This window comes from Papio anubis, chromosome 4 (assembly GCF_008728515.1).
Source record: "Papio anubis isolate 15944 chromosome 4, Panubis1.0, whole genome shotgun sequence".
Taxonomy (NCBI): Eukaryota; Metazoa; Chordata; class Mammalia; order Primates; family Cercopithecidae; genus Papio; species Papio anubis.
Genome location: NC_044979.1, coordinates 1810717 through 1952502, shown reverse-complemented (window position 1 = coordinate 1952502; position 141786 = coordinate 1810717). Strand labels below are relative to the sequence as shown.

The following is a 141786-nucleotide window of genomic DNA, read 5'->3' as shown; positions in this document are numbered from 1 at the left end:
CACTCGAACTGGGCCACAGAGTGAGACTCCATCTCAAAATAAACAAATAAATAAAAATAAATAAAATTGGCTGGATGTGGTGGCACATGCCTGTAATCCCATCTACTCAGGAGGCTGAGGCGGGAGAATAAGCTTGAACCCAGGAGGCGGAGGTTTGCAGTGAACCAAGATCATGCCACCGCACTCCAGTCAGACATAAGAACAAAACTCTGTCTCAAAAAAAAAAAAAGATAAAAATTGTTGGCGGGTGCAGGGCGCCGCGTGGTAATCTCAGCACTTGGGAGGCGAGGCAGGAGGATCCACCTGGTCAGGAGTTCAATGCACCTGCCTGGCCAACATGTGGTGAAACCCTGTCTCACTAAAGCTCTAAAATTAGCCAGGTATGGAGGCACGTGCCTGTAATTCCAACTACTAGGGAGGGGCTGAGGCAGGAGAATTGCTTGAACCTGGGAGGCAGAGGTTGCAGTGAGCCAAGATTCCTTGCTGCACTCAGCCTGAGCCGGAGGCGAGACACTGTCTCAAAAAAAAAAAAAGACTGTAAGGAGACCAAAGGTTCTTTTTGAATCTTATCTTGGCTGCCCTTAGAGATGGGAGATGAGACAAATGTTTCCTATTGAGATCTTTAACATGTGCTAGACTTTCAGTTAATCTCTTCAGGACTGGGAGGGCCTGGAAGAAAAAGATCTAGCTACGTGAAGAGACTCTTCAGATGCACATTTTCCCACACAAAGGACGCTTTACAGGGCCATTTCAAAATATGGCAAAGAAACATATTTTGGGGTAAAATATCTTGATTTTCTTCTTTGTCATGTCATATTTTGCCAGAGTCAGATTGGAAAGTAAGTCACGATATATAGGGTTAAAGAAAACCCATCTGGCCTGGCGTGGTGGCTCACGCCTGTAATCCCAGCACTTTGGGAGGCTGAGGCGGGCGGATCATGAGGTCAGGAGATCGCGACCATCCTGGCTAACACGGTGAAACCCCTTCTCTACTAAAAATACAAAAAAATTAGCCGGGCGTGGTGGCGGGCGCCTGTAGTCCCAGCTCCTCGGGAGGCTGAGGCAGGAGAATGGCGTGAACCCGGGAGGCAGAGCTTGCAGTGAGCCGAGATCGCACCACTGCAGTCCAGCCTGGGCGACAGAGCGAGACTCCGTCTCAAAAAAAAAAAAAAAAAAAAAAAACAGAAAGAAAGAAAAAGAAAACCCATCTGTCTCTGAAGACGGTCCCGCTGAGCTCTGGTGGACGTGAATCCACAAGGAAAGCTCAACCCAGCACAGCTCTCTGAGTCAGCATCCCAGTAAATGCACTTGGAGAGGGGCTTGGGCCAGGGCCACACAGAGCCTCAGGTCCGACATCTGCCAAACAAGACACCAGCTGTGTGCAGCCACAGCCCCTTCGTGAAACTCTTGGGACCCAATGCACTTTGGAACTTGGAATTTTCCCAAACTTTGCAAAGTTGATTCTGCACATATACTATGGTTCTATTCCATCCCATCTCCAGAGGGTAGGCAGCAAAGTGTGTGGGTTCACACTGGCCCTCGGTAGCCTCAGGCGGTGGCTCACGCCTATAATCCCAGCACTTTGGGACGCCCGCCACTCTAACTAGGTGAACTCTCCCTAGCCTGAGGCTCCAACCAGCTTCCACCTCCGGGCCATTCCTAGTTTGTCCACTCTGCCTCATGGCCACACCTCTGACTGTGCTTTGAGGGCTGCACCAGCTGTGTGAGCATCTCACGTGCTAGTCGTGCTCGTCGGACAGACCTGGATTTCTCAGTCCCATGCTTCTGAATTCTCTGCTCCCATCACCTGCAGGCTTTTGTCCGCATAATAAGGCAACGTTTGTTCACCAGACCCATTCTTCCCGGACCACCCCAAAACTTGTCTCCATCACCCCCAGAAACCCCAAGTCCCTCTTCCTTTCTGTGGCTCAGAATGCCGTCCAGGCCTCAGTCATCCAGCCCTTCTTTGTGTCTTATAGCTCTGTGGTACTGTTACCGGGAAGGAGTCCTGATCCAGACCCCAAGAGAGGGTTCCAGGATCTCACGCAAGAAAGAATTTGAGGTGAATCCATAGAATAAAGTGAAAGCAAGTTTACTAGGAAAGCAAAGGGATGGCTACTCCACAGCAGAGCAGCAGCTTAGGCTGCGGGACTAAGGATACTCACAGTTATTTATTGATTATGTGCTAAACAAAGGGGTGGATTATTCATGAGTTTTCTTCAAAAGAGGTGGGCAATTCCTGGAACTGAGGGTTCCTCCCCCTTTTTAGACCGTATGTGGTAACTTCCTGACATTGCCATGGCATTTGTAAACTGTCAAGGCACTGGTGGGAGTGGTTTTTAGCAGCTAATGTGTTATAATTAGCGTATAATGGGCCGGGCGTGGTGGCTCACACCTGTAATCCCAGCACTTTGGGAGGCTGAGGCGGGCGGATCACAAGGTCAGGAGTTCAAGACCAGCCTGGCCAACACAGTGAAATCCCATCTCTACTAAAAATAGAAAAATTAGCTGGGCATGGTGGCAGGTGCCTGTAATCCCAGCTACTCCGGAGGCTGAGGCAGGAGAATCACTTGAACCCAGGAGATGGAGGTTGCAGTGAGCCAAGACCATGCCACTGCCTCTCCAGCCTAGCTGATGAGACTCTGTCTCAAAAAAAAAAAAAAAAAAAAGGCATATAATAAGCAGTGAGGACAACCAGAAATCACTTTCATCTTAGTATTTGTGGGTTTTAGATGGCTTTTTTTTTTTTTAATATGGAGTTTCTCTCGTTTGCCCAGGCTGGAGTGCAGTGGTGCCATCTTGGCTCACTGCAAACTCTGCCTCCTGGGTTCAAGCGATTCTCCTGCCTTAGCCTCCTGAGTAGCTGGGATTACAGGCATGTGCCACCACACCTGGCTAATTTTGTATTTTTAGTAGAGACAAGGTTTCTCCATGTTGGTCAGGCTGGTCTCGAACTCTCGACCTTAGGTGATCCGCTTGCCTCAGCCTCCCAAAGTGCGGGGATGACAGGTGTGAACCACAGCGCCTGGCCTTAGATGGCTTCTTTATGGCATCCCATTTTATCAGCAAGGCCTTTGTGACCTGTATCTTGTGCCACTTCCTATCTCATCTGGTGACCTGGAATGCCGAACCTCCTGGGAATGCAGCCCGGTAGGTGTCACCTCATTTTACCAGCCCCTGTTCAAGATGGAGTCGCTCTGGGTGAAATGCCTCTGTCAGTACTCCCAGGCATGTGCGTGGAATTAGAGTGATTTTCACCTGTTAAATCCATTCTATGCCGACTTAATTCCTAGACCAGCCAAAGAACCAGCGAGGGTGGACGGAAGCGCAGGCTTTTCCTCTCTCCGCTGGAGAGCTTGTAAATTCTCTCTGCCCAGCCCTCATCACGGGCGCAGGCCCTTTCCGAGCTCAGGTCATCTTGTCATTTCCACACTCGATCCTAACTTTCCTTCATCACGAGGTCCTTCCCACTGTAGGACACACGGGGCCACCTGTGAGTAGCGGAGACCCGCGGTACCAGGAACCCACCTAACACTGCAGTTCCTTCCTTTCTCACCCAGACGACTGCAGGCAGGTGGTCGAGGCTCGGGCAGCAGCTCTGCTCCCACAGGGCCGGGGCTTCAGGACCCACCTGTAAATTTCAGGCTGTAGGAGGGAAAGAATCAGGGAAACATGGGCCTCTGTGCATCACGCTCAACCCTGAGCCTGACCTCATTCTGTGGCCACACCCAGTCACAAGTAATGCGGGCCAAGAACCTAGAACCCAGGGCTTAGCTCTGAAGAACAAAGGGAAGATGCTCCCTGGAGGACACTGGCAGTTTCCACTTGGAAAAGTTATGCTTTCCAACTCGAATGGGCTGAGGTTTCCGTCCCAGTACCCTGGGTTCTCTAGTGACCAGAAAGACTGCTGGTCAAGACCAGGGAGCACCCACCACCTGATCAGGGACACGGAGATGGCTCTCAGATCGTCCAGCCATTCTGGGGAGGCCAGTGCCGCCATCCCCCAAAGATTGCGGTTACATTCCTCCGCAGCTTCAGATGCATCTGCAGTTCTTTGGAACTTCAGGTATTTAAAGATTCTCCAGTTGGGTTCAGGGCTCTATCTGACTCCACAGCCATGACTCATACATCGTGGTAATAACATAAATATTTGCGAATGAATGAGGCTGGGAGCCTGGGAAGTAAGGATGTTACAGCTGGTGGAGGAGAAGGCTCAGGCCCAAGCTGAAATCATAAATCTAAAGGGAAAGGAGTGCTGAGTCAGTCAGTCCCGCTTGCTGGAGTAAGAGCCACACAAGGACACTGGGTTTTCTTGCCTGTCAGGTTAGTTCATCTCACCTGGATCACCTGAGGCCCCGCAGAATGGGAGCCATTGTTCCATTCCATTAACAGCACACAAGGGACAGTTGTCCCTACTGGCAGAATAACAATGAGAACATTATGATTGCATTTCTTGTGAATGGATGGCATCATTGCCATGATTTTTCCACTTGTAACTATTTTCATTCTGAAGTAAGGAAAAGTACCAGATTAAAAAGAATGAAAGTTTCCTTGTTTTCAATTTGACAGAGATAAAATTACCACAGACTTGGTTTAAAGGTCTTAATTGGCTTTATTTGCAATTCTAGAACTGGGAAACACCTCGTTCTATAAAACAGAATGAGGGCTGCTGCGTGCTGGGCAGAGGAAGTGGGTTTTGTAGACAGAAAGGGGCTGAGGAAGCCAGACACGGAACAAAAAGCATATTGGTCGTTTCCAAGAGGTTTTCCTTGGAAGGTTCCAGCAGAGGGGACTTCCTCATCATGCTGGCAAGACCTGGCTTGCTTGGGGCTATTCTCTGTCTCCTGGTTTCCTGGAAGGTGAGATGAACAAGTTAGTTTTGGCTTGGTGTCGTGGAACTCTAGCACGAGTGGCTGCGTTTTGGGCTAGTCTGCCAGGCCTAGTGCAGGAGCTCAGGCCAAACCAGTGGCCTCTTGTATAGTGCAGCCTTGACATAACTAACTCTATCTTGAAGCCAGATGGGGTGGTTCACACCCGTAATCCCAGCACTGTGGGAGGCCGAGACAAGCAGATCACTTGAGGAGTTTGAGACTAGCCTGGGCAACATGGTGAAACCTTGTCTCTACTAAAAATACAAAACTTAGCCAGGCGTGGTGGCTCACACCTGTAATCCCAGCTACTCGGGAGGCTGAGGTGAGAGGATTGCTTGAATCCAGGAGGTGGAGGCTGCAGTGAGCCGAGATTGTGCCACTGTACTCCAGCCTGGGCGACAGAGCGAGACCCTGTCTCAAAAAACAAACATAAATATTTGTTTAACTAACTCCATCTTGGAAAAAGACTCCGTTTGCTATTTCATGGGGAACTCTGCCAACAAGGATGAGGCATTTTGCTTAATAAACAAATAAGTCCGGGCCAGACACGCTGGCTCACGCCTGTAATCCCAGCACTTTGGGAGGCCGAGACGGGCGGATCATGAGGTCAGGAGATCGAGACCATCCTGGCTAACACGGTGAAACCCCGTCTCTACTTAAAAAATACAAAAAACTAGCTGGGCGAGGTGGCGGGCGCCTGTAGTCCCAGCTACTCGGGAGGCTGAAGCAGGAGAATGGCGGGAACCCGGGAGGTAGAGCTTGTAGTGAGCCGAGATCGCGCCACTGCACTCCAGCCTGGGCCACAGAGTGAGACTCCGTCTCAAAAAAAAAAAAAAAAAAAACACAAATAAGGCCGGTCACGGTGGCTCACACCTGTAATCCCAGAACTTTGGGAGGCTGAGGCAGGTGGATCACCTGAGGTCCGGAGTTCAAGACCAGCCTGACCAACATGGAGAAACCCCGTCTCTACTAAAAATACAAAAATTAGCTGGGCGTGGTGACACATGCCTGTAATCTCAGCTACTCGGGAGGCTGAGGCAGGAGAATTGCTTGAACCCAGGAGGCAGAGGTTGCAGTGAGCCAAGATTGCACCACTGCACTCCAGCCCGTAATCCCAGCTACTTGGGATCCTGCCACTGCACTCCCAGCAGAGACCAGGACTCCTTTTGTCCTCTCGCCCTGTGGACTGGTTCATTAACACCCTCCCTCCCTCCTTCCCTCCCCCCTCCCTTCCTCCCCCTCCCTTCCTCCCTCCCCCTCCCTTCCTCCCTCCCCCTCCCTCCTTTCCTTCCTCCCTTCCCTCCCTTCCTTCCTTCTTTCCTTCTATCCTTCCTTCCTTTCTGACGGAGTCTTGCTCTGTCACCCAGCTGGAGTGCAGTGGTGCAATCTCGACTCACTGCAATCTCTGCTTCCCAGGTTCAAGCAATTCTCCTACCTCAGTTTTCCAGTAGCTGGGGATTACAGGCTGCGCTTGAATAATTTTTGTATTTTCAGTAGAGATGGGGTTTCACCATGTTGGCCAGGCTGGTCTCCAATTCCTGACCTCAGGTGATTCACCCACCTTGGCCTCCCAAAGTGCTGGGATTACAGCCACAGTGCCCGGCTCCTCTTTATTTTTTTATTTTTAAAATAAAAATTAAAAAGAGACAGGGTCTTGCTATGTTGTCCAGGTTGGTCTTGAACCCTGGGCGCAAGTGAATATCCTGCCTCGGCCTCCCAAAGTGCCGGGATTACAGGCTTGAGCTACCCTGCCCAGCTGCCTCTTTTTCCTTTTTTTTTTTTTTTTTTGAGACGGAGCCTTACTCTGTAGCCAAGGTTGGAGTGCAGTGGTGCGATCTCAGCTCACTGCAACCTCTACCTCCCAGGCTCAAGTGATTCTCCTGCCTCAGCCTCCCGAGTAGCTGGCATTACAGGCACATGTTACCATGTCTGGCTAATTTTTGTACTTTTAGTAGAGATGGGGCTTCACAGTGTTGGCCAGGCTGGTCTCAAACTCCTGACCTCAAGTGGTCCACCTGCCTCAGCTTCTTAAAGTGCTGGGATTACAAGCGTGAGCCACCGTGCCTGGTCCTCTGTTTCCTCTTGATTTTAAATGTTACTTAAATGTGGAGGCTGAGCACAGTGGCTCACACCTACCTGTAATCCCAGCACTTTAAGAAGCCGAGAGGCCAGGTGTGGTGGATCACGCCTGTAACCCCAGCACTTTGGGAGGTTGAGGCGGGAGGATTGCTTGATTCCAGGAGTTTGAGACAAGCCTGGGCAATGTAGTGAGACCCTGTCTCTATTTTGTACATAACAGTAATAAAATAGAAAAAAAAAAGAAAAAAGTATACTATCGTGTTCGGTTTGCAACACTGACGGATCTGTGGAGAGGCTTGAGCCTGTGTGCCCATGTCTCTGACCACAGACTGACCAGGAAGTGGTAAGGAGAACCGTCTCCTCAGGAACCCCATGGAGCTCATGGTTTTTGTGATTGAGACAGCATCAGTAAAGGCCCGACACTGTGGAGAGACAAAAATGTGCATGGACCTGGTTATCTCTGACCTTACACAGCTCATGACACCTCCTATAAACTTTATTTAACAAATCTTATTTAAAGTATGGCCTGGCTGGGCACGGTGGCTCATGCATGTCATCCCAGCACTTTGGGAAGCTGAGGTGGGAGGACTGCTTGAGCCCAGGAGTTTGAGACCAGTCTGGGCAACCTAACTACCAAAAAAATACAGAAAATTAGCCCAGCTACTCAGGAAGCTGAGGTGGGAGAATCACCTGAGCCTGGGAGGTTGAGGCTGAGCCGTGATCGCACCATTGCACTCTAGCCTGGGTGAGAGTCAGGCCGTCTCCAAAAAAATAAAGAATGGCCTTCCTAAATTGGAATTCATTCAACAATGTCCATTTTTTTCTGATATAATTTCTGTTAAGTCATCAGTAAAATGTATCTATTATGCCTGGATTTACTTAAAAGAGCCTCACTCTCGTGAAGTGCCCCCTGAGTCATACGTGCTCTAAAGTGAGGAAGGCGTCTCGCCCAGCCGGTCCAGAGAGGCAGGCTATGTGCCTGTGTCCACTGCCTTGTGCCTGCGTCCACTGCCTCCTGCCTCCAGCAAGCACACACAGTGTGTCCATCCAGCTAATGGCCAGACAAGCAACCCACCGCTGCACATGTATCCCTGGCTTGGGCGCCACTGCCGTGACCTTTAACCTCTTTTAATAATGGGAAGCCCACTGTGTGCCAACACGCTGCAGCCTGAGCTTCTCTGGGGGTGGAGAGTTGAGGCAGCAGAGCTGCGCGGGGCGGCGCAGGTGCACAGCGTCAATTCTCTGAATCAGAAAGTGAACTGGAGGTGAGTGTGAGGGAAGAGAATAAAAACCTGGCCCAGCCCTGGGAGCAGGCTCTGCAGGGCGTCTGTGGCTCTGCCCGCGGCTGCTGGCTCTCACTTTTCTGGCTGCTGTGCTGGGCAAGGATGCAGGACTCCTGCCGTGCCTTCCTGGGGGCCAGAGGTCTGCAGGGCACCCTCCACCGTGGGCAGTATGACTGGGACCTCAACAGCTCCTCTCAGGTAGGCCGCCCTTCCAGTATCGAAGACTTGTCACCTATGTCCCCTCTTTCCAGGCCTCCACTCCATCGGGGACCCACATCCTCCTGCTGCTTTCATGGGACCCATACTGGTCGCTTTCTCAGGACTGAATTGAAACCGCATTTGCAAAAACTATTAACAGGAAATTAAGACAGTGAAAGAGATCAGACCTAACCGACTCCATCTTGCTTCTAACCTTTAAGCTGTCCTTGTTCATTCCTGGGTGGAGGCCAAATTAACTTTGGGAAGCAATTCAGTTTGAGAACAGAATCCCCTCCCCTCCCCTTCCTCTTCCCCCTCCCCCTCCTCTTCCCTTCCCTTCGAGACTGACTCTCGCTCTGTTGCCCAGGCTGCAGTGCAATGGTGCGATCTCGGCTCACTGCAACCTCCACCTCCCGGGTTCAAGCGATTCTCCTGCCTCAGCCTCTCAAGTAGCTGGGATTACAGGGACGTGCCACGACGCCCAGCTAATTTTTTGTTCTTTTTTTTTTTTTGAGACAGAGTTTCCACTCTTGTTACCCAGGCTGGAGTGCAATGGCACGATCTCAGTTCACTGCAACCTCCGCCTCCCAGGTTCAAGCAATTCTCCTGCCTCAGCCTCCCTAGTAGCTGGGATTATAGGCATATGCTACCACGCCCAGCTAATTTTGTATTTTTAGTAGAGATGGGGTTTCACCATTTTGGCTAGGCTGGTTTGGAACTCCTGACCTCAGGTGATCCACTCACCTCGGCCTCCCAAAGTGCTAGGATTACAGGCGTGAGCCACCAAGCCCGGCCTGATTTTTTTTTTATCTTGCCCATTCCTATCTAAGGGGCCTGGAGAGTTATGCCCTACAAACCATAAATTCTCATCTGATGGGTTTTATTTAACCCTATATATCATGACTTACTTTCCAATCTGACTCTGGCATAACATTACATGACAAAGAAGAAAATCAAAATATTTTACCCCAAAACATGTTTCTTTGCCATATTTTGAAATGGTCCTGCACAGCGTCCTTTGTGGGGGAATATATGCATCTGTGAAGAGTCTATTAACATAGCTAGATCTTTTCCTTCCAGGCCCTCCCAATCCTGAAGAGATTAACTGAGAGTCTAGCACATTTTATTGTATTTATTTTAAGATGGAGTCTTGCTCTGTCATCCAGGCTGGACAATGGCTGGATCTCGGCTCACTGCAATCTCCACCTCCCAGGTTCAGGCAATTCTCCTGCCTCAGTCTATGGAGTAGCTGGGGTTACAGGTGCCCATGACCATGCCTGGCTAATTTTTGTATTTTTGGTAGACATGAGGTTTCATCATGTTGGCCAGGCTGGTCTCAAACTCCTGACCTCAGGCATTCTGCCTGCCTCAGCCTCCCAAAGTGCAGGGATTATGGGTGTGAGCCACTGCGCCTGGCCTGGAGAGTCGGGCACCTTTTGTTTGTTTGTTTGTTTTTTAAATTGAGACAGTTTTGCTGGTCACCCAGGCTGGAGTGCAATGGCATGATCTCCACTCACTGCAACCTCCACCTCCCAGGTTCGAGCGATTCTCCTACCTCAGCCTCCTGAGTAGCTGGGATTACAGGCTCACACCCCCACACCCGGCTAATTTTTTTCCCCCCTCCTGAGATGGAGTCTTGCTGTGTCACCCAGGCTGGAGTGCAGTGGCAAGATCTCAGCTCACTGCAACCACTGCCTCCTGGGTTCAAGCAATTCTCCTGTCTCAGCCTCCTGGGATTACAGGCACGCACCACCACGCCCACTAATTTTTGTATTCTTAGTAGAGACGGGGTTTCACCATGTTGGCCAGGCTGGTCTTGAACTCTTGACCTCGTGATCTGCCTGCCTCGGCCTCTCAAGTGCTGGGATTACAGGCGTGAGCCACTGTGCCCGGCCAATTTTGGAATTTTTAATAGACAGGGCTTTGCCATGTTAGCAAATTTTTAATAGACAGGGTTTTGCCATGTTAACCAGGCTGGTCTCAAACTCCTGACCTCAGGTGATCCGCCTGCCTCAGCCTCCCAAAGTGCTGGGATTACTGGCTTGAGCCACCGTGGCCAGCCTGGAGAGTCTGGGTGTTTTTGTTTTGTTTTGTTTTGTTTTTTGAGATGGAGTTTCACCCTTGTTGCCCAGGCTGGAGAGCAATGGTGCGATCTCGGCTGACCACAACCTCCGCCTCCCAGGTTCAAGCGATTCTCCTGCCTCAGCCTCCCAGGTAGCTGAGATTACAGGCATGCACCACCCTGCCCAACTAATATTGTGTTTTTAGTAGAGGGGGGGGTTTCACCATGTTGGTCAGGCTGGTCTTGAACTCCCAACCTCAGGTGATCTGCCCGCCTCGGCCTCCCAAAGTGCTGGGATTACAGGCATGAGCCACCATGCCCGGCGAGTCTAGCACCTTTTAGAGGTCTGAAAAGGAAACATTTGTCATTTATTGTCTCTAAGGGCAGCCACTATAAGACTTCAAAATAACCTTGGTCTCCACAATCTTTTAACCTGAAAATTTTTTTTTCTATGATCCCAGGTCTTTAGACAAACTCAACCAATTGTCCACAAGAAAATGTTTAAATATATCAGCTGGAAGGCCACGGCTGAGGCCGGCGGATCCCTTGAAGTCAGGAGTTCAACTTCTCTATTTGGTTGCAATATTACAGCAACACAGTAGTAGCTACAATCCCAGCTACTAGGGAGGCTGAGGCAGGAGAATCGCTTGAACCCGGGAGGTGGAGGTTGCAGTGAGCCAAGATTGCGCACTGTATTCCAACCTGGGCGACAGAGTGAGACTCTGTCTCCAAAAACAAAAAAAAAATTTACCTATAGCTTCTTACTGCCCACCCTGCCCCCCCCAACTTGCTTTGAGTTGTCCCACCTTCCTGGACCAAACCAATGTGTTTCTTAAATGTATTTGACCGATGTCTCCTGCCTCCCTAACACCTATAAAACCAAGCTGTACCCCAACCACCTCGGGCACATGTTCTCAGGACCTCCTGGGGGCTGTGTCACAGGCCATGGCCACTCATATTTGGCTCAGAATAAATCCCTTCAAATATTTTACAGAGTTTGACTCTTTTTGTAGACAAGTTCGTGGTTTTAATCTGAAACAAAATTGATAATGGCCCTTTCCCCCAAAGACCCCCTTCTTACCTGGAGACCAGTCAGCCTTTGCATGACTAACAAATTAGCTACAAGATTAGAAATTACAGTTTAGGGGGTCATGCAGCCTCTGGCTCCAAGAGTCAGAACCTCCCCACATTGCTCCTGGGGACAACATCACTATTGTGAAACTGAAGATTGGTGCTTGAGATGTTTTGCAGACCCTGCATCAGCTGATACCACCCAGACAGCTAATCTGACTCAACCAGTTCAGCCCTCACACCCAGGAACAGAAGACAGCAAGCAAACCTCACTTATGATTCCATCTCCCCCTATGATTCCATCTCCAACCCGACTAATCAACACTCCCCACTTCCCAAGCCCTTATCCACAAAATTATCTTTAAAAACTCTGATCCCTGAATACTCCGGGAGACTGATTTGAGTAATAATAAAACTCCTGTCTCCCTCACAGTCTGCTCTGTGTGAGTCACTCTTTCTCCATTGCAATTCCCCTATCTTGATGAATCGGCTCTGGGCAGTGGGCAAGGTGAGCCCATTGGACGGTTACACAATGAGTGCCCAGAGCCTTTGATCTTCTGAAAAATAGTCACTCACCTCTCTAGTGTGTCCATGTCCAATTAAGCCAAGAAGACGTTCGTTCATTCACCCATTCCATAAACATTTGATGGACACTGGGAGGTGCGGTGGCTCATGCTTGTAATCCCGGCACTTTGGGAGGCTGAGGTGGGTGGATCACCTAAGGTCAGGAGTTTGAGACCAGCCTGGCCAACATGGTGAAACCCTGTCTCTACTAAAAATACAAAAATTAGCCAGGCGTGGTGGCGGGTGCCTGTAGTCCCAGCTACTCGGGAGACTGAGGCAGGAGAATCGCTTGAACCCACGAGGCAGAGGTTGCAGTGAGCCGAGATTGTGCCATTGTATTCCAGTTTGGGAGAAAAGAGTAAAACTCCCTCTCAAAAACAAAAGAGGAGGCAATTTTTAAACAACTGGGGACACTTACCTGTGGGTTACATACCAGCCCATATTATTGAATAAATGTGTTCTTAGGAGTGTCAAAAGACAAAATTAGGCTGGGTGTGGTGGCTCACACCTGTAATCCCAGCACTTTGAGAGGCTGAGGTGGGCGGATCACTTGAGCCCTCCTGGGCAGGAGTTCAAGGCCAGCCTGGGCAGCATAGTGAGACCTTATCTCTACCGAAAATACAAAAATGAGCCGGGCGTGGTAGTGAATGCCTGTGGTTCCAGCTACGCGGGAGACTGAGGTGGGAGGATTGCTTAACCTGGGGAGGTTGAGGCTGCAGTGAGCCGAGATCAGGCCACTGCACTCCAGCCTGGGCAGCAAAAGAGCAATAGCTTGTCTCAAAAAAAATAATAAATGAATAAAAATAAGGAAAGCTATGGAAAAAGGTACCACTTGGTGAATACCTTTTGAAGGGTTTGCAGGTGTTCACTTGATTATTTTTGCAAATTTTCTGTAGGTTTGAAAAATGAAATCAGAAACTGGGAAAGTGTGGAGTTTTGTGTTAAAGGGACGGTCAGCTGGCACATGGGGCCTCTGCAGCCTGGCTTTGGGCCCTTGGACACTGATGACCCTGCTGTGCCCAGGAGCCCCGGGTGGCTCCCTTGGGCTGCAGGTTGAGCTTGTCAGGGCCTGCCCAGTGCTGCTGGGTGGGGACAGGGAAAACCCTGCCTTGTCATTTCACAGGGCTGAGCATCAACTAGAAAAGAAAATTTCCAGCTGGGCGCGGTGGCTCATGTCTGTAATCCCAGCACTTTGGGAGGCCAAAATGGGCGGATCACGAGGTCAGGAGATTGAGACCATCCTGGCTAACATGGTGAAAACCTGTCTCTACTAAAACATAGAAAAACTTAGCTGGGCGTGGTGGCGGGCGCCTGTAGTCCCAGCTACTGAGGAGGCTGAGGTAGGAGAATGGTGTGAACCCGGGAGGCGGAGCTTGCAGTGAGCCAAGATTGCGCCACTGCACTCCAGGGTGGGCGACAGAGCGAGACTCTGTCTCCAAAAAAAAAAAAAAAAAGAAAAGAAAAGAAAAATTCCTAGATTTCAACCTTCAAAAAAGTGGGGGAAGTGTGGGGGAAAATCTACTGGTTGACTGAAAACGAGAAAACATTCCCTCTGGAGGGGACGCTGCTTGACAGGCTGAGTGGTAGAGAAGCTTGCAAAAGCAACAAAAGGCCGTCTTTAGTTTCCTCAACAGAATCTGCCTGCTCTTTCACTCTGCTGACCACTCTCAGGGTTCAGGCATGAAGAGGAGACCTCAGGGTTCTGAGCCCAGGACAGTCACTTCCTTCTGGCTCAGCTGAGAGTTCCTGGAGGCTGAGCCCAGGACAGTCACTTCCTTCTGGCTCAGCTGAGAGTTCCTGGAGGCTGAGCCCAGGACAGTCACTTCCTTCTGGCTCAGCTGAGGGTTCCTGGAGGTGTTTGCGTGCTGTCTGAGCTCTGAGGTGAGGAAGCTCTGGGCCTAGTGACCTCACTCACCTGCCTCTCCGGATCCAGAACTGCCCACGAATCCCTTTGTGGATGTCTCCACCTGTTTCCTCTTTGGCAGATGAGGCCTCTGGATCTGGTACCATCTGAGAACCCTTCCTGCTGGAAATCTGCCTGCTTCTTTGCCAGTCCAGCCTCATTATGGAACTGACTCAATTTATGGCCCATGGAAGAAAATGAAAGGGACTATTTAGGGACTTTACATTCTCTTAGGACTTTTATTAAAATCCCATGTCCCGCCTGGGGCCTGGGCACCGTGGTAATCCCAGCACTTTGGGAGGCTGAGGGGGGTGAATCACCTGAAGTCAGGAGTTGGAGACCAGCCATGCCAACATGGTGAAAGGCTGTCTCTAATAAAAACACAAAAATTAGCCAGGTGTGGTGGCGGGTGCCTTTAATCCCAGTTACTCAGGAGGCTGAGGCAGAAGAATCACTTGAACCCAGAAGGTGGAGGTTGCAGTGAGCCGAGATCCTGCCACTGCACTCCAGCCTGGGTGACAGGCAACAGTTCTGGGATTATAGGTGTGAGCCACTGCGCCCAGCAGAAAAAAAAATCTTTATTAAATTATAAAAAGAGAGAGATGACCGGGCGTGGGGGCTCACACCTGTAGTTTTAGCACTTTCTGAGGCTGAGGCGGGCGGATCACCTGAGGTTGGGAGTTCGAGACCAGCCTGACCAATATGGAGAAACCCCATCTCTACTAACAATACAAAATCAGCCGGGCATGGTGGTGCATGCCTGTAATCCCAGCTACTCTGGAGGCTGGGAGGCGGAGTTTGCAGTGAGCCAAGATTGCATCATTGCACTGCAGCCTGGGCAACAAGAGGGAAACTCTGTCTCAAAACAAACAAACAAAAAGATGCAGAGATGACTGGAAGGAAAGGGAGCCAGGTCCTCTGCACCCTGACCTCTTTGAGCACACCATTGTCACCGGCACCAGAGTTTTGAATTGGCAGGACGTCTAGTACTCCTGGTTTAGCCCTCATGGTTTGAATTTCCTCTCCAATAGCATAAGAGATTAGCCTGCTCTGGGTTTGACGCCTCTAGTAATGGGGTTGTAATTACTCGTTGAGGCAGCCCCTCCCATTTGGAGAAGCTTTGATGAAAATTATTGCAAACACCCACTTCCTCTGTAAACCTCCCCCGCGTCTGCTCACCCTGATGGCCTTTTAGAACCCGGGCAGGGACCTGAAGGCTACTGGTAGGGGCAGTTTATAAGCGGGGACTACATGTCCTGGGAGAGAGGCCACGAGTGGCATAGGCTATGCACGGAGCTATGGTTGGCCTGGAAGGTCACCCCTAGGACCTCATCCTGAGCTATGGTTGGCCTGGAAGGTCACCCCAGGATCTCATCCTGAACTATGATTGGGCCTGGAAGGTCACCCCAGGATCTCATCCTGAGCTATGATTGGGCCTGGAAGGTCACCCCTAGGATTTCATCCTGGCTCCAGCTCTGTCTAGGGCTTGTCTTTGTTTTGTTTTTTTTTTTTTGAGGCAGAGACTTGCTCTGTAGCCCGGGCTGGAGTGCAGTGGCTCGATCCCAGCTCACTGCAACCTCCACCTTAGGATTCAAGTGATTCTCATACCTCAGCCTCCCAAGTAGCTGGGATTAAAGGCAAGCACCACAACACCTGGTTAATGTTTGTATTTTCAGTAGAGACAGGGTTTCACCATGTTGGCCAGGCTGGTTGTGAACTCCTGACCTCAAGTCCTGATCCTCCTGCCTTGGCCTCCTAAAGTGTTGGGATTACAGGTTTGAACCACCGCACCCAGCCTGGGCTTGTCTTTTTTGTTGTTGTTGCCAAGGCCGGTCTCAAACTCCTATGCTGAGTAATCCTATTGCCTCAGCCCCTCAAGTAGCTGGAACTACAGGTGTAAGCCACTGCAGTGTTCTGAGCCCAGAACACGGGACTCAGAGCCTGACTTTTTCATTTTTATAACTGGTTTTTGAAAAGCAAAAGTGTTTATTTTTGAAGAGATCTAATTTATGAATTTTCTTTTGTTTTTTCTTTTTTTTTCTTTTTTTTTGAGATGGAATCTCACTCTGTCATCCAGGCTGGAGGGCAGTGTTGTGATCTTGGCTCACTGCAACCTCTGACCCCCGGGTTCAAGCGATTCTCCTACCTCAGCCTCCCTAGTAGCTGGGATTACAGGTACCTGCTACCGTGCCCGGCTAATTTTTGTATTTTTAGTGTAGGCGGTGTTTCACCATCTTGGCCAGCCTGGTCTTGAACTTTTGACCTTGTGGTCCACCTGCCTCGGCCTCCCAAAGTGCTGGGATTACAGGCATGAGCCACTGTGCTGGGCCACCTGACTAATTTTCAAAAGTTTGGTAGAAAAGGGGTCTCACTATGTTACTCAGCCTGGTCTTGAACTCCTGAGCTTAAGCTATCCTCCCGTCTTGGTTTTCCACAGTGCTGGGATTATAGGGATGAGCCCCTGCATCCAGCAGAAATACAATTTTTAAAATAAAACTCTTGCATTTTTTTTTTTTTTTTTTTTTTTGGCAGTCGCTCTGTCGGCATGAGCTGGAGTGCAGTGGCGATCTTGGCTCACTGCAGCTCTGCCTCCCCAGGTTCCATGAAACCTATGCCTCAGCCTCGAGTAGCTGGGAGTACAGGCCGCCACCTAAGCCCAGCTAGTTTTTGTATTTTTAGTAGAGACGGGGTTTCACCGTGTTAGCCAGGATGGTCTTGATCTCCTGACCTCGTGATCCGCCCTTCTCGGCCTCCCAAAGTGCTGGGATTACAGGCTTGAGCCACCGCGCCCGGCCAACACTTGTTATTCTTATTACTACTGTGAATGATACTGAAATCACAGTGAATGCCAACTTGTAAAACATACAAAATACAGAATTAGGCCGGGTGCGGTGACTCATGCCTGTAATCCTAGCACTTTGGGAGGCCGAGGTGGGCAGATCATGAGGTCAAGAGATCGAGACCATCTGGATAACATGGTGAAACCCTGTCTCTATTAAAAATACAAAACTTGGCCGGGCGCGGTGGCTCAAGCCTGTAATCCCAGCACTTTGGGAGGCCGAGACGGGCGGATCACGAGGTCAGGAGATCGAGACCATCCTGGCTGACACGGTGAAACCCCGTCTCTACTAAAAAAAAATACAAAAAAACTAGCCGGGCAAGGTGGCGGGCGCCTGTAGTCCCAGCTACTCGGGAGGCTGAGGCAGGAGAATGGCATGAACCCGGGAGGCGGAGCTTGCAGTGAGCCAAGATCACGCCACTGCACTCCAGCCTGGGCAGCAGAGCGAGACTCTGTCTCAAAAAAAAAATAAAAATAAAAATAAAAATACAAAACTTAGCTGGGCGTGGTGATGCATGCCCGTAGTCCCAGCTACTCAGGAGGCTGAGGCAGGAGAATTGCTTGAATTTGGGAGGAGGTTGCAGTGAGCTGAGATGGAGCCACTGCACTCCAGTCTGGTGACAGAGCGAGACTCCATCTCAAAAAATAAAATAAAATAAATACAGAATTAATTTCAGTTATGAGCAACTAAGTTTTAACTGATAAAATAGAAAGCCATTAGCAAGGTCAGGAGCTCAAACATGGCCGGGCGCAGTGGTTCACGCCTGTAATACCAGCACTTTGGTAGGCCAAGGCAGACGGATCATGAGGTCAGGAGATCGAGACCATCCTGGCTACAGTGAAACCCAGTCTCTACCAAAAATACAAAAAAAATTAGCCGGATGTGGTGGCTGGCACCTGTAGTCCCAGCTACTTGGGAGACTGAGGCAGGAGAATGGTGTGAACCCGGGAGGCGGAGCTTGCAGTGAGCCGAGATCACGCCACTGCATTCCAGCCTGGGCAACAGAGCTAGACTCCTTCTCAAAAAATAAAAAAAGAGTTCAAACATGTATTACTTTATATCAAAATCATGATTTGATTTGGTCACATGCTTTGTTCTGGGAAGGGTAGGGAATATCTCTTCAATAGAAATTTGGCCGGGTGCGGGCTCATGTCTGTAATCCCAGCACTTTGGGAGGCCGAGGCTCGTGGATCACCTGAAGTCAGGAGTTTGAGACCACCCTGGCCAACATGGAGAAACCCCATCTCTACTAAAAATATAAAAATTAGCTGGGCATGGTGGTGTGTGCCTATAATCCTAGCTACTTCGGAGGCTGAGGCAGGAGAATCACTTGCACCCAGGAGGTGGAGGTTATAGGGGGCTGAGATCATGCCACTGTACTCCAGCATGGGTGACAGAGCGAGATTCTGTCTCAATAAATAAATAAAGAAACCAAAAACAGGCACATGACTATTGTCCTAGCTCCTCAGGAAGCTGAGGTGGGAGGATCACTTGAGCTGGGGAGATGGAGGGTGCAGAGAGCCGTGATCACTCACTTCATTCTAGCTTGGGCAACATAGACTGAGTGTAAAAAATATATTTTTAAAAAATAAATACAAATGAAAATATTATTTCAATCAAATTGATTATAATTGAACATTATAATTTGAAAACAGTAAATATTTTATTAAACCTGAATTTGAAGCACTAACACAGATTCAACATGTTTCTAGGGCAGATGACAGGTCTTAAGGCTCAGCTCTGTTGAAAGGGACGGTGTCTGTAAAACTAACTGGAAGCCTCCTGGGGCTTCAGTGTTGGTCCCAGCTGAACTTTTTCGTTTGTTTTGTTTTTGAGACAGGGTCTCACTCTGTCACCCAGGATGGAGTAGAGTGGTGTGATCTCAGTTCACTGCAGCCTTGACCTTCCAGACTCAAGTTATCCTCCCACTTCAACCTCCCTAGTTGCTGAGACTACAGTCACGTGCCATCATGCCCAACCAATTTTTCTTTTCTTTTATTTTTATTCTGAGACAGAGTCTCACTCTGTTGCCCAGACAGGAGTACAGTAGTGCAATCTCGGCTTACTTCAACCTCTGCCTCCTGGGTTCAAGCGATTTTCCTACCTCACCCTCCCAAGTAGCTGAGATACAGGCACCCGCCACCATGCCTAGCTAATGTTTGTATTTTTAGTCGACACAGGTTTCACCATGTTGGCCAGGCTAGTTTTACTTCATGTGATCCGCCCGCCTCGGCCTCCGAAAGTGCTGGGATTACAGGCGTGAGTGGCTGCGCCAGCCTCCAACATTTGTTTTTTTTCTGAAGCTGTCCCTCCTCTCATTCTTCTCTCTCATGTAAGCCCCATGCTGTTGTTCCCCAAGATACTCTTTTTCTTCCTTTTAAAACTTATTTATTATTTAAAATGGATGACTACTAGAGAGTACTATTAGTTTATTATTAGAGGGAACCCACTTGGTCATAGTGTTTGCCTTGCTTTCTCTATTGGAATTTTTTTTCTTTTTTTTGTATTTTAGTAGAGATGGGGTTTCACCATGTTGCCCAGGATGGTCTCGAACTCCTGAGCTCAGGCAACCCACCTGCCTTGCCCTCCCAAAGTGCAAGGATTACAGGCATGAGCCACCGCACCTGGCCTCTCTGTTAGAAATCTATAGAGATACTTGTTTTGTTTTGTTTTGAGATGGAGTTTTGCTCTTGTTGCCCAGGCTGGAGTGCAATGTCGTGATCTTGTCTCACTGCAACCTCTACCTCCCAGGTTCATGCAGTTCTCCTGCTTCGGCCTCCCAAATGGATGGGATTACAGGTGCCTACCACCACACCCAGCTAATTTTTGTATTTTTAGTGGAAACGGGGTTTTACCATGTTGGCAGGCTGGTCTTGAACTCCTGACCTCAAGTGATCCACCCCCCCCTCAGCCTCCCAAAGTGCTGGGATTACAGGGGTGAGCCACCATGCCTGGCCTGTGCACTACTGTGACCAGCTAATTTTTTTATTTTTAGTAGAGACGGGGTTTTACCATGTTGGTCTGGCTGGTCTTAAATTCCTGACCTCAGGTGATCCACTCGCCTCAGCCTCCCAAAGTGCTGGGATTACAGGAGTGAGCCACTGCGCCTGGCCGAGATAATCTTAATATTCCAATTTGACATATGGGACAAATGAGGCTTGGAGAGATTAGGGAATTTTCCTAAACGTCTTCAAGCTGGAGATAAGAAAATTATGCCTAAATTTTTTCTTTTTTTGAGATGGAGTCTCACTCTTGTCACCTAGGCTGGAGTGCAATGGTGCAATCTCAGCTCACTGCAATCTCCGCCTCCCAGGTTCAAGTGATTCTCCTGCTTCAGCCTCCCCAGTAGCTGGGATTACAGGCACCTGCCACCAAGCTCAGCTAATTTTTGTAATTTTAGTAGAGATGGGGTTTCACCATGTTGGCCAGGCTAGTCTCGAACTCCTGACCTCAGGTGATCTGGCTACCTCAGGCTCCCAAAGTGCTGGGATTACAGGTGTGAGCCACTGTGCCCAGCTAAGTTTTCTTTTTAATTTCTTTTTTTCTTTTAAAAATTTTTTTTGACTGTTCCTTGTAAAGCAGGGCTAACCCATAGGCAGCACATCCAGAGTAGCCATGCTTAAAAATTTAAAGAGGCAGCAACCCCCGCTATCCTCAGTGAACTCTTTCCTACAGTTGAGGTCTCAAGCACAACCACATATGATTCTAACTAGGTTCTCTCAAGTACCGGACAGGGCTTAACCCTGAGTTTCGTTGTAATGTGTCCATCGTTTTGTATAGATATCTAGATTTGATGTCCTTGCATTATGAGAACATGAGAACAACATATAGTAACAGAAACACATGAAGCATGGTGATTTGGAGGAGTCCCGCGGTTGGAGAAGAGTGGACAAACCGTAATGACGTGAAGTGAACAAGCACTCGTTAGAGAAGTGCCCAGCCAGCAGAAGCCAACGAAAAACAAATGAAGCAATCGCTGTGAACATCAGAAACCATTGTGTATGTCCCCAGTGAAGGGTTACCAAATGAGAGTTCCTGGAGCGCCTTTCTCTAGGAAGAAACCCATACAGGGTCCTGTGTGGCAATGGTGGGTCAATGGAAGCAGAGATGCCAATGAATGTTTTTACTGGTCATTGAATTTCTCTTACCCTGTTTGTTAACGTTCATTCAAAGAAAACGAGGTCAAGGCCAGGTGTGGTGGCTCACGCCTGTAATCCCAACACTTTGGGAGGCCGAGACGGGCAGATCACAAGGTCAGGAGATCCAGACCATCCTGGCTAACACGGTGAAACCCCGTCTCTACTAAAAAAAATTCAAAAAAATTAGCCAGGCATGGTGGCGGGCGCCTGTAGTTCCAGCTACTCGGGGGGCTGAGGCAGGAGGTCAAACAAAACAAAATGAGGTCAATTTGTCCCGTGGCATACACTGCAGATCCCCTACCCACAATCTGGAACTTCAGCTATTCAATGTTCGGCTGATTGTCACGTGGGGCGGGGTGCGGTTGGCTTGGGGAGAGACAGCCTTTCAGTTTGATTTTAAGATTTTCTTGCTGGGTACAGTGGCTCACGCCTGTGATCCCAACATTTTGGGAGGCTGAGGCGGGTGGATTGATTGAGCCCAGGAGTTCAACACCAGTTTAGGCAACAAAGTGAGACCACGTCTCTACAAAAAACATAAAAAATTTAGCCAGGCTTATTCAGCTACTCGGGAGGCTGAGGTAGGAGGATTGCTTGAGCCTGGGAGGTCAAGGCTACAGTGAGCTGTGGTCGTGCGACTGCACCCCAGCCTGGGCAGAGTGAGACCTTGTCTCAAAAAAAAGGAAAGATTTTCTTTTTTTTTTTTTTTTGAGACGGAGTCTCGCTCTGTCGTCCAGGCTGGAGTGCAGTGGCGCGATCTCAGCTCACTGCAAGCTCCACCTTCCGGGTTCACGCCATTCTTCTGCCTCAGCCTCCCAAGGAGGTGGGATTACAGGTGCCCACCACCACGCCCGGCTAATTTTTTGTATTTTTAGTAGAGACGGGGTTTCACCGTGTTAGCCAGGACGGTCTCAATCTCCTGACCTCGTGATCCGCCCACCTCGGCCTCCCAAAGTGCTGGGATTACAGGCATGAGTCACTATGTCAGGCAAAAAGATTTTCTTCTGTCTCCTTCCTTCGGGGTTGGGGAACCAGATGATGGCTTTTTTTTTTTTTTTTTTTGAGACAGAGTCTTGCTCTGTTGCCCAGGCTGGAGGGCAGTGGCGCGATCTCAGCTCATTGCAACCTCTGCCTCCCGGATTCAAGTGATTCTCCTGCCTCAGCCTCCCGAGTAGTTGGAATTGGCACCGCACCCAGATAAGTTTTGTTTGTTTGATTCTTTTGAGACAGAGTCTCGCTCTGTCACCCAGGCTGGAGTACAGTGGCACAGTGGCGCGATCTCGGCTCATTGCAACCTCTGCCTCCTGGGTTCAAGCAATTCCCCTGGCTCAGCCTCCTGAGAAGCTGAGATTATAGGCGCCTGCCACTTTTGTATTTTTAGTAGAAATGGGGTTTTACCATATTAGCCAGGATGGTCTTGATCTACTGACCTGGTGATCAGCCCGCCTCAGCCTCCCAAAGTGCTGGGATTACAGGTGTGAGCCACTGTGCCTGGCCCCAGCTAAGTTTTGTATTTTGAGTAAAGATGAGATTTTGCAGTGTTAGCTGGGCTGGTCTCGAAATCCCGACCCCAGGTGATCCACCTGCCTCAGCCTCCCAAAGTGCTGGCTTTACAGGTGTGTGCCACTACGCCCAGCTAATTTCTGTATTTTTTTTTTTTTTTTTTGAGACGGAGTCTCGCTCTGTGGCCCAGGCTGGAGTGCAGTGGCCGGATCTCAGATCTCAGCTCACTGCAAGCTCCGCCTCCTGGGTTTACGCCATTCTCCTGCCTCAGCCTCCCGAGTAGCTGGGACTACAGGCGCCCGCCACCTCGCCCGGCTAGTTTTTTGTATTTTTTAGTAGAGATGGGGTTTCACCATATTAGCCAGGATAGTCTCGATCTCCTGACCTCGTGATCCGCCCGTCTCGGCCTCCCAAAGTGCTGGGATTACAGGCTTGAGCCACCGTGCCCGGCCTAATTTCTGTATTTTTAATACAGAGAAGGTTTCACCACGTTGGCCAGGCTGAAGGAGTGATGCCTGTTCTGAAGTGAGCACAGTGACGATGGTGACAAGCCTTGCCACGCCTGGGGTCAGTCATTGCTTCAGAGGGCTCTGTAAGGCACCCGCTAGAACCCTGGGATTCATTATTTAAAGCTTATTTATTGGCTGGGTGCAGTGGCTCTGGAGGCTGAGGCAGAGGAGTCGCTTTAACCTGGGAGTCGGAGGTTGCAGTGAGGTGAGATCACGCCACTGCACTCCAGCCTGGGCGACAGAGTGAGACTCTGTCTCAAAATAAATAAATAATAAATAAAATAAAAAAGCAATTGGGATTAATAAAAGCCTACAAATAATTTTTGGCATCAAACTTGTTCTTTTGTTTCTAGATCTCGGTATGTAGTTTCTTTTCACAGCTATTCTAAAGTAATGCTGAATGGTATATGGCGAATATAGAAGACTTCACAGAACTAGCACGAAATTAAATTGTGACTTGATCTGTGAATGTCACCCATCATCAGTATTCTTTTTCTCTCTGATGGTGTGCAGGTCTGCTGAGCACACAGAGTCTCCTGTGGATTCCTCTGGGACACGGACCCTGTGCTTACTTATTGTCAGGAGCTCACACGTTTCCTGGAAGGTGGAATGGGGAGCTTATTGCCACAGAGAGTTTACATGGAACTGGTGTCGTGGATGTGTGGGAGCTGGACTTGCCCACATTAGCTGAATTTGTTGAAGTGCTGTTTCGTATCTAATTCCCCTACTCAAGTGAGACATGCCCATCTGTGAAGAAATCAGAGGATGCAAGGCTGAGAAGCAAACTCATGGCTTCTCTACAGAAGCCTGAGTTATCCTTGATCCAGTGTCCTGAGGCAGTGGGAGGCTGCTCATCGGCTGCCAATGAAAACCCGCCTGACCCACTTTCAAGGCCACGCAGACACAACTATCCTTCCTGCCACAGTCGGGACCTGTCACCACCAGCGGCCAGCCTTCGGGGAGTGCTGACCAGTGCTGACCAGCCTGACCAACATGGTTAAACCCTGCCTCTATTGAAAATGCAAAAATCAGCCAGGCGTGGTGGTGCATGCTTGTTTTATTTATTATTTATTTATTTATTTATTTATTTATTTATTTATTTTTGAGACGGAGTCTTGCTCTGTCGCCCAGGCTGGAGTGCAGTGGCGCAATCTCGGCTCACTGCAAGCTCCGCCTCCCGGGTTCACGCCATTCTCCTGCCTCAACCTCCCGAGTAGCTGGGACTACAGGCGCCCGCCACTGCGCCCGGCTAATTTTTTCTATTTTTAGTAGAGACGGGGTTTCACCATGGTCTCGATCTCCTGACCTTGTGATCCGCCCGCCTCGGCCTCCCAAAGTGCTGGGATTCCAGGCGTGAGCCGCCGCGCCCGGCAAGTGGTGCATGCCTGTAATCCCAGCTATTTGGGAGGCTGAGGTGGCAGTATTGCGTATACCCGCTTGAACCCCAGAGGTGGAGACGCAGTGCCAAGTGCTTCTGTCTCACCCTTTCTACTCCACATCTCCTCTTGGTCTATTTATTCTATATGTGAATACATTCCCATGGCATGAGGTTCAAGCAAGAAGTATAAAGGACAATGTGTGAAAATTCCTGTTCCCAGCCAGGTGCGGTGGCTCATACCTGTAATCCCAGCACTTTGGGAAGCCGAGGTGGGCGGATCACAAGGTCAGGAGTTCAAGACCAGCCTGACCAACATGGTGAAACTAAAGATACTAGAGATACAAAAAAATTAGCCGGGCGTGGTAGCGCACACGCCTGTAGTCCCAGCTACTCAAGAGGCTGAGAAAGGAGAATCAGAATCACTTGAACCCAGGAGGTAGAGGATGCAGTGAGCTGAGATTGTGCCACTGTACTCCAGCCTGCGTGACAGGGTGAGACTCTGTCTCAGGAAAAAAAAAAAAATTCCTCTTTCCTTCTCTGCTTCTCAGGACTAACCCCTAACTGTTTTCTGCTCTTATGCCCATCCCCCACCTCTGCAACTTAAAAAAAAGTTTTGTTTGTTTGTTTTTTTGAGACAGAGTCTCGCTCTGTCACCCAGGCTAGAGTGCAGTGGCGTCATCTCTGTTCACTGCAACTTCCACCCACCAGGTTTAAGCAATTCTCCTGCCTCAGCCTCCCAAGTAGCTGGGATTACAGGCGTGCACTACCACGACTGGCTAATCTTTGTATTTTTAGTAGAGACAGGGTTTCCCCACGTTGGCCAGGCTGGTCTCGAACTCCTGACCTCAATTGATCCACCCACCTCAGCTTCCCAAAGTGCTGGGATTACAGGCGTGAGCCACCGCACCCTGCCTAAAAACAATTTTTTTTTTTTTTTTTTTTTTGAGACAGAGTCTCACACTGTAGCCCGGGCTGGAGTGGAGTGCAATGGCACAATCTCGGCTCACTGCAACCTCCGCCTCCCAGGTTCACAAGATTCTCCTGCTTCAGCCTCCCGAGTAGCTGGGATTACAGGTGCACACCACCACACCTGGCTAATTTTTTGTATTTTTAGTAGAGATGCGGTTTCACTATGTTGGCCAGACTGGTCTCAAACTCCTGACCTTGTGATCTGCCCACTTAGGCCTCCCAAAGTGCTGGTGTGAGCCACCGAACCTGCCAAAATAATTTTAAAGCCAAAGAAAAGTTAAAAGAATAGAACAGGCCGAGTGTAGTAGCTTACGCCTGTGATCCCGGCACTTTGGGAGGCTGAGGCAGGTGGATCACTTGAGGTCAGGAGTTTGAGACCAGCCTGACCAACACGGTTAAACCCTGCCTCTACTGAAAATACAAACATTAGCCAGGTGTGGTGGTGCATGCTTGTAATCCCAGCTATTTGGGAGGCTGAGGTGGCAGTATTGCTTATACTTGCTTGAACCCCAGAAGCAGAGGTAACAGTGAGCTAAGATCATGCCACTTCCCTCCAGCCTGGATGACAGAGCAAGACTTCCACTCCAAAAAAAAATATATATATGTTTATGTCTATTAAACATATATATTTTGATATTTTTATTAAACATATATTTTAAAAACATATTAAACATATATACCCATTTTGATATTTTTTATTAAGCATATATATGTTTAACAGGCAATATATTCATATAGTTTAAAATGTATTCAGTGAATATCATTTTACCCTCAGCCCCTTCTCTGTATTTTCTGCGCCACTCCCCAATGTCTTAAGTGTAATTGCAGAGTTTCTTATACAAACGCGTTCTTTTTCTTTCTCTCTTTACTACACACACTGTTCTAATGTTTTAAACCTTGCTTTTTTTCTTTCTTAGCAATATATCTTGATGATGATAAGATAAAGTGATTTCTAAGAATATATGTGAATAATTCTGTAATACAGTGAAAGTTCTTTACTGCTGGCCTCAAGTCATCCTCCCACCTCAGTTTTCCAAAGTGCTGAGATTATAGGCATGAGAAAGTTCCTGTTTAGTGTGTTTGAATCATCAGGAATTAAGCTAATATTTCTCTTTTTTTTTTTTTTTTTTTTTTGAGACGGAGTCTCGCTCTGTAGCCCAGGCTGGAGTGCAGTGGCCGGATCTCAGCTCACTGCAAGCTCCGCCTCCCGGGTTCACGCCATTCTCCGGCCTCAGCCTCCCGAGTAGCTGGGACTACAGGCGCCCGCCACCTCGCCCGGCTATTTTTTTTTTTTTTTTTTGAGACGGAGTCTCGCGCTGTGTCACCCAGGCTGGAGTGCAGTGGCGCGATCTCGGCTCACTGCAAGCTCCGCCTCCCAGGTTCAGGCCATTCTCCTGCCTCAGCCTCCGAGTAGCTGGGACTACAGGCGCCCGCCACCACGCCCGGCTAGTTTTTTGTATTTTTAGTAGAGACGGGGTTTCACCATGTTAGCCAGGATGGTCTCGATCTCCTGACCTCGTGATCCGCCCGTCTCGGCCTCCCAAAGTGCTGGGATTACAGGCTTGAGCCACCGCGCCCGGCCAATATTTCTCTTTTTTTAAGCTAACATTTCTAAAATGAGCAGTGGCTAATTTATTTTGATGGCAGGAAATGTAACAAGTAAAAGCACTTACATATAGGACTCTTCAAAGGTAATCACATCTTAGATATTCTTTGACAGTTTTTTGGTTTTTTTTTGAGATGGAGTCTCACTCTGTTGCCCAGGCTGGAGTGCAGTGGCACCATCTCGGCTCACTGCAAGCTCTGCCTTCTGGGTTCACGCCATTCTCCAGCCTCAGCCTCCTGAGTAGCTGGGACTACAAGCACCCGCCACCATGCCCGGCTAATTTTTTGTATTTTTAGTAGAGACGGGGCTTCACCATGTTTGCCAGGCTGGTCTCGATCTCCTGACCTCGTGATCCGCCCGCCTCAGCCTCTCAAAGGGCTGGGATTACAGGCGTGAGCCACCGCACCCGGCTGACAGTTTTGATTTACATACTTTCCTCTGAGGGTTTGAGCACAAGGATTTCATTAAGAGAAACATTAAATAAATATGTGTGTGAAATACCACAGTTCTCATACACTGCCCTGTTTATTTCTGATACCAGTACAGCAGCTATCTGTAGCTATCCTTCTTCCTCTTTTACAGAGAGGGAAACCAAGGCTTGTTGATGTGGGTATAGTCAGCGTGTCATCAGCCCTAAAGTTTTATTGGGCATCAGGGGATGCGGGCACCACAGGGAACCATGCCTCAGGTCCTTGTGGTCACTCCTCAGCCTCCAGTCTGGCCCCAGTCAGCACTGGGCCCTCTTCCCTCCGCCCAGGAGCAAAGATGCCCTGCAGCCTCTGCAGCCTCTGCGCTTGCTGGCCCATGAAGCTTCTCAGTCCACTTTTGGCCTTGAATGTTTCAGCTGCCCTCAACCCCCGGGGCTCCCTGCAAGCCATTACCCCTAATCCATCCACATTCTCTATGCTCCTCCTTTCTTTCTTTTATTTTTTGAGACGGAGTTTCACAATTGTTGCCCAGGCTGGAGTGCAATGGCGCAATCTCATCTCACCACAACCTCTGCCTCCTAGGTTCAAGTGATCCTCCTGCCTTGGCCTCCCGAGTAGCTCGGATTACAGGTATGCGCCACCACACCCCGCTACTTTTTGTATTTTTAGTAGAGACCAGGTTTTACCATGTTGACCAGGCTGGTCTTGAACTCCTGACCTCAGGGGATCTGCCCACCTCGGCCTCCCAAAGTGCTGGGATTACAGGTGTGAGCCACCGTGCTCGGTCTCCAAAGACTTTTCACTCCTATTTAAATCTTTTCTGGGATAAATCCTTGTCATTGAAAGATCTCGTTTCAAAAGAGTTAACTAAATATTACCATTTAATCGCCAAGGTGTTTATGCCTGTCCTCCCTAACTGCTATGTGACATCCATCAGGATGGGGACCTTGTTTTGTACTGGTTCCTTTTTTTCATGATAAAATTTATTGCATTGACATGCTTCTTAAAAATTATGTATGTATTTGTTTAGAAACAGAGTTTTCCTCTGGCACCCAGGCTGCAGTGCCATGACATGATCACTGTTCATTGCAGCCTCGACCTGGTCTCAAGTGCTCAAGTGATCCTCCCACCTCAGCCTCTTGAGTACCTGGGACTATAGGTGCGTGCCACCATGCACAGAAAATTTTTCTTTTGTTTTCTTTTTTTTCCTGAGACGGAGTCTTGCTCTGTCACCCAGGCTAGGGTGCAGAGGCACAATCTCTGCTCACTGCAACCTCTGCCTCCCAGGTTCAAGCGATTCTCCTGCCTCACTCAGCCTCCTGCGTAGCTGGGACTATAAGCATGTGCCACCATGCTGGGCTAATTTTTTGTATTTTTAGTAGAGATGGGGTTTCACCATGTTGGTCAGGGTGGTCTCAAACTCCTGACCTTGTAATCTGCCCGCCTCAGCCTCCCAAAGAGCTGGGTTATAGGCATGAGCCACTGTGCCTGGTCATAATTTTCTATGTATTTATTTTTGAGACAGGGTCTCACTGTATTGCCTAAATTGGAGTACAATGGCGCTCCACTGCAGCCTGATCCTCCCTGGGCTGAGTCCTACTCAGCCTCCTGAGGAGCTGGGACTATAGGCGTGTGCTACCACACTTGGCTAATCTTGCTATGTTTTGTACAGGCGGGGTTTCACCAAGTTGCCCAGGCTGCTCTCAAACTCTTGAGCTCAAGCAATCTTCTTGCCTCAGCCTCCCAAAGTGCCAGAAAAAAAGAATTTTTTTTTTTTTGTTGTTGTTGTTGTTTTAGAAATGGGGTCTTGTGGTGTTACCTAGGCTGGTCTGGAATTCCTAGTTCAAGCAATCCTCCTGCCTCAGCCTCCTAAAGTGCTGGGAATACAGGTGTGCACCACTGTGACCAGCCTCACACACGTTTTAATAAGCATATATATATATGTGTATATATACACACACACATATATTTCTTTTTCGAAGGGGGAAATAAAAGCTATTTGTGGTGAGCCTACCACTTACAATGTAAAATTCATGTCTGTGCTGTCTACATTTCAAGATTAGCTCACAATCACCACAGGGACTTACTGAAATGTAAAACGTCCTATAACAGTACTGTCTGTCCACACTGAGATGGAAATAAACCTCCATAAAGCTGCAAGCAGATAGGTTACATGTGACAGTGCCAAACTGTGCACATATCTGAAATTCCAGTCTTCGCTGAGATTATTTTAGGTTTTATTATGAGATGCCCATACTAACACAAAATATTATTTCTTCCTTTTGAACAGTCATTTATATAGCCAGTAAAAAAAGAGAACAGAGGCGGGGCTTGGTGGCTCATGCCTGTAATCCCAGCACTTTGGGAGGCTGAGGTGGGTCAATCACCTAAGGTCATGAGTTTGAGACCAGCCTGGCCAACATTGCGAAACCCCATCTCTACTAAAAATACAAAAAATTAGTCATGCATGGTTGCTCATGCCTGTAATCCCAGCTACTCAAGAGGCTGAGACAAGAGAATCACTTAAACCTGGGAGGTGGAAGTTGCAGTGACCCGAGATTGTGCCATTGCACTCCAGCCTGGATGACAGAGCGAAACTCAGTCTCAAAAAAGAACAGAGAATCGAGTCAGATTTTCCTTTGCTAACTGATCATCTGCTAGAAATGACATGTAGTAATACAATTAAATTTTAAGAAACACAAAAAATGAGCCCAGCATAGCGGCTCACCTTGGTAATCCCAGCACTTTGGGAGGCTGAGGCAGGAGGACTGCTTCAGCCCAGGAGGTTAAGGCTGCAGTGAGCCATGATTGAACCACTGCACTCTAGCCTGGGTGACAGAGCAAGACCCTGTCTCAAAAAAAAAAAAAGGGCAGTACTTCATTTTGAAGGATAACAATTAGCGCCATTAACCAAGTGTTCCAGTTGTCTAAAATGAGGCAGGTGTAGAGGGAAAATTTTCCCTGTACTCTCTGAAGGTTTCATAACTGAGTCTCTGAACTAAGCTGACAGTAGACAGAATTGTAAGAGAAAAAATATACAAATTTATAACATGTACTAGGGCATCCCAGAATCCAGTGATATCTGGAAGCTTATATAGCCCCTTCATAGAAGAGAGGGGAGGCAGATGCAGGCAGCTCAGGGGAGAGAAAATGATTTTTGCTTTCAGAAGAATAGGTGGTGGCCTCTGGCAAAATCTGTCTGGGTGTGGAGCTGACTTCCCTTGCTGCTCTTCTCTGGTGATACTGGCTCATTCTTCCCTATTGATGAGACTTCCAGGAAGGGGGTCAAGACAATTGAGTTCCTTTGGGATGATCTGTCTTTACGTACATAACGGGGGATTCAGAGAATGCCCCTCCCTGCATTGGCAGGTCCCCATGTGCCCTCAGTTTGAGGGCATACTAATGTGGTAATGAGTGAACTAGTTAGGAATTGGTATCTTAACACGGCATAATTCGGGGTGGCATTTCTCCAACTCTTTCATTACCAACCAGCTATTATAAACCAAAAGTGATTCAAGTGTTAAAAATGTCTTTTGAATATCTCCCAGGCTTAAACGATCACGAATTCATAAGCATTGTTAGTTCAGAAGGTGGCTGAGCAGGCCCCCGGGAATTCAGCGTCAGCATGCCACAGAATCTGAAGTTCAGAAAAGGTGTGACAAAAAGGAGTTTTTCTTTTTCTTTTTTTTTTTTTGAGAGAGTTTCGCTCTTGTTGCCCAGGCTGGAGTGCAATGGCATGATCTCGGCTCACTGCAACCGCCTCCTCCTGGGTTCAAGTGATTCTTCTGCCTCAGCCTCCGGAGTAGATGGGATTACAGGAATGCGCCACCACGCCTGGCTAACTTTTTTTTTGCATTTTTAGTAGAGACGAGGTTTCCCCTTGTGGCAGGCTGGTATTGAACTCCCAACCTCAGGTGACCCACCTGCCTTGGCCTCCCAAAGTGTTGGGATTACAGGCGTGAGCCACCACGCCAGGTTGGCATTTTTATTTCTTAAAGGAAAGGATAAGGTGGGCTACGACTAAGACAACACAGTAGCAAACATCTGGCTGAGTGCTGGAGACGAAGACAGTGGGAGATCCAGGCCAGGCTCCATGCACGGAACTGCTTGTTGGCCTCTTTAGGCTTTGGATCTGTGGGACCTTTCGTTACTAGGAATGAAAGCCTGTCTGACTGCGCGGGGTCTGAGGTTCCCTGCTCCCGCTGGTCACCATCTGCACGCGTGTGGTATTAATCTCCAGGGTTCGAACCAGAACCCCTGCGGACGCGGGAAAGGCTCGCGAGTCTGGGGATGACCTCAAGTCCAGCGATCAAAGTGCGGCCCGTTTTCAGGAAACAACCGCCACGATTCAATCTAAAAAGCTTCTTCGGTATTTTCGGCCACAGTTTGCTTCCATTTCCTTCCATCATTATTTCCTGGCGAAGTCTCCACGCACTCCCGTTCGCCGGGGAACTTAGGGTATCTGGCCTTCCCTAAATTGACGAGCGGGGGCCGGTGCCTTCGCTTGCCTTCCCTGGCCGCCGCTTGATTTCTTTTTCCTCCCCTTCGAGGACTTCTCCGCCCGCGCCCGCGCCCCAGCTTTCGTCCCGCTGTGGGGAGATGCCACCCAGCTCCACGGGAGGACCGCGAGGCGACAGGCGGCGGACGCGCTCCGGAGGCCGCCGGCCGAAGATGAAGGGCGCGACGACATCGCGGTTTCCAGAATGGGCTCCTTCTCGCCCAGAACAATCCGTGCCGTTTGGAATCTTCTCGGCCTTCTCTGCGCCGTCCGCGCGTCTGGGCTCCCCGGTACCGTGGACCCGGCCCCGAGCTCCGCCCCCTCGCCCTGGGCTTCCCCTCCCCTTCGCCCCCAGTCTCCCGGCCTCTTCGGGGAGGCGGAAGAGCCGAGAACCTTCGCGAAGGCGGGGCGGGCGCCTCCGAGGCTGGGCCCGCGTTTTGGGCAGTAGAAACTGCACATGCGCGGCGTCAGGGCCGGGCGGAAGTTAACGTCGCTGTGCCGCCGCCGCGTGACGCATTTCCTGTTTGTTGTCGGAGAAAGGAGAGAAAGGAAAGCGCGAGGAGACGCCGCCACCACCAGCGCAGCAGTGCAGGAGCTGTGAGGAGATTCGGGCAGTCACCCCGCCTCCCCTGCGTCCCGCCACCAGCCGCCTCCGTCCTCGGTGAGAGTCTGTTTCGAGGGCCGGGGGAGGTCGCCTAGGGCCCTGCGCGCGCCCGGCAGACGGCGGACCTAACCCGGCTCCTGGCAACAGCGTGGGGGGTGACCGGGGTCGCCGGTCGGGGCAGTACTGGAAGGGGCGGGGGCCGTGGCCGGGGTTGCGGGGCGAAAGGTGGGCGGCGTCCTCTGGGTCTGGGGCCGAGGCCGGGGCTGGGGCTGGGGGCTGGGGCCGCCCGGCCGCGTCCTCCCCGCCCGGCGTCCTTGCCGGAACGCGGCCCGGCCTCCGCGGCGGCGGTTGGGGGTGGGGCCCGGCCTGGGAGCGGCCGGCTGGGACTCGGCTGGGACTCGGCTGGGGCTCGGCGGGGCCGGCAGCGTGGGAGGCGTGGAGCGCCTTCTTTCTAAGGCTCCTGCACTCGAGTCTGAAACCAGAAACGCGAGTGGCTTGCGGAGCGGGAATGCCGCTGCCGTGCCGCCAGGTTCGGAGGGAGAAGAAGCAGGTGGTGGACCGCAGAGCCCTGTTTCTAGAACTCCGGACGGATTGTTGAGAAGTTTGTGGAAGAGCAGGCTGCGTTTCTTATTCGGAACGTCTGTCTGCTTTGCTTTGCGTTAAAGAATCTGCACCGTAGTTGATGCAACTGAAGTTTATGTAACAAGTTTATATTAACTCTTACCCAACTGAGGAAGGTCAGTGACACACGAAGTATAAACTGCAAACCGTATATTGGCTCGAGAAAGGTTTTGGCGCTAGCGCATTTTAAAAAAAGGATGGGTTTTCTAGTCAGACGTAAACTTCTGTACTAATTTTCTCACGTAAACGAGGCTGGAAGTAGCCCGAGTAGAACGATCGTGCCACCACCGAAGGGATGCCGCCTGCGAGCTCAGAGGCTTCAGCCTGTTTGGGAAGAGTAGGCTGAGCGGAGCTCTTTGTAATTTTTAACGTGTTTGTTAATATGAGTTGCGAATTTAGTAAGGATTTGTGGCTACAAGTTAAGCCAAATTGTTGATTTAGTAGAAAAGTTAAGACTAAAGACCGAAGAAAGGAAAGTAAACAGACTTTAACTACTAAAGCTTGGTTGCTGCTGCTTCGTGTTTAACCGCACTTTTCCAAATAATGTTGCATATCAGAACGATTCATGGTTTCTGAAAGGAATTATATGCATCCACCTTACTACTCCGCCTGTCCATCCGTCCCGTTTTCTTTTTGGGTTTATTCCAAACTTTTTTTTTTTTTTTGAGACGAAGTCTGTTCTGTTGCCCAGGCCTAGGTGCAGTGGCGCGATCTCCACTCAGTGCAACCTCCAGCTCCCAGGTTTAAGCGATTCTCCTGCTTCAGCCTCCTGAGTAGCTGGGATTACGGCTGCTCGCCACCACGCCCGACTAATTTTTGTATTTTTAGTAGAGACGGGGTTTCACCGTGTCGGCCAGGCTTGTCTCGAACTTCTGACCTAAAGTGATCCGCCTGCCTCGGCCTCCCAAAGTGCTGGGATTACAGGCGTGAGCCACCGCGCCCAGCCGACTGCAGACTTGTTTCCACTTCTGAGAGCCTTAAGCTCCTTTGAAGTTGGTTCTTTCACATTTCTTTCTGCCTTCTGTGATAAAGGGGTGAATATTTTTTATGCACACTTTAATGAGTTGTGGGTGTTTATGGATTATTCTGGATGTGAAATTTGGGAAGTAAGTTGCCTTAAATTGGTAGATGTGGAGACTTGACAGGAAGTGGGAGAACAAAAGGATTGAGAACCTTTGAAAAATGCCTAACTAGGCTTAGTCTGTACTGTGGAACATGAGAAAGTTGGGAATTTCAGAGGGCAAAGCTCTTAAAGAATTAGAGATGAGTTCAACACTCTCTTCAAAACATCAGTGTTTTAAAACTTATTTTCTTCTGGATATGAAAGTGTTAGGTTTGGGAAGTAATTCTGGCTGTAGGACAGTTTTTCCGGAACACTAGGTGGTGAGTATTGTTGAATATTGTGAAGACTGAAATAAGGATATGGTATTACAGTGTGATACCTGTAACTGAGTGGCATGCATTAGCTTTCATTTTTAAGCAAGTCCGTAATTCCCTTCTATTAACTGATTTGGACAGTTTCAAACGAATAGTGGTACCCATCACCTTCATCAGTTTTCCACCTAGGTAACCCAAATCCAGGTCTGAGGTGGGGGTGGGATGGTATGTTTGAACTTTTTTTTTTTTTTTGGAGACAGAGTTGCTCTGTTGCCCAGGCTGTAATGCAGTGGCGCGATGTCTGCAAGTTCACGCCATTCTCCTGTCCCAGCCTTCCGAGTAGATGGGATTACAGGCGCCCGCCCCCCATACCCGGCTGATTTTTTTGTAGTTTTTAGTAGAGATGGGGTTTCACCATGTTAGCCGGGATGGTCTTGATCTCCTGACCCTCATGATCCACCCGACTCGGCCTCCCAAGGTGCTGGGATTACAGGCGTGAGCCACCGCGGTGGCCCTTTTTTTTATTTTTTATTTTTATTTTTTTGAGATGGAGTTTCACTGTTGCCCGTGATGGAGTGCAATGGCGCCATCTTGGCTCACTGCAACTTCGCCTCCCAGGTTCAAGCGAATCTCCTGCCTCAGCCTCCGGAGTAGCTGGGATTACAGGCATGCGCAACCACACCCAGCTAATTTTTTGTGTTTTTATTAGAGATGGGGGTTTCACCATGTTGTTAGGCTGGTCTCGAACTCCTGACCTCAGGTGATACACCTGCCCTGGCCTCCCAAAGTGCTGGATTACAGGCATGAGCCCCCTCGTCCGGCCGTCACTGTTAAGAGTGTTTAACAAGAGGGCACTTCAAAACTTGGGCAGGTATTTTTAGTCATCCTGAACATGTCGCTGTGTACTGAGTGTCACCGCGGGACCGCACAGACACCTTATTGTCGTCTGCCGTAAAGGTCAGCTTCTATATTGGTTAATGCTTACGGATATGTGTTGATGAGGAATAAGGTAATCAGCCTTTGTGTTTGTGAGTTGATGATTTGACAGGATTTTTACTTCTTAATTTTTGCTTGCATCGAGGTTACACAGTGGATTAACAGGGTTTTTGAGAAACGTTTTTAAAACTTTCTCGTTTTCTGGGAAGTGATTCTGTTCAAAATCTGGTTTGGTTAAATTTGTCCAGGACCCCACCTGGTGGTGAGAGGCGGGTAACTGCAGGCTCATTAGCGAGTAAGAATAGGATCAGTGGCAGGATTCAGCAAATGGTGTAGTTCCAGGATAGAATTTGAAAATACCAAACTCAAAAAAATGAGGTTACTGAGAAGAAAAGCAAAGTTGGTGAAAACAAGAATATGTTAGAAATGATGATGTAGGAATGGAAAAATGACAACGCCTAGCTGGAGAAAATGACTTCCTGGATAAGGCAACTAGTAAAAATGTGATGTTTTTTGTATTGATATTAATGAGGTGTTTTGTCAAACAAAATCGTTTATGTTTTTGTATGGATGCAAATCACTGTTGACCTGTTTCATGTTCCTGGAGACATCCTGCTTGAGAAGGAAGATTGATTTACTTGAGATGGAGTCCTTGCTCTGTTGCCCAGGCTGGAGTGCAGTGGCATGGGCTTGGCTCCCTGCACTCCCAGGTTCAAGCCATTCTCCTGCCTCAGCCTCCCAAGTAGCTGGAATTACAGGCGCGCGTCACCATGCCTGGCTACTTTTTGTATTTTTAGTAGAGATGGTTTTACCGTGTTGGCCAGGCTGGTCTTGAACTCCTGACCTCAGGTGATCTCCCCGCCTTGGCCTCCTAAAGTGCTGGGATTACAGGCGTGACTTACCGCACTTGGCTTTTATTTATTTATTTATTTTATTTTTTTTTTTTTTTGAGGCGGAGTCTTCACTCTGTCCCCCAGGCTGGAGTGCAGTGGCACCATCTCGGCTCACTGCAAGCTCTGCCTCCCGGGTTCGCGCCATTCTCCTGCCTCAGCCTCCCGAGTAGCTGGGACTACAGGTGCCGCCACCGCGCCCGGCTAATTTTTTGTATTTTAGTAGAGACGGGGTTTCACCTTGTTAGCCAGGATGGTCTCGATCTCCTGACCTCGTGATCCGCCCGCCTCGGCCTCCCAAAGTGCAGGGATTACAGGTGTGAGCCACCGCGCCCGGCCTATTTATTTATTTTTTTAGTGCAGCTGGAATTGCCCTGTGTACCCAGGCTGATATCAAACTCCTGGCTTCAAGTGATTCTTCCACCCTGGCCTGTCAAAGTGCTAGAATTACAAGTGTGAGCCAGGTGACTGGCCAGATTTTAGAATTTTTTTTTTTTTTTTTTTTTTTGAGATGGAATCTCACTCTATTGCCCAGGCTGGATGCAGTGGCACCATCTCGGCTCACTGCAACCTCTGTTGCACGGGTTCAAGCGATTCTCTTGCCTCAGCCTCCTGAGTAGCTGGGATTACAGGCACCTGCCACCGCGCCTGGCTGATTTTTGTATTTTTAGTAGAGATGGAGTTTCACCATCTTGGCCAGGCTGGTCTTGAACTCCTGACCCTCGTGATCCACCCGCCTCGGTCTCCCAAAGTGCTAGGATTACAGGTGTCAGCCACTGCACCAGGCCAGATTTTAGAATTCTTAAGCTCTGTTGCAAAATAATGTGTCTTTGGAAGGGTGATTTAGTTACACTACATATGATTTTGCCCTCTCTGATATTTTTCTACCTTTTGCCACCAAAGGCTAAGTGTGTTTTATATTTGTGTTATGCGTATACATATGTGCGTGCTCTAGTTGGTATGCTTATGAACTGTGTGCCAATACTTACCCCTCTCTGCCACCTTGAGATGGCATATACCACTTGGGTGGGCTTTGAATCTGAAGTTATTTGTGCCTACAGGAATGTCCAGGACACAGAGTGCTCAGAAAATATTGATTGAATTAGATTCTTTCTGGTTTGTTTGTGTCCTGATGACCTTCCTGTGATTAATAATGGAATGCGGAATTCAAGAAAGTTGGAAAAAGTAAGTTTCAGCAGCATTAGAGACTGAGTACTTAACCCAGTGTTGCTTTCTTTTTTTTTGTTTTTTTTGGAGACAGAGCCTTGCTCTGTCACCCAGACTGGAGTGCAGTGGTGCGATCTTGGCTCACTGCAACCTCCGCCTCCCGGGTACCTCAGCCTCCCAAGTAGCTGGTACTACAGGCGCCTGCCACCACCCCGGCTCATTTTTTGCATTTTTAGTAGAGATGGGGTTTCACCATGTTAGCCAGGATGGTCTCGATCTCCTGACCTTGTGATCTGCCCGCCTCGGCCTCCCAAAGTGCTGGGATTACAGCTGTGAGCCACCGCGCCAGGCCTATTTTGATTTTTTAATGAAAGGGAATTTAGTTAAGCTTGGAAGTATCTAATAGGTGATGAGTGCCAGTTGAAGGAATGGTCTCTGATCTTGAGTAGTGGGGAAATAACTTCCTGTGTTCGTTTCAGAAATGTTTTAGGATATACTGGATAAGAATGAAATAAGAAGGTGATGTGTGTGATAAGGAATGAGAATTCACTCCTGTGTGGAGTTTTTTTGTTTTTTTTTTTTCTTGAGGCGGAGTCTTTATGCCAGCCCAGGCTGGGCACAGTGGCGGGATCTCAGCTCACTGCAAGCTCCACTCCGGGCATTCTCCTGCCTCAGCCTCTCCTGTAGCTGGGACTAAAAACCCTGTCCTTGACTAAGTTTTGTATTTTTTGCAGGGAGCGGGGTTTCCACGTGTCAGCCAGGATGGTCTCGATCTCTGAGCCGTGATCCGCCCGTCTCGGCCTCCCAAAGTGCTGGGATTACAGGCTTGAGCCACCGCGCCCGGCCTCCTGTGGGTTTTTTTTTCTCCCTGTCTGTACTGTTTTTGTTTTTGCCTTTTTTTGTTGTTGGAGACCCAGTCTAGGCTGGAGTGCAGCAGCATGATCTTGGCTCATTGCAACCTCTGCCTCCCAGGCTCAAGCAATTCTTGTGCCTCAGCCTTCTTTCTGAGTAGCTAGGATTACAGATGTGCACCACCACACCCAGGTAGTGGTTTTTTTTTTTTTTGACAGTCTTGCTCTCTTGCTCAGGCAGGAGTGCAGTGGCACTGTCTTGGCTCGCTGCAACCTCCACCTCTCAGGTTCAAGCAATTCTCCTGCCTCAGCCTGCTGAGTAGCTGGGACTACAGGCGTTTGCCACCATGCCTGGCTAATTTTTGTATTTTTAGTAGAGAAGCGGGTTTGCCATGTTGGCTAGACTGGTCTTGAACTCCTGACCTCAGATGATCTGTGCACCTTGGCCCCCCAAAGTGCTGGGATTACAGGTGTGAGCCGCCTCACCTGGCCTCAGATGAATTTAGAAACCACCAATTTTATTTTATTTTATTTTATTTTTGAGGCTGGAGTGCAGTGGTGCGATCTCGGCTCACTGCAAACTCTGCCGGGTTCAGGCAGCCTCCTGCCTCACCTGGAACTACAGGCGGCACCACTCCCGACTGGGTTTTGTATTTTTAGTAGAGTTGGGGTTTCACCATATTGGCCATGCTGTTCTCCAACTCCTGACCTCAGGTGATCCACCTGCCTTGGCCTCCCAAAGTGCTGGGATTATATGCATGAGCTACGCACACCTAATCTTTATGTGACATGTTTTTTAAAAGTCCTAAACTTAGAGGTCATTAAATTTATTTGAGAAGGTTATTTTTGATTAATGGTGATTAGGCTAATTCTTTTTGTGGTTCTAATAAAGAGATTTTTCTTTTTTTTGAACTTGATTTAGGTGTATTACTTTTGGAAATTGCAGGAATTAACAAACCTAGTTTTCCTAAGAAATATTTTTTCTTAATTTCTTAATTGAAAAGCTTTCTATGGCCTCCTTAATAGACAGTAGGACCTAGTTACTAGAATATTAAAGAAGTTTCGTAATTGCTATTAGAAATGTTAATTATGGGCCCGGGCACAGTGGCTCACGCCTGTAATCCCAGTACTTTGGGAGGCCAGGGTGGTCGGATCACAAGGTCAGGAGTTTGAGGCCAGCCTGGCTAGCATAGTGAAACCCCGTCTCTCCTAAAACAATACAAAAATTAGCCGGGTATGGTGGCACACACCTGTAGTCCCAGCTATTTGGGAGGCTGAGGCAGGAGAATCGCTTGAACTTGGGAGGTGGAGGTTGCAGTGAGCTGAGATTGCGCTGCTGTACTACAGCCTGGGCGACAGAGCGAGACTCCATCTCAAAAAAAAAAAAAGAAATGTTAGTTTTGTAGTTAAAGAATATGTTCCTGCTCCACCCAAATTCTTTTCCAGCCTGAAGTGTTTTGTTTTTTATCTTTTATTTAAAAAAATTTTATTTTTTTTGTGACAGGGTCTTGCTGTGTTATGTAGGCTGGTGGGCATTGGTGCATTCACGTCTCACTAGCATCGATCGCCTGTGTTGAAGTGATTTTCCTGCCTCAGCTGCCCCCAGTAGTTGGGACCACAGGTGTACACTACCACATCCTACTGAGTTTTTATGTTTTTTTTTTTTTTGTTTGTTTGAGATGGAGTCTCGCTCTGTCGCCCAGGCTGGAGAGCAGTGGTGTGATCTCGGCTCACTGCAAGCTCCGCCTCCCGGGTTCATGCCATTCTCCTGCCTCAGCCTCCCGAGTAGCTGGGACTACAGGCACCCGCCACCACGCCCGGCTAATTTTTTTGTATTTTTAGTAGAGACGGGGTTTCACCGTGTTAGCCAGGATGGTCTCGATCTCCTGACCTTGTGATCCGCCCTCCTCGGCCTCCCAAAGTGCTGGGATTACAGGCGTGAGCCACTGCACCTGGCTAGAGTTTTTATGTTTTATAGAGACAAGGTTTTGCTGTGTTGCTCAGCCTGGTCTTGAACTCCTGAGCTCAAATGATCCTCCTCCTGCCTCAGCCTCCCAAAGTATTAGGATTACAGGCATGAGCTACTGTACCCAGCTGTGATTTCTTTTAAAATGCTACTTTACAGCACTGTCACTTTTGTTTTATCATTTTTAACTTTAAAGTTTTTATTTTATTTTTATTTATTTATTTAATTTTTTTAGATGACATTTCGCCCTTGTTGCCCAGGCTAGAGTGCAGTGGAGTGGTCTTGGCTCACTGCAACCTCTGTCTTCCAGGTTCAAGTGATTCTCCTGCCTCAGCCTCCCAAGTAGCTGTGATTACAGGTGCCCGCCACCACACCCGGCTAATTTTTGTATTTTTTGTAGAGACAGGGTTTCCCCATGTTGTGCAGACTGGTCTTGAACTCCTGACCTCAAGTGATCCACCCGCCTCAGCCTCCCAAAGTGCTGAGATAGATTACAGGCGTGAGCCGCCGTGCCCGGCTTAAAATTTTTTATTTTACTTTTTGCATATTTTGTTTTTTTCTGAGACAGGGCCTTGCTCTCTCTCGTCGAAGTTAGAGTGCAGTGACAGGACATAGCTCACAGCATCCTCGGTCTCTTGCGCTCAAGTGATACTCCCACTTCAGCCTCCTGCGTAGCTGGGAGTGCAGGTGGGTGCCACGCCACTCAGCTAATTTTTAAAATCTTTTTGTAGAGGTGGTGTCTTACTGTGTTGCCCAGGCTGGTCTCAAGCTCTTGGGGTCAAGTGATCCTTCTGCACATTTCTAGGGTTGTCTAACTTGTGTTATTGCTGTCTAGAAGCTTTTTAGTGTGATGTAATCACACTTGTCTGTTTTGGCTTTTGTTCCCTCTGCTTTTGGGGGGTCATATCCAGAAAAAGATTGCTGAGGGGCCAAATTTTACATTGTGTTTAATTTTAATGACGTCGGATTTAAATAGCCGCATTTGGAGTCTTTTGAGCAGCACCGTTTTAAAACGGTTTTTGTCAAGTGGAGTTCTAGTGGACACATGCTTGTAGGGCTCCGATGTGAGTGATCTGCTGTAGAGATTACTTCCTTTGATTTAGTGTATTTTAAAATGCAGGTGATGCACTGGTTTCTCAGTGAGGGAAGCTGGTTTTTACTGGCTGAGCTTCTGTAGGGTGGAGGGCTGGAGTCCAGGCTCTCGCTGGGCAGGAAAGGCGGCTTGAGTGTGTCTTCCAGGCCTCCTGAGGGCCCTTGTATTTGTGGTATCACCTGTTTTCTGTAATGTGCGTTGAACACATGGGCCAGGAGAAGAGGGAAGTAGAGGAGGTACCTGCAGTGCTGGGCAGGCCGCAAGGATGCTGGGCCAACCTTAGGAGGCAGATGAAGGCCACTTAAAATGTTTTATTGCCACAAATGGTGTCTTTTAGGAAATAAATCCATGTGTTTTAATACTTAAATCATATTAGGCTACTCCGGGCACACTGCCTATGGGGTAGCCCTGCTTTGCAAGGAGCAGTAAAAAAAAAAAAAAAGAAAAATCATTCAACTTGTAGTTTCTCTGTGACTAGGGAAATAGTCCAAGTATGTATCAAATAATACTAATTGGTACCTAGCTGTGTATCTTGATTAGGCAACTTTTTGCTTAAAATTGTTTCGGAGTGCAGTAGTATTTCTACAATTTCAGGCTGCTTTATCATCTAATACACAGTTGGAATTTTTTTTTTTTTTTGGAGACGGAGTCTCACTCTGTTCCCCAGGCTGGAGTGCAGTGGCACGATCTCGGCTCACTGCAAGCTCCGCCTCGCGGGATCATGCCATTCTCCTGCCTCAGACTGCTGAGTAGCTGGGACTACAGGCGCCCAACACCGCGCCCGGCTAATTTTTTTTGTATTTTTAGTAGAGACGAGGTTTCACCGTGGTCTCGATCTCCTGACCTTGTGATCCGCCCGCATTGGCCTCCCAAAGTGCTGGGATTACAGGCGTGAGCCACCGTGCCCGGCCTGGATGTTTTAATATATAGTTTTATCAGTTTTTTATTTAAACACTGTTTTTGAGAGGTCTGAGGAAAAAAAAAGAGTGTTACCAGAAATACTGACTTGTATAGGGAAATACTGATACAAATGTTTAGGTAGTGTTGAAGCTCTAAGGTTAATAAAAAAATGTGAATGCAGGTAACCTTTCATGGAGTTTGTCAAAGTTTAAATTGTGTCTTACATCAGTGATTACTCTGAAGCAGTAAGGAGTGAATCAGCTTGCAGCGAACACTGGTGATTGTTGCAGCATCAGCACTTCAGCCAGCTCTGCAGGTTTCCTTGGAGATACACGTGGAGCTCTCTTTCTGGACCTTCAGCTCTTTTCATTTTGTTGTTTCTGTAATACGTGTTTGTCTTTATATTCCAAATTTGTTAGTCTTACTGGCATTTGATGAAAACTAAAAAGGTAATTTTGAGATTCAAGTACTGGTGGGAGAATGTCCCAAAGCCTTGAGCATTGAGATTGTGTACATTGACAGCATAGTGTCATAATAGAGGCTAGCATGAGTTCTGGAGCCAAACTTGTATTCTTACTGTTTTTAAAGGTGCGGTGTCTTCGGTGTGTTGCCCAGGTCGAGCTCAGACTCCTGGGCTGAAGCCATCCTCCTGCCTCAGCCTTCTGAGTCCCTGGGACTTTAGGTGCACGTGACTGTGCTGGGCTCAGACTTGGATTTTGAACTTGCTGGAACATTGACATTTACTTAATTCCTTTGAGCCCCAGTTTCCTCACCTACAAACAGTAACTCACAAAATGGCTGTGATAGAATACGTACTTGTCATAATGCATGACACACGAGTCAGTAACACATTGTTGTCCCAGCTCCTTTCCCCCTTAATTGGCTAATAACTACGCCTCAGTGATCTAGTAAACTAATTGAACATCATGTGACTTGATTAGCATGTCATGTTTAAAATTACCTGTTGTCATTTTAGCGGATTATAAAGAAGTTTGGCGGGCGGGGTGGCTCAAGCCTGTAATCCCAGCACTTTGGGAGGCGAGCCCAGTGGGATCGAGGTCAGGGAGATGAGACCATCCTGGCTAACGCCTAGTCTCTACTAAAAAATACAAAAACTTAGCAGGCGGCTCTGGCGCCTGTAGTCCCAACTACTCGGGAGGCTGAGGCAAATAATGAGCTTCCAGGCCCCAAAGTGAAGCTGAGATCACACACACTCCCGCCTAGAGTGACAAGCGAACTCCGTCTCAAAAAAAAGAAGTTTGTTTTTTTTGAGATGGAGTCTCGCTCTGTCACCCTGGCTGGAGTGCAGTGGTGCGACCTTGCCTTACTGCAACCTCCGCCTCCCGGGCTCAAGTGATTCTTTTGCCTCAGCCTCCTGAGTAGCTGGGATTATAGGTGCACACCACCATGCCCAGCTGATTTTTGTATTTTTAGTAGAGATGGTGTTAACGTCATGTTGGTCAGGCTGGTCTTGAACTCTTGACCTCAGGTGATCCACCTACCTCAGCCTCCCAAAGTGTTGGGATTAAGGCATGAGCCACCATGGTTTCATTTTATTTTATTTTTTTGAGATGGAGTCTCGCTCGGTGGCTCAAGTTGGAGTGCAGTGGCGTGATCTTGGCTCACGGCGACCTCTACCTCCTGGATTCAAGCGATTCCCCTGCCTCAGCCTCCTGAGTGTCTGGCATTACAGGTGCCCACCACCTCCCCTGGCTAATTTTTTGTATTTTTAGTAGAGACGGGGTTTCGCCACGTTGGCCAGGCCGGTCTCGAACTCTTGACCTCAAGTGATCCGCCCGTGTTGGCCTCCCAAAGTGCTGGAATTACAGGCGTGAGCCACCGCGCCTAGCCTTATTTTTTAAATATTGCTATATTTTAAATAGGAATGGAAGATTTCTGGCACCAGTCCTAGGGTTTGTGGATGTGCGTGGAACACTGTTGGTGAAGTTTTCTTGCCTTGGAGAAGGACCCCAAACAGCTTCCTAAATAGCTGTCCTGTCTGCTGCTGGGTTTCATTCCTGCTGTCATTTCTGATTCCGGCACATCCTCATTTGGAGCATCTTAGTAACCCTGCCGTCCCGTCATCACTCTCTTAAGTCCATCTCCCTTGTAGTTAGAAGTTACCTTTCCAAATACTCTTGTTGACTTCACACCACTGCTTAATACTTCTGCTTACAATGGAAAAGTTCTAATTCCTTAGTTCTAAAATTCTTCAGTTGCGCCTTGTTCGTTCTTGTCCTGACTCCCTCCCCTCCCCCTCCCTCTTAGTCCTGGCACTCTCACACTGACGTTCCACCCTACTAACTTGCTGTGTCACATGTGGGCTGTGTGCTGTCGTTATTTTGCCTGAGCGTACGCTGTTACTTGTGTGTGGAATACTTTTGCCTCTGTTCTCTGCCTGGGGAGCTTACTCTTGTTTTTCATTTCATCAGTAAAATGTCAGTGTTAATTTTTCCTTTCCTCATGGTCTCCATACCATCTCCCCAGCACTCTGTACATCTTCGTCTTTTTAAACGTTTTTTGTTTTTTGTGTAAATGAGGCCTTGCTGTGTTGCCCAGGCTTACCTGGAATTCCTGGACTGAAGCAGTCTTCCAGCCTCGGCCTCTCAATAGTGCTGGGATTACAGGTGTGAACCCCTGCAACGGCCGCGTGCATATTTGTCTTAATTGTAAATGATTGGTTTGTTTACATGTCTGTCTTCCACTAAACTTGGTGACTTTTATTATTTCCAAAGCCAGCGTAGTGTGTGTTGTAAATAGTAAGTTTGTGTGATTATATTCAATCAGAATGACAGTATTCTTTTTAATATTAGGAAGGCTTTGATTGGTTGACTAATGGGGCCAGTCTCACTAAAATGAAGCAGTTGGGCAAGCTGTGACCCTCCCTTCCCTTTAGAGTCTCACCTGCCCAAAGGTAATGGGAAGGCAGGACAGTGACCCCAGGTTAAAAAAGACTAGGGGACTTAGCAGAGTTTTTTAATTGCTATTTTTTTTTTTTTTTTTGAGAAGGAGTCTCGCTGTGTCGCCCAGGCTAGAGTGCAGTGGCCGGATCTCAGCTCATTGCAAGCTCCGCCTCCCGGGTTTTTACGCCATTCTCCTGCCTCAGCCTCCCGAGTAGCTGGGACTACAGGCGCCCACCACCTCGCCCGGCTAGTTTTTTGTATTTTTTAGTGGAGACGGGGTTTCACCGTGTTAGCCAGGATGGTCTCGAACTCCTGACCTCGTGATCCGCCCGTCTCGGCCTCCCAAAGTGCTGGGATTACAGGCTTGAGCCACCGCGCCCGGCCTTTTTTTTTTTTTTTTTTTGAGTCAGAGTCTTGCTCTGTCACCCAGGTTGGAGTGCAGTGGTAAAATCACGGCTCACTGCAGCCTAGACTTCCTAGGCTCAAGCCATCCTCCCACCTCAGCCTCCAGAGTAGCTGGGACCATATGCATGTGCCATCATGCCGGGCTAATTATTTGATTTTGTGAGACGGAGTCTCTCTCTGTCACCCAGGCTGGAGTGCAATGGTGCGATCTCAGCTCACTGCATCCTCTGCCTCCCGGGTTCAAGCAATTCTCGTGCCTCAGCCTCCTGAGTAGCTGGGATTACAGGCGTACGCCACCACACCCAGCTAATTTTTGTGTTTTTAGTAGGGAGGGTTTCACCATGTTGGCCAGGCTGGTCTTGAACTCCTGGCCTCAGGTGATCTGTCTGCCTCGGCCTCCCAAAGTGCTGGGATTTCAGTCATGAGCCACCGCGCCTGGCCAATGCCCGGCTAATTATTTTATTTTTAGTAGACTCAGAATCTCCCTTTGTTGCCCAGGCTGGTCTTGAGCTCCTTAGCTCAAGCGTTCCCCCTTCCTCTGTCCCCAGAACACTGGGATTACAGGCATGAACCATTGCACCCTGCCCGAATTTTACTGTTAATTGTAGCATCCTGGTTCATATTTCCGTCCTGATTAGAAAGAGAGCTGTGGGTCTTGGTGTCCTTTGTTGGTGACAGTTGGACTGTCCTTGGAGTATCTGTGTTGTATTGGGGGGCACTAAGACATTACAACATTGGAGCTTGCTCTGAGGGGAGGGACCAGATAGGTCAGGGTTTCTCAGGAGGAGCTGTAAAGAATTTTAAGGGTATATTTGCCTAGAGACAGAAAAACTTGCCAAGATCAAGCACCCAAATATCCAAAGGCAACTATCTGGAAGAAAAATTGAACCTGCATAGCATAATTTGAACAAGGACCAAAAGGTGAAAATTCCTTGGAGACCCCCAGTACCCAGCATAAGGAAGAATGCCTGTAGTAAACACTAAAATTCAGGACTTGACTTTGGAGATAATGAGTTCCAGTCACTGGCGTTTGTTCCGACAGAAGAAGGTCGCACTAATTAGTGGTTATTGAAGTGTGGATGCCTTATGAGTCAGAGCTTGAACTTGGTGATATAAAGGTCCTTTTATTTAATAGGAATTTGAGGAAGACGCCCAATATGGCACTTTTCTCGAAGTACTTGGAGACAACAACCTTTTTTTTTTTTTTTTTTGAGACGGAGTCTCGCTCTGTTGCCCAGGCTGGAGTGCAGTGGTGGGATCTCAGCTCACTGCAAGCTCCGCCTCCTGGGTTTACACCATTTTCCTGCCTCAGCCTCCCGAGTAGCTGGGACTACAGGTGCCCACCACCTCGCCTGGCTAATTTTTTGTATTTTTAGTAGAGATGGGGTTTCACCATGTTAGCCAGGATGTCCTGACTTAGTGATCCGCCTGTCTCAAAGTGCTGGGATTACAGGCTTGAGCCACCACGCCCAGCGTCTTTTTTTTGAGACAGAGTTTTGCTCTTGTTGCCCAGGCTGGAGTGTGATGGCCCAATCTCGGCTCACCACAAACCTCTGCCTCCCGAGTTCAAGCGATTCTCCTGCCTCAGCCTCCTGAGTAGCTGGGATTATAGGAATGCGCCACCGTGTCTAGTTAATTTTGCATTTTTAGTAGAGACAGTTTCACCATATTGGTCAGGCTGGTCTTGAACTCTCTACCTTAGGTGATCTGTCCGCCTCAGCCTGAGCCACCATACCTGTCCTGTCTTTGAATACTGTCTCACTGTTTTTGTTCTGAGTCTTTGAAAAGAATGTTAAAGGTCAATAATAGTTGGAAGAATTAAGCCTGACATTCTCTCCACTCATGCTTTTACCTTTATTAAAAAACTGTCGTGGGCCTGGCGCGGTGGCTCACGCCTGTAATCCGAGCACTTTGGGAGGCTGAGGCAGGCGGATCACAAGGTCAGGATATCGAGACCATCCTGGCTAGCATGGTGAAACCCTGTCTCTACTAAAAATACAAAAAAAAAAAATTAGCTAGGTGTGGTGGTGGGCGCCTGTAGTCCCAGCTACTCAGGAGGCTGAGGCAGGAGAATGGCGTGAACCCGGGAGGCGGAGCTTGCAGTGAGCCGAGATTGTGCCACTGCACTCCAGCCTGGGCCACAGAGCAAGACTCCGTCTCAAAAAAAAAAAAAAAAAAAAAATTGTTTGGCTGGGTATGGTGTATTCCCGTAATCCTAGCACTTTGGGAGGCCGAGGTGGACAGATCACCTGAGGTCAGGAGTTTGAAACCAGCCTGGCCAACATGGTGAAACCCTGTGTCTACTAAAAAAAAAAAAAAGTCAGTGTGGTGGCGGCACATGCTTGTAGTTCCAGCTACTTGAGAGGCTGAGGCCGGAGAATTGCTTGAACCCAGGAGGTAGAGGTTTCAGTGAGTCGAGATTGTGCCACTGCGCTCTAGCCTGGGCGTCGGAGAGCGAGACACCATCTCAAAAACAAACAAACAGAAACATAACTGTTGTCAATTTAAAATATTTACTCCAAATTGTGGCTCATTCCTGTAATCCCAGCACTTTGGGAGGCCAAGGAGGACGGATCACGAGGTCAACAGATTGAGACCATCCTGGCCAACACGGCGAAACCGCATCTCTACTAAAAATACAAAAATTAGCTAGGCGTGGTGGCAGGCGCCTGTAATCCCAGCTACTCCGGAGGCTGAGACAGGAAAATCGCTTGAACCAGGGAGTTGGAGGTTGCAGTGAGCCTCAGTCGCACCAAACTACTCTAGCCTGGCATTGGAGTAAGACTGTGTCTCAAAATATATATATATATATATTTTGTGCTCCAAATAAGCCAGGAGTATTTTCAGTATTGCTGAAGGCTTTACTTAATCATGCAGTGTATTTGATCATGAATTACTCTCAATATTTATTGAGCTGAATGTGGAATGAGGTGGTATGATGATGGGGGTGGGGGTGATTTGGAGCCAAAGTCCTTTGACTATTCCTGCTGGCTCCCTAGTGAGGGTGTGGCATCTCTGCAGATGAGTTCTCAGAACTGTGCTCAGGCAGCTCTCTGTGTGCCCATCGTTCCTGCCTGCTTTTCTCTTTCCTCCCCACTTCCTCATTGTGTGAGACCATCCACTCCGTGTATTACTGGTTCCTTTCTACTTCGTCATAAGCAGGTAGCACTGAGGATATTCTAGATGGAGCCCAGGGCTTGCTTCCCTTGGAGAGCATCATCTGTAAATAACCGTAGGAAGTGGTTGTCACCCACTTCACAGGGTGGGGAAGGAACCACAATGAAGGTAGGTAGTTTTCCAAGGAACCACGGCTTATTTACGATAAACACCCAGTTCCACTTCCAAGTTCCTTTGCTGTGAACGTTACTGCTTCCCTGTACAGGGAAGGCAGGGTGGTAAATCCTTGATTCTTAGTGCTTGCTGGCTTTTTAGAGTGACATGAACTCAGGTATTTTAAATGTAGGTTTTAAATGCAGTTCGGTCAATTCATTTTGAAGCCCACATTCTGGTTTAGGTCATGGATTGCCCTATCAATTTTTTTTCTTTTTAATTTTTAAAATGTTTTGTAGAGACTCTTTCGCCTTGTTGCCAAGGCTGGTCTCAAACTGCTGGGTTCACGCAATTTGTCCGCCTTGGGCTCCCAAAGTGTTGGGATTACAGGTGTGAGCTACCGCACCTGGTCCAGTTTGGTATCTGTGTCCTTTTGACATACATTTCGTCTTTTTGAACTTTTTAAACTTTATTTTGAAATAGTTTTAGATTTACAGAGAAGTTGTAAAGATAGTACAGGGATTTTTCTGTATACCCTTCACCCAACTTTCCTTAATCCTTCTGTAACTGTGGTAACTGGTGAATTTCTCAAAAGTAAGCAGTTGACACCGCTACAGTACTGTTAAATGTGGACTTTATTCGCATTCCACCTGTTTTTCTGCTAATGTCCTTTTCCTGTTCTAGAAACCATCTGAGGAACCCAGATCGTATTTAGTTGTCATTTATTCTTAGTTACAGGTTGTCCCCTTGTTTTTCTTGACCAGGTGTGTGGGGGTGTGTGTGTGTGTGCGCGTGTGTGTGTGTTTATATGTGTGTGTGTGTGTGTATATATATATATATTTTTTTGTGTGTGATAAGTTGGGCCTGGTTAGTGCTTTGATGGGAGATAGGGTCTCCTTCTGTTGCCTATGCTGGAATGCCGTGGTGCAGTCATGACTCATGGCAGCCTTGATGACCTTCCTGGCTCAAGTGATCTCCCACCTCAACCTCATGAGTAGTAGCTGGGATGACAGACACATGCCACCATGCACAGCTACTTAAAAATTTCTTTTGTTGTGCAGAGTTTCACTGTGTTTCACAGGCTGATCTTGAACTCCTGGGCTCAAGCAGTCCTCCTGCCTTGGCTCCCGAAGTGCTGGAATTATAGAAGTGAGCCACTTTGCCTGGCCTGAGTCTGATTTTTGGATAGCTTTTTAAATTTTCTTGCTTGATCTAGCATTAGCCAGTATAGTAAATTTTTATTTCATCTAATTCTGAATTGACCTATCCTTTATAGCTGGTTTTGTCCGGGGCAAGACCACAGATTGTATCTGTTGTGATAATAATCTACACATTTATTCATTTTTTTTTTTTTTTTGAGACGGAGTCTCGCTCTGTCGCCCGGGCTGGAGTGCAGTGGCCAGATTTCAGCTCACTGCAAGCTCCGCCTCCCGGGTTTACGCCATTCTCCTGCCTCAGCCTCCCGAGTGGCTGGGACTACAGGCGCCCGCCACCTCGCCCGGCTAGTTTTTTGTATTTTTAGTAGAGACGGGGTTTCACGGTATTAGCCAGGATGGTCTCGATCTCCTGACCTCGTGATCCGCCCGTCTCGGCCTCCCAAAGTGCTGGGATTACAGGCTTGAGCCACCGCGCCCAGCCTATTTTTTTTTTTTTTTTTTTGAGTTGGCATTTATTCTTTTTGAGGTGGAGTTTCGTTCTTGTTGCCCAGGCTGGAGTGCAATGGCGTGATCTTGGCTCCACCACAGCCTCCGCCTCCCGGGTTCAAGCAATTCTTCTGCCTCTGCTTCCTGAGTAGCTGGGATTACAGGCATGTGCCACCACGCCTAACTGGTTTTGTATTTTTAGTAGAGACAGGGTTTCTTCATGTTGATCAGTCTGGTCTTGAACTCCCGACCTCAGGTGATCCACCCACCTTTGCCTCCCAGAGTGCTGGGATTACAGGTGTGAGCCACCGCACCCAGCTATTCATTTTTAATTTTAATTTTTAAAAAATTTTTATTTTCATGTTTTTGGAGACAACCCAAACTGGAGTGCTGTGGCACGATCGCGAACTGGTCTCCCAACTCCTGGGCTCAAGCAGCCCTCCCACTTTGGTCTCACAAAGTGCCAGGATGACGGGTGTGTGCCGTTGTGCCCAGCCAATATCTGCACATTTATAAGCTGACATCTGTGAGAGCAGAGGGCAGGATGAAGTTAGAGGCTGCTGTAGGTCACGGTAAGAGAGAATGATGCTGGTGAAGATAAAGAACAGTGAATGAACTTCAGATATTTCAGAGGTAGAGTCGACAGAATTTTGTGATTCATTTGTGTCTGTGTGCTGGGTTGTGATGTTGGTGAACATTTCGCAGGTACCTCAGAGCTCAAGGTAGAATTTACTAGAGAAAGACCAGGTGTGTAGTGGGTGAGAAGGATTAAGAGTTAAATTTTGGTCGTGTTCTATTTGGGATGTCTGCTGGACATCCAAGTGGCTGTGTCAAGTAGTCATCTGTCTATTTGTGTCTGAACTGCCTAGGAGAGCCCTGAGCTTGGAACTTACATTTGGGACTCATTGCTAAGTAAATGATATTTACGTAAGGGGAAAGGATGAAAACCCACATGTCGGATGAGAGTTGGCCTTGAGCCTTTAGAGTTCCCGTAGTTTCTTCAGCGGGCCAGTGGAGGGGTGAAAGCTGGTGATGGAAGGCAGATGGAGAGAGAAGCTGGACAAGTAAAGTTGGGAAACTTGTCTGTGGGTGGTGCTGTAGGTTTTTTACTGACCTTAAATAAGAGCCTCCAGTGGCAGGCAGTGGGGAGCTGCAGCAGAACTGGGGGATGAGTCCATGCAAGGGAGTGGAGAGGCTACGGGTAAGCAGTGCAGGACGGTGGCGGAGGTGAGGGCATCCCCTACAGGGGGTGGCTGTCATTACTGCCTTTACGCTTTCCTTGTAGGGTAGCCTTCATTTAGTAAGGACACTAGCCATTTGATGGGTGCCCTTAGTGGATGCTGCACGTACATGTCAGAGCAGGCTTTCAGTGAGTGTTTTTGGTGATGAAGTAAATCACAGCATTCCCCAGCTGGCCATGCGGCCCTCGCCCACACCCACGTTCTCACCTCTATGCTGGCTGCCTCGGGGGGTGTCTTCCTCCCATTCCCACCACTACATGCATAAACACAGGCACACAAGTGTAGATAGAGGATGAGCTGTTTGGACTTGCGAGAGCATGTGTGCTTGGTGTGTGGCCTCTTGCTATATATAGTGCTCAGGGGATGATCCAGATGTCTGGCATGGGAAGATTGGTACTGAGATTTCTGCTCTTGTTCTGTTAGTGAGAGTGGATTAGCAGCTTCCCCCTGTTTCTGCTAGGTACTGTTGCTGGCATCACTGCCAAAACGGCACCTCAGATCCTTGGCAGCAAACTGGAGCTCAAGTGAAAATAACCTCACATAGTCACTCAGCCAAGGGAGTGAGAGATGTGAGGAAATGCTGGCTTTCCTGCTGCTTGTTGGCTGCTCTGCTCTGTGTGCTGTGACTGATGGGCAGGTTTTTAGTTACTGAAAGAAGATTGCGGTGTTCCTGCTTACGGGAATCGACTCCTGTCTTTCCTCTAGAGACTGGTTGGACTGGTGTGGTTTGAATTCTGTATGTTGCCATGTCATTCTAACTACCAGGGAGGAAATCTTTCATAATTGGGTGTCCTTACTTTGTAACTTACTACATAAAAAAGTCTCTAAAATGTTATATTGAATATTTCCAAATGGAGTGGAAAGAACTGTATGGTGGTATACCCTTAGGCACCTTCTCCAATTAATATTTTATCTTTATTTTATTATGTGTCCAGCAAAGCTGATAATGTTAAGTTGGAATAATTACAAGAAAATAGGAACCATACAAGTTTTTTTCTAAGTTGTAATTTTAAAAATACTGGGAACAGATCTACTTAAGAAAAAGAACATTTTGATACTTTAAATTCTGCATATTGTGGTTGACATTTTAAACTTAACACCTAGAATCTTTGCTCTCATGTATTTGAAGATGTACATTCCTTTCTAAGTTTGATGTTAGTCATTCCATCGAATTGATAATGTAGTTTATATACATCTAGATAGATCATGATTTCCATTATAGTTTTTTGTTTTTTGATTGAAGGACTTCCATAAAAACAAGAGTTTTAGGTACAGGTGTGGTGGCTCGTGCCTGCAGTCCCAGCACTTCGGGAGGCTGAGGTGGGAGGAATCCTTGAGCCCAGGAGTTTGAGACCAAGACCAGCAACAAACCGAGACTCTGTCTCAAATTAAAAAACAAAAACAAAAAAACCCAAGAGTTTAAGTTTCCACAGATGTTTCTTTGTGGTTTCGTGATAATGTTTTTTTTCTTTTTCTTTTTCCTTCTTGCCTTTTTTTTTTTTTTTTTTGAGACAGTCTCGCTCTGTTGTCCAGGCTGGAGTGCGGTGGCACGATCTCAGCTCACTGCAGCCTCCGCCTCCTGGGTTCAAGCGATTCTCCTGCCTCAGCCTCCTGAGTAGCTAGGACTACGGACGTGCACCGTGACGCCGACTAATTTTTGTATTTTTAGTAGAGATGGGGTTTCACCATGTTGGCCAGGCTGATCTTGAACTCCTGACCTCAAGTGATCCGCCCACCTCAACCTCCCAAAGTGCTGGGGTTACAGGTGTGAGCCATTGCACCCGGCACTGTTTTTTGTTTTTTGAGACGGAATCTCCCTGTGTTGCCCGGGCTGGAGTGCAGTGGTGCGATTTTGGCTCACTGCAACCTCCACTTCCCGGGTTCAAGAGATTCTCCTGCCTCAGCCTCCCAAATAGCTGGGACTACAGGCGTGTGCCACCACACCCGGCTAATTTTTGTGTTTTTAGTAGAGACGGAGTTTCACCATGTTGGTTGGCCCAGATGATCTCGATCTCCTGACCCTGTGATCCGCTCCGCCTTGGCCTCTCAAAGTGCTGGGATTAGGGTTGTGAATTGCTGTGCCAGGCTCTGCAGATTCTTGATTGTTGATTTAATAGAGTAGGTTAGCCAGTGAAATTTAAAGAAGTAAATTGGTTAAGAAACATCATGTCTTAAAGCAACAGTGTGTGTGTAGTTCCTCCTTGTGGGACCAGAGGCTGCATCCTCCTTCAGAGCTGGCAGGAGCAGAGTGGGTTTCGCTGAACGTTTTACTGCCCGGAGAAGTAACAGGGCTGAACCACGTAAGCCGTAGGGGAACTTAGGGAACGAATCTCTGCTGCTGGTTTTCTCTCCACCTTCTAATCCGTAGTGATACCATCTAATTAGTGTGGTCAGCCGGCAATACTGTGTTTGGTAGAGGAATGGATGGGAACTTGGAGCCAGAGGGTAGAGTTACACTAACCACTGTGTAGTCAAAGGTCTTTCTCTCTCGGGAGATATGTGGGAGGGCTTTTACTGTTCCCTGTGTGGGTGACAGAATGGTGGAAGGATGGCTTTCTATTGTTCCCATGTGAAGCTGGTTCAGGGCAGGGACAGCGTGTTTGTCCTTGGAGCCCCATGGTCTTGCCCAACGCCTGGCACAGGAATGCATTGAATGAAAGAGGTAACTGACGTTCCCTGAGCACAGACCGTGTCTAGGAACACACAACAGACTCTGTCAGCTAGTGGTCAAGTGGCATGGAGTCTCTGCCTCAGAGTCACCTGTTGTTTTTATTTAGTTTAGGCTATTATTAGGCTATTTCAGAGCTTTTCCCCCCATCTCTAGAAGGGTCTTAGGGCATGAATCTGAGAGCCAGTTCCCAGACAAGGTCTTAGCCCAGCAGGCTAGTGGTTAGCTGTAGAAGAGTCTTAGGGCGTGAATCTGGGAACCAGTTCCCAGACGAGGTCTTGGCCCAGCCTGGCTAGTGGTTAGCTCTAGTGGAAGTTCCCTCTGTAGGCCAGTAGGTGCTAAGGTGACACTATCTCTTTCTCCCTCTCCAGACCCTTCCCACCACCGTGACTTGCCTATCCCCAGCATCCTCATCACTGACCACCTGTTTTTACTTGCAGGACCCATTCCAACAATCTCTTAAAACATGGTGGATTACTATGAAGTTCTAGGCGTGCAGAGACATGCCTCACCCGAGGATATTAAAAAGGCGTAAGTAATTTTATTTCTGAGATAATGCATCTGCACAGTGGTACATTGGTAATTGAGTAGTGTAACTTTTTCTATTGCCTATGAAAACGACTTTTAGTGTAGTATACCAGTCTTTGAATGCCATGTAGTTTAATTTGACAGAGCAGTTAACAAGGAGCATTTGCAGTCTAGGTCTGGGCTTTGCTCTTCGTTAGTCACTTGGTTTATATCTGAAGTTGATGAAAAAGTTACCGAGGATGTGAAATAATCCCAAACATCTTTTACTTTGGACTTTGAAAATGGAGCTGACTTGGCACTCTTGAGTGCCCTTTTGCAAGGCAGGGGCCCAGAGTAGGTAGCACTCGGATTTTCCTGGTGTGGTTGTTGGGCTCCAGCCTCTGCCATTGGAGTCCCTTCTGATTCATATGAAAGTTTGAGAACTGCACCACTGCCTGTTGCACCTGCATCTGTGTGACCAGGGCCTGGCCAATGTGAGGAGGGCAATTCCAGCCGTAGAAGGCTCTCACGGTAACCTCAGTCTGTTTAATTAATGAAATGCTAACTGTGAATATAGAGTGTACAGCAAAGACATCATGAGACAGATTGTTAGATATTCACATAGCTAGAGAGCAGTTAGCCTGGAATAGTTAGCATAATAATAAAAAAAATAACAATGCAAAAAAAAAAGAAAAAGTCTGACCTAATAAAAACCACAACACACGACTCTATGGGCTGTTTTCCAGTCAGGACAACCCACATCTCTCTTGGCGTGTACTCTCAATAAACTCTCTGCTCTGTTAGCTTAAAAAAAAAATTGTTAATAAATAATGAAGTTTATACTGCTAGACTTAGTGGGCCTGAAGATAGAATTAACTTTGTTTTTGGACCAAATAGTTCATTTTGATTAGTTTTTAAATTTTAATAGAAAAATAGAGTCTCACTATGTTGCTCAGGCTGTTCTCAAACTCCTGGGCTCAAGCAGTCCTCTCGCCTTGGCCTCCCAGATTGCTGCGGTTATAGATGTGAGCCACTGTGCGTAGCTGAGATAGTTCATTTTAAAATGCTGAATTATGGCCAGGCAAGTGGCTCACACCTCTAATCCCAGTACCTCGAGAGGTCTACGTGGGAGGGTCAGTCTCAAGCCCAGGGGTTTGAGACCAGCCTGGGCAACGAAATGAGATACTGTCTTGACCAAACAAAAAAAAAAAAAAAGGGTGTGGTGGCATATGCCTGTAATCCCAGCTGCTCCAGAGGCTGAGGCAGGACAGTTGCTTGAACCCAGGAGGTTGAGGCTGCAGTGAGCCATGTTCGCGCCACTGCACTCCAGCTTGGGCAACTGAGCCGAGACCCTGTCTCTCAAAAAAAAAAAGGCCAAGTCAGGATGACTACTGTTGGGCAGAGCTGACATTGCCTGCAGATTATTTGAAACCTCTGCCAAGGAACCTAGTAGAAGCAGCCCACTGAGGAGAGGTCAGGCAGGCCCTGATATTGTCACCAATGGAGTGAGGTTTCCCACACTGAGGAAGCCTATGCTGTACACTTGAGGCACACACTGTTCTTATCAGTAGTGTTAACAGCTTGACAGATTATAGAATGAAGACAAATACTTTGCTCTTCTTGAATAAGTTAATGGATGTATTAGTCTGTGTGTACGCTGCTGATAAAGACATACCCAAGATTGGGAAGAAAAGGAGGTTTAATTTGACTTAACAGTTCCACATGGCTGGGGAGGTCTTATAAACATGGCAGAGGGCAAAAGGCACTTCTTACATGGTGGCAGCAGGAGAACGCGGAAGAAGCAAAAGCGGAAACCCCTTATAAACCCATCAGGTCTTGTGAGGCTTATTCACTGTCACGAGAATAAGCACGGGAAAGACCAGTCCCCCGATTCAGTTACCTCCCCTGGGTCCCTCCCACAACACCTGGGAGTTCTGGGAGATAAAATTCAAGTTGAGATTTGGGTGGGGACACAGCCAGACCTTATCAGTGGATAAGCATAATACGTGTACAGTACTTTCAGTAATGATGGAACTTACATACCTTTATGATACAGGTCATTAGAGAGTAGATTGGTTTTAGTTATTTGTGAGAACATACAAGTTGCTGAGTGTCTCTAGCATGATGTTGAAGTAGGAATTTAGAACAGGCTATTAACCTTTAAAAGCAGTGAGATTTCCTGCACTCCTGAGGGTACAGTTGTATAAATGCTGACTTTTAAAAATGAGCAGAATGATAGCTATGGGGTACATGCTGTTAGAACAGTCTACCTTGTGTACCTTTGGCTTTGTGTCTGTTGACAGTTTTTGTTTGAGGACTTAAAGGTCTGTGGCTGCCACCTATTCCGCATCTCTCCTGAGATACCAGACTCTTCCTGTGTTTGAATCACACACCATGGGCCTTCTTCCTTCCTTGGTGCTGAAGTACTGGTGTGCAGGTCCAACAGATCTGAAAGTCAACATTCAAAGTCATTTGGCACTGTTTACACTTGCATGTCATATGTTGTATTACACCTTGATTTTTAAAGATTTTAGTAGGTGTATGACTGGGGCATACACAGTTGAATCTTGTCCTGCATTCTCATCTGTTACCAAGTTTTCATATGAACACTAGATGGTAGGTAGTACTGCACACTAATCATTTTTTCTCTTTTGTCTTTTGTATGGTCTGTTATTTTTGAGGATTTCTGGCACATTTAGGGTTATTTGATCCACTGCTACATGTTTATTTAGGTCCACAGTGACATAAATTACTGTTAAGTATTCTGGACTCCAGCTTTAATCAGATTTTAGTATGGTTAAGCCAAGGTTTTGTTGAACATGTTGCAAGTTAAATTGAGCCACGACAGCTTTACAGTAATAACTTGCCAAGTGTTAAAAGCACTGTCAGATTTGTATACTAGTCTGAGATTTTGAGGGGTATACTGCTTCTCTTTTTTAACATTATCCTCCTTTTGAATATATGCTGTTTAGGTTTTGCCGTTTAGAGAATTTTTTTGTATTCATTCACGTATTCATGTTGAGCCGGAGGCTCGCTGTGTCACCCAGCCTGGAGTTCAGTGGCATGATGTTGGCTCACTGCAACCTCTGCCTTCTGGGTTCAAGCAATTCTGCATCAGCCTCCTGAGTAGCTGGGATTACAGACGCACACCTTCATGCCCGGCTTTTTGTATTTTTAGTAGAGATGGGGTTTTGCCATGTTGGCCAGGTTGGTCTCGAACTCCTGACCAGGTGATCCACCCGCCTCGGCCTGCCAGAGTGCTGGGATTACAGGTGTGAGCCACTGTACCTGGGCTTTTTTTTTCGTATTTAAATAGCATGCAATTATTTGGTCAGTTGGAACTCTGCAACAGAATGTGACCTTGGTCCTAGAATCTTTGTGGAAGTCAGGGGTTTTTTTTTTCACTGGGTGAACCAAAGACTTTATTTTTCAAAAGCAGGTAACACCAAAGTACTACGTGGTATCCATATTCGTTGCAAAAATGGTAATTACTGGAATTTTCCAAACGTCAAATGAAGTAAGGGGGATCAACGGTTACCACTATCATTTTCAACCAATATACAGATGTTCGCTCAAGGTCTAGGCTTTTATTTCTACATAGTAGTATTCACATGAGTTCCCTAGGCTGAATTATTGTCAAAACGAGGACTCTTGAAGGTCGAGCCCAGCTTAGTCTTGACTTCAAAGATGACACAGCAGCCAACCTAGAATCCTGGCTTGCTGCTTGAGTCCTGGAAGTCATGTCTTCTGATGTTTTACAACAAGCCGTGTCTCTGAAAACTAAAAGCAGACTTCAGATTCCTCTGAAGCAGCTCTGGTTCCCAAGTGTTCCGCACCGTGGTACCCAGAGATGCTCAAAATGTGCTTTCCCTTATCTTTCAAAACCCACCACCAGGAACCCTCGAGGGACCCCACTTGGAGAGTTCCAAGATGAAGGTGTTTAAGAACCACGTTAACCCCAAGTAAAGGCAGCGGATGAAATTATCCATTTCTTTTCCTTATTTTTTTTTAAGTGAGACTACCTTGGCAAATGGGAAAATGACACCAATCATATGATTAGAGAAAATTGTTTTATAAATCCTCCTCTTGAAATTATGTTCAGGCCCCACACGGTAGCTTATGCCTGCAATCCCAGCACTTCGGGAGGCCAAGGCAGAAGGATCACTTGAGCCCAGGAGTTCGAGACCAGCCTGGGCAACACAGTAAGACCCCGTCTGTGTTTGTTTTTTTTTTAAAGAAAGAAATTCTGTTCAAAAGTATTTCAGACCAAAAGGAGGTCATAAAAACTGTTCATATGATTACTCTATGAGAAAAACATTCCTGTGTGGAAAGGGGCACTGAGGATCTGGCACAGAGAAACAAGGGCAGACAGGGCAGTGATAAAATCCAGCCTTAGTTTTCTAGCATGCATTTATGACCTCATGGATATGTCTGTACTGGGTGTTAATAGTCCCTCTTTGTACTTAAAAAAAAATTAGGAAATTAAAGTGAATCTGTGTGCTAATGAAGTCTGAAGTTACAGAATCTAAAAGCCAAGCCTGTAAAGTCTGTAAGGCAAGATCTTTATCATCAAGGATGGGAAGGAAGTCAGTGTTTTAACTCTGTTTAGATCTTGAATACAGCACAGAGGGTGTTTGAAAGATCCTGAGATCCTGGCCTGTTTGGTGGCAGGTGACTCACCTTTGGCACACAGATGAGCTAAGTAGTGGACTGGCTGAGGAAGTAGGGTCCTGGGAATCAGAACATGGAAGGATATGGATGGTGATGTTCGATCTTACTGCTCAGTGACCCAGGCCTTTTTCTCCCTTTTTAAAAATTTTTTGAGACGGAGTTTCGCTCTTGTTGCCCAGGCTGGAGTGCAGTGGGGTGATCTCGGCTCACCACAACCTCTGCCTCTTGGGTTCCAGTGATCCTCCTGCCGCAGCTGCCTGAGTAGCTGCGATTACGGGTATACACCCCCATGCCTGGCTAATTTTGTCTTTTAAGTGGAGTCGGGGTTTTTCCATGTTGGCCAGGCTGGTCTTGAACTCCTGACCTCAGGTGATCCGCCCACCTCAGCCTCCCAGAGTGCTGGGATTACAGGCGTGAGCCACCACATCTGGTGTTTTCCCCTTTACTTCCTGTCACTGTCAGTCCATGTTGTGGACACTGTGATCTTCATTTTTCTCTCTCCAGAGGTTTGTTTGTATTATGCTGTCAGGATTTTGTTTTTAAAACTTACTTTAATTAGTATTTTTACACTTAATTTTGAGACGGTCTTGTTCTGTCGCCCCGGCTGGGCTACAGTGGTGTGATCATAGCTCACTGTAGCCTTGAACTCCTGGCCTCAAGCCGTTGCCACCCCTTAGCCTCTGGAGTAGCTGGGTCTATCTGGCTACACGCCACCTCACCTGGCTATCTGGATTTTAGAACTTTGTGTATTTCATTGTAGAGAAAAGGGAGGTTTTACAATTAAAACCGGTATTCATCTCACCAGTTGGCAGCTCTGAAGCCATTCTCATGGTTAATGACGTTAGTTTCAAAAGCATAGTTGATTTCTGGGTTTAGAATGTGATCAGTATCCTTTATTCTTTTCAAGATACCGGAAACTGGCACTGAAGTGGCATCCAGATAAAAATCCTGAGAATAAAGAAGAAGCAGAGAGAAAATTCAAACAAGTAGCGGAGGCATATGAAGTGCTGTCGGATGGTGAGTGACACCAAGCTGCTGAAGGACCCTGAGCGAGCATGCCGGCATGCGGAGTAGGTGTTGGGATCCTCCTGAGGGTAGCACAGTATGGACTCAAGTGACTTGTTTTTGATGCCAACTGAATTTTGGGCCCCCGAGAGGTTTTTACTTTTCTCGTGAAGATGTGAATTGATTGAGGTAACCGCGAGTGCTGTGGAGTACCAGGGCTTCTAGTAGTTACTCTTTGGACGGCTGTTCTAAAACAGGACTAGGAACCCGGGAGAGAGGAGGTTGCAGGACTCAGGTCACTGTGCATGTGGCGTGCCTGCCCCCGTTGTTGTGTGTGATCATTCTGACCTCGCTCACCCCCACTGGCTTAAACAATACCGTGCCAGTGGAGTCAGCTTTACTACTTGAGAGGACGTCATTAGTTCCCAAGAAGAGGGGATGGAACATACAGCTAAAATTTAGTTTGCAAATTTCAGGCCTGTCTTCCCCTCCTGGGTCTGGAGCAGAGGTGTTGTATGTTACTGGAAGTCAGATCCACTGGCTTAGTTCACAAAGGGGTGAGGGGTCAGGGGTCAGCTGTTGCCTAGATGCAGTTGGGGTTCCGTGGGGAAGTAAAAGGCTGTGCATGGGGCCTGGGGTGGGGGAACAGTGACAGAACTGGAAAGCCACACAATGCCCCTGTCTGCTGCAGTGCTGGGTGGCCTGTTGCGAGCAAAGGCCGAGGCATTTACAAAGTTAGGGATGGACTACCAGAACCCTGGAAGTGGGCACTTGGTTAGGTTAAGTGTATCTGCATATGGTCAGGTAATTGGCCCATATTTACAACAAATGTGGGTGTTTTTTTAATTTTTTTATTTTTTAAAGAAGGAACCCAGTTTGAGGCGGAGGTTGCAGTGAGCTGAGATTGCACCACTGTACTCCAGCCTGGGTGACAGTGCGAGACTCTGTCTCCAAAAACAAAACAAAACAAAAAACAAAACAGAAGGAACCCAGCGTAAGCTTGCCACCTTCAACAGCTACCAGCACACCACCAGCCTTGCTTTCTCTGGTGACACTGTGGCCCACCCCCTTTGTTTTAGAGGAAATCCCAGACATTTTACTTCAAAAATATGAAAAGACATAAAACACTGATACTTGAAATCATCTTGAAATGTGGCATTTAAGGTCTTGAACTGTTGAGCTTATTCATTGGAAAGTTTTTTTTTCTTTTTTAAAGAGAGAGGGTCTTGTTAGGTTTCCCGGGGAGGCCTTGAACTCCTGGGTTGAGGTGATCATCCTCTCAGGCTCCAAGCGCCACTGCGCCAGGCTTGTTCCCTTGGACTTGTGTGCTGGAGTGACAGGAGGGCACAGGCCTCAGTGTTGCCATCTTGTTCTTCGGTTGTTGTTGTTCGTGTGCTAATTCAGTATTGCCAGATTCAGGATTTTAGGGACTAGTATCATTAGGAAAAGTGAGGACCAAAATGAAGCTTCATACTTGATAGAGCAGCTTTAAACTCTCACACTGAGGAGTCGCTTGGTTCTTTCGGGAGGTGCGGGGTGTGTTCTTCATATCCTTTTAGGCAGCCTTAAGTGCGAGCTGGAGTTATCTTCAAAACATGGTCATTGTTCTTGCCATGGCACCGGCTACCTGAACCTGCTTGTAAGTGGTTTGCTTATAAGCCTGTTTTCCCATTTTGTGGAATGTGAGATTTTCTTTTACTTTTTACAAATTGAGAAGGAGTCTCACTCTGTTGCCCAGGCTAGAATGTAGTGGCATGATCACAGCTTGCTGCAGTCTTGACCTCCCAGGCTCAAGCGATTCTTCCATCTCAGTTTCTCCAGTAGCTGGGACCATGCACGGGTGGGTGCCCCTGTGCCCAGCTAACTTTTTTCTATTGTGTTTAAAGGTGGGATTTTGCCGTGTTGCCCAGACTGGTCTTGAACTCCTGGGTTTTAAGTAATCCACCTGCCTTGCCTGCGCAAAGTGTTGGGATTACAGGCGTTAGCCGCTGCGTCCAGCCTATGAGATTTTTTTGAGGAGCACAGATGGTGTCATGTCAGAAGTACCAGTGCTTCTAGTGTCATTCTTTTTGTTCTGGGATATAAGTAGCGTTTGGAATGTTAAGTGGGAAGGCTCGGGGGAGAGTGGCACGCTAGCCCCAGGCCTTGCATCCAGGTGGTCCCTTTTCAGGGTGAATGAGCCTGCAGGGTGTTAGGTTGGCGCCTTTCTGGCACATCTACTTTCTACCACTTGCCTAGGCCCTGGCATGTTTGTTTTTGTGCTGCAGATTTTTGTAGTAAGATGGTGCACTTCTGTGGTTGGAATAATTTTGTACTTGGTCCTGTGATTTTAATGTAGCATGCCTGGGCTCTGTGGGCAGTAGAGTGAAAGAAATGATCTAGGCCGGGCGTGGTGGCTCAAGCCTGTAATCCCAGCACTTTGGGAGGCCGAGGCGGTTGGATCACGAGGTCAGGAGATCGAGACCATCCTGGCTAACATGGTGAAACCCCTGGCCCTCTACTAAAAATAACAATACAAAAAACTAGCCAGGCGAGGTGGCGATGCCTGTAGTCCCAGCTACTCGTGTGGGAGGCCGGAGGCAGGAGAATGGCACCTCGGGAGGCGGAGCTTTTACAGTGAGCTGAGATCCAGCCACTGCACTCCAGCCTGGCGAGCAGGAGCAAGATCACCCCCAAAAAAAAAAAAGATTCATTAGAATTAAAAAAAAATTTTTTTTTAAGATGGAGTTTCTCGGCCTTTGTTGCCCAGGCTTCCTGCAGTGCAGTCTTGGCTCAAGTGCAACCTCTGCCTCCTGGGTTCAAGCGATTCTCCTGCCTCAGCCCCCTGAGTAGCTGGGATTACAGGCATGCGCCACCATGCCCGGCTAATTTTGTATTTTTAGTAGAGATGGGGTTTCTCCACGTTGGCCAGGCTGGTCTCGAACTCCTGACCTCAGGTGATCTGCCCACCTTGGCCTCCCAAAGTGCTGGGATTACAAGTGTGAGCCACCGTGCCCAGCCGTAAATACTTACATACTTAATGTCTTTTTTGAATTGTTTTTCAGCAGAGAGGTACAGAAAGTTTTCCCTCTTGCTTCCTTTTGTTTTAAAGAAAGGATGGCCATACTCCTTGAAATTTAATTGTAAAACACTGAAAACTGATTTACAACTTGGGAAATACCTTTTCTTTTGAATTAAGGGTTTAAAAGGAACTTGGCCTTACTGACTTTTCTTTAAATTTTTAGCTAAGAAACGGGACATCTATGACAAATATGGCAAAGAAGGATTAAATGGTGGAGGAGGAGGTAAGTACATGAGTTTTTTCTTTGAAGACAAATGGTCTTGGCAAGTAAGTTGAGTTTGTAAATCACGAGTCTCTTGGTCAGAGTCTATTTTGTATCAGTAAATAGAGATGCAACCTAGAAAGCATACTAAATTGGGGAGAGGACAGAGAAATTGATAGCATTTAAAAATCTTTTGTGAGACTAGAAGTATATGTTGATGTACTTCTTATAGGTAGGATACAATTTGTAACCATACTGCAATATATTGTGAACGTACACCCTTAGATCAGCACTTGACGTTATGTCAAAATTATCTTAAAGGGTTTGAAGAGCAGATTTTCCTGAAAAGCTAAAATAATGACCTTGTAGGGCCTATACTTTGTCTCCAAAAGTTCCCATGGTCACTGGGCTGTGACCAGCCTCCCTTGGAATGTTGGGAAATTATTGCTCCAGATCCACTGGGGCCACATGGCAGCTTCTGTGGCTCCAGGAGGCCAGTCGTCGAAGTGGATGCAAATACTCTTGGTTGGTAAACCTTCATAACAAATCATAAAAATGGTGTGTAATGTTGCATGCCGATCATGGGTTTAGAGATGTCGAAAAGTAGTCTCAATATCTGCACTCGTGTCATCAGTGCTGGGCACACTCACTTTCAATCAGTACAGGACTCATGTTTTGAATTACAGAGAACTTCAGGTTTATGAAATGTTTTTTTTTTTTATTAGATCATGATTTGTATAATGTTCTGTCAACAAAGAATTCTTTGCCTACAAAACACCAAAATTCATAAACTAAAAGTTGTGTTGTATTTGTGCAGGTGGAAGTCATTTTGACAGTCCATTTGAATTTGGCTTCACATTCCGTAACCCAGATGATGTCTTCAGGGAATTTTTTGGTGGAAGGGACCCATTTTCATTTGAATTCTTTGGTAAGTTAATCATGTGGGTTGACTTGGTGTGTGTCCATGACCCAAGTGAGGGTGAGGGCTTAGTATGACCTTTCTGTTGAATTAACATTGTGTTTTAGGCTGGGCGCGGTAGCTCGTGCTTGTAATCCCAGCACTTTGGGAGGCCGAGGCGGGCAGATCACCTGAGGTCAGGAGTTCAAGACCAGCCTGACCAACTTGGAGAAACTGCATCTCTACTAAAAATATGAAAGTAGCCGGACGTGGTGGTGCATGCCTGTAATCCCAGCTACTTGGGAAGCTGAGACAGGAGACACACTTGAACCTGGGAAGCAGAGGTTGCGGTGAACTGAGGTCACGCCATTGCATTGTTGCCTGGGCAACAAGAGCGAAACTCCCGTCTCAAAAAAACAAAACAAAACATTGTATTTTGTTGTGAAACTTTGTGTTTAAGGCAGCATTGGACTAGCCTGGGCAACATGGTGAAACCCTGTCTCAACAACAACAAAAAAACCCACAAAAAATTAGCTCAGTGTGGTGGTGTGTGCCTGTGGTCCCAGCAACTTGGGAGACTGAGGTGGGAGGATTGTTTGAACCTGCAAGGTTGAGATTGGGCCACTGCACTCCAGTCTGGGTGACAGAGCAAGACCCTGTCTGGAAAAAAAAAAAAAGCAGCACAGGGGCTGTAAAATCTTTTCTCTTCTTCGTCTTTGAAAATTTGTTTTGAAGTTACAACTTGAAAAATTAAAATAATAAAGGGTTTAATGTATTTTTTTTTCTTTGTTATGTATGGCCCTAGTTAACTTGCTTTTGCCCTCAGGTGAGACAGTGGTAAGGGCATGGGTGCTGGTGTCTTGGAAATGTTGTTTCCCATTGAACAACCAATTTGTGTGTGAATTTGCCACATCATATTCCTGTTAAAATCATTAAGCATCATAGTACTGTTTGCAAGACCTTTCATCTGTGAACATTGTGTGTGAGGACCGTTGTTGAGAGTTTGCAGAAAGGCACCTCTGGAGCAAGACTGCGGAGGCCTTTGCTGAGGAGAGAATAGTTTTGTTAAGGGAGACAGTGCTGTTATAGCTGCTGTGTGATTGTAGGAAAATGGATTTCTTATTGACAGCATTTCAGTCCTGATGCCTGGTCCTAGGCTTTGGTGTGTGTCTTGGGCACAGTTTGGGTCAGGCACTTTTGTTGTCTCCTGTTAGTCTTCTCACCCACCAACCACTGGGACTTCCTGTGTGATGCGGTGGGTGACCTGAGAGGTCAGGATTAAACGTGTACTCCTGTAGCTGTTTTTGTCTTTTGACTTATTGAGAGGGAAACATATTGTGTGTTTACTTCCTTCATTGCCTGGAGCATGGGTGAAGAAACTGACCACCACCTGCAACCCCCAGGAGGGAAAGAGAAGAGCAGTTGTGTCTGCAGATAGTATAGGGGAGACACGTGGAGCCCCTGCCTGCCGCAGACTGTGAAGATTGTGCTTCTTTATAGAAGCATAGTCACTCATATCTGGTAGGTCTTGGGCCTTTTGCATGGTGCAGTTCTTCAGTGTATCTCAAATGGGGATTCAAAGAGGTTGTCCTTACACCTTATTATGGGCTGGGTGGCTTGAAGAGAGCCCCTTTCTGAGGGAGGAAGGACAGTCAGTGGCCTCAAGCATTTTCAGGGAAACTGAAGCTAAGCGGGGGATTTCAGATTAGGGGACCGGGAGACTGGTCTGCCCATTTTTGAAGTGCATTTGCTGTAATCGCTGCTGCCATCAGCAGAAACAGAGCTCAAGAAAGAACCATGTTTACATCCTTCCCTCACTGACCCTCACAGGCACGAAATCTTCCTCTAAGAGACCGTCTCTGTCTTAAAAATGGCCTTTGCGTCTTGCTGTAGCCTTCAGCAAACTGCATTTGTTGCTTTGCCGGACAGGGCAGTGTTGGGGTTGAAGTCCTGTGTTCTGATCCTTGATTCTCATGGTGACCAAGCGAGGAGGAAGTCCCACTCTTCCAACACCGTGGCTTCTATTCTAGGGCATGTGAGGTGAAAAAGGCTGTCCTCTCAGTGTCTGAGACCGGACGTCTTAAACAGGCACTTTCTTAACATTATCATTCAACAGGCCCTTTCTTAACATTATTATTATTTTTAATTCAAAGGGGAAAGTCCCTTAGTGACTGAATTGTAGCCAATTTTTGTTTTCCTTGGGGAAAATAATCTGATACACCAAGCTATAGAGCAATTACTCGTAAAAGTATAGATATTTTTTTTTTTTTTTGAGACGGTGTCTCGCTCTGTCACCCAGGCTGGAGTGCAGTGGCCGGTTCTCAGCTCACTGCAAGCTCCGCCTCCCGGGTTTACGCCAGTCTCCTGCCTCAGCCTCCCGAGTAGCTGGGACTACAGGCGCCCGCCACCTCGCCCGGCTAGTTTTTTGTATTTTAGTAGAGATGGGGTTTCACCATGTTAGCCAGGATGGTCTCGATCTCCTGACCTCGTGATCCGCCCATCTTGGCCTCTCAAAGTGCTGGGATTACAGGCTTGAGCCACCGCGCCCGGCCAGGTATAGAGATCTAATTAGATATGAGTGAATATGGGAGCTTTTACCTCTAGTCAAGGAGAGAGGTGCTAGTCTTACTGAAACGCTGCACTGTTAAATGCTCCATTTTGCATACAGACCTGCTTTAAGACTAGGTACCCTGTGTTTCCCATGATGAGTGTGGCAGTGACTTGTTCATTCCGTTCTTGCAGGTGTTCTAGATGACTTCCATTTTCAGGCTCTCAGGATTTACACACAGGAGAAGCTGGTACTCCGTGGCTACTGTATGTATGTAGTCACTGTGCAACCTGCTGGCGGCGTGTTTAGTGTAGATGGGCGTGGATGCAGAGCGAGAGCGATTTCTGCCTATTAATGATGTTGTTCAGGGGTCAACACCGTGGTCTATGGCCTGTTATGAACTGGCCTGTTAGGAACAGGAGGTGAGCGGCGGGCAGGCGGCCAAGCATTACTGCCTGAGCCCCACCTCCTGTCAGATCAGTGGCAGCATTGGAGTCTCATGAGGGCACGAACCCTGTTGTGAACTGCACATGCGAGGGACGTAGGTTGCGCGTTCCTTATCAGAATCCAGTATCTGAAACCATCCCACCTCCCACTCTGTGGACGAATTGTCTTCCATGAAACCAGTCCCTGGTGCCAAAAAGGTTGGGGACTGCTGTTGATAAACCATATTTACTAGACCTGGTGTATTTTTCATGTGACAAAAAAGTAGTTTAAAATCTGTAAGATATTTCTGAGCTGCACTTCACATTTATCAGAATGTAGAACCCCTGCCGTACTTCAGACCTCCCTCATGATAGGTGGGGAAGGGTGAAGTGGGTGCCGGGTGTTGGACACACGGTATGCAGGTCTGTGCCTGAGCACCAGGCAGTTGCTCATTGTCACGCTGTGGCCAAGGAGACTTGGGCCTGGGGCCTGTGGGTGTGGAACCTGTCCTTCACAGCAGAAGCCCTCCAGGAGAGGCCGTGGAAGCGGATTCAGACACCAGCCTGGAAAGGAATGCTGCCTCTGAATCGGAGGGTACAATCAAAACTGCTGAGGCTAGGTGACTGTTGAAATTTCCAGAATATGGAGCACGTGAAAATGAGCTCTTGTCAAATGTTAATCAGGAAAGTTAATTAATAGGCAGTGGACCTGTTTGAATTAGGATGATCTCTTTATGTTATTCTTGGAGGACCCTGTTGCTCAGTGAAGTGATGCTCTAAGTTAGGAAAGAAAGGGTACCTGATAATAGTGCCTTTTGATCCCGTTAGTCATAGCAGGCATTACCATCTGGGAAAAGCCTGTGGGTTTAACTTCACAGTTTTATTTATATTCTTGGAAAGCCAAAGCTAACCTTTAGGGTTTCCAGAGAGGCCTTTTATTTTAGCAGTGCAGCAAGTTTTTCCTTTGTAAAGCATCACTCTGGTACGAATGATGCTCCATAGCAATAGAGGGGGAGTCCTGTGGTATGTAGCACCAAGGGAAGCAGACTTTTTGGAGGAAAAATGAGTGCATTGAGGATAGTAACCTGACTTTCTGACGTGTGATTAAATGATGGTGGTGAGTCAGTCATTTTACTCTCCCAGGGTGTGAGGATGTGGCCAGTGAGGACTTGGAGCCTAGTGAGGAGTTAGTGGAGCTGCCCGGGATGGAGGAGGCCACAGAGGACAGCCCCAGTGAAGAGAACAGTGAGGCCTTGGATGTGATGATATCCAGTGAGGACCTGGCACTCCAGTGAGGGTGAGGCCTGCATGGGATATAACTGGGGCCTGGGTGAGTCCCTCAGCGAGGAGCTGGAGCTCATATCCAGCAAGGACGGGGCCAGCCCTAGGGGCACAGAGGAGCTCAATGAGGAGTGCGAGGAGCTGCTGAGTGAGGAGGAGCACAGTGGGCCAGAGCTGGGGCGCTGCCGGCACCACCATAAAGTGTCAAGGAGCTGTCCGGGCTAGACTGACTTACAGGGTATCTAGAATAAAATGGTTTCCTCTAATGCCTTGATACTGTCCTTGGTCAGATGACCTCAGCTGCCTCAGAGATAGAACTGAAGAAGCAAAAGAGGGAGGTGGCAGTCCTGAAGCACTGGCCAGGCATCACTAGAAGCCAGAGCACAGACCCTGAAGGCAGCCTTTGGTCTCTGAGTTTGATCTGTACCACAAACCGGGGGCTTAAACAACCAAAACATATCATCTCCTAGTCCTGGAGGCTGGCGGTGTGAGACCCAGGTGCTGCAGGGCTGGTTGCCTCTGAGGTTGAGGTGTGTCCTGTCCAGCTCTGAGGTGTGTCTTGTCCCGCTTCAGGCCCCTTCCCAGCTGTTCTTTCTGCGTTTGCAGATGGATGGCCCGTCCGATCTTCACATCATCTTCTCTGAGTCTGTCTCTGTGTCCATTGGATTCAATGTTTTAGAGACAGGGGTCTCACTATGTTGCCTAGGCTGGCCTCGAACCGCTAGGCTCAAGCAGTCTTCCTTCCTCAGTCTCCCAAGTACTGACTACAGGCATGAACCACTGTGCCCAGCCACAAGTTCCCCCTTTTCATAAGGACATCATTTATATTGGATTAGTGCCCACTGTAATGATTTCATCTTAACTTGATAATCTACAAAGAGCCTATTCTAAGTAAGGTCACATTCACAGGTACTGGGGATTAGGATATCTTTTTTGGGGGGCGTGATTCAACCTTTAACATCGTATTTCTAGCGGGTAGATTTTTGTGCTAGTCTTTGAAATTCACAGCCAAGCAGCAAATTTTGAAAGGTGAAAGGAGGAACCTGTAAAGTTAGACATGTGCCCCCACCCCCAGCTCCGAGACAGAGTTTTGCTCTGTCACCGAGGCTGGAGTGCAGTGGCACGGTCTCAGCTCACTGCAGCCTCTGCCTCCCAGGTTCAAGCGATTCCCTTGCCTCAGCCTGCCAAGTAACTGGGATTACAGGTGCCCACCACCACACCTGGCTAATTTTTGTATTTTTAGTAGAGATGGAGTTTCACCATGTTGGCCAGGCTGGTCTCGAACTTCTGACCTCAGGTGATCTGCCCACCTCAGTCTCCCAAAGTGCTGGGATTACAGGTGTGAGCCACCATGCCTGGCCAGAGTTAGACATGTTAATGAGAGCTAGAAGTTAGGGGTCAAGTACAGGCATGGGAGTGGCACAGCAGATTGGATGTGTGTGTGCTGGTGACCTGGACCCACTGTCATTGCACAGTGCTACAGCAGTTTGTTTGTAATGAGTGTTCTTTGATTACTTAAGGACAGAGTTCATACGCATGCACACCTACACACAGGTCACTTAGAAGACGTTAAGGAGTCTTTTAAAATACGCATAAAAAATCACATATTAAGCTGGGCGTGGTGGTGCACCGCTGTAATGCCAGCAGCTGGGGAGGCTGAGGTAGCAGATTCCTTGAGCCCAGGTGTTCGAGTCTAAGCTGGGAAAAATAATGAGATGACGTCTCTAAAAATTTAAGAAAAAAAGATTAAAAAACGAAACTGTGATGTACGAGACTGGTTTCTGGCTAAAGTTGTTGGAACTATCCTTGTGTGTAATTTCACATGGCCATGAAGCAGCGGGCAGTCCCACACGCTCTTCCCCTCATCTGGTGAGTTTCTTGGAGACGATGCCAAACCCATATATGGTTGTGTGCATATTTGAGAACTCCTCATGTCGAGAAAGAGCTGGTTTTTGGAAGTATCTCTTTTTTTTTGAGATGGAGCCTCACTCTGTTGCCCAGGCTGCAGTGCAGTGGTGCGATCTTGGCTCACTGCAAGCTCCACCTCTCGGGTTCAAGTGATTCTCCCGCGTCAGCTTCCCAGGTAGCTGGGATTACAGACATGCGCCACCATGCCTGGCTACTTTTATATTTTTAGTAGAGACAGGGTTTCTGCATGTTGATCAGGCTGGTCTTGAACTCCTGATCTCAGGTGATCCACCCACCTCAGCCACCCAACGTGCTGGGATTACAGGCGTGAGCCACCGTGCCAGGCCCTTCATTTCTACTTAAAATTATTCTGGCTAGTGAGGATGGTGCCGTGTTAGTGATCTGCAGCTTCTTCGGTGCTGTTTTTCAGTACACACTTGGTAATTTTAGGACCTTTGTTTCCTCTGATCTCCTTCCTTAAATAGGGAGAGGAAATGGTTCCCTGAAACGGTCATTTTGAGAATTTTCTCTGCTGTGAGAACTGAGGCTCTGGCTACCCCCCTAGAAGGCTTGAGCCATGCCATAGGAGTTTGTGTGCAGTGTTTCTTTGGTGGTTCCTCCCCTGTATTTTGTGGTGTTGGTCTCCCTCGCAGGTCTTTGTATAGTGTTTGGTTCACATTGTTGGCATGACAGTCAGCTGAGCAAGACGTTGCGTGAGTCCTTTGTCGGTTTGTGGGTTTTCGCGTCATCTGTTTCCAGTGGGATTTTGGTCCCTGGTGAACTTGTGGACAACTCCAGAGATTGAGATAGTTGCCGTGTCTGTAGTGCTCCCAGGAGGAGATGTTCTGGGACTGTAGGTGCAAGAGGTAGGAAGAGTGGTTTAAACTTGAGGCTGCAGCAGAGCTGAGACTATGTTGGGCTTTGACAGGTTTAGGGAGTACCAGCATTTACAGGAAGTATGATGGTGTAGGGGACAGTGAGGTGGAATGTGTGACGGTGGAGGACAGATGAATCGGCCGTCTGCGAGTAGGGCTCAGAAAAGAGCCCGGAGCCTGCTGCTGTTCTGGTGGTTTCTTGCCTGAGGAATGAGGACTGTGGCTGGGAGGAGGCCCATTCCTCCTGACGCCAGGGTTCCTCATCTCTTGTTGGCCTTCTTGTATTTGAAATAGAATAATTTGATTCCAGTGTATTGTGGATTCTTTGACTTTGATAGGTTTTTGTAACTTTTGGGAAACAGATTGCTCTAACCAGACCTAGGATGTAATTAGAAATTATACTTGTAATACAAAACAATTGTATGGGAAGCTGAAAATAGTGGTGTTCATTTAACAAATATGGTGTGCCTGCTGTTTAGTGCCAGGCACTATTCTAGGTGCTGGTTCGGCAGTGGAGAGAAACACTGAAGCCCTGTTCTCAGGGTGTGCGGTTCAGGGCAGAGCTCTGGTCGTGTTCTTCATTTATTGCCATTGCATATTGTATTCCAGATTCCTAACAGTTATGTTATTTGCTGCTTCAGAAAATGTGAGTGACACCATCAAAACACGCGAGTTGTAGTAAATGAGTGCCTGGTTTTGAGAGGAGTTGGGAGAGCAGAGGAGTCTGTGTCTTTCATGCTTGACTTTTGAATCTCAAGCGTTTCTCACTTTTGAGGGTGGCTGTTTAGGTTTTAGCTTTGGAACTTCAGGAGAGAGTGATATTGTCCTTTGTTTGAAATAGCCATGATGCTTTTTCAATTTTGTTTTGCTGTCATCTTTTTGTTCCAGCTTTTCTGTGCGCTTGGGGAGTTGACAGTGAAATCATGACAGCAGGCCTCTCCTGGTCCGTGGGGTGGGGGTGTGCTGAGGAAGGGCGAGCTTAGTTCTGCCCTGCACTGTGCTGCTGTGAGATGAAAGCGGTTGGTGGGAATCCCCTTCGCTTTGTTGTTAAGCTGTTCCTGTTCCGTCACGTTCTCATGCTTGGTAAAGCTCAGAGAAAATGTGTGGGTTTAAAATATGTTCTCCACTTCCTCAGTGTTTTTCAGGTTTGTATGTGTGTAAATGTTTGTTACATGTGTTTTGTGGTCAGTTTTCTCACACTGTTCAATTCATTGTATATATATTTTTTGTTCATACATTTGTGACTGTTCTTTAGATTGTTGGTTTAGGATCTCGTTAATGTTATGGGCCCCTTCGTGAATTGGTCTTAGTATTCCTCAGGGAATAGCATGGTATTGCAAAGTTTTAAAGAAGCTCTTGCTATACGATGCCCAGAACATGGAAATGAAGAGAGTGTCACTGAAGAGAGTCGAACTGTGTAAAATATTTAAAGAGGTGTATTCTGAGCCAAATATAAGTGACCATGCTGGTGACGCAGCCTCAGCAGTCCCGAGAACATGTGTCCAAGTGGTCAGGGTGCAGCTGGGTTTATACATTGTAGGGAGGCATGAGACATCAATCATATCACACCTGTAATCCCAGCACTTTGGGAGGCCGAGGTGGATGTTGAGGTCAGGAGTTTGAGACCAGCCTGGCCAACATGGTGAAACCCTGCCTCTACTAAAAATATAAAAATTAGCCAGTTGGGGTGGCAGGCGCCTGTAATCCCAGCTACTCGGGAGGCTGAGGCAGGAGAACTGCTTGACCCGGGAGGTGGAGGTTGCAGTGAGCTCAGATCGCGACACTGCACTCCAGCCTGGGCGACAGAGCAAGACTCCGTCTTGGGGGCAGAGAAGACATTTTTTGGCTCAGAAAGGCAGGACCGCTCAAAGCAGGGGGCTTCCAGACTGTTGGTGAAAGAAAACATTTTCTGGTTGACAATTGGTTGAGTTTGTCTAAAGACCTGGGTCATAGAAAAAAAATGTTCAGGTTAAGATATAAGATTGTGGAGAAGGTTCCTTTGAAGTCTCATAGTGACTGCCCTTAGAGACAATAGATGACAAATGTTTCCTTTTCAGACCTTTAACATGTTCTAGACTTTGAGTTAATCTCTTCAGGATTGGGAGGGCCTGGAAGAAAAAGATATGGCTATGTGAATAGACTCTTGATAGATGCACATTTTCCCCGACAAAGGACGGCTTTGCAAGGACAATTTCAGATGGTTTGTAGGACACGACTCCCAGGCCCCTTAGGAATTTGGGCAAGATAAAAAATCAGAACTTAGTCCTCAAGAGTTAAATCCTAATGCAGTCTGTTTCAAGTAATGTTTGTACCTCAGGATACAAAGTTAAGGTTTGAAGACCCATGTAAAGAGATGCTTCTAAAGATTGATGAGCATACATGTTTTGCTTTGCAGCATCTGCGTGAGTCTAGAGAAACTGCCAGTGGGGGAGAAACGTGTATTACAAGGAAGGTGCTCAAGACTCTAAGCCTCACCACTGTGGAGGCTAGCCAGTAAAACCCGTCAGAGCTGGAGCAGTCTCCTCCCCTGGGGTGGGGTGGTGTGGGGTGGGGATCCCCGGCCCCCAGGTGATTGGATGAGGCCCATCCACATTAGGGAGGCAACCTGCTTTACCAGTCTCCCGATCCAAATGCTAATCTCATCCAGAATCACCCAGAAGGATGTTCGGCTCAATATTTGGGAACTCTGTGCATGGATGGCCCAGTCAGCCTGAACATGAAATCAACCATGTGTCCATCTCTTGTCAACTTGGCACCCATATGCATTTCCTTAACTCAGGCTTAATCTTCAAGTGAAGACAAGAGCAAGGTCATAGCCACCTAACATGATACCACTATCCTACAGACAACCAAAAGCGCACTAGCCACTTACCTAGTGGAGGTCACGTTCCCCTGTGATACTTATGGTTCTACTTGATACGAGGTAACTTAATAGGCAGTAGTATGTGTATGTTACATAAGAGGATAAGAGAGGGAAGAAAACTGATACGTGCTTAACTATAACATGCATAGATTATATATGACAAATACTGGTCACAAAATAAGCAGGAAATACTCCAAGCATTGATGGTCCTCTTTCCTGTAACTGATTCTGTGGACACAGCCACTTTCTTCCACTGCCCATTCTGTGGTCCTGTGGCCTTCAGCAGGCACCTCACTGGTTGTGGTTCTTTCTGGTGAGGTAAAGTAAAAAAGAAGTCTATAGCACATTTGATTAACAAGTGTCTTAAGATTTATTTCTAAAGTATAGAAGTATGATCAGTATAATCCAAAAGTAATAACACATGCTGGGTTTAAAAATTTGAAAATGGGAGTGAGGTGTGAGGAGGAGGAGGTCTTGCCCCTCCGCCCCCAGTTGGAGCCCCATGGGAGTGTTGTAGCACTTTCTGTATAGTTAGGATGCCCACAGGCCTCCCTGCCTCTCTCCAGCTCTGCTAGCCAGGGACACTTCCAAGTCTGCATTTCACAGGCTTGCTCACCTCTGCGTGGTTATTCTCACATCAGTAACAGTTGCACACTCAGCAGCTTCGTTCTGCGTTTGGGATGAGTTGAGTTCCCTGACGTAGAATTGCTGGGTTGAAGGTTTTTATGATAAAAATATTGGTCTTATTTTGGGGGCTGAAGGTTTTAAAAGCTTAATACATACTTCTAGGTTGCTTTTCAAAACGACAGAAAGCGGCGCGTGATAAGTAGCTCTTCCTTGAAATAAGGACTTGTCTGATCCCAACTTTTAACTATATGTAGTTATAAGTATTGAAATTATTTTAATGTTTCTTAACACTGTATTATAAATGAGACTTCATTTTTAGGGTAACTTGTGATTTTAATATTTGAAATTATAGGAGTTAAAATTCAGTGAATACCTGAATTGTAAAAAATTATATTTAAGCTATAAAATGTCAGTAGAGAAATAAGCAAGATAAAGATTTTTTTAATACAAGAAAATGGAACTGAAAAGCGTTGGCCTTCTCATAACATACTTACTCAACCAGCTTTTGAAGTAGCTTCTGTAGATGATGATTTTATAATTATGAATGTCCTCGTCTTAATTTAGCCTAGAATTGAAACCAGTTAAAATAACTTGGCTAGTACTGCTATCACTCAGACACTGGTTCAAGATGCATCCAAAAGCTCAATGCCTTGTGGACAACTAAGGGTTTAGTTGCCATGGATTTAAAGAAATTGTGACTAAACCAATCTGTTAACATTGATAAATGGGAAATTGCAGAAGGATATAGACGTTGTAGAGCGTGTAAAAGTAACGGTTTAGGGACTCAGGTATGGCCAGTGAGACTGGCCACACGAGTGCCTTTCTTTGGATCTCACTGTCACACTCTTACCCAGGTTGGAGTGCAGTGGCTGTTGACAGGTGTGATCATAGCTCCCTGCAACCATGGATTTCTGGGCTCAGCAGTTCTGCCTCAACCTCCCAAGAAGCTGGGACTAAAGATGTGTACCACCATACCTGGCTAATTTTTAAATTTATTGTAGAGAAGTGGTCTTGTTATGTTGCCTAGGTTGGTCTTGAACTCCTGACCTCCAGGGATATCTCCTGTCTTGGCCTCCTTAGGAGCTGAAACTGCAGATATGTGCTAATGTCCTCAATTTATGGTAATGCAGAAATGCCTTTTGTTTTTGAGATGGACTCATGTTCTCTTGCCCAGGCTGCAGTGCAGTGGCGCCATCTCAGCTCACTGTATCCTCCACCTCTGGGATTCAGGCAGTTTTCGTGCCTCAGCCTCCTGGGTAGCTGAGACTGCAGGTGCCCATCACCACTCCTGGCTAACTTTTTTTGTATTTTTAGTACAAAATGTTGGCCAGGCTGGTCTCAAACTCCTGACCTCAAGTGATCTGCCTGCCTCGGCCTCCCGAAGTGCGGGGATTATAGGCGTGAGCTACTGTGGCCTCCTGGAAATGCTTTTTAAGGATCACCTCCTAGGGGAGATGAAGAGAGTTACTGTAGCATAATCAGTTTTAACTGTATTTGTAATGTTTGTTTCTTTACCTGGGAGGATATATTGTAGATATGTCAGATAACATATGTGACCCAGTGGTGTGCAGGCTATGGCTATAAAGTAGAAAGTTACTAAATAGAATGCTTGGATTTTATTTGAATTGGATGCAGTTTTTGTGTCCTAGAGAAATTCACAAAATGTGTTCCTAGTTTTAGATACAAGGTTATGATTTAACATCTTTGCTTTTGTTCTTTCTTGTCTTTGAGTAGAACAGTGGGGGACAGTAAGGTCTGTTTGCAAAGTACCTATGACCGTCTTCTTATTTTTATGGGTGGGGGACATTGACTGTGGAATGTGGGCGGTAACTTGCAGTCAGTAACAGTTTGAGTAACTTTTTGTTGGCATCCTCGTTCTGCCATTCCTCCTCTAGGTCTCCACCTCACGCTGGCTTGTGGGCGGAGGGGCAGATTGGCGCATGGGGTGTCCGGGCACTGGTCGTGCATGCCTTCTTCCTCTTCTGTCTTCCAAAAGATAACCAGTGACCAGTTCTCCCAGTGTTTCTTTCTTTGGGACTCAATGTCTTGGGCTTGGCATTGGGTAAAGCCGACTGGCCAGTTTCATTCCGACGAGCTCTATAATAGTCCGGTGTGGACCTCTGTCCTCTCTGCTATGCAGAAGCTTCCTCAGCCTTTGCTCCTCACTATGTACTATTTGCTGGTCCTGGGGGTACCCAGCATCTCAGGGTTTTGACTGCCCACCTGTACGTCGATCCTTTCAGACTGGTCAGAGTCAGCCTCAGGTGCTGCTTTTCTCTAGTCGCTGAATTTTCTTTAGTAGGGACAAAGTCTTGCTATGTTGCCCAGCCTGGATTCAAACTCCTGAGCCCAAGGAATCCTCCCACTCAGCCTCCAGAGTAGCTGGATCAAGTCACTCTTGTTCATAACCTCAGTTGCTTCATGAGTCTCGATTTCTGCTTAATTTCAGTGCTTGTTGTTGTATCCTTGTGTGCTGCGGTATTTAGTGTTAACCTTTGTGACTCGAATGTATCTACTCCCTGCTTTGGTCACTCTGGCCTGCAAATAGGCCATACTAATTCTGTAGTTGGTTGTGGCTTGCCTTTGTCTTTATACCTTGCATGTGTTTATGTCTTAATGCATCTATTAGGATTCCTTGCTTTTATCATAGGTTTCCCATGTTTTCTGAAAAAATTACGGTAATTAATGCAGAACCCAGGTAAATTAAAAAGCTTTGTATACTTTATGAATTTTTAGTAAGTACGCATTGATTGATAACACCAACAGAGGAAAACAAAACAGTCAGTTCTGATCTTGATTTTCAGGAGCATTTTGTGTTTCCACTTGGCAGCGTGATGCTTCCTCACGTTGGTGATTTTCTGTTGAGACACCTTCAGGCGTAATCTTATGTCTGCTGGTTAACATTTGTTCAGAATTGATTTCAGCTAATCCTTAAAAGTTTTTTGAGACATCACACTTAGAATAAAAGGAATTTCCTTTGCCGAGGTTCATCAGGTATTTACTCTTAGTTTACGTGGCCACACCATTAACTTCTCTCTCTCTCTGTGTGTGTATGTGCATGTTAGGGTAATCCATTTTTCTGTTTGTTTCTGAATTGCTTTGGAGAAGGCAACTCAGACTCTAAGGAGTACAACAGCCTCAGTGTAAAGCTTTTCTCACTTTTCCAGTGGTCATAGCAGGAACAGCATCTAACAGGATCTCAGATCAGTGATGTGAAAAGAGCTGAGTTTGAAGTGCATGTTGATGCTCCATAAAGAATGTGTATATGTGCTGTTTTTAAATTAAGTCTGGTAATTTATTTGATATAAGGTATTGTAGTTTTATTTATTTATTTATTTATTTTTGAGACGGAGTTTTGCTCTGTAGCCCGGGCTGGAGTGCAGTGGCCGGATCTCAGCTCACTGCAAGCTCCGCCTCCCGGGTTCCCGCCATTCTCCTGCCTCAGCCTCCGGAGTAGCTGGGACTACAGGCGCCGCCACCTCGCCCGGCTAGTTTTTTGTATTTTTAGTAGAGACGGGGTTTCACCGTGTTAGCCAGGATGGTCTCGATCTCCTGACCTCGTGATCCACCCGTCTCGGCCTCCCAAAGTGCTGGGATTACAGGCTTGAGCCACCGCGCCCGGCCTGGTATTGTAGTTTTAGTTGAATTAAACAGTTGGTGAAACTGTTGGTGAGGTAGTCTTTCAGTTACTCTGTAGATAAGCTCTTTTGTTACAACCTCATCTAAGTTTTTTGTTCCTGAATATGTTACAAACATCTATTTTCTCTTCCTGTAGCTGTCACATGAGGAAAAAAACTTGAAAAAAGATTTCATAGTGTGTGTTTATGTTTGATTTTAGAAGACCCTTTTGAGGACTTCTTTGGGAATCGAAGGGGTCCCCGAGGAAGCAGAAGCCGAGGGACGGGGTCGTTTTTCTCCGCATTCAGTGGATTCCCGTCTTTTGGAAGTGGATTTTCTTCTTTTGATACAGGTATTAAATCCCTAGGTTTAATTTCTGCTATCTTAACAGTGATTAGTACTTATAAGCATAATACTCTTTTAGAGTAATTTAAAATATGTGCATTGCTTTCGTAGAATAGCATTGTAGATTTGCCAGCTTTTTTTGGTATACAAGTCTATGCTTAATAACCTACATTTTCTCCTAATCGTCCTAAGAATGTTGTACTTGGAAATCTTCTCTTAATATAATAATCAAGGCCAGAATGTAATGAAATTCTTAGTTAAAAAGGGGCAAAGTGTGTTCTGTGTCAGTAGGTGGAAAGTAACGCACTCGGGAAATCTCACTAACCTTCATGCTGTCTAACCTCCTTTGCAGTTAAAACAAAAGTACGCAAATAGGTAGCATCCCAGGAGTGTCCCACTGGATGGAATCGAAGGCTAGGCCTTAACACCAGCCCAGGCCAGGCTCACTCACTAGTGAAGTGTCAGCCTTGCTCACGTAGCTCTTCATAAGTGGAAACACAGCTTATAGACTGGAGTAATATGAATATGTATATAAACACACATTATATACCTGTGAGTTTAGCCTGAAGAATTAGCATCCCATTTTTCTCTGAAGCTTACCCAGTTTCTCTTCACAGAGGAGCTCTTTTTTTTTTTTTTTTTTAAATTTAAAAAGACAGAGTCTCACTTTTAATAAGTGCCACTCTTAGTGTAGTGGCATGGTCTCGGCTCACTGCAGCCTCCTGCCTCCTGGGTTCAAGTGATTCTTCTGCCTCAGCCCCCTGAGTAGCTGGGATTACAGGTGTGCACCAGCAGGCTCAGCTAATTTTTGTATTTTTAATGGAGACAGGGTTTTTGCCACGTTGGCCAGGCTGGTCTTGAACTGACCTCAGGTGGATCCACCTGCCCTGGCCTCCCAGAGTACTGGGATTACAGGCATGAGCCACCACTCCTGGCCTGGAGCTGCTGTTTTGATTCTCTCATTTTTATTTTTAAGCCTCCACGGTAAGAATTGGGAGAGTTGTTACATAGGGTTCCTTCATAATGGTCAGAATTTTATTTTCTTTTAACATTGTGCTCATGCCATCTAGGTAAGTAGTGAATTCTGCTTGATTGGACCTCAGTTTTGATGTGCTTTCCCTCAACAGATCCTCTCATTAGATACCATGGAATATGCTGACCACAGGTTAAGAAAACTAGTTAAAAATACCACGTAAATAGTCCTTTTTAAAAGTAATCAGTGGCTCCTGTGTGTGTGTGTGTGTGTGGTGGGGGTGTAAGCCTTCTCCACTTCTGAGGTGCCTTACAGAGTATCACAAGAATAAGTACTTAGTGAGGCTTGATCTAGACTGTTGCAGTGGTCACCAGCCACGTGTGGGTCCTGAGCCCTGGAGGCCTGGCTGCTCCAAATGGAGATCAGCGGGAGTGTGAAACAGTCATTGGGTTTCAAAGATGGAACATGGAAAACAGTATAAAGTATCACAAACGATTTGATTTTTTGTATTTCCAATTGAAATATTTTGGATATACTGTATTAAATAAAATACTGCAATTAATTTCACTAGTTTCTGCTTTTCAGTGAAGTCGTTAGAAAAGGTAAACTTAACATACCTGGCTCACATATTTCTTCAGTACGCCACTAGCACTAGACAGTATCTGGCCTTAGATGATTGAATCATGTTCAGAGGTATGCGTAATTTGTGTTAATGTGAGCATTTTGGAAGCAGGACAAGTATTAAGCTCTAACCAGTAGACCAGCTTTAATATAAAAAAATAGGTTTGCTTTAGTGTGACTTGTGAAATTTTTCAGTGTCCACACTGATACAGTGTCCATAATGTGTAATTGAGAATGGTGTCCATGAACCGTAGAGACATAGGTTTTTCAGATGGATGCTTGTAGTATTCTTTCTACAGTTATTTTAGTTTTTTAATAATTTAGATTTTTATCCCCTGTGGTTCTTTGGTAAAGAGAAAGGAAGCCGGTTAGGTTTGCTGTTCTGCGGTGGTGAAGACATTCTGTTCTTGTGGGGTAAGGGTGTCCGTCACAGTCCGTGGAGTTTACAAGCCATGCCATAGCAAACAGAGCTTTGATACTGAGTCTGCTCTGCTGGTTGGAGCTTAATACCGGTCCCGGTTCCAGAATGTTCACGTTAACACAACGCATGTGCTGCGTGGTGCCAGGCAGACCACCCACAAGCTGGGGTGGTCTTTGCCATGTCAGAAAGGCTGCTCATGTCCAGCGAAGCTCTGCATGAGGAGAGGGTGAGAGGCTGCACTCTCGCGTTCCCCTAGGGTCCCCACTGAGGGATTTGAGAGAGTCTTTCCCCCTGGGCATCCCAGCACTTCGGCTGAGGCCTTGCTAGTTGCATGGTTTATTACTCATCGGTTCTACGTCTTAACATTAAACAGTCTGCTACTGAATTTTCAAACTCTTGTCTTTGCATTAGTAGTTGACATATTTCTCTAAGCATTTTTCTTTTCTGTTTTCCTGTAGGATTTACTTCATTTGGGTCACTAGGTCATGGGGGCCTCACTTCATTCTCTTCCACGTCATTTGGTGGTGGTGGCATGGGCAACTTCAAATCGATATCAACTTCAACTAAAATGGTTAATGGCAGAAAAATCACTACAAAGAGGTACTGTGCTAATCTGCATTTCATATTTTTAGTAAGCGGGCATGATGTTTCACTGGTGCCATGCTGCACGTCTCCCAGAGTGTGAAGCAGAGCTTGTTGTGTGCTGCATCTGGCACCATGAAAATCTTCTTCTCTCCAAATTCATTAATTAAAGCTCTTCCTCTTAAATTTTACTTAACTGTTGATTTATTAGAGGGGATCTTTAATGTAAATAAAAGATAAGTTGTAAATAAAAGATAATAACTTAAGTGTAACAAGTTTCTGCAGCTTTGTTAAGATGACTGAATGGAGAATCTTTAATAGTAAAGCCTTTACTGTTTTATAGCCTCTGCTTGTATTTAGCATCCACCTGTACAGTATTTGAGACAATTTATTTTGTCAGGTTAATTCTGTTTTAGGAAAGGAAGACGTATTGTTCACAGGTTGGCTTCAGCCGTGTTTTTACAGCCTGAAAATTACTTATATTCATGGTGTATTTCAGTAATGTCCTTAAAAAACTTAGTTACCCTCACACATGTATTTACTTTACCGGAAAGGTTTTTAAATGAATTTTTTTCCTACAGAATTGTCGAGAACGGTCAAGAAAGAGTAGAAGTTGAAGAAGACGGCCAGTTAAAGTCCTTAACAATAAATGGTAAGGAGCAGCTGCTGCGCTTGGATAACAAGTAATTCAACGCACGCGCTTAACAGAAATGTTAAACTATAACAAGCACCATTTGAGGATTAACAGGAACATTTTTTTGAAGATTTCAAACGAACTCAACTTTCAGTATAATTGTACCTAAAGTATTTATAAACAGCTCATCGGAGCCTCTATTTGTCATAGACTTTTGAGTTTATTGTGGGGACCACATAATAGGACCATTTTTTTTTTGTCTTTAAAATTGTTGTAAATCTCTGTATGCACTTTGCTTTTTTATTAAACGTACTCCAAGGTGAGTCTTGACTCTTTAGTGTAGGACAAGATTGTACACTAACACCAGCATGGACCTGCTTTTCATTGTGTCTGAAATGTGAGCCACGTAGTGTCGGCCTGCTGTGAAGTTAACATTACCAGGACGATTCTTCTACAGAAATAATTTCAATTTTTTTCAGTATTTAGTAGTGAAAGATATTAATGCATTAATGGTAATACATTTCTGGTTTAATATAAATTAAGGATGTTTTCTAGTTGTGCATGAATGCTGGCAACTTAGTAAGTTTTGACAATTGTTTAAATATGTAATGTTAAGCTTAGGTTTAAAAAAGTAAAGCTGGTAAACTGGGTCTTTGTCATTTGCTTTAAAAAAAAAAAAAAAGAAAATAAATGCGAATGTGTTGGTGCATTCTTCCTGAGTGGGATCTGGAGCTTTTTTGTGTCTGTGTATGATTTGTGCCTGGGCTTCTAGTGTCACTTTAATAGCGTTTCGTGCTATTATGCTGCACCTCAGTTACATATAGACATTTTCTTCAGTATGTTTGAAGTATATGAAGATTTTCATATTGTAAGTTGCGATTTAGCAATTGATCAAACATTTAATTATGGTAACATTTCTACAGGAGAGGGAAGAAACCATTGTATAATTTTTCATTCTTAAAGTATGTTCTAGTTTTTAGGATTTGATGTAAGATCACTTATGGAGCCGGGCACAGTAGCTCACTCCTGCAATCCCAGCACTTTGGGAGGCGTAGGCGGGTGGATCACCTGAAGTCAGGAGTTCGAGACTAGCCTGACCAGGATGGTGAAACCCCTGTCTCTACTGAAAAATTAGCTGGGCGTGGTGGCAGGTACCTGTAATCCCAGCTACTTGGGAGGCTGAGGCAGGAGAATTGCTTGAACCCGGGAGGTGGAGGTTGCAGTGAGCCAAGATCATGCTATTGTACTCCAGTCTGGGAGGCAGAGCGAGACTTCATCTCAAAAAAAAAAAAAAAAAAAAATCACTTCTGGACAGTATGCATGGGACAGTCATGGAATGATTTAGGAGTGAGCAAAAATAAAGGTCTTTTGTTTCTCAGTTTGTAATACCTTTCATGATTGCCATTGGTAACTAGAATCCTAGCTGTAGTGAATATTGAACTAGATTTAGACTGGATTTAAAACTGTTTTGTTTTGGAACTAAATAGTGTGAAAACTGCTAGAAGGACGGGCGGGTCCCTGACAAACAGCGCTTTCCATCCATGCTGGCTTTGCAGGAGGGCATAGAGATTGCTCAGGATATGCCAGAGCGTTTAAGGAACCTGATGTACTGTTTCTGAAAATAAGTAAAAAATATTTTAAGGAATTTCATAGGAGCTCAAAAAAGCATAGCAACAGTTAAGTATTTGGGGACAGTTGAACTACAAGAAGAAGAACGAGTAATGTGCTTGTCTGTTGTGTCGGAAATAACCCAGCACACGGCACTTCGTGTCTCTGGATAAGGTAGGTATGCAGCCATGGCACGTGCGGGAAAGCGGGACAGCGCCCTGTAGTGTTGGAAATCCCACCTCACAACTAGCATTGTGGGGTCATAGAGCGCGCTTTTGTTTATGCTATCAGGATGGGTGGCTTCTTTGTTACTAAATGAGAAATTCAAGTAGATACTTTGGACTTCAGGGTTTTATATTTTTCATAAGTGGGTGGGATGAGTCAATGCAGCAGCCTTGAGACATCCAGGGATGTCCAGAAAGACCAGGAAAAGGAAGACAAGTCTTGACCTGTAATTGTTAAACTAGGAAGCAGTTTGCTATAGCTTTGGTGCTGCAAAAGTTTAGAATACATTTGGTTGTTCTAGACTTCGTGGAGTGTTTCATGTAACTCTGGCTGTGAACAGTCTACTCAACATGGTGTTACAGGTAAAATATGTTTGACTCCTAAGAAATCTTTCTGGTGAAAACTTTTTTTGAGGGAGAGGGAGCATTCATTTGTACTTGGGAAGGTTACTGTTTTTTTAAGTTTTGAGATAGTCTTGCTGTGTCATCCAGACTGGAGTGCAGTGGCATGATCTTGGCTCACTGTAACCTCTGCCTCCGGGGTTCAAGCGGTTCTCCTACGTCAGCCTCCTGAGTAGCTGGGATTACGGGTGCCTGCCACCACACTCAGCTAATTTTTGTATTTTTAGTAGAGGTGGGATTTCACCATGTTGTCAGGGCTGGTCTGGAACTTTTGACCTCAAGTGATCCATCCACCTTGGCCTCCCAAAGTGCTGGACAGGCATGAGCCACTGCGCCTGGCTGAGAAAATTACTTTTATTCTGTTCTTCCGTTGATAGAAGTGTAATTTTATTAAGTTACTAATAGAATAAAAAACCTATTTGTTGCTGTCAAATCTTACACCTTTGATTTTTAAACCCTGTTAAGATTATTCCTAGAGAATTCAGTCTAAGTGTGCATGAGAGCAGCTTTGAAAAGTTAGGAAATGGCTTTGAGCATTGACAGCATCACTCAAGTAAATGATGACTTGGAATAAGAATAGCATTTGATTTAAATTAGTTTCTGGTAAAGTCAACCATCTCTTTACTTTCTGTAGTGTTAAGCGCCTTTGAAAATGGGAAGCTGAGCACTCCTTAATGGCACATACCTGGTTGTGCATGGCCCCATATGGTCCCAGCCATTCTGGGATGTGCGTCTGCTGTCTTTGGTTTGTGCTCAATGTCCCTGTTTGAGAGTCTTAAGTTTTATTTTTAAAGTCTTTAATTTTTAAAAATACTTCAATAGCTTTTGGGGAGGTGTAAGTGGTTTTTAGTGACGTGGATGCATTATATTATAGTGTTGAATTCTGAGATGTCGGTGCTGCTGTCGCCTAAGCAGTGTATGTTGTACCCAAACTGTAGTTTTTAAATCGCTGTTTGGCATCCTTTTGTCTGGAAGGCTCAATAATCTGTGTTTTTGTCATCTCCTATTTTCCTATTCCTTGTAGTTCCCCAGCCCCCGTTGGTTTAATTCAGTGATGGATTATTCCTTATATCTCTATCCTTTATAAAATTTAAGCTTTTTAAACTCCAGAGATTCTAGGCTTGATTTTGGAAACTCAGGGTTTTAAATCATCTGAAAGATGTCAGTCAATCTTGGCATCGTGGGTGACTCGCTCTTCCTCTTAGATGTCCTCCAGTAAGTAGCTTTTAGAAGTGGGTGGAGTTAGTGTCACCATTTGCTAAACTTACCTGTGCACCTGGCGTGCTGAAGTAAATGTTCCTTACAGTGTGGTAACGCTTGAGGAACATTGTGGGATGATTGTCTTTCCAATCCATTTTAGTTTCTGTTTGTTAATTAAAGCTTTAAAAATGCCTGCTTATCCTGTCTTGATTACCTTCTAGCTATCATTTCTCTTCAGGGAATACTGATCTTGTTTTAACCACTACGGAATGAATTAGAAACATTTTTATTTGCAGAGGATTCAACAGTAATAAATAATTGGCATATTCTCTCTGTTATTGATGGGCAGCGGTGTTGAAATTTAGCCATTAGCATGTTCAGTAACAGAATGGAGGCAGATATTATTTCTGGAGGTTTTCAAGCACAAAATTAGTTGATTTGAATACTTGATTTACTGGGGTCTAGAGGGGGCTGAATTACATAACCCACTGCTCGTATTTTTAAAGATGAAAGTATGAGATCTTACCCTTTGGGGTCTTGGTTTCAAAGCCTTTGGATATGGTATTCCTAGCTGTTCTAGGGACGTGGGGGGAACTAGATGTAGGCCTTGGTACTAAAGTGTGGCCAGTGGTTGAAATGGGGTAGACCGAAGTCTTTGGCTACGTTATTTCGTCTTCCTGTTTAAAAAGAAAAGACAGAATGTCACAGCAGCTATTCCTGTGTTAGAAATCTAGACGTCACTGATTTCCAGAGACGGCAGAGTTTATGACTGGGCATCAGAAAGCCTGTCTCGGCTTCCGTGCTTTGGTCAGTATTTGCTGACTTTTGTGCAGGGTATCAGTCAGCGTTACCTAACTGTTCACTAAGGATTCGACTCTGAGCTTTGTGGCCTGGGTGAGTTGCAGACTTGGGTTGAGACCCCCGAATGCGCTTTGCCCTTTTCCCTGTACCCTGATAGGGATAAGATTCCTGCCCTGGAGCGCAACTCCCACAGGAATGCAGGTCCTGTGAAGGCAGTAATTCTTGTCTGTCTTGCCACTGCTGTGTCCTGGCAGGTGTGCCCTGGAAGCATCTTGCTGCGGAAACCCCGATGGTGGTTGCCGTCCCACAGCCCTTGATTCAGAGATGCCCTGGACCCTGGCTGCCTGGAGAGTACAGCAGGGCCTCACTCCCGCACCCTCCTGCTGTGTGCTGCGGCCCAGCCTGCTGTTGGAAGCTTGCCATGTGGATCAGAAGGACCTGCGTCTTGGCTTACAAAGATTCTCCACTCCGGGGAGCCCTGACTAGCAAATGCCTGTGTAGTGTCGATGCCACAGTCTCGTTGGTGCACACTGCAGTTGCTAGCATAGTGTCCTTTTCTGCCCTGTTAGGTTGGTTTCTTTCTTAAACAGGGCAGCACTGTCATCCCGTTCCCCCACCTTGTCCTTCCTCTTCCCCCTAGCCGGTTACTGAACTGACTGCCGTTCAGGCACTGGTGGGAAATCACTCCTAGAACTTCCGGAACCATAGAGACTGGAGGTGTTCTGAAGGAGGCTTTGGTGCTGAAACATTGTTGCAGAAATGTGGGGTGGGGCCTCTTTCCCCCGGTCTCACCTAGGGGATGTGGTTTGCTTCCCGTGGGGTCAGCGCTGTGCTGGGAGGTCTGAGGTGACATTTTCCTCTGTCTTCCCACAGCTGCCCTGAGTTGGCAAGAAGTGCTGTGCCCAACGACAGGGTCTCATTGCTAATGGTGTGTGGGGGAGACGTGGCTCCTGAGGCCTGGAGCATTCATTCATTCATTCATTCATTCCTTTATATTATTTTACATTTTACTTAACTTTTGGACCACGTCTTGCTCTGTAACCCAGGCTGGAGTACAGTGGTGCAGTCATAGCTCTCTGTAGCCTGGAACTCCTGGGCTCAAGCATTCCTCCCACCTCAACCCCTAAGCAGTTGGGACTACAGGTGTGCGACATAATGCCTGGCTAGCTTCTTATATTTTTTAGTAGAGACGGGGTTTTCGCCATGTTGCCCAGGCTGGTCTTGAACTCTTGGGCTCGAGCGCTTCACCCCTTGGCCTCCCAGAGTGCTGGGATCACAGGCATGAGCCCCCATTCCCGGCCCAGAGCAGTTTACACTAAATGTCAGGACATTGCTGGTAGGAACAGCAGTCGGAGCAGAAGCTCGGGGTGTGGTCGTCAGGGAACTGTGGAGTTTGCAGCCTGCATGAGACACGTTTCTTTTTTTTTTTTTTGGGGCGGAGTCTCGCTCTGTTGCCCAGATTGGAGTGCAGTGGCGCCATCTCACCTCACTACAAGCTCCGCCTCCTGGGTTCATGCCATTCTTCTGCCTCGGCCTCCCGAGTAGCTAGGGACCACAGGCGCCCACCACCACGCCCGGCTAATTTTTTTGTGTTTTTAGTAGAGATGGGGTTTCACCATGTTAGCCAGGATGGTCTCGATCTCCTGGCCTCATGATCTGCCTGTCTCGGCCTCCCAAAGTGCTGGGATTACAGGCGTGAGCCACTGCGCCCGGCCTGCAAGACACGTTTCTTACATGCATTTCCGCCAAATTGAGAACTTTGCTGCTCGTCAGCTCTAGGCCAAATAACCTCTTACCCAAAACTTCCAGGGCTGCTTTACGTAATGCCAGGTCTCTGAGAAAGTCAAATCCAGAACTCGAACGAGAAACTATTTTCCACGAGTCTTTTCAGCCGTGTCTTTCAGTGTCCATGGGTCAACGGTCCCGGCACAGATGAATTGGCACTGGGCACAGTCTCCCGCAGTGGCTCTTGGGGGCTGAGCCTTCCCTGCCAGTCCCTGACAAGCAGGAAAGACAAGTTCCCCTATTTGGGGTCTGTGCCCAGCATGAGTGATCTATCTAGTGAGTGGCTGGGCACAGTTGTCCCCATCCATGGCTGATGTCTGGTGGCAGTTAGCAGCCACTGGGTCTCAGCCCAAGTCTCCTGTGGAGCCTGGCAAAGCGTTGGTATCCTTTTCCATGTAATATTTAAGGTATTTGTGTAGAGTCTTATGTACTTGTAGGAGCAGTTTGTTAAATTAGGTACCTAGAAGTTGAGCAATTGGCTTGAGAAACGTGTGCATTGAAAATTGGTAGGTTACCAGGCGCAGTGGCTCGTGCCTGTATTCCCAGCGCTCTGAGAGGCTGAGGTGGGCTGATTACTTTGAGCCCAGGAGTTTAAGACCAGCCTGGGCAACATGGTCAAACCACGTCTTTACAAAAAATGGAAAATTAGCTGGGCTTGGGGTGGCGTGCACTTGTAGTCCCAGCTACTCGGGAGGCTGAGGTGGGAGGATCAGTTGAGCCGGGGATGTGAGGCTGCAGTGAGCCGTGATTGTGCCACTGCACTCCAGCCTGGGCAACAAGGAGACCCTGTCTAAAAAAAAAAAAAAAAAAAAAAAGTCAAAAATGATTTCTCAGAAGGAGTCTTCTCCTATCAACAATGGATTGGGGTCTGTGTCGTCACACTTGCTAGTACTGTCAATAATTTCTAAAATCTGCATCTTGGCTATCTAGGGCAAGCATCTTGTGTTACCTGCGTGTGCCTCTTTTTCTGTGGACTTACTCTCCTGATTTTATAGGAGCCCTTTACGTACTAGTTGATTAGTCCGTGGCCTGCTGTGTTGAAAGTGTGTTTTTTTTTTCCCTCGTTTTCCTTTTGTTCATGTGACTTACTGTGTGGTAGTCTTAATTATTTACACAGACGTGTGTGTGCGCGTGTGTGCCTGTAACGAAACTGCCCCATATTTTTATTTTGTACTCCTGTGTGTGTGTACTTTTATTTACTTGGAAAGGTGGTTGTGTGGAAAACAGCCAGCTTTGTCCCAGACTTCTTGCCCGCATTGTCCACCACGTTTCTGCTGGACTCTCGTCCCATCTGGTTTCTTGCACCCTGTATGGATGGCAGTGCATCTGGAAACGCAGCTCGTTTCCAGCTCGTTTCTAGGCCAGTCTTCGTCATGCTTTCAGATGAAAGGTGCAGTCACCGTGAGGAACACCCCATGTAGATTTGGGAGAGCGTTTGACACCCGAGAGCCATGTGACAGTGTAATTTTTTTTTTCAACGTCCTGTTTTACAGACAGCTGTAAAGTGCTGTCTTAATACGTAGGTGTGCACGTTTCTTCAGTGTATCACTACATGAAGCTGGGAATGCCCTCTGTGTGTGTGTTCTTTTCTAACTTGTTACGGAAAACCAGGAAGTCGGTACGCCTTACATTGCTTTTTATCTCATCACTTTAGTCTTGGTATTCTGATTTTATTCTATTATTTTTATTTTTTTGCGATGGTGTCTTGCCGTGTTGCCCAGGCTGGAGTGCAGTGGTTTGATCTTGGCTCAGTGTAACCTCTGCCTCCTGGGTTCAAGCGATTCTCCTGCTTCAGCCTCCTGAGTAACTGGGATTACAGGTGCCTGCCACCACCCCCGGCTAATTTTTTTGTATTTTTAGTAGAGACAGTTTCACTATTTTAGGCTGGTCTCGAACTCCTGACCTCAAGTGATCTGCCCTCCTTGGCCTCCCAGAGTGCTGGGATTACAGGTGTGAGCTACCACGCCTTGCCTATTCTGATTTTAAAAAAGAATTGGAATATCATATTTTTTACAGTTGGAAAACTCTATAAATTTTCTCATATTTACTCCCCCTCCCCTTTTTATTTTTTTGAGACACAGTTTCGCTCTTGTTGCCCAGGCTGGAGTGCAGTGGCGCAATCTAGACTCACCGCAACCTCCACCTCCCGGGTTCAAGTAATTCTCCTGCCTCAGCCTCCCAGGTAGCTCGGATTACAGGCATGCGCCACCATGCCTGGCTTATTTTGTATTTTTAGTAGAGACAGGGTTTCTCCATGTGGGTCAGGCTGATCTCGAACTCCTGACCTCAGGTGATCCGCCTGCCTCGACCTTCCAAAGTGCTGAGATTACAGGCGTGAGCCATCGCGCCCGGCTTATTTTTCTTATTGATATAAGTATTTTTGTGTTGTTTTCCAGCAGGCTGATTTTAGTATTTTACTGTGTGATTATGTTTCTGAGAAAGATTAGTTACTGTGTTTATGACCAAAAATTCCTCTACATGGCACTGTTGGGTTCTCTTGTACCTTGATTTTACTTTGGGTTTTAGATTGTGTAGACAGAGGGTGAGGGTGAGGCTCCCGGCCCTGTGATCTTGAAGGGTGAGTTGGGAGCTGTCTGTGCCCTGCCTACCCCAACACCAGGTTCAGCTGCCCGTGAAGTCATTTGTTTCTGGCACATTTCCTAGTTACTGGTATTTTGTAATCATTAAAAATGTTTTTAAACTGTGGCTAGTAATTGTACGTATTTGTGGGGCGCGTGTGTGCAGTGGGTGACGATCAGATTGGGGTGAATGGCAGAGCCACCTCAAACAGTTTATTGCTTTGTGTTGGGAACATTCGGAACCTCTCAGAAAACTGTAGTGATTTCCCAAGCTGTGGTTTGTTGAGGGGTTTTCTTTCATATCAGTTTGCTAATTTACGTGTTCACTGGAAGTGTCCGCGCGGTTTTGAGGCCTGTGATCACACGCCTTTCTCATCCTTCACGTTTGTCCGCGGCGTAAAGGCTTCCGAGTGTTCTCCTGTTGGTTTAGTTTCTCTTTCAGAAGAATAGCTTTCTGATAGAATATCTAATTATTATCCTAAGTTTTTCTTCCTATTCTTCTGGTTAGTTGTGCTTCTGCAGAATATTTATTTGCAGCATTTTTGTTCATTAATAGGAATTTTAAGAATTGCTTTTAAGTTTGACTTGTAAAACATTTTTGTTGATTTCTAAAAAAGTCGCTTGTTCTTTTAAATTTCTATTTTCATTCAATGCATAACCCATATGGCATCTGTTTTTTGGAAGGAAGGGTTAAGAAACAGCAAATGTTGCCTTGTCAATTCTGTGAACTTGTATTCTACTGGGCTTTTTTCTACTTGGTTAAGAAATGCTGCTCCTGTGTATCTACCTTAAAAAAGTTTAAGTCCAGACGTGGTGGCTCACGCCTGTATTCCAGCACTTTGAGTGGCCACGTGGGTGGATCGCTTGAGCCCTGGAGATCGAGGCTTCAGTAAGTCGTGATGATGCCACTGCACTCCAGCCTGGGTAATGGAGTGAGACCCTATCTCAAAAAAAAATTGAAAATATGAATCTATCTAGAACATTTGTGTGAGGTGGCCTCACTTTTTCCTCCTCTGTGGACAGTTTGTCCTTCCTCCGTGATGAATTGTGATTTAATTTTTAATGATTTGCTTGTCTGCAGCTTTTTTGGGGAGGAACTTTCGTGGTATTAACCCATCATGAGTACGTTTCTTAAGGACGTGCGCGATTTCTCTCTCGTGAAGGAGAAGCAACACATCACAAGACCAGATTTTGTCCCCACTTCTCAGCGGAGCTTAGAACCATACAGAAAGTGGGCCAGGCGTGGCGGCTTCCGCCTGTAGTTCCAGCACTTTGGGAGGCTGAGCCGCGTGGTGGGTGGATTGCTTGAGCTCAGCCTGGGCAGCGTGGTGAGAGTCTGTCTCCGCAAAGAACAGAAAAAATTAGCCGGGTGTGGGGGCGCGTGCCTCTAGTCCCAGCTACTCAGGAGGCTAAGGTGCGAGGATCGCTTGAGCTGGTGGAGATGGAGGCTGCAGTGAGCCAGGATTGCACCACTTGGCACTCCAGCCTGGGCAACAGAGCAAGACCCTGTACCCTGGCCCGCACAAGAAAACCCGCAGAAAGCAGAGTTAGCTGTTGGTCTTCCCCACCTGGTATTACCAGGGCTGGAAGCGTACTTGAGAGCACTACGTTTTATGGGCAGCATTTTGGGAGGGGGCTGGGGAGGGTTGGTGATGGGCACATCTGGCCACTTAATGTAGTTAAAGCCGTAGCAACTGAATGAAAAGCTTTAACATGAATTCATCGTTTCCTCTGTTATTTGAGTTTTAACATTAACATATCTAGTTCTGCTTTTGTCTTTCTTTTAAAGAGAATTGCATGGGAAGCTTCTCTGTTTTTCCTACAGATGCAGGAGCATAGCTTTGGGCTCCTGAGCTCAGGCCTTCTCAGCTCTCATGAGCTTCAGGAGAGGCAGCTGGAGGTTGAATTCTGGGGTGGGCTATGCCTTCTTATGGAAGTCCCTGATGGGAAGACTGAGGAGCTCTGAGAAGAAACTAGAATGACTTGTCATTACATTTTTATGTGGAATAAGATTTAGATGTCTTTAGAAAAATAAAATTTTGTGAATGTGTGAGTCTACAAAAGTCACAACATTCATTCTACCTTTTTTTTTTCTCTTTTTTTGAGACGGAGTCGTGCTCTGTCAGCCAAGCTGGAGTACAGTGGGGCAATCTCGGCTCACTGCAACCTCTGCCTCCCCAGTAGCTGGGATTACAGGCCTGTGCCACCACACCCGGCTAATTCTTTTTGTATTTTTAGTAGAGACAGAGTTTCACTGTGTTGGCCAGGCTGGTCTTGAACTTCTGACCTCAAGTGATCCACCTGCCTTGGCCTCCCAAAGTGCTGGGATTACAGGCTTGAGCCACTGTGCCCGGCCTTTTTTTTTTTTTTTTTTGAGACGTAGTCTTACTCTGTCACCCAGGCTGGAGTGCAGTGAAGTGAACTCTGATCACTGCGACCTCCGTCTCCCGGGTTCAAGCGATTCTCATGCCTCAGCCTCCTGAATAGCTAGGACTACCGGTGTGTACCACCACGCCTGGCTAATATTTTGCATTTTTAGTAGAGATGGAGTTTCATCATGTTGCCCAGGCTGGTCTCAAAATCCTGACCTCAGGCAGTCTGCCCGCTTCAGCCTCCCAAAGTGCTGGAATTACATGCGTGAGCCACTGTGCCTGGCCCCCATGTTCCTTTTCAAGATTTATTTTAATGATTAATTATGGTGCCCTTTGTCCATCTTGATAAAAATGGGCAACAGTTAAATCCCTCCAGCGCCACAGCCTAACCAGGGAGCGGGGCAGTCTCAGGGCGATGTGTTTCTTGAGGACGCTTAGATGCCTAGGGTGCCATTTATAAAGAGTTCCTTGAATAAAAATCACACTTAGACTTTATGTAGTGGGCAGCTGGAAACAGGGAACTAAAGACTTCCTCTCTCTGCCTCCCACAAAGCCCAGGCACCCCACCCAGCACCATGCCGTCAGCCGTGGGGATAGGCAGCCCAAGGCCGCAGGCAGAGGGGCCCCAGGAGGCCTGGCCTTGTGGGGTGAGGCTGTGGTGCACCCTGGGCCCCCTCCTCTGCTCTCAGTGTGTGAGTCCACTCTCTCTGCTGCCCTCTGGGGTACTCCGTGGACCGCAGCTGTGTCCATACTAAAACATGACCAAAGGCTGTAATTTCCAGCTTTCATAGCCCTGGAAACTCTTTGTCAGGGTATTGTATATTGTGAGTTCCTGGGAAATGGGCGCAAATCAAAGGGACCCAGCTCTGGGAAGGGAGGCCACAGTGTACGCCCCGAGACTGAGAAACTTCAGACAGTTCCAGTCTAAGGGGTTTTTCAGGCATAAACACCCACTGCCCGCCTCCTTTTCTACATGGGAAGGCCGACCCCACAGTGCGCGTTAGTTGGTTTCCGTCTGAAAAGGGTCCCGAACCTGCCACGGGGCATGATGCCAGTGGTAGCTGAGTGTGCCTCACTCCAGGTCCTCCTGGAGTTATCCTCACACTCAGCTGAGGGATGCTGTCCACACCGCTCTCACTGATGTGGACGTGTGCACGCGGCGTGGACGTGCGTCCGTAGCTACCCCTTGAGAAGTAACGCGCGCTGCGTGCTTCCTGGGAGGTTGATGAGCTGCACTGAGGTGGTGACTCTCAGCACGTGGCCTCCACTCACACAAGCATCTGGCTTCTCCTTGAACCTGTGTTGTGCACCAGCCCCAGGAGCCACCGAAGAGTCAGACCCAGTCAGGGCCGTCCAGCCAAGGAGGGGGCGGTGTGGGTGAACGGCGTCCTGCAGTTGCTGGGCCAGAACCTCTGTATCGCTGCGGTGGTGGTTGAAGCTCTGACACTAGTGGGAATGCCGACCCCAGCAGCGCTTCGGGGAATCTTTCGGCCTTTTGTTGGCAGTGCTTCGTGAGCCTCTTATGCTGGAGGGAATCCAACAGGAGACTTTCCGCCTCATCCTCAGCCTTCGCCCGTGCTCTGATTTCCTCCTGTGTCCCCCTGTATGCTCCCGTGCCACCATCCCTCTCCCAGCTGGACCCTGGGCACGTCCCCGTGCCATCAGCCGGTGCGCTCTTGCAGTAGTTACTTCCAAACCAACCTTCACATCTTCCTTCTCTGGAGCCACCTCTTCATAAGTAGCCATGAAGGGTTAACTGTGGCACCTGTCCTTCCTCCCCACCTCTGCCCTTCCTGCTTCTCAGTTCAGCTTCTATGTCACAAGCCCATCACGTGGCTGGCAAAAGCAAGTCACTCTCCTGTTTAAAACTGTTCAGGAGCCTGGGCGTGGTGGCCCACGCTATAATCCCAGCTACTCGGAAGGCCGAGGCAGAATTACTTGAACTGGGAGGCGGAGTTTGCAGTGAGCTGAGATCACGCCACTGCACTCCAGTGTGGGCAGCAGAGCGAGACTCTATCTCAAAACAAAACAAAAACCTGTTCAGCCTTCGTAGCTGCTCTGTCCTGTGTTGAAGCCAGGTTCCTAGTGTTTCCCCAGCAGACGGGGTCTGCCGTTCCAGGGCTCTTCCACGCGCCTTTGTATCTGCAGAGTGCAGACAGCACCGCCTTGCTGCGTTGTTTGAAGTCTGTCCACCACTGAGCTCCCGAGGAGTGAGAGCAGGGTCTTGCTGGGTGTCCCCAGTGCCCGGCACACATTAAATGTTCGAATGAGCCGATCTTCTGATGGGCCAGGCATGCGTTTTTGGTTGTTTGAACAATCTGCAGTGTGTAAGTGGTATTCCTAATTTGTGTAAGTAGGGTCTAACCCCCCAATCTCTCAAAAAAGTCAAAGAAAGGAGCAGTCTCCCCAGAGGCCTCGTGGATTGTGCGTATTTGGGAAAAGTGTTTTTATCTGCAGGAGTTTGTTTTCATCTGCGTGTTATCAGCCAGGCTCCTGCACTCCATTCAGACTCCATTTGGGGAAGAAACTGGAGCCTCCGATAAGATGGCCATGCCCGCGGCAGCTGCGGAACATTCCTCTAATAGCTTCTCGATGATTTCAGTGTGTTTTTGGCTCGGGGGGATGCTGGCAGATCTTGTTTCTGTTTTTAAATTTTATTTAACTGTGGTTACAAAACAGGATGTTTTCTGGTATATTTAGTTCCCCCAATAAAAAGAAACTTGAACCGTTGTAACCAGCCTATATTTTAGTAATTTATAAGGTTTAATATTTAATTCACGCACAGGAAGAAGCAGAAATTATACCCAAACAGTAAATTATCTATGGGCTGTAGAATTAGAAGTGACTTGTTTTTTCTACAACTAATGTGTATTGCCTTTTCAGGACAAATTGCTAAACTAAAATTGTTTAAACAATTAGTGGTAAATTTCCAAAGAAGAGTAATTAATGGTATTACATGGAAAGTTTTAAAAGGCTATATAGAGATTTTAGAAAGTGGCTTTCAGAAAGTGGTGTTGACTCTAGGAGGGTGAGACTGAATGGCAGTGAATGCCCTTTTTTGGTTTTAATTTGGGGAATTTTAGGTTAATTTGTGAGAAAGTTGAGTTGTTTTTTAAAGGATGTTTGTAGAAGTTCCACTGACAAGTTTGTTGGGGGTTCTTCGTGTGAGATCTTGCACAAGTCAGGTTACTTGACTGGAAGGTTCTGAGCAGCTTTTGCAGGGCAGGTCCATGTGGCCCCCCACTGTCCCCTGCCCCGTCTGGTGACGCTTATGCCTGGAAGCGAGGTCTTTCCCCTCCTGATGAGTAGGTGCCAGGAGAGTGACCCTGCCCCTGCTTGGTGCTAAAGACCAGCCCTCACCACGTGAGGACATTTTGGCCAGTGGTGGTCCACGTAGACTGCGGGGGTTATGTAAGGTTAGGACGGCATTTTCACTGCGTGTGATCCAGGTTTGCATCCTTGGCATTGAGCTACAGCTGCCTGCAGCGCTCAGTGTTGGGATGGTGGCACAGGTGTGCGGCCTAGCAGCAGTCGGCCGGGCCCTGCAGCCTGGGTGTGGAGTGGGCTGTGCCTTCTAGGCCTGAGTGCGGTGACATCACCTAACATACCCCTCTTGCTAAGCTGTGTGTGACTATGTATCTATATCTCTATCTATCTATATTTTTTGGAGATGGAGTCTCGCTCTGTTGCCCAGGCTGGAGTGCAGTGGCACATTTGTGGCTCACTGCAACCTCCACCTCCTGGGTTCAAGCGATTCTCCTGCCTTAGCCTCTGGAGTAGCTGGGATTACAGGTGTGCGCCACCTTGCCCGGCTAATTTTTGTATTTTTAGTAGAGATGGGGTTTCACCATGTTGGCCAATCTCGAACTCCTGACCTCAGGTGATCCACCCGCCTCAGCCTCCTGAAGCGGTGGGATGACAGACGTGAGCCACCGCGCCCGGCCTGTATTTTGTCAGGAGAACATCGGCACGAGTTAAGCTTAGGATGCAGGTGTTCAAAGTTTTTGTTAGTAGGGGAAAATGCAGTGTTTTGTATCACCCAGTAAAGCCTTTGTAAAGCCAAAACATGAAGTAGATATTGATCACCATGCTTAAATGCCAGCCGGTTTCGGCCTTCGGCTTGTGAGCCGGCAACGGGAAGGCGAGTTCTAGGGAAGTCTGGAGGCCGAGGTGCCGGGGACGCCCATGTCCCCGCGACATTCCCTTGTGGGACACACTCCGTGTAGGGAAGTCTGAGCACGGGATGCCTGGGGTCCCCGCGACCTTCGTGGACACGCCGCGGGTGTAGGGAAGTCTGAGCACAGGGATGCCTGTCCCCGCGACCTTCTCGCGGGACACACTCGTGTAGGGAAGCCCGAGCATCGTGGGATGCCTGGGTCCCCGCTGCCTTCGCGGGACACGCTGCAGTGTAGGGAAGTCTGAGCACGGGATGCCTGGGTCCCCGCTGCGACCTTCGCGTGGACACGCTCGTGTAGGGAAGTCTGAGCACGGGATGCCCGGGTCCCCGCGACCTCTCGTGGACACGCCAGGTGGGAAGTCTGAGCACGGGATGCCTGGGTCCCCGCACCTTCGTGGACACGCTCGTGTGTAGGGAAGTCTGAGCACGGGGATGCCTGGGTCCCCGCACCTTCGTGGACACGGTGTAGGGTGCTTCTCCTGAGCATGGGATGCCCCAGTCCCCGTGACCTTTGTGGACACACTCATGTGTAGAGAAGTCTGAGCATGGGGATGCCTGGGTCCCTCAGACCTCTCGCAGGGACACCAAGGTGTAGGGGAAGTCTGAGCACGCATGCCTGGGTCCCCGAGACCTTTGTGGAGCCACCGGTGTAGGGAAGCCTGAGCATGGGGATGCTCTGGGTCCCCAAGACCTTTGTGGACACACTCATGTGAGAAGCCCTGGCATGGGGATGCCTGGGTCCCCGCGACCTTGTGGACAATGCCACTCATGTGTAGAGAAGTCTGAGCATGGGGATGCCTGGGTCCCCACCTTTGTGGACACACTCATGTGTAGAGAAGTCTGAGACGGGAGCCTTGGGTCCCCCGCGACCTCAGGACACGGCCAAGTGTAGGGGAGTCTGAGTACCTGCATGCCCTGGGTCCCCGCGACCTTGTGGCTGCCCTTCTGTGTAGGGAAGCCTGGCTGCTGTGGATGCCTGGGTGTCCCTCAAGACCTTTGTGACACACTCATGTGTAGAGAAGTCTGAGCACATGGGGATGCCTGGGTCCCCAAGACCTTTGTGGACACACTCATGTGTAGAGGAAGTCTGGCATGGGGATGCCTGTCCCCAAGATTCCTTTGTGGACACGCTCGTGGGTAGTGCACCATGATGCGTGCTCTGCAGCGGGCCTGCTGGTGGAGAGCTTTCGCTGGCACCGAGCTCTTCTCCTCGGTGTGACCATTGGCTCCGTCCTGGTCATCCTCCCGTTAGGCGTCATTCGAAAGGCGGGTCCAAAACTTGGCAGGAGCTTCTACTGAGAAGGGGCACTTGACCCTCGGGTGGGCTGTGTTTAAGTGCTTGGTGCTGGAATTACCTTTGTCTTGCGGCCTCCGTCGCTGGTGGTCGGTGTCTCCTCAGCAGGCTCACCGCCGGGGCTGTTGCGTCCGCCTGACGTGTTGGCTGCGCGTCTGGGATGAAGCCCGGGTGGAAGTCGAGGGTGTGGATGAGGCACACAGGTCCTGAGGCAGGGCGGGAACTGGGGTGGGCGAGACATGAGTGGGTCATGGAAGGATCTTTCTGGAAGTGAGTTGGTCACTGTGAACCCTGCAGAGGGGCCCTAGGCACCAACGTTAGGTCACAAAGGCGTGGAAGGTAGGTGGTACTGGAGCCCCGACCCTGGCCAGCCCTTGGCTTGTTTCTGTGTGTGGCTGTGACCCTTGACTCTGGATTTCTAGGAAGCCGAAAAGGTTTGATGACCTCTGTCTGTCTTAAAGGGGGAGGTGAGGTAAAACCACTCCTGAGAGGGACTTACCCGCTGTGGCCCCGCCCTGTGCAGAAGCCCCGGGTTTTGATGGTGCCAGCAGCCACGGGCCTCCTCGCCTCTGATTGCTCTGGCCCACCCCGAGCCCCTCACCTCCTGCAGGGCTTACTGTGACCTGGGCTGCTCCTCCTGTATCAAAGGATTGCTGGCAGTCAGAGCTCTTCAGTCGCGTACATGATTTATATAACTTATATTTCTTTCTTTTTTTGAGAAGGAGTTTCACTCTGTTGCCCGGCCTGGAGCGCAACGGTGCCATCTTGGCTCACCGCTACCTCCGCCTCCTGGGTTCACGTGATTCTCCTGCCTCAACCTCCCGAGTAGCTGGGATTACAGGCGTGTACCACCACGCCTGGCTAATTTTGTATTTTTAGTAGAGACGGGGTTTCTCCATGTTAGTCAGACTGGTCTTGAACTCCTGACCTCCGGTGATCTGCCCGCCTCGGCCTCCCAAAGTGCTGGGATTACAGACGTGAGCCGCTGCGCTCAACCAACCTAATTTATATTTCTTAAGGAATGGAAAGAGCACAGAGACCTGTTCATATGGTGGATGTAGCAGTTTTTAAAAGCGAATGTAGATTTGAAGTCACGACGTCTGTGTGTGAGTTTTTGGGGACACGGTTCAGCCTATAACAGGGGAAGTAAATCAGGTATAAAAATGTGTCAAGGTGAGTGGAACTAAGGGGAGAGAGCTGTGACGTGAAGCATCACGCAATAAAGAAATTCCTGCCTATTAGAAACAGAGGTGGGAAGGGGACTGAGTATGCCCTGACCTCTGCAGCAGTGGCCCTCCTGCCGCTGTCTCCATGCACCCCTCCCAGACCTTTCCAGTTCCCCAGCAGCGGGCCGGCGCCCCGCCTGCCTTCTCTGTTCCAGAGGCCGGCTCTTCCTGGATGTGGACCCTCTCAGAATGGTTGGAGCCCGGAGCCCACAGGCTGCTCATCTTAGCAGAAGCCTTGAGGGCTCCTTTCCCTCGGCCGCTGTGACGGACGGAGCCTGTCCACTCTCTGTGGCTTCCGTTCTTCAGGCTGCTGTTGTGTTGAGAGCGGTTCTGCCGCACTCAGCCTTGATAACTGGGTTTTATCCTCGTTGTATTTTCTTATAGAGATGGCGTCTCCCTATGTTGCCCAGGCTGGTCTCGAACTCGTGGGCCCACGTGATCCTCCCTGCTTGGCCTCCCAGAGTGCAGGGATCCCAGGCGGGGTCCACTCTGGCCTTGTCCTCGTTTTAAAGATGAGGGGACAGTGGAAGCACAGGGAAGGCACCTCTTCTTCTCTGAGCTGCACCCCTTCCACGGGCACCCATGCTTCCAAGGGACACATGCTGCCCATGCAGTGGCGGGTGCAGCACAGTCCCACTGCTGAGTGGCTTGGCCTGCAGTGAGTCCCCCACCACCTGCCGTGCTCTCCTGCTGGCCATGGGGCGGGCATGGGGTGAAGGGGTTGCCTGTGGTGGCCACAGGGCCATGTGTGCTTTGAGTTAGGAGGCATGCTGGCCACAGCACGGGGCAGGCGTGGGGTGAAGGGGTGACCTGTGGTTGCCGCAGGGCCATGTGTGCTTTGAGCTTGGCGCTGTCACGCTACTCAGGGCATCCATCTCTATTCAGAGACAAGCACCTCCCGGGCTGGCCAGACTGCTCACACCGCCTCCACCTCCGTAGGCTGAGGGAGCTGGGTCCCAGGGGAGGGTTGTGGGCGGGGCGTGGCAGGAGAAGTAGCAGTGTGTCTTGGGGGGGTCACTGTTTCTTCCATCCCATGGGCCTGCAGTGCATGGGTGGCCCTGATTTAAAACAAGGAATATGGAGCCTGTGGTTTCTTATTTAAAGGAAGCCACTGTTTGACACCTGCACTTTTGCAGGGCAGGGTAAACTGGAACGTTGTTAGAATCGGGAGCAGTCATCACCTTGGGCCACGGAGAAACTCCACGGACCCCTACTTTCTCCATCAGCCTTCTGGTCTGCCTTCGTACTGTGAACCAGGAGTATCTGAGATGGTGTCAGTCAGCGCAGGAAGTTTATTTTGCCGAGGTTGAGGACGTGCCCGTGATACAGCCTCAGGAGGCCCTGACGACAGGTGCCTGAGGTGGTCGGGGCACAGCTTGGTTTTATGCACCTCGGGGAGACATAAGGCGTCCCTACACACAAGATGTACGTTCTGGAAAGGTGGGACAGCTGGAAGTGGGGTTGGGGGCTTCCGGGTCATAGGTGGATAAGACAAATCGTTGCTTTCTGTTGAGTCTCTGATCAGCCTTTCACTGAATACATAATCCACGTGTGAGAGCGGGTAGAGGAAGGGCCACGTGTGCCTTAGTCTGGCTCCGTGAAACAACAGGGCAGAGGAAGCAGTCAGATACTGCGATTTGTCTCGGGAGCAGAGGACATCGAGATTCGTCCTTTGTCTGCACCTGTGAAGGGGTGGAGCTGCCCACTCACGCTGCAAAACCTTACCACAACTGCTCTAGGGGAAAGATCTTTGAGCCCTACAGGGAATTTCCCTTTGTGCACAAATTGTGAGGGGAGGTGTGGCCTTTGTTTTTTGAGGATTTTTGTCTCACCTCTGTTGCCCAGGCTGGAGAGTCCAGTGGTGCAGTCTCAGCTCGCAGCAACCTCCGCCTCCTGAGTTCACGTCAAGCGATCCTCCCAGCTCAGCCTCCTGAGTAGCTGGGACTGCAGGCGTGCACCCCTGGGCCCAGCTGTAGCCACCTTCTTTAGGAATAAAATGGGAGGCAGGTGTGCCCAACAGAGTTCCCAGCTTGCTTTCTCCCTTTAGCTGAGTGATTTTGGGGTCCTGAGATTCATTGTCCTTTCACAATACCTTGTTTCCCAAATTAGCAACCAAGGAGAGCGGTTACATTTGCCCCGGGGCTTTAGGGGGAAGTGTGGCCCACCCTGTGTGGACTCCCAGCGGAACCAGAGGCTGCTCCAGAGACTGCAGTGCCTTCCTGTCCACCCTGACCCAGAAGCCTCAGTGTCGAGCGAGGGGCATTGGCTGTTTCTTGAGGGTGGGAAGGAACACCTTTCAGCCTACTGTGCAGGGTTTTTTTTTAAGGCAGGATTTCTGTTACCCAGGCAGGAGTGCAGTGGTGCGATCACAGCTCACTGCAGCCTCGAACTCCTAGGCTCAAGCAATCCTCCCAGCTCAGCCTCCCGAGTAGCTGAGACTACAGGCGTACACCAATACACCTGGCTAATTTTTTCTCTTTTTTGTAGAGATGGGGTCTCACTATGTTGCCCAGGCTGGTCTCAAACTCTTGGGCCCAAGTGATCTTTAGCCTCCACTTTAGCCTCCCAAAGTGCTGGGACGACAGGTGTGAGCTGACACTTCCAGCCCTACTGTGCAGTTTTGTTTTTTCGTTTTCTTTTTTTGAGACAAAGTCTTAATCTGTCACTTAGGCTGGAGTGCAGTGGTGTAATCACAGCTCATTGCAGCCTTGAATCCCCTGGGCTCAAGTAATTCTCCCACCTCAGCCACCAGAGTGGCTGGGACTGTAGGCGTGCAACAGCGCACTGGGCTAATTTTTGTATTTTTTTTTTTTTTTTTGATAGAGATGGGGTCTGTCTTTTTTTGATAAGGAGTCTCGCTCTGTTGCCCAGCCTGGAGTGCAGTGGTGCAATCTCGGCTCACTGCAACCTCTGCCTCCCAGGCTCAAGCGATTCTCATGCCTCAGCCTCCTGAGTAGCTGGGACTACAGGCACATGCCACCACACCCAGCTAATTTTTACATTTTTAGTAGAGATGGGGTCATGTTGCCCAGACTGGTCTCAAACTTCTGACCTCAAGTGATCCGCCCGCCTCGGGCTCTCGAAGTGCTGGGATTATAGGCGGGAGCCACCGCGCCGGGCTGAGATGGGGTCTTTCTGTGTTGCCCAAGCTGATCTCGAAGCTAAGCTGGTCTCAAACTCCTGGGCTTAGGTGATCCTCCTGCCTCAGCCTCCCAAAGTGCTGGGATGACAGGTGTGAGCCACTGCGCCAGCCTGTGCAGTGTTTTTAAAAGGATTGGTGTAACAGTTACTTGTGTGAACACATTGATGTGGTCTGGGCCCTTCCCCACACGAGAGGACTGGTGGAATCCTCAGAACTGCAGGCATGTGGAGCGCCGGAAGCAGGGTCCTTGGGTCATCGACAGGCCAGCCTTCCAGGTCCTCTCGCACATGGGACGCAGCGATGGTAGAGATAAGAGGGTGGTGTGGCGGGGAAATCCTGAATCACACAAGGACGTGTTGTGCGATAGCTGCGTGAGCTCTAGCAGGATGTTCGAGAGCATGTCCTGGGGGCACTTTGCCGTGGGAGAGGGTGTTGCTGTGGGAAGTGTGCTGAGTTGTGTGTTCCTCGGCCCTCCGCGTGGCGCCTGCTTCCAGGCTGTGCATGAGGCTGGCTTGTCCCGTCTTGGGATGCTGGCAGGAGTGCGGGTCTGTACATTCCCACATCTTGTGAGGCATGTTTCTCAGCATCAGCAGCCCCAGCTCCTTCCTCCTCGTGGTCCTTCCTCGTTGTGAGTGGGAGGCGGATGGGCCGGGGGGCAGGGTTGCTAAGAACACCTGCCTTACTGTCGGGGGTTCCCAGGGTTCACGCGGTGGCCCTGACAGCTCTGAACACGGAGAGCCACTGCCTGTGAGGCCCTGGGGCATCTCTGGAGAGCCTGTCATGGCATGGAGCTCACCATGCAGTTTCCTGGGACCTTGACAGACTGCACCAGGCTGCATCCTGCGCCAATGAAACCTGAACCTCGGGGCTGATCCCATTGTGGTCAGGAGGGAGATGGGATAATGCTGGGCCTGGGAGGGACTGGGAGGCCGAGTCCAAGGCAAGGGCCGTGGGGCGGTGCCTGTTCCGGTTCTCCTGCAGCCGGTCTGTCCGTCCTGCCTGCTGCGACTGCTCTCCAGCCACTTTCTCTTTTTTATTTTTCCTTGCTGGAAAGCTGTAGGAGGCAGTGGGGTGGGAAAACTCCATCCACAGTGTAGGTGAGAACCTTGGAGGCAATGGCTTCGCCTGCCAGTGAGGTGGGGAACAGAGCCTCCAGCAGTGCCGGCGTGTAGCTGGGGCAGCTGCAGCAGGAGGACGCCCAGAGCCTTGGCCGTGAACAGATAGAACCATCGAGGCCGAGTCGGGTAGTCCTCCTGTTCAGACCAACTGTGTGTCCCTTTTGTCAGAGAGCTGATGACCCCTGCTGGCACATCTGCGTCCCAGCCGGGAGGCGGCCGCTCCCTGTCCATGCCAGCCGTGCACCGTGCCCACGGGAGGCTCAGTGTGGGGGTTTGGAGCAGCGGCGCGCTGTGTGACTCCCCAGGTGATAAGGAGGTCCTCATCTCCACCTTCATTTTCTTTCCTCAAGTCACTTTTCCTGGCACCTCACTAACCATGAGGTTTCATGGGAACCTTGGGGAGTCCCTTGTGTGCTTGACCTGAGGACACAGAACTGTGTCTGACCGCTGGGGCCAGAAGGGTTTGCCGAGAGACCAGACCTGAGCAGCTGCTGTCTACCTGCCACGTGTGCCAGCCCCAGCCCTCCTCCAAAGTGAGTGGGGGGAGGGAGGCTTCTGGGTGTTGCCGGGACCTGGCCGGGGGCGCAGCGGCTGAGCCGTGCAGGAGAGGATAGGGATGCAGGCGTATCCGCAGGAGCCAGGCTGCCCTGTGGATGTGGCTGTGGAGCCTGCACCTTTTTCCCCCAGTCTCTCCAGGGCTGCTCTGAGCCCGCAGCTGGCCAGCTCAGTGGCCCAGGGTTAGAAGGAGTGCACCGTCCGTGCCTGTCCAGTGGCCTCAGCCTCTGAGGAGATGATGCAGGGAGCTTTGGATGCTGCAGGTGTCTTCAATATTCATTTTCAAAGTATCAGTTTTCAGTCTCAGCGGGGCCTTTTTCTAAACAGACAGTAGAAGCAGAACCTCTCCCGGAGCAGCTCCGAAGGAGGAGGCCGGACCTTGAGGGCGGGAAGCCCTGGTTGAGGCTGGACCAGAAGCCTGGCCCCCAGGTGATGCGATGGCAGCCCCGGCTGACCCACAGCGCTCTGAAAACGGGTCCTTGGACACCCGCCCAGGGGCGTGTTTTCACCTGCGGACCAGGGGTGCGGGGGACAGTGGGAGGCGGGGGTTCCCAACTGCAGCTGACCTGGAAGCGCATAATTTCAAGCGGCAGCAAGACTGGGCGTCCCAGAGCCAGGATGAGCCAGGATGTGTGGGGTTACCCTGCCCCCCTTTTCCCTCCCCACGGAGTGGGGCGGGTGAGCGGCTCCCGCTTGGCTCTGAAGCTCCCGGGCACTGGGGTGTGTGGCTGGGCCAGGCAGTGGGTGGCTCTTCTGGTGGCAGTCACAGAGCTCTTGCTGCATCGCTGTGCCGGGGAAGACTTCACAGCTATGGATATTTAGGGTCCAGTTCAGTGTGTCACACACCAGAAACTTTAAATTTTTTTCTCAAATGTTCTACATCAGTTGGCAAAGTATCATCTTCAAAGTCATGGCGGAGAATTGGGTGTAATCCTCCTGGAGGCGGGAACGGGCTTGGCACCGGCAGGTTCCGGTTGGCCCTTTGCTGCTGTGTGTGTGGGTCCCCTCGTCTTTCCTCTCTCCCTCCAAGGTGGGACGTGGTACCCTGGGAGCAGCTGTGCTGAGTCTCTCCTTGGTGTCCAAGGGGCTGGGACGGTCCAGGGTCCACAGGTGTCACCGGGGCAGCCTGCCCCTTTGAGCTTCCGTGTCAGATCTGGAAGCCATGTTGCCACACAACAGCAAGTTCGCAGCACTGTCTCCATGTGTCCCGCTCTCCTGCCAGGGTCCAGGCAGCTGGGAAACAGCCTTGGTTTGCTGAGAAGCTGCGTCCTGGGTGTCCCTGTCCCAGAGCCCTCCTCGCTCCCAGCCTGCAACTGGGGCCTGGTCAGGGGACCCTGCATGTTTCCTCCTGCCGCGGGCACGCTCAGGAAGTGCTGTGTGTGCATGACGCCCGCACGCACGGCCTGTGTGCTGGGGGCTGTTTTCCTTCACTCACATCATAGAATCGCAGACAGCAGCCCTGCCACCTGTTCATTCTGCCCGTGAGCACACGGAGTTCCCAAGGGGAGAACTGGCCCCGGGCTAGGTGACCCCTCTCAGCTCAGCAGTTCCGCGTGATGCCGAGACATGCGTGTGTTCTCCTGGTGTAGCCATCTCAGCAGGGGCCCTGGGGTCCCCTGGCAGGATGTGCGGGCCGGTGTTGACAATGGGTGTCATAGGTGAAGCCTCACAGCCTGCATTTACGGTGCATGGTTAAATGGTCCCCAAAATCACATTCTGTATTCACAGTGTGGGGAAATAGGATGGGGGTAGAAGGTGACATCTGAGGCCTGCGCCTCCTCTTGGGTTTGCTGAGTTCCAGAAACGACCGAGCCCTGTGGGCGCCGTGCTGCAGCTTTAGGGTTTTGTGAGGCTTGCCCTCCCCTCTGGGGACATGCAGGCCCCAGGTTGCGAGTTGCCCAGGTCTTGGTATTCCTTGGAGATGAATTCTGCACTTGTGTGAGGGTCTTCCTTAGGCGAGCATCACCATCGTGGTCTCCAAGGACCAGAGCCTGGCCTGAGGGGACAGCCTGAGAGCAGGTTCCTTCCTGACCTCAGAGCCAGTTGTCTCCATTGTGGGTGATCACATTTGAGCTCCTGGGGCGGGCCCCGGGCCTGGCACTCAGCATGGAAGTGGCCTATAGGCCAGTTTAATTGGAGAAGCTCCTGAATGTCCGTCGATCTCAGTCCGTTGTGTTTCAGGCGCGTTTCAGTGGCTGAGTGCTCCTTAGTGCCGGTGGGGAAGTGAGGAGGACGGGCCGCCTCTGGCTTAAACTCCGTGCTGTGCCACGGGAGGGGTCTGCCTTGCTTCACATCTGCGCAGGGCTCGGGGCCCGAAGTGCTGGGTGTGACATGTTTTAGACACATTTTAGAGTTTGCAGAGGGACGAGGAACCCACCAGCTACGGCCTCACACGCTTTGCTCCTGGAGCTGCCGCTGCCTCCCTCACATCCACACAGCGACTGTCACTCACACCTTCAGAGAATCACAGTAGAGATCATTCTGCGAATATTGTTTTCTTATTTTTATTCCTCGTATCCATCAGTGTTCAAAACATTTTTTCTGTATTTCTTTTTTTTTTTTTTTTTGAGATGGAGTCTCACTGTGTCCCCCAGGCTGGAGTGCAGTGGTGCGATCTCGGCTCACTGCAAGCTCCGCCTCCCAGGTTCTCACCATTCTCCTGCCTCAGCCTCCCGAGTAGCTGGGACTACAGGTGCCGCCACCTCGGCCGGCTAATTTTTTGTATTTTTAGTAGAGACGGGGTTTCACCGTGTTAGCCAGGATGGTCTTGAACTCCTGACCTCATGATCTGCCTGCCTCAGGCTCCCAAAGTGCTGGGATTACAGGCGTGAGCCACCGCGCCTGGCCTATATTTCTTTTTTTTAATGCACAGCCTTCCAATGACTTTTTCTGTATTTCAAAAGATTAATGAAAGCACAACTTTTCAGAGCATTGAGGAGCCGGCCTGTCTTGGGGGTGTGTGTGTGTTGTGTGGGGCCAGAGCTGGAGCTGCACTGGCGTGGCCCTGCCTTGGGCGGAGCTGTGGCTCCCGTGGGCACCGCTGCCGCGGCCACAGATTTATTCCAGCACGAGGCGGAGAGGGGGTGTCTTCTGTGTGTGGACTCGGAGGATGAAATCGCCAGCTGGACCCAGAGCCTTTCTTCCCCAGGGTGGCCCAGCTGGCTGATTCTGACAGTGAATTTGTCAGCCCTGGGCTGTGATTTCAGGGGGGCACTCTCGCTCTTGGAAGGGGCGTGTTGGTTGTGCCAAAGCTGGTGGGGCGGGGAGCCGCTTCTTCAGGAGAGAGAGGGGTGATTTTCAGATGACTCTTTTCCCGCTCTTGGAGCATTAAGTTCTGGCCCCAGCGGTGCCACTGAAGAAAGGCGATAACCTCTTTCTCCTCCCCAGAGATGACGCGTCTGTCAGGGAGACCCTTGCTCTGGAGGGGGCCGGCTGCCGCTCACTCACGGCCGTCTCTCTCCCACTGTGCTTGCAGGTGTGGCCGACGAGGATGCCCTCGCTGAGGAATGCATGCGGAGAGGCCAGAACGCCCTGCCAGCCCAGCCTGCCAGCTTCCGCCCGCCGAAGCCGCCCCGGCCTGCCTCACTGCTCAGACATGCGCCTCACTCTCTCTATGAGGAGGAGGGCGAGCAGGACCGACCGCGGGCACCCGGGCCCTGGGACCCCCTCGCGTCCGCAGCAGGTGTGCAAAGGGAGGCAGCCGAGGAGCAGGCCCAGAGGGAGACTTCCGTGGGTGCCAGAGGACAGCGAGGACACAAACCGCGCCTGTGCTGCTGTGTTCTGACCTGAGCGGGCGGGGGAGGGCGGGGCGGGAGGAGGTGGCTTCGCTCTGTTCCCCTCCCGCCCGCAGCCCCCACGCCACGGTGGCTCGGGCCCCCCACCTTTAAACCGGGGTCCCCGTGTCCTTTACACAGTGTGTTGCTCCCCAAAGGATGACAGAGCTGCCACGGCAGTGCGAGGTGCTGCTTTTACCGTAGACGTGCCTTTCCGTAGCTTTCAGTGTAGAGGTTGAGGCCTGTGGCTTAGGCCAGGTGGTCTCGTGTGGGGGGGTCTGCATCTGTTCCTGCCCCTCCATCAGCTTCACCTTCTCATGCCTTCTTCTGCGCTGGGTGCAGAACAAAAGACCCCCTCAAGTCAGACCTCCTTGTGAAGCGTAGTCTGCCCGCTCACCCGCCGTGGGGTTCTTGGCCGCCCTGCCCGCCGCCCACCTCTTAGGGAGCTGGAGAGTCTCTGAAGTGAGTGTCCCGGAGAAGTTCTGGGTCACCCTGAGGACGTGCTGTGCATGTGGGCTTGGCCCTGACTGCCTACTACAGCCCAGGGTCTGTTTAGTGTGAACCGTGCACCGGTTGGAAGCATTTGTGCCCCCTCTGGTTCTTATCACTGCACGCAGTGAGGGGACCCAGCCGCTCCTGTCGTGCAGGGAGAGAGGGATGGCTGATCTCTGGGTTTGGGGGACCTGAGCGGATGTCCTGAGGTTACTTCTGTGGATGTGGGCGGAACAGCACTGTCTAAGCAGGACAGGAGAAGAAGCGGGCAGGTCTCTCCCTTTCCCTTCATGGAACTTTCTATTGAAAAATTAGCCCCTTCCAGTCCTCCTTGGATGAAGCACAGTTGCGGTTACGCTTCCGGGGAGGACGGAAGGTGCACCCCCAGCCATGAGAGCCTCAGGATGCGATGCCTGTGGGTGGGCCCAGCAGCCCCTCCAGCTGGCCGGCCGCCCACCCTGCTGTGCCGACTTTGCCATGTGAGTGTGCTGTGTCACTGAGTGACAAACAGAGGCAGTTGCAGGCTGTGTGCGCCCAGAAAGAACTCCCCATGCACTGAGTGGGTGTGGGGGAGGCTCCCCAGGATCCCTGCACTGAGTGGGCGCGGGGAAGGTTCCCCAGGATCCCTGCACTGAGTGGGTGTGGGGGAGGCTCCCAGGGTCCCATTGGTATGGGTGTCGGGGAGGCTCCCCAGGATCCCTGCACTGAGTGGGCGTGAGGGGAGGCTCCCCAGGATCCTTGTACTGAGTGTGTGTGGGGGAGGCTCCCCAGGATCCCTGCACTGGCGGTGTGGGAAGCTCAGGATCCTTGTACTGAGTGGGTGTGGGGAGGCTCCCCAGGATCCCTACACTGGCCGAGGAGCCTCGGGGGAGGTTCCCCAGGAGTTCCTTCGTGAGTGGGTGTCGGGGAGGCTCCCCAGGATCCTGCACTGAGTGGGCTTGGGGAATGCTCCCCAGGGTTCCCTTCATTGAGTGGGTGTGGGGGAGGCTCCCCAGGATCCCTGCACTGAGCGGGCATGTGGGAAGGCTCCCCAGGATCTGTTGTGCACTCCTGGTACTGAAGGGTCTGAGGGCGGTAGGGAGGACGCACTGTTTGTCGATGGGTCTTTGCAAGGTGCAGGATAGAGCAGGGTCATAGCTGTAGTGTCCCTGAACCACTGGGGTGAGGAGGCCACCGGAAGCCTGGCCTGTGAGGAGCCTTGTGATTTCCCAGGCCCCAAGAATGTGGTGCACAGGTGCGAGCCGCCTGGAGGAGCCATGTTTAAAGTGAGGTGAGACTCCTGGAACAGCACCCAGCACAGGCCTGAGGCCACACCCGTATTTCAGAACTGGGCTGGTCTCCTCCTCCCAGCGACTGTGGCTGTGGGCGGAACTGATGTGGGAGGCAGGCGCTGTTCTCCCCGCGCCTCACGGCTTTGCCAGTTTGTCTCCTCGGCTTCCCTGCCATGCACCGTTTCTGAGGGGGAAACCTGGCTGACTGCTGAATCCCAACACAAACCCTTACAGCAAAGAGGCCAGCGATGGCTTTTGTTTCTGCCCGGATCCTCTTTGGGGAGCTTCCGTCCCAGAGCTTCTCCTCTCATTTGTTTCCTTTTTAATCGCTTCATGAGATCTTGAAGATACCAAAGTAACCATCAAAGATTTAAAGATGTGATTTTCATACAAATATATAATGAACACATGTCAGAGACTTTTACTTAAGTTCTTATTGAGAGATGACAGAGCTGACTCAATGGATGATTCAGGAAGCTGCTGCAGAGTTGGAGACAGAACTAGAGTGAAATTGCAAAGCAGGGTGGTTTTGGTCTCTGCAGAGGCCATTTGCGACTCACTCACCGACTCCAGGGCGCTGGTGGGTGACAAGAAAGAGGCTGAGCAAGGCTCCGCCCCTGCAGGCTCACTCATTGTATCCGGATCAGAGCACCAGCACGACCAAATCGGAACAACTGTACATGCCTGCAGACAAGGGCATGTGCTAGTGTGGGCATGACAAAGTCACACGGGTGCAGACCCCTTAGCTCCAGCCTGCTGGGTGTGCTGACCAGGGGACTCTGTAGCGATAACACAGGCTCCTGAGTCAGGATACTGGTTTGCTGCATTTTTGTGTCACTGAAGGTCTCTCTTTCCCCGAAGCCCCTTGTCACGGAAAACCCATGGCTCTCGGCCAGGCCTCTGGGTGCCTGGAAGATCCCACTGTCTTTTTGTGGGATTGGCATGTCCTGGGCAAGGTTCCTGAAAAAGGAGTACGCAGCGAGGAGACCGGCCACCCAGCAGTATTGATGGCCCCTGCTTTGGCCTCCAGCCGTCTGACCGGTCCCTGAATCGAGTAGGTCTTATTGGAGCTCCCAAGAGTGAGCGAGCTTCCACTCATGGAGTCACAGCCACGTGTGCAGCCCCCAGGCCTGGGCGGTTCTAGGGCATGATTTTTTTTAGGCTGGAAATGAGCTCTCACTTGAGATGCACCCCTCAGAATACGGAACGTACTGCTTCTGCAAGAATTTCCCCTCCTTGCATCTGGTGTGATTGACAACGGGGTGCAGTCAGTGGAAGCAGGAATGTTGGGGAGTACAGGGTACTGGGGGTGCTCCTATCCTGGTCAGCAGAGCGGCGGGTCGGCGGGGAGCGCCTGTCCCGGCTGCGTGGTGTGGGGTTCCCTGGATGACATTTGCTGCTGTGTGGAGTCCTTAACCCCAGCACTCGCCCTGCCTTAGTTCAGAGGACAGAGGCACCGCCGGGAACCCACCCGAACCTAACTCAGGCTTTGGAAAGGATGAGTGAGATTTTGTGTTTATGAATTCCACACATACGGTAGGAATATCAAGAACATGTAACTGTTAAAAAAGGAAAAGTAAAATGACTAAACATGAAAGAAAGAGTAAAACAGGTCCTTTACTTTTTTGACTGAGGAAAGCAGCCTGTCCCGGAATGCTGTAGAACGGAGCTCCCACTAAAGATTGCAATCTAACCCTGCCCTCAGCTTTCAACGGCTCGAAGTTTGTCTTTTTAATGAAACTAATTTGTGTATTTATACTTAAGGGTTTTCAACAGTTTCCAGAAGTCCTTTTCTATCAGGACGAATTTTTAAGTAGTCGCTGATGGGAGAGTGTGCCTCTGTGGTCTGTGCCCGAGGCTGGCGGTCCCACGAAGGTCTGGAGCCCGCAAACCGGTGCCCAAGGCCATGTCTGTGATTCGCAGGAGGTTCAGGTGACAGGAGGGCTTGCTCTGTTTTTCTCACTTCAATTTTGGACTTTTTTTTTTGAGACTGTCTCGCTCTGTCACCCAGGCTGGAGTGCAGTGGCATGATCTCGGCTCACTGCAACTTCTGCCTCGAGGGTTCTGGTGATTTTCCTGCCTCACCTCCCGAGTGGCTGGGACTACAGGCGCCCACCACCACATCTGGCTAATTTTTGTATTTTTAGTAGAGATGTGGTTTCTCCATGTTGGACAGGCTGGTCTCGAACTCCTGACCTCAGGTGATCCCCTGCTTCAGCCTCCCAAAGTGTTGGGATTACAGGCGTGAGCCACCACGCCCAGCAATATTGGAGGCTTGAAGAATACCGGAAAGGGGTTTCTTTGTGGCGGACCCGCCCCTCCCCCACCCTCCCCGGCAGCCCCAGGGCGGTGAGGGTGACTGCAGTGTGGTCACCTCAGGCTTTCCGGCCCTAACTCGTAAAGGACCGGCGGCAGCAGTTGCTTTAAAGAAGCTCCTGTTACTCCCTTTGTTCTGGGGTCTTGGTAAAGTTTGCTTTCCCGAAGCTCAGGAACCACCGCAGGCCGGGCTGACCCCCCCACCACGCCCCCATCCCACGGGGTCCCTCGGGTCCTGGGACACGAAGATCCTCTGGGGGACACGGCCTCCGAGAGCTGGCTCTGCCCAGGCCGCGCTCCAGTCAGGGGGTTCCCCGCGTGCTCCTCGGGAGGGGGATCTCCTGGCTTCCTCCCGCTTCCTTTCCTTTCCTCTGCGTTTTCTGCAGAGCCGCCTCCCTGCTTTGGAAGCAGGTCCTCAGCGGCCTGGCAGCCGGCAACGGCGCACATGCCCCTCTGTTCTTTCTTTCGTTCCGTAACTTAAGGCACATTTCCTAAAAACGCAGCATGGAACGCTTGGCAGTTCACAGAACGCGCATCTTGCGCTGCTCCCTCGTAGGGCGGTTAGGACGCGCTCGGCTCTAGTGGAAAGCTGCGAAGGTGGCAGCCTCCACTGTGCACAGGCCACAGGCGAGTGTGGTGTGGTGTGTGGCTGTGGGTGTGGACTGGATCTGCAGGCTTGTCCCCTCCCGTGGAGAGCTGTCGGGGTCCGGGCAGTGCTCAGTGGTGACAGCCACGGCACATTTGAAAGTCCACGTGTGTTTGCCCCACTGTGGTCCAGGACACGCGTGAGCCACACTCAGTGGACTTGCACCTGTGACATGCTGGTCAGCATGGCGGCCGTCAGCTGGGCGTGGAATGCATGTAGTTGGAGCCCGCCCTCGGCCCACCATGATTGTGATTCTCTGGGGCAAGTCCTGAGTGTGGGCAGGGCCTGAGGCCCCGGAGAGGGCTGTGAGCAGGCTCCTCCCAGTGAGGCACGATGCCACGATGTGAAGTTGCGTGGGTCTTTGGAGTGTTCTCCTGGCAGGTCGAGGGCCCGTGCGTGTGGGACCCAGGCCCGCCCTGCCTGCTGCCGGCCATGTTCCCTGTGCCCCGTCATGTTGACAATTGTGGCCAAATTCAACATCAGGCCCGTTTCCTGCACCCATGTTGGCACACACTGAGTCCAAGACAATTTCTGCAGAAATGAATCCAGAGGTGTTTATTTCTGGCACGTTGGATCAGATGTTCAGAGGGTGGGCGTCTTTCTCCCTGCGCTTCAGCTGGATCAGTCAGTGTCAGCCGTTGGCTTTAGCAAAAGGAAAATGAAAGGTTACTTTCCTCCAATAAGAAATGGGACTTTCCCACGCCGGATGGCACAGAGCCCGCAAACGTGAGGCCAGTCCACGCCAAGGCTTTGCCTGCAGACAGGCTGCACTGCGGCCGGCTGGGGAAGCAGAGGAGACCGCGGACACCCTCCCCACAGCGGGGCGCAGCTTTGCGCAGGCCCAGTGTGCGCTCTGAAGGGCGAGCCTAGGGCGGGGTTCCGGGGCTGAGGCGCGGCCGTGCCCAGCGTGGGCCTCTAGCTCTGCTGCTGGGCGGAGCTTGGATAGGTGGGAGCCCTCACTTCTCTGCAGGGTGGCGAAGCTCTCTGGGTAGTGTGAGCGGTTCTCAACGTGCACCTTGGAAAGTCAGCTCCCGTTTTGAGGTGCAGGTGTGGCCCAGATAGACGACTTCATTTTGTTGCTTTTTGTTCTTAACATGGGGAAATATTGAGAAAACATGTTTGGCTCTTGCTGGGGAAGCAGTGCTGTTCCGCACAGTGTTTTACAAGCCGTGTTTCCTTAGGATTCAAAGAAGGTGGCAAGAGGAAGAAGCAGAAGCAGAGAGAGGAGTCCAAGAAGAAGAAGTCGACCAAAGGCAATCACTAGACCGGACTCGAGGCGCGCGGTGCACCCCCGGACGCTGGCGCTCCCCCGTGCTCGGCGCGCGGTCGTGCACACGCGCTAGGTAGCGGCGTTGGGGCAGGACTGTCTCGAGGCCACACTCGCTCGGCAGGATTATGCGATCACGGATCAGTCAGAGCAGGGTCAGGAGACGGGGCTGACGGCACGGGTGGCGGGGATAGACTTTTGGGATGCGGCCGCGACTCTCTGCTTCTCTCCAGCGCTCAATCTGCTAGCATTTTCCTCTAGTGCTTCCGGATCCTCTTCATTCTTTTCGGCTACTCAACCACTCCGCGTGCTGCTGGAATATTTCTAGCTTTAGGAGTACAGTAGGGCGCAGACAGCTAACTGAGTAACATTCATGAAATGAGGCTCTTTCCTGTGGCGGCGTAGTGTTTGGAATTAAAGTAATTCAGTGGAGTGTAACTTAGAGAATATCGCAAGTGACACACTGACTCCTGCACCTTTTCCTCAGAGCAATCCCGCCACACCAATAGAAGGCTGTCGTGAATCCCATCAGATGTAAAATCATTCCTTCTGTTTACTCTTTTAATTTGCATCCTCTGCAGGTAGTCCAAATTCAACTTCAAATATGGTGTAGGTTTTGCTAGATTCCATATTTTTTTTTTCTCGGATTTTTGCTAATTATTGTTAGCAAAATTTTTTGCTCAGCGGCACCCTCCCCTAGTGTCCATGGGTTAGGGCCGTGCTGGGGAAAACGGGCCGGTATTTACACACGCACAAAACACCCAGAGACGGCACAAGGAGGTTGAACTAATGTTTCAGTTCGCGAACATTGACTCCTTATGAAAGTCACTTCTAACTAGAGGCACCCACTTCCGGTCATTATTTCATTTGCATGATGTATTGCTTCCTCACTTTTTGTTTTTATTGAGCACGGAGTAGAATTCCAGGGCTGCCTTGACTTCTTCCCTGCACGCTCCCTCTCAGTGACTTTCCTTCCCTTTCACATGAGGATCTGCTGTTCATGTTCCTTTTTCCTTTGTCCTCTTGGACTTGAGGGCATTGTGAAAAGCTGTGATGTGATTTTAAAATGCCAGCAATTTTAATCTAGCAGTGTTGAAGCCGGGAAGTTTCTGGCGCAATCCATGTAGCAGTGACCCAGGCTTGGGAGCCAGAAACAAGTGTGATCTGTGATGTTATTTAACACAACTGTTGCCAAAGAGTTGGCTTTGTTTATTTGGTTTTGGTGGGGAGTGGAGTTGGTTTTGGTGGGGAGTGGAGTGGTATTTGATGCTTTCTGTGGACAATGCAACCCTAAACACATCATGTATTTGGTGGAGAGTGGAGTGGTATTTGATGCTTTTTGTGGACAATGCAACCCTAAACACATCATGTATTTTAAGTGCCACCTACGTAAATAAAACATAAGCATATTGAACACAGCTTGCCTGCCGTCCTTTGTAGGCGCCAGTAAGTTGCACTGTTAAGACTGATTAAAAATGAAAGCAATTCTTCAACATTACAATTATGAAGGACAAAGTTGTGTTTTGCGGGCAGAAGTGTTGCTTCTGAAATTCTTCACTGTAAGGTGAAAACGTGACTTTAAAGCTAACACCCCCGGCAGGGCGCGGTGGCTCATGCCTGTAATCCCAGCACTTTGGGAGGCCGAGGTGGGTGGATCACTTGAGGTCAGGAGTTCAAGACTAGCCTGGCCAACATGGTGAAACCCCATCTCTACTAAAAATCCAGAAAATTAGCCGGGCATGGTGGCGCATGCCTATAATCCCAGCTGCTCGGGAGGCTGAAGCAGGAGAATTGCTTGAACCTGGGAGGTGGAGGTTGCAGTGAGCCGAGATCGCACCACTGCACTCTAGCCTGGGGGACAGAGCGAGACTCTGTCTCAAAAAAAAAAAAACTAACACCCCAGCGCACAGATGAGGTGGAAACCGGCCCTTACGAGGCGGAACGCACACTCGAGGTGTAAACTCCTGCAGCCTTCGCAGGAAACAGTGAGGCCCCGAGAGGAAAACCTTGTCCACTCGTCCTGGCTCTGCTGGCAACCAAAACAGGGCCAGACATGCGCTCAGTGCTGACGTCCTGGCGTCCGGCCTTCCTGGGGACTGAGGAAGGCAGTGCAGTAAATCGCCTTGCAGGGGGGTTGGGGGGGGTGTTTTAAAAACAAGATTAGTCCTTCTCAACTGCTCAGATCCCAGAATCTGCTGCTGAGATTGTGGCGAGGGAGGCAGGTGGTTCGACAGGTTTAGAGGTGACTGTTGTGCCCTCGACCCTGCTCGCTTGACCTCAGGGCGTCCCAGGAGCTGGCCAGGCTTTCTCAGCAGGGACACGACAGAGCCTGGAGCGCCTTCCAGACAAGCCAGGCCACACACAAGACAGGCTCTTGGCAAAGCTGCCAGAGCCCCGTCTTCACACGGTCTGGCTGCCAGGTCAACTCGTGTCACAGGCGGGTCCTCCCGTCACTGAGAGGGAGAGACCCTGACCCCAGGAGGAGGAGGGAGCTAGTGTCCATGGAGCCTGGCAGGTGCCTGGTCAGCAGGTAGGTATCTGCTTCTAAGGTGAGGAGGGGTTCTGGGGTCTACCCGACCCCTGTGCCCAGCAGCCCCATCCCCCTAGGGCGTGTTCAGGAGTGGAGTGCCACTGTGCAGACACAGCCCGCAGCTGCCTATGCCAGCATCTGCTGAGGGGCTGGGGAGGGAGCCCGGGCCCTGGGTGTGCTCAGCAGCTGCTGAGATGATGGTAAGGGGTAGTGCGGCACCTGTCATCGTCACCTTTGTGATGTCCCAAGCACTGGGGGGCCCTGCGGGGGGTGGGGAAGGCAGTGAGGTGGTGGTGGGTGGGAGGCAGGGGGCTGTGGACGGTGCGGCAGGGACTGCAGTTGTGGGACTGAGGTGGGGAGTCCTGGGGGTGTCAGGACCACAATGGGACCTCCTGGCCACCCCACTGCCAGCCCCAGGGCCACCCTGTACACCATTCACCTTTGTCAGGCACGAAGGGCTGCAGAACCCACTTTCCGTAAGTAAATACATTTAAACATTCGGAAACATTCACACCGTAACCCTAACCTGGGGGTCCCATGTGCCTTCCCTCATGTGGGCTGCACAGCTGGAGACAGGATCGGAACCGGGACATGGCGTCATCACCAGGGAGAGCTCTCTGCTCTTTTGTTCAGAGGCCTGGGAAAGTGGGACCATGACGTGAATAACCACACCTGAGGTAAACACATTTGCTTTTGTTTTTGTTTGTTTTTTTGAGATGGAGTCTCACTCTGTCACTTAGGCGGGAGAGCCGTGGCACCATTATCACACCTCAGAAAATTGGTAATTCCCCCACGCCGGCTACTTCTCAGTCCATTTTCAGAAACTATTTAGTTGTATTCTTTTCTTTTTTGAGGCAGAGTCTCGCTTTGGCACCCAGGCTGGAGTGCGGTGGTTCAATCATAGCACACAGTACCCTGACCTCCTGGGCTCAAGCAATCCTCCCACCTCAGCCTCCCAAGTCGCTGCGGCTACAGATGTGCCACCATGCCTGGCTAATTTTTACATTTTCTATAGAGACAGGATTTCACCATATTGTCCAGGCTGGTCTCAAACTCCTGGGCTCAAGCAATCTGCCTGCCTCAGCCTCCCAAAGTATTGAGATTGCAGGTGTGAGCCACTGTGCCTGGCCCGTCATTTTTTTGTTTTTGTTTTTTTGCAGGAGACTGGAGTTTTATTGTTATACAAATCAGTCTCCCTGGCCTGTGATTTTTTAAAATTTGACTTCAGTCAAGACTACACACTGCATTTAGTTGTCATGTGTATTAAGTCTTTGTATGCTTTTACCTTTTATTATGAAAAATCTTAATGTCCAAATTGTGTGTTTGGAACAGGTAACTGTAGGAATGAACCCCTCTCCCCCACCCAGAGGTGCACAGCGCCTGCCCCTCTTGTGTATCTGCACCCCCTCCCCATCATGTTTTTTTGTTTTTGTTTTGAGACAGAGTCTTGCTCTGTTTCCCAGGCTGGAGTGCACTGGTGTGATCTGACTCACTGCAACCTCTGCCTCACGGGTTCAAGGGATTCTCCTGCCTCAGCCTCCGGAGTAGCTGGGATTACAAGTGCCCGCCACCACGCCCAGCTAATTTTTGTATCTTTAGTAGAGACAGGAGTTTCACCATACTGGCCAGGCTGGTCTCAGACTCCTGACCTCAAGTGATCCACCTGCCTCGGCCTCCCAAAGTGCTGGGATGACAGGTGTGAGTCACTGCGCCTGGCTCCCATCCTGTTTTGAAGTCAGTCCTGGGCTATGCATGACTTCATCTGTCAATATCTGACCTGCGTTTCCTCCAAGCTTCTTGGCTGAAATTCTTCGGTAAAGATAGATTTTCCTTATCCACTGCTTGGGTCCCAGAAGTACAGTTTCTGCTTCAAAAGGCCCCGCACATTCTTGTTTTTCTCGAGTCCCAGCGTCTAGAGCGACCGGCTGGCTCCCTGGCTCCTCCGAGGACCCCGAGGTGACCAGCGGCTTTGTCTAGTTCCATCGTGAGCCCACAAGCGGGGATTGCACTTGTGGTGTTCCACGGTTGGGGCCATTGCCTTTGGAAGCTCGGATGGCTGCGTCTTGGGGCGATAGACTGACTCCTCGGTGCCTGCAGTTTGTGCTGGCCTCAGGGCCTCGGCTGCTCCGGGTCCTGCCTGGAGATGCCCAAGGCTGCCTCTGTGGACGGAGGGAGAGGGTATTTTTTAAAGAGAAAATTCATATTAGGATATATAATATAAAGGATTTGTGTTAATATTTCCAGTTCAAATTTAGGATTACAGGGTTTTCACTATTTGGATTTTATATCAGATTTTTTCTTTTACTCTGAGAATTTGAATTCTTTTTTTTTTTTTGAAATGGACTTGCTCTGTCACCCAGGCTGAAGTGCAGTGGCATGATCTCGGCTCACTGCAGCCTCCAACTCTCAGGTTCTAGTGATTCTCCTGCCTCAGCCTCCTGAGTAGCTGGGATTACAAGTGCCTACCACCATTTTTGTATTTGTAATACAGATGGGATTTTACCATATCCGCCAGGCTGGTCTCAAACTCCTGGTCTTAGGTGATCCACCTGCCTCAGCCTCCCACAGTGTTGGAATTACAGGTGTGAGCCCACCACGTCCAGCCAGATTTTTAGTTCTTTTTTTTTTTTTTGAGACGGAGTCTTGCTCTGTTGCCCAGGCTGGAGTGCAGTGGCGTGATCTCGGCTCACTGCAAGCTCCACCTTCTGGGTTCATGCCATTCTCCTGCCTCAGCCTCCCAAGTAGCTGGGACTACAGGCGCCCGCTGCCACGCTCGGCTAATTTTTTTGTATTTTTTAATAGAGCCGGTTTCACTGTGTTAGCCAGGATGGGCTTGATCTCCTGACCTCGTGATCCACCTGCCTCAGCATCCTAAAGTGCTGGGATTACAGGCGTGAGCTACTGCGCCCAGCCAATTTTTAGTTCTTAATACATAACATAGTTACTTATTTGATATATAGAAAATAATATAATTAAAAAATTTAAAAAAATAAAAAAATTCAGAGCTCTTCAATCCTTTTTCTTTTCTTTTCTTTTCTTTTCTTTTCTTTTCTTTTCTTTTTTTTTTTTTTGAGACAGTCTTGCTCTGTCGCCCAGGCTAAAGTAGAGTGGTGCGATCTTGGCTCACTGCAACCTCCGCCTCCTGGTTCAAGCGATTCTCCTGTCTTAGCCTCCTGAGAAGCTGGGATTACAGGCGTGCACCACCATGCCCAGCTAATTTTTGTATTTTCAGTAGAGACGGAGTTTTGCCATGTTGGCCAGGCTGGTCTCGAACTCCTGACCTCAGGTGATCCACGCGCCTCGGCCTCCCAGTGCTGGGATTACAGGGGTGAGCCTCTGCGCCCGACCCCATGGTTTTTCTTAGGCCATGACACTGGGATGCGTAAATCTTGAGAAAATCCCTCTTGGTGTGGCTAAGTCAACAACTCGGTAGACCCTTAGCTTCATTTATTTCCTTTTACTTTCAGCGTCTAGGATTTAAAAAATGTTTGCTCTGAACGTGTTCATGGTTCCAAAGCAAAATTCACAAAGGAGGCGCCGTCAGGGGAGTCCGGCTTCCGTGCCTGCCCCTCCCCGCAGCGGGCTTTCATTTCCATTTGTTTTTTAGCTTCCATTTCAATACATTAAACATAAACAAAAATTACTTTTATTTATAATTTAATCAGATAATATTTAAATAAGCACGAAGCAATCCTTCACTCCTGCCTTTGCTTTTCCTTCCTGGGCGTCTGGAGAGCTGTGCGCCTCACCGGCCGAGCTGCCGCGTTCTGGACCTGCCCCTGCCCTCCCCGAGCTGCTCACCTGGATCTCTGCCTCCTGCGATCTGAGAGGCATCGGGCCTAGAGGCCAGAGGACCTGCAGTCACACATCTCGGCCCAGCACAACCCGTGCGTGGGGCAGGAGATGCGGGACCTTCCTCCAGTGTGGCGGGAGCCCCGTGTGCGCCTGGTGGTCCTGCTGGAGATGCTGAGTGCGGTCACCGTAGAGGTGCTGGGGCCGTGCTCCTCCAGGGTGCAGAGGGTCTCTCGCCTCTGTGCTGGCCCTTCCACTCTCCGAGACTGGTAGCCTCATCTCCCACTGCCTTGCTGTCCAGTGGCATCTGGGGCCTGGAGTACCATTCGTGAGTGGCTGCAGAACGCCGGCCTCCTCATCCTGTTACTCATCCTGCCTTTATCAGCTTGCTGTCTTCCGAAAAGAAGCTTTCCCGAGTCGAGCACGGTGGCTCATGCCTGTCATCCCAGCACTTTGGGTGGCTGAGGCAGGAGGATCCCTTGAGCCCAGGAGTTCCAGACCAGCCTGGGCACCTGAGTGAGACCCTGTCTCTACAAAAAAAACCATAAAAAAGTTAGCTGGGTGTGGTGGCATATGCCTGTAGCCCCAGCTACTCGGAGGCTGAGGCGGGAGGATCGAGTACACCCAGCCTGACCACGACACTGTGCTCCAGCCTGGGCAACAGAGTGAGACCCTATCTAAAATAAAAAAAAAAGTATTCCCTTATTGACTGGACATTGGGTTATACTGAAATGCACCTGCTACCCCATATCAAAAGTATTAATTAACTGGAGTGCACTGAGGGCCAAGCCCCAAGAGAAAGCCACGCCACCAGGGAGCAGTCGAAGGAGCAGGTCACCGTCTGCTCGGAGAAGAGGCACTCACTTTATTAACTTTAAATATTTTATTTCTAAATGTTGGGAATAAAATCATGATCATTCGTAGAAAAACCAGAAATGCAGATATGAAAACATAAATGATCCTTACCACCCGGAGACCTTGTCTTGGTAAACACACACCAGTCTGTGCCTTTGCCCAACTAGATGCTGGGAAAGACTTCACATCAGGAAACAGAGACCTCCATGAATATTTTTGTGGCACAGAATTCCTTTGTATTGAGATGAATTGATCACAGCCAAGTACCGTTCTTACTCCTGCAGGCTGACTTCCTGTGGCTGACTTCCTGTGGGCTGACTTCCTGTGGCTGAAATCCTATTTATGTTTTTGCTGCTTCTGGGGAGATTCTTGTTCCTATAGGGTCCCTTCCTGGACTTGTCTGTTGTCTTTGGGGCGGATTCCAGAACGGATGCCGCGTCGATGAGCTTTCATCCCGTGAGCCTTCCCACCCACACTCATCCTCCCTACTTGTCCTCATCCCTACTGTGCTCCTCCCTCGGCGAGGTCCCTTCCCCACCCACACCATCTCCCCTACGACCTTCACAGCACTGTTCTCCCTTGTCCTCACCTACACTTTATCCCTTCCACGCCACTGCGCTCTTCCTCATTAAGGTCTCCTTCCTTTACTCACACTATCTCTCCCTACCATCCGCCTACTTCCCCACGAGGTCCTCCCCACCCACATCCTCCCCACGAGGTCCTCCCCACCCACATCCTCCCCACGAGGTCCTCCCCACCCACACTAGTCCTCCCCACAAACTCTCATCCCCAGCAGTGCTCCTCCCTACGAGGTCCTCCCCACCCACACTCATCCTCTTCACGAGCCCTCATCCCCAGTAGTGCTCCTTCCCACGAGGTCCTCCCCACCCACACTGGTCCTCCCCACGAACTCTCATCCCCAGCTGTCTTCCTCCCCATGATCTCTCATCCCCATGGGCTCCTCCCTGCGAGCTCCTCCCCACGCACTCCTCCCCCTGCCTGCCCTGGTCCTTAGGAGGGGCCCTGCCCTCCATCCCTCGAACTTCCGCACTCTGCAGGGGGTTGGTCAGGGGCAGCTTCGCTGCGGCCCACACTGGCTGTGGACAGAGCAGGGTGCCTGGAAGGCGTCCCTAGATTCATATTTTAGAGGTTTCTGACAGGTTTTTTTATTTGGCAAACCAGCTTTCTATTGCTTCTGGAACTCTCCCAGGCAAGCCCTTTGGTTGCACCGAGGAAGGAAGGGCCACAGCCATGGCTCTTGGCAAGCAAGGCGTGGACATGGCCTGGCGCCGGTAGGAGGCCTCAGCCGTGTGGGTGCTGCGTCACTGTGCGGGGGCCCTGTACGTCCTGACGAGGCCACTCCCGCGACTGCAGGGCTCTTGGGCATCTCAGAGGGCGAGGGCACCAAGGGGCTGGGCTCCAGACGCTGTCCTGGCACGCAGGCGTGGGGAGAGTTGGGGTGGGTGAGCACCTGTGGGATTCTGGGATGTTATTAGGGGATGGGAGCACCCCAGGAAAGATGAACTTCCCGAGTTTGGGTGCCTTGGGTCACTCATCGCTGGGGTTTGAGTGTTCCCAGTGAGGTGCTGCTGTTCTGTGCCCAGGCCAGGGGGCGCTGACGCCCTGGGGACTCCTCAAGAGCAGGCCCTTGCGGTCCCTGGGCGGTCCTGGGTTTCTCCCCGTGCTGACTTGGTTTCTTCTCAGGAGAAGACAGAGCGGGGTGCCGCATGTAAGGTGTGGCCGCTGGATGACACAGGAGGAGCCCTGCTTCGGGGCGCTGCCACTGTCACTGCTGTGCTGTGTAGGTGCAAAACCCAGGGCCAGAACCCCCAGCCAGGGGAGGTGCAGCCCAGCCTGCTGTTCAGCTGGGCAGGAAGTGGGCAGGGGCCAGGGCTGCCTCCCAGAGCTGGGCAGGTGGTGCCTGGTTTACAAAACCCAAATTCAGGGAGAAGAGAGACCTGACCTGCAGCTTCAGATCCACGCCTAGGCCGGGAGAGGTGGCTCATGCTTGTCATCCCAACACTGCGGGAGGATCCCCTGAGACCAGGAGTTCGAGGCTGCGGTGAGTCCCACCCATGCCACTGCACTCCAGCATGGGAGACACCATGAGCCTTGTCTTTAAAACAAGCAAACAAACAAGTAAGATCCACACTGATGCCTGTTCTCCACTTCTCTCCACAATGCTGCCTCCTAATGAGGTGGGTATCTGGGTCCACCCCAGAAACCCTGAGGCTGGAGGCAGAGGGGAGTGTCAGCAACCCTGGGGCCTTTCATCCTGGAGGGTGGAGGGAAGAGCATGGGGTAGGAGAGGCAGGTGGGTGCACGAGGGGACCCCAGGTCAGCAGTCTGTCCTGAGACCCTGCCCTGAGCTGGGGGAGGGTGCACCTGGGTTCCACCCTTACCTGAGCGCCCTGAGCTCAGGCTCCACCCACGCAGGGGCAGTGCTCACCCAGACAGCCCAGGAACCTCTCTGCCCTAGACTGGCCCAAGCACCTGCTGGTCCTGAGCAGGGGGAGGCGGTGAAGGGCAGTAGGCTTTGCAGAGAAGAGGGGCGAAGGCCACTCCTGTTGCCTGTGAAGTAGACTCGAGCATGGAGCCCCCTGTGAGCCTAGAGGGCCCTGGCTGACCGGCGCGTGGGTCTGAGGCAGCCCAGTTAGTACTGTGTCCACCTCTGCTGTGGGGTCCAGTCTGCTTCTCCTCTAGGCCTCCCTCGAGGGTGCTGCAGGGAGAGCCTGGCTGGCAGGTGACTTCCGGACACCCAGACCTGCAGAGCCCCGGCCCCTCCACCCGCTTGCTTGGGAGCAGCACGTAGTGTCTGCCACTCTCCTGCCTCTGCCCTCTCCCTGGGAGGTGCCCGCTTCCTGTTCCGAGCCGCTGTGCTTCTCCCTGCGCTCACATGGATCAGGCAGGAAGCAGAGGCAGAGGGCAGAGGGCAGAGGGCTCCCTGCTCTCAGGCCCCGCCTGGGTGTACTGTCCGGAGCAGAGCGCTCCCCCGTCTGGGCCCTGCCTGGGTGCAGTATCCCGGGGCAGAGGACTCACCCCTGTTGGGCTCACCTGGGTACAGTGTCCTGGGGCCTATCCACGGACGCTGTGGGGCCAGGGCTTCCCAGGGCTGCTCCCGTCTGGTGGACAGAGGTAGGGGGCGTGGGCGGAGCCCGGGTGAGGGTAGGTCGGGCTGGGTGAGTGCTGGCTCACTTTCCCCCTTCTTTTTCGTAGTAATACTTTTTTTCCTTCTTATTTTGGGGAACACATAGGCTATGATGAGGCTCAACTCAGCCGGTTGTTTGTGCTCCCATGCTCACAGCAGCACTGGCCGCAGCAGCTGGGGAGGGAGTAGATCCCGCGTGCAGTCCGCGAGACGGACGTGCTCCCTGCGCAGTGGGGCTGCGTTCAGTTCTCCGAGGACAGGCTCTGACGCGCTGCCTGTGGACCAGCCCTGTGGGCACTACGCAGGTGAGACCTGCCGGTCAGGAAAGGATGGGTGCTCTGTCCTTGCACTCACAGGGAGTCCCACGGCTGCCAGATTCCTTGAGGCAGAAAGTAGAATGGGGGGTGCCAGGGGCTGGGGAGGGGCTGGGGAGTTGGTTTACTGGCGACAGAGTTTCAGTTTAGGGAATGGGAAGTTCTGGAGATGGATGACGGTGACGGACACCAAGCAGCTCTTCATGCCGCAGAACTAACTGTGCACTTAGGAATGGGAGAAATGGTACATTTCTCATTACGTGTATTTTACCACAGTACAAAATTATTAAAAAATAAAAAGATGAGGCTTAGCCGAGAGTTGTGTGACTAACAGCCCCCAGACAGAGCAATGGATGACAGAACAGAGAGTGCAGGGACAGGCTCCCGTCACCTCCTTCGTGGGTGGGAGCCCAGTGCCCATCTGGCTGCCCACGGCCCACTCCTCCATGCAGCTCCCCTGGGCACGACCTCTGCCGCATCAGGGTTCCTTCACCTCCGGGTTCTCCTGACCAAGAACGTTGGGGTCGCAGGCAACGGTCAGGGTTGGCCCGAGAGGAGGAGGCGGGTGGTGGGGACAAACCTCTCCATAGGGAAGGGGTCCAGGAGCTGCCTTGGGACCCGGTAACCCCCTCCCAGCTGGCGGCGAGCAGGGACAGGGAGGCCAGGTCCGTCACCTGGAGCAGATGGACACGGCCCAAGGATGCGGCTGGGGAAGGAGGGAGAGCGAGGTGGGGCACCTGGCTGGCAGTGAGGACCAGCCTTCATCCCTCAGGGCCCATCAAGGGCAGAGCTTCCTGGATGTCGTGGGAAGGATAGTGGCATGGCCTGGACCCCGTAAGGGCAGCACAGGTCCCAGGAGTCTGGCACTGAACTGGGCAGTGCCTCGCCAGAAGTCGAGCTGGGGCACAGTCTTGGAAGCAACTGTGTGGGTTCCCCTCTGCCAGGCTCCGAGGCTGTGACTGGACGAGCTCCCGGGGGCCCTCTTGCCTTCACGTCTGCGCTGGCTTCCACGATTGGTGCCTGGCATCCAGGTCGCACAGTGGCAGATGGGGGGTTGGGGTGGCCATGAGATCCCTAGGCCCCCGCCACCCTCGTTCCCGGGCCCGGCAGGGACGTGTCTCCCTGGGGCTCACACAGTCATGCAGGCACTTGTTGGGGGCTCACACAGGATGGGGGTGCAGAGCTGGCCAGCGCGGTGCTCTAGGGCTCCCCGTGGCTCGCGGGCATTGGGCCGCCTCACTGCACGTCTCGAGCTTGCTGATGGGGATCTCCGGGGGAACGCGCCACTTCCTCCGCCTGCCTCCTCCCTGCAAAAGGCCAAATCTTGCCTTGTGCGGCTTTTGAGTAAATAACTATCATAATGGAGGATTTTAAGAGGTGTTTTGACCCAGATTCAAACCTGCAGTGGAAAACAAATTTTTTTTTTTTTTTGACGGTCTCGTTCTGTTGCCCAGGCTGGAGTGCAGTTATGTGATCTCAGCTCACTGCAATCTCCACCTCCCAGGTTCAAGTGATTCTTACGTCTCAGCCTCCTGAGTAGCTGGGACTACAGGCGTGCATCACCATACCTGACGAATTTTTTATTTTAGTAGAGACGGGGTTTCACCATGTTGGCCAGGCTGGTCTTGAACTCCTGACCTCAAGTGATCCACCTGCCTTGGCCTCCTAAAGTGCTGGGATTACAGGTGTGAGCCACAGCACCCGGCCAGAAAACACACCTTTAAAAAATCGAGTCATCCTTTTCCTCTAGAGGAGCCTGGGGTGCCCTGACTGGCTCCCTGCCAGGGAAGGGGGCCTGGGGACCCCCAGGGGCTGCTGAGGTGAGGGGGGCCAGGACCCGGCTGGGCAGAGTGAGTGGTCAGGGTCCATCCCGGGCACAGATGCGTGGGTGTTCACATCAGGGGCTATGGATGGGTGTCCCCCGCAGAGGGAGGAGGGACAAAGGGGCCATTCCAGAACCCTGGGCTCAGCACAGCGGGCATAGGGCTGGAGGGGCCCTGTGAGGGGAGCTGTGAGGGGCGGGCGGCTGTGCTGGGGACTGACCCGCAGTTGAGGAGGGAGGAGGGGCAAAGCACTGTGCCACCCAGGGCAGGAGAGGGCCCAGGCACCCAGCAGCCTCCATGACACAGGATGGCCTGGGAGCCACGTGGGAGCCTTGTGGGAGCTGTGACCCACACGGAGTCAGGGCCAGGCTTCTGCACCCCTGGGGAGTGGGTGCCCAGTGGGGCTGTGGTGCTGGGGTGGGCTATCCTGGGAGGACGGTGGCGGTGGCGGTGGCTGGGAGTGAGGGCTGGAGGGGCTCCCTCTCTGCACCTCTGCTGTCTCTGTGAGGTGCCGGCTCCACTGAAGCCCATAGCCCTCTCCTTGGTGAAGGCAGCTCACACCAGGTGTGTGAGGCAGGGCTGCACCTGCTGGGCCCCCAAGGGCGAGGCTGGGACGTCTCAATGGGGTCTGGTGGCCAGGTCTTCTCCAAGTTCCTTGGCCCAGTGTCTGCTGGGGAGACCTGAACTATTCCTACTGTCCTGGGCCTTGGGGCAGAACGCAATGTGGGGACGCTTCCTTCTCTGCCCATGGGGTCCACTCGGGGAGCCCTGCCTGTGTTTCAGGCTTCCCCCAGTCCCAACGTGGGCCTGGTGTATGTGTCACCGAGGGAGCCTGTGGGCGATCTCACCTCCAGTCCACAGAGGGAAACACCTCGGACCCTGCGGGTGAGGCTCTGCCCCCGGGACCCCTCTGGAGGGACCTGGATTGCTGGGGCCTGAAGTGGCCGCGGCTGGCGGGGACCAGGTTCCCTGGGTGCTCTCTGCACCTGGGAGGGACATCCCAGGACATCCCCAAGTCTCACTGGGAGATCTGCCCACAGGGATGACAATACTGGTGATTGTGAGGTGTGCGGGTATCTCACAGTCTTCCAGAGCTCATGGAGTAATTCTGGGGTGCTGATCAAGGTCTAGCTTGTGTGAGAGCTGGGGGCCACGACGAGGGGCACGGCGCACCCCATAACAGCAGCAGAAGCATGGCCGTCAGTGCTGGGATGGGGAGTTCTGTTTGCTGTCAGGGCCCAGAGACATCCAAACCCTTTGGGAAGAGCTCACAGCTCCCAGGGTCTCCTCGGGCTCACGGAACCACAGGCCCAGTTTCCAGATGACCAGCAGAAGCTGCCCTTCCTCGGGCTTTTTCTGGGTTCGCTGCCATTGGCCCCGTAAAGGAGGGGCCTCCGTTTCATTTGAGGATGCTGAGCAGGGTGAGCTTCTAAGCATCTGGGCTCATGGATCCTGCAGCCCAGGCTGCTTGGCACGTCGTGGCCAGAGCTTAAATTGTGGCTGACTCAGCCCTGTTCTCAGCTTAGTTAAAACTTCATGCAGCTGCCAACTCAACAGGCTGCTTATGTGATACTACAGTGAATTAGACAGGGCGAGGGGAGGACCACATGCTGAAGACGCTCAGCTTGGACCTTCCCAGGATGGATGTGGCTGGCCTGCTGCCAGCTTCCTGGGGGTGCATGGCTGGGTGGAGGCACTGTGGGCAGTGGACCAGCCTTCTCCAGCTCCCAGGACCTCCCCTCGGGGAGGACCGAGCCTTAGGGTCCAAGTTTTGGGAGTGGGGGCAACCCCTGTCCCACACAGTGATCATAGCAAATATGGACGGTGGACCTGCTGTGTAGCTTGGGGAGCTTGTACCGGGTAGAGGAAGCTGACTAAACATGCTCATGTTGTCACGAACCCTCATGGGACTCCCCTAGAAAATCATATTCCTGTTTGGCCTGGTTATACACAAACAGACCTGGCCTAAGGGCAGTGTGTAAATATAATGTTTGGTCATTTGTTCATTCACCTGTCCATCCATCCATCCATCCATCCACCCACCCACCCACCCACCCATCCTCCCATCCACCCATCCTCCCATCCACCCATCCATCCATCCATCTATCCATCCAGCCATCCATCCATCCCTCCCTCCCTCCCTCCCTCCCTCCATCCATCCATCCATTCATCCATCCATCCATTTGTCCCTCTGTCTGTCCATCAGTTCATCCATCCATCTATCTGCCTGTCCATCTGTCTGTTCATCCATCTGTTCATCCATCCACCCGTTCATCCACCCACCCACTCGTCCATCCATCCATCCATCCATCCATCCATCCATCCATCCATCCATTCACATATATCCATCCACCCACCCATCCATCCATCCACTCACCCACCCACCCATCCACCTATCCATTTGTCTATCTGTTCGTCCATCAGTTCATCCATCTATCCACCTGTCCATCTGTCTGTTCATCCATCTGTCCACCCACCCACCCATCCATCCACTCACTCCCCCAACCCCTCCTCCCCTCGTCCCCCTTTCAACCCATCCACCCATCCATTTGTCCATCTGTCCATCTATCATACATCCATCTATCCACCTGTCCATCTGTCTGTTCATCCATCTGTCCATCCATACATGCATCCATCCACCCACCCACCCATCCACCCACTCACCCATACACTCATCCATCCACCCACGCCCCAATCCACCCATCCATCCACCCACTCACCCATCAACCTATCCATCCATCTGTCCATCTGTCCATCTGTCTATCCATTTGTTCATCTGTTCCTCCATCCTTCCATCCATATGTTCATCTGTCTGCCCATCTGCCTGTCTATCCCATTCATTCATTGATGTGTCCAGTACATGCTGGAATGTTGGGGACAGAGAGCTCTATACATTGTCATCCTGCCCTGAAAAGGGGAAAGGCAGAATCAATCACCTCCAACCCACCCTTGTCAGCCCTCCACAGGCCAGTGGAGGGGAGGACTACATGCTGAACATGTTCAGCTTGGACCTTCCCAGGATGGAAGGAAGGATCAGGGAGCTTCCTGAGTGGGTGTCGGCGGGTGGAGGTGGGCAGGCTGTCTGGACGAGAGTGGCCTGAGCCCGGTGTGGGCCTGTGGGTTGGAGGTGAATATGTGGGAGGGAGAATTCTACATGCATCAGGAAGAGGCGAAGCTGGCCTGGACGTGAATGGGCGGCTTCTTCCTCACACCTCAGCCCTTGTGCTGCCTGTGGAGTAAGCCATGGTGGCCAGCGATGGGCTCGCCCTAGGACCACTGTCCATGCCAAATGGTGGCAGCTACGCCCCGGGAGCGCCCCCTCCTGCTGTGGCATAAACGCAGCCAATGGACAGAGAGAGCCGGTCCCCAGAGCTCGGCTAAGTGTGACAGAGCTCAAGCCTGGGGGCAGCGAGGCTACTGCACGGCCCACAGGACTCTGTCTTGAAGCAAGACTGTTGCCATGACCGACTTCGGGTGCCTACATACTGAGGTGTTCCTGTAGCACAGACGCCCCGGGAAGGATGCCTGTCACGCTCCCCAGTGGTCACAAGTTTCCCAAGAGAGTCAGACGCGGCCAGCTGCACGTGTCCCACCTTAAACATGTGTGCACAAGACCCCGGAGCAGGTGCGAGCGCCACCGTCGTGCGGCCGCTGGAGACACTGCTTCCTTTCCCAAGCCCCTGTGAAGTGTTTGTCTGAGGAGCTGGGTCTGTCAGCCTCTCTCTTCGACCTCTCAGCTCTCTTGGCCTTTGGGGTGGGTCTGCATAGACCTGCCCACCACGGGACAGAGGCCTTCCCACAAGGAAGGGGCAGCTGCTGTGGGACTGCCAACGTCTGTCTTTCTTGCCACATGGAGGGTCACCTGTCACCCAAGATCACCTACACCTGATGGGTCACCTGTCACCCGACAAGATTACCTGTCACTGATGGGCTGCCTGTCACCTGAGGTCACTTGTCACCTGATGGGATCACCTGTTCCCTTTCGGCCCTCTTTGGCTCCAAGAGGCTGTGGGACCTCAGGTGTGCATCTGCCCTGGAGTGGTTTTGTTGTGGTTGGGACATAGCTGTGTCCGTTTCTTCTTGTCCCTCATCCCCCTAGGACCAGGCCTTGGGAAGCAGACAGCTCCGAACTCCCAGAGCCATAAGCCAGTGCAAAGTCGGGAGAGAGCAGCCCATGAATCTCCAAAGGGCAGACCACGACCCGCTGAGCTCCCAGCACTCCCTGCATCTTGGTGATTCCTGCTACTGGCTGCTCCATCCTCTCCAGGGCAGGCTGGCCTCGTTGTCACCTGTCAGGCACAGCAGATATCCATGGCAGGTGTGAGGTGAGGAGAGAAAACCGGACCCCACAGCCCTGAGCCCTCGAAGAGGCTGCTGGAGGGACAGGGCTGCTCTGCAGAGAAGCTCTGAGGTCAGAGCTGTCCGAGTTTGCAGGGACAGGTCCTTGGGCCAAGGACTTCACTTTCAGTCAGCCACATATGCGTCTCGCAGCCCATCACCCACACAGAGAGTGCGAATAGCCCAGTCTGGCCTGCCTGCCTCATTCAACTGTACATTCCAGCAACATGGACACCCACACCTTCCAGCCCCCCTGAGATCCCCAAGTCCTGTGCAGGAGAATGGTGGTCCCTGAAGACATGTCCACCTGCTGACCCTTGGAACCCGTGAGCATGCCTGCCCGGGAGGCCATCTTTGCAGATGTAACAAGTTAAGGCCTGGAGAGGAGGTCATCTGGGACTGAGAATGCCAGCAAAACCCAACGACAGCCATCCTTAGAGGAAAAGGGGGAGGGAGACTTGAGACCCAGATGGGGAGGCAGAGATGGGAGGAGTGTGGCCACAAGCCCAGGGACGCCTAGAACTGCCAGAAGCTGGGAGAGGCAGGAAGGAGTGTCCATCCTGAGCCTCGTAATGGAGCCGGCCCCGCCCACACCTTCCTCCACTTGGGCTCTGTCCTGGCGGTGCAAGGAGCCCCTGGGCACGCGGGCGCCCCGCTTTAGAAATTCAGTTTAGAAGGTGTGCCTGATCATCAGTACCCAGGCATCCCAACTTTTAAAACCCCAAATCAAATATTTTATGAAAAAATTTCATATGTATGTGTAGCTTCGTGGGAACTTTTATTTATTCACGTGAGACTCCAAATGCTTCATGCAGAAGAACAGCGACAAACAGATTGCAGGGCGGAGATGGCATTTTACAGTGCAATATTTTCAGTGGCCACAGGAGGGCGCGTCTATAAAAGAAAACAGGACTGTGCGCAAGTGACCCACTCCACTCCCACCCGAGGCACGCACACACACGCATGCACACACACGCACTCACACACGCACACATGTACATACACGCAATCATCCACCCACGTAGGCACACACAGACATGTACACACATACATGAAGTAACCCACCCACACATGTACACTCGCATGCACACACGCACACACACATGCAGTCACCCACCTTCACGTGCACACTCACACATGCCCGCACACACACACGCACACACATGCACGCATGCACACACACGCACACCCACACACATGCACACTCACATGCACATACACACATTCACGCACACATGCACACACATGAAGTCACCCACCCACATGTGCACTCACACATGCATACATACGCATGCACGCACACATGCACACACATGAAGTCACCCACCCACACATGCACCCCCAAACCCCCATATCCCCATGGCCACCTAGTGGCATTAATTAGTCTTATTTTAATTATGTTCAGGTTAATCAAGGCTAAAATCGACTTGAAGGGTGAGGGGCCTGAGTGCTTACGTGGTCCCATCGGTGGAATAAAATAATTAGTTTTAAGGCAGAGTGGGGAGTTTTTCTTGTTCAACAGTTAACATTCAGTCTCACAACCTTCTAAATGACATATCAAAGACTTTGCAAGTACACAATTTTAAATGATAAAATCAGGTTGTACCAAAAGTTCAAGGTCACTTTCTTCCCCCAACACTCCCATGCCAAAAACATTTCTACTCAAATAATATTTGACAAATGGTAATTTGCGTTCTTCTGGGCTTATAGACAGCAACAAAATCTACTGTTAATATTTTTAGCACTTTCTGGCTAAAATAATCCCATAACCCACTGAACCATGCAGCGCCCCCATAAGTGGTGGTAGAAGGAAAGGTCAGGGCCACCAAACCTATTGCACAGCTGCTGAAGTCAGCCAGCCTGGTGGCCGGGGAGCGAACGGGAGGCACTTGACGACATCTGTCTTGGAGTTGTTTTTTGAAGCTTTTGTCAGAACATGCAGCCATTTCCTTAATCCAGACTTTTGTGATCAGCAGTTTCTCCAAGGTGGGTTGAATGGCCTCATAAGTAAAGTTGGCGTGGAGAGACTGGAAGACGTGGCTTTTACCCAGACTGATGACCGCTCTGTGGTGCCAAAGGGTGTGGCGTCCCGACTCCAGGGTCCTTTGCTTCCTATCCACTTGTTACCAAAATCAGGTAAAAACTTACTGAGGCAAAGAAGAAATAAAATAAAAAGAGAAAATACAAAAGTCAAAGCCAAAACTGTCCCAAGCCTAGTAATATTTGTGAGCGAAGTCCTCAGCCCCTCCCGTGGTGCCCTTGATTTCTGTCAAAGGGCAGGAGCAGCAGCAGAAGCTGCTGTGAGCTCCAGGTCTCCACCTCATCCCCAACAACTATGCTCCCAAACCAGACAGCAGCAGCTGAAAACCGCAGAGCACCCAGCACTGTCGCCAGCAATCCAGGGAGACAGATCGTGCTGGTATAGACAGGTTTCAGTGTGGATGCAAATGAGCTCATGTATGTGACTCCTCTTAGCTTTAAGCCTTTTACCTGAGGGTGTATTGTTGGGGTTATAGCAATGTAAAGGGTCTCCAGCATCATTACATGTGGTAAAAATGATGCTTCATCCGGGAGGGGAGGACTCCCCAAGATCCTACTCCCCGTCGAGCCTCCCATGCCCACCTCTTGGTGTCTGAGGGTGAGGCATGCAGGTGGCCAGACGGTTACAGTTTGTCTGAGCATCTAGATTTAGGAATTCTCTTGGATTTAGGAGCATCTAGGTTGAGGAGAAAAGAGCACAGTCTACAAAGAAACTCATCATTCCCGCTTTCACGTGCTCCTCAGTCTTAAAATCTTTTAATTTTAATTAAAAATAAAGCGAAAAATTAAAAAAAAATTAGCTGCCTTGACAAAGTCTTAGCTCAAGTACCAAACATCTTGGGAGAATATAAATATAAATATAAATATTCAGCCAGTCAAATATATTTCATAAAGAATGAGGCGATTGTAGACTGGGCGCAGTGGCTCACACCTGTAATTCCAGCATTTTGGGAGGCTGAGGTGGGTGGATCACCTGAGGTCAGGAGTTCGAGACCAGCCTGGCCAACATGGTGAAACTCTGTCTCTACTAAAAATACAAAAATTAGCCAGGTGTGGTGGCGTGTGCCTGTAATGCCAGCTACTCAGGAGGCTGAGGCAGGAGAATCATTTGAACCTGGCAGGTGGAGGTTGCAGTAAGCTGAGATCGCACCATTATATTCCATCCTGGGCAACAAAGCGAGACTCCATCTCAAAAAAAAAAAAACCCACACCAAAAAAAAAAAAAAAAAGAACAAGGCAACCAATTCCATTTCAGATTAAGCGGCTGCCTTAGATCCCTGGGATTTTGTTTTTATATGCAATCTCTACAGTTTATGTATTTTCGTATGTAACGTCTATGGTCGGATCAGATGGCAGGCTCTGTCCCAACGCCAGCCACTTGCCTGCTATGCATTTCCTCTGTCTGCCCTATAGATCTGCCAGTGACATTATAATCTCTTCAGCATGGGTTATATTTATCACAGCCGTTTAGACAGAGTTAGAATTAATTAGGGAATGTCGCAAATGTCAGATCATTAAATGAAACGGTAAAAAGTAAATTGTGGTTTTTGGCAAGCAAGTGTTTCATAAAATAAGCTCCCTTGATGAAAAAGTAATTACTCTAAAATATATACTTTTATTACCACTTTTAGGGACACAGATTAGCAATCTAAGTTTTAAATTTGATATGAATGGCAATGAATTCTATCTGCCACAATACAGCATGGAATTTGATGTCTAAAATATTCCTAAAGGGTGATTGAATAGTCAATTAAAATACAGCATTGCTAAGTAAGGGCGTGTGTGTGTGTGTGTGTGTGTGTGTGTGTATTTAATGCAAGTCAGTTGTTCTTTGAATTTTAAAAGTCCTTACAAAGACTTTGGTATGATACACAATGGGACAGACATTGAGAACTGAAGCTATAAAATACAGGAACCTTTGCAAAGAATGATAGAATTGGTGTGAGGTGGCCCGGGATGGTTAGCATTGAGCGGCCCCCCACGGCTCGCTTTCCTTGGTCTCTGGCTATCAGTGGTGACTGGTGATGAAACCATTACCAACAGTTTCAGAAATTTCCCATACTCCTGTCTCCTTCCTACAGTTGATTCTAACGACACAGAAATGATTTCTGTTTCCACAAGTTCATGCTGCACATGTTAAGCGGCTGTGACAGAGCCTGGTGGGGCACTTGCAATTTTTCCTTGTTTTTCAGTTGTTTATGGTTGAAAACATGTGTTTTTCAGCATGGAAGGAATTTCTATAGAAGGCATAAGGAATGTGTGTTCAGAAAAGGATCTAATTTTGAAGACTTGAGCAAATAACACTCACATGTTTGATGGCACAAGAGATTTAATTTAAATAGCTTTAACCTGACTGGGTGAAGTGGCTCATGACTGTAATTCCAACTGCTTTGGGAGACCGAGGTGGGTGGATCACCTGAGTTCAGAAGTTCAAGCCCAGCTTGGGCAACATGGCAAAACCCTCTCTACAAAAAACACAAAAATTAGCTGGGGGTGGTGGTGCATGCCTGTAATCCCAGCTGCTCGGGAGGCTGAGGTGAAGAAATTGTCTGAGCCGGGAGGTGGAGGCCGCAGTGAGCTGAGATGGTGCCACTGCACTCCAGTCTGGGCAACAGAGTGAAAGTCTGCTGCCTCCTTCCCGAGAAAAGCTTTAATCTAATCAACAGTGAGGTTGGGTTTTCTAAGACATTGCCTAAAACATGAAGTTCCAAAAATGTTCTGGACGACAATGGGGTGGTGGCTTCTGCCTGAGGGGCCACACTTGCACAGAAGAGGGTACGGTGTCCGGAGCGTGCAGATGAACCAAGCCAGTGCTTCATGGTCACGGCCCCCATGGCTCACTGTGCACACACACACACACGCACATGCTGTGTGCACATGCACGCACGTCCAGGACCACGGGCTCTTCCTGGGACAGGATCAGGAAGCAACTCTGGCCCCAGGCAGCCCCTAGGATGTTACCCCCACCCTTTAGTGACTCCACCCGAGTCATCCAGCCTGACTGAGTCTTATTTAACTTTACAGACCGTTTCCTGAGAAAGGCTCCATGTAGGAAGGTGGTCATGGAGCCCTTTCTCTCATTGTGTCCTGAGTCCTCCTTTGCCCACCACACAGTCTGGCCCCACCTTCCCCTCCCCTTTTCTCCCCTCCCCATCCTTCCCCTCCTCTCCCCTCTCCTTTCTTCCCCTCCCCTCCCTTCCCCTCTCCTCACAAGCCATGCTGGCTTCACAGCTCAGTCACAGCTGTGGGGGGTGGTGGGGGGTGACTCCAGGGAATGGCTGGAGGGAAAGGAGCAGGTATTTTGGACTAGACGTGGTGTGAGAGCCATGTGTCCAGCCCTTGCTGGAGGCTGGTCTGAGCTGCCTTTCTGCCCTGGGCAGGGCATGGCCTTTCCCAGATGGGGTTGTTGTAGGAATCCCACTGGTCTAGTGTTTGGGTTTGAATTTTGTCTCCAAAAGTAAGGATTGAGTCCAACCCAGGTCCCACAAGGGCTGCCCTGTTTGGGAGGAGGGTCTTTGCAGATGGATTTGGGCTCAGATGAGGTCATCCTGGAGTCAGGGGGCCCCAACCACTGCCTCATGTCCTTGGATGGAGGCCATGTGACAGAGGCAGAGAGTGGAGTGAGGTGTCTGCAGGTGAGGCATGCAGGGAGGGTCGTGAGGTGAGAAGAGGTCCCCGAGAGCCTCCCACACCTTGGAGGGGCATGGCCTCATGGACGCCTTGGCCTCAGGTGCCAGCTTCCAGAACTGTGAGATGCACCCTCTGTTGTTTTAAGCCCCTGGTTTGTTAGAATGCTCCCAGGCCCCACACACTCGTTGAGCAGCTGTTAGCTGAGCTCCTGTTGTTGGGGGCCCAGCAGCGCGTGGAGCCTATAGGCTTTGGGGCTGGGAAATGAGCCCCAGGTTCAGCAGGGGCTCCCCAGCAGGGGCGAGTGCCCCCCGACACAGCACAGACTCCTTGGCCTTAAATATGCAGCTTCGTCTCCATCTCCAGCTGAAATGGTTTGTCACCTTTGCTACTGGGAGATGCTCATGCTGCTGGGATAGTGTCCCTGTCCCTCCTCAGCCCATGTCCTAAAGAAAGTGCCCAGTGGCAACCAAAAGCATGTGCACTGAGGACAGTGTTAGGGGCTCCAGGTAGCCAAAGGGACATGGCCTGCCTTTGGCTTCTCCAGGGAACACCTCCTTCACCGTCACCTCTAGACAGCACCCTATTCACTGCCACCTCCAGGGAGCACCTCCTTCACCATCACCTCCAGGAGCACCTCCATCACCTCCAGGGAGCACCTTCTTCACCGTCACCTCCAGGAGCACTTCTATCACCTCCAGGGAGCATCTCCATCACCATCACCTCCAGAGAGCACCTCCTTCACCGTCACTTCCAGGAACACCTCCATCACCTCCAGGGAGCATCTCCTTCACTGTCACCTCCAGGGAGCACCTCCATCACCTCCAGGGAACACCTCTTTCACCATCACTTCCAAGAGCACCTTTATCACCATCATCTTCAGGGATCACCTCTGTTGTTGGAGGGAAGCACCTCTGTCACTGTCCTCTCCCTCCTGGGCTCCAAGTCGTGACTGGTCAGCCTCAGTGCAGCCAAGGGGGGCTCTAAGGCCTGAGGCCTCTCTGGCATCACCCTCTTAATAAATCTCTCTCTCTGTAGCCAAAAACATTTCATGTCATTTCTTCCTTGATGTCACTTTCCTCACTGAATACCTGATTAATGCAACATGAGAATAATTTACAATAAAATGACTGTATTTGCCATGAAGCCCAGGTCAGATGTGGGGGGTGAGACCACCGGAGCAGCCAGTCCTGGAGCCTGCAGGGTGGGCTGCACGCCTGCCTGTCCTCCGCTGTGGGCTCTGGAGCTAACAGAAGGGCCTGTGCCAGTGCTGGCGACCGTCTTCCCCAGCCAAAGCCTGCCTGGGCTGCACAGCTGTGGCTTGACTGTCAGCAGCTCTTGAACGTGGCACTATGCTGGTGGCATTCTTGCTTCTGCTCTGTTTGTGACAAACACGAGGTCACACCAAATGCCAGAAAGTTCAAGGAAGGATCTATTTTCTGAAAAAAGGCAGCAGTGTTTCTGTGTTGGTGGTGACCTTGGGGCATCACCCCACTCTGATTTCTTGAGCCACTGTGATCTCTTCTGGCTCCAGCATCTCCCTCCCACGGGCCGCAAGACTCAGGAAGACAGCAGGGTCTGATGGGGGCTCCTGGGTTTCAGTTCCACCTTCTACTTTGCACAACATGATGGGGGGTGACTTAACCTGCTGAACTTCAGACATCCCATTTACAGGACAGAGATGAAGAAAACCCAAGCACACGGTTCCCCAAGCACCTGGCTGGGTTCCAGGTGCCCGGGACAGGTGGGTGGCCCTGCCCACTGGAGCTCCCACTCTGGAGCACAGAGCCCAGAAACGGGGGCACCATAAATTGGAACTCAGAGCAGAAAGGCCTTGTCAGGTGGGAGGTAGGCCTGCTGTGGGGCTATGCACACAGTTCCACTTCCAAAGGCTAAGGAAGCCGGGGTGATACTCACCAGCTTCCCTAAATCCCCCATGCTTGTTTCATAGATGAGGAAATCTGGGCTTTAGCCAGAAGAGCCTGCTAGGCTCACGGGGGCTAGAGGCGGTGGACTCTGGACCCTCCACTGTGGACGGCAGAGTAATGGCCCCGATGATGATCAAGTCTCATCCCCAGAATCTGAGAACGAGTCGTGTTTCACGGAAGAGGGAACGGAAGCTGCTCCTCAGCCTACCCTGAGACAGGGGCCTGTGGTGGGCTGTTTCCGGCGGCGCCTGATGTAGTCGACTGTGGTGGGCTGTTCCCGGCGGCGCCTGATGTAGTAGATTGTGATGGGCTGTTCCCGGCGGCGCCTGAGGTAGCATCTGTGGTGGGCTGTTCCCGGCGGCGCCTGATGTAGCGTCTGTGGTGGGCTGTTCTGGGCGGCGCCTAATGTAGTCGTCTGTAGTAGGCTGTTCCCGGCGGTGCCTGAGGTAGCGTCTGTGGTGGGCTGTTCTGGGCGGCGCCTAATGTAGTCGTCTGTAGTGGGCTGTTCCGCGTGGTGCCTGAGGTAGCGTCTGTGGTGGGCTGTTGGGGGCGGCGCCTGATGTAGTCGTCTGTAGTGGTCTGTTCCGGGCGGTGCCTGAGGTAGCGTCTGTGGTGGGCTGTTCCTGGCGGCGCCTGATGTAGTCGTCTGTGGTGGACTTTCCGGGCGGTGCCTGGTGTAGTCGCAGGGTCCTCACAGCTGACAGAAGGAGGCACAGGGAGGGGGAGTCCCAGACGCCGGTGAGAGATTCGGCCGCCGCCGCTGGCTCGGGAGACAGGAGGAGCCCCAAGCTGGGGAAAGGGCAGCTTCGAGATGTTGAAAAGGGCTGGAAACAGAGTCTCCCCGAAGCTTCCGGAAGGACTCAGCCCTGAGACACTGTGACTTCAGCCTGGGGAGCCCCGGGCCAGACCTCCGGCCCCTAGAGCTGTAGAGCAGGGTGGTCCCCAACATTTTTGGCATTAGGGAGCAGTTTGGTGGAAAATTTTTCCACAGATGGAGTTGGCGGGGAGATGGTTCCAGGATGAAACTGCTCATCCTCAGATCATCAGGCACTGGATTCTCAGAAGAAGGTGGAACCTGGGCACTTTGCACGCGCAATTCACAATGGGGCTCTCGCTCCTGTGAGACTCCAATGCTGCCGCTGGTCTGACAGGAGGCGGAGCTCAGACTCTAGTGCCACTATACCGCCACTCACCTTCTGCTGTGCGCCGGCTCCCAACAGGCCACGGACCCGCACTGGTCCTCGGCCCGAGTTGGGGACCCCTGCTGTTGGGGACAGACTCGTGCTGTCTTCATCTGCCGAGCTTGTGGGCATTCATTTCAGCAGGCTCAGGAAACTCACACACCCTCAGGTGCGTCCAGTCCCAAGACCCCAGTGTCAACCACCCTCCCCCCGACCCCGTCCCGGGGCTAGACTGTGTAACACGCCATCTGCACGTGGGCTGTGGAGCTCAGCATGTCTGCAGGAAGGCGCCAGATGCGCCCAGGACCCCATGGTGTTACTGCCGTCCGCCGTCTTCAAGGGCCCAAGGGCTTCTTGCTGCCTCCCGGGCCTGTGACCCAGCAGGGGCTGACTCGCTGCCTCTGTATGGTAGATGCTTGATTCCCAGGAACACAGGCACACGTGTTCCCGAGGAACCCCAGCCTCACTCCAACTAGGACTCTCCCTCCGTGTGCCTCCTTCTTTCGGGTTGAGGACCCCGTGGCAACATCACGCCTCACCCTGGACAGCCCAGAGTGCTGCCTCCCTGCAGCCTCTGCCCTCCTTGGAGCCCCTGCAGCCCCATTGCTGCCCGGATCCCGGCTCTCCATGGTTCGCAGAGCCCTTTGCCCGTGCGTTTGTCCCTCACCTCGGTGGCCTCTGCACGTCATAACTCTCCTGACGGAACCCATTGTAGAGTGACCTGGGCTGCCCAGACCCCCCTATGTGCTGTCAGGGTGCACAGGACACAGCTTGCTAAAAAGTGGGAGGCAAGTAAGAAGAGCTGAGTGTAAACAGTATTGACTTCTCAGTGGTCATTTAAATAGGCTGCTGCAGATAGTTTAAGACACAGTTAAGTGGGTGAGATCCTTCTTTAGTTTTAACTTACACTGTTTAAAAGTCATGAAATAATGTGGTCACTAGGATGCTGACCAAGACAAACAGCAAAGGGCAAGGGCAGGCCAGGGGAGCATCTGCGAGGGTCTAAGGGGAAAGGCGTTGGAGGGAAGTCGGGGGACTGAGCCCAGAAAGAAGCCCCTGGTAACACAGCCTGGCGTCATCTTCAGGGTGGGGGTGCCCCGGCCAGGTGTCTAGGGGGCTGCAGCGAGACCCTCGTGACCGTACCTGTGGTCTCTGCAGTAGAGGAGAGTACCCCTGAAGAGCTCTCTGCTGGCCATGTGCAGAGCCAAGACAGGTGGGGATCACACTCCCGCAGGGCGCAGCAGCGAAGCAGAGCCGGCGGCAGTGTTCGCCCCAGGACCATGGCCCAAACTCAGACAACCACCACCTTGGCGGACCTGGGGACTGTGGCCTGGCCTATGTCTGCTTCCTTTTTAACTCTTTCCCAAAGTGTAATATACACACCCAAAACCCAGGTGTTGGCGAGTGCTGCTCTGGGGTGGCCCCACCTATGGACTCGGTTCCCGGGTGGCCACAGGGCGGTGG

At 49.9% G+C, this 141786-nt stretch overlaps 1 protein-coding gene and 1 long non-coding RNA gene across 4 annotated transcripts; both read left to right on the top strand.

Moving 5' to 3' along the window:
- The first annotated feature begins 32385 nt into the window (after positions 1-32385).
- DNAJB6 (DnaJ heat shock protein family (Hsp40) member B6) lies at positions 32386-116162 on the top strand. Of its 2 annotated transcripts, XM_003896928.4 has the most exons (10): positions 32386-32559; positions 54874-54964; positions 60519-60628; positions 63841-63900; positions 64697-64807; positions 79143-79274; positions 81741-81882; positions 82446-82516; positions 108457-108663; positions 114661-116162. In XM_003896928.4, the coding sequence occupies exons 2-10, from the start codon at positions 54900-54902 to the stop codon at positions 114741-114743; spliced, it is 981 nt and encodes a 326-aa protein (XP_003896977.1). In that variant the 5' UTR covers positions 32386-32559; positions 54874-54899; the 3' UTR covers positions 114744-116162. The 2 variants fall into 2 exon arrangements, with proteins under 2 accessions (XP_003896977.1, XP_009202571.1); XM_009204307.4 differs by lacking the exon at positions 114661-116162 and having other exon boundaries at positions 108457-109120.
- A 1425-nt stretch (positions 116163-117587) lies between these two features.
- Positions 117588-121991, top strand: LOC103883375. Of its 2 annotated transcripts, XR_645593.4 has the most exons (3): positions 117588-117752; positions 117843-117953; positions 120942-121991. It is a non-coding gene; the product is annotated as an uncharacterized LOC103883375 (long non-coding RNA). The 2 variants fall into 2 exon arrangements; XR_004183058.1 differs by having other exon boundaries at positions 117588-117953.
- Positions 121992-141786: the final 19795 nt, after the last annotated feature.

Coding starts and splice junctions, on each gene's coding strand:
- DNAJB6 (XM_009204307.4), top strand. CDS start 54,900: ATGGTGGATTACTATGAAGTTCTAGGCGTGCAGAGACATGCCTCACCC. Junction 60,629..63,840: donor ATATGAAGTGCTGTCGGATG/GTGAGTGACACC, acceptor TTAAATTTTTAG/CTAAGAAACGGGACATCTAT. Junction 63,901..64,696: donor ATTAAATGGTGGAGGAGGAG/GTAAGTACATGA, acceptor GTATTTGTGCAG/GTGGAAGTCATTTTGACAGT.